Here is a 119,172-nt window from a genome sequence, read left to right as displayed (position 1 = left end):
TCTCTGTATACAGTGAGCTCCCCCTAGTGGTGGCTGCAGACAGGATCTTATCATGTATCTCTGTATACAGGGAGCTCCCCCTAGTGGTGGCTGCAGACAGGATCTTATCATGTATCTCTGTATACAGGGAGCTCCCCCTAGTGGTAGCTGCAGACAGAATCTTATCATGTATCTCTGTATACAGTGAGCTCCCCCTAGTGGTGGCTGCAGACAGGATCTTATCATGTATCTCTGTATACAGGGAGCTCCCCCTAGTGGTGGCTGCAGACAGGATCTTATCATGTATCTCTGTATACAGGGAGCTCCCCCTAGTGGTGGCCGCAGACAGGATCTTGTGTATCTCTGTATACAGGGAGCTCCCCCTAGTGGTGGCTGCAGACAGAATCTTATCATGTTTCTCTGTATACAGGGAGCTCCCCCTAGTGGTGGCCGCAGACAGGATCTTATCATGTATCTCTGTATACAGGGAGCTCCCCCTAGTGGTGGCTGCAGACAGGATCTTATCACGCATCTCTGCATACAGGGAGCTCCACCTAGTGGTGGTTACAGACAGGATCTTATCATGTATCTCTGTATACAGGGAGCTCCCCCTAGTGGTGGTTACAGACAGGATCTTATCATGTATCTCTGTATACAGGGAGCTCCCCCTAGTGGTGGCCGCAGACAGGATCTTATCATGTATCTCTGTATACAGGGAGCTCCCCATAGTGGTGACTGTAGACAGGATCTTATCATGTATCTCTGTATACAGGGAGCTCCCCCTAGTGGTGGCTGCAGACAGAACCTTATCATGTATCTCTGTATACAGGGAGCTCCCACTAGTGGTGACTGCAGACAGGATCTTATCATGTATCTCTGTATACAGGGAGCTCCCCCTAGTGGTGACTGCAGACAGGATCTTATCATGTATCTCTGTATACAGGGAGCTCCCCCTAGTGGTGGCTGCAGACAGGATGTTATCATGTATCTCTGTATACAGGGAGCTCCCCCTAGTGGTGGCTGCAGACAGGATGTTATCATGTATCTCTGTATACAGGGAGCTCCCCCTAGTGGTGGCTGCAGACAGGATCTTATCATGTATCTCTGTATACAGGGAGCTCCCCCTAATGGTGGCTACAGAACCTTATCATGTATCTCTGTATACAGGGAGCTCCCACTAGTGGTGGCTGCAGACAGGATGTTATCATGTATCTCTGTATACAGGGAGCTCCCCCTAGTGGTGGCTACAGACAGAACCTTATCATGTATCTCTGTATACAGGGAGCTCCCTCTAGTGATGGCTGCAGACAGAATCTTATCATGTATCTCTGTATACAGGGAGCTCCCCCTAGTGGTGGCTGCAGACAGGATCTTATCATGTATCTCTGTATACAGGGAGCTCCCTCTAGTGATGGCTGCAGACAGAATCTTATCATGTATCTCTGTATACAGGGAGCTCCCCCTAGTGGTGGCTGCAGACAGGATCTTATCATGTATCTCTGTATACAGGGAGCTCCCCCTAGTGGTAGCTGCAGACAGAATCTTATCATGTATCTCTGTATACAGGGAGCTCCCCCTAGTGGTGACTGCAGACAGGATCTTATCATGTATCTCTGTATACAGGGAGCTCCCACTAGTGGTGGCTGCAGACAGGATCTTATCATGTATCTCTGTATACAGGGAGCTCCCACTAGTGGTGGCTGCAGACAGGATGTTATCATGTATCTCTGTATACAGGGAGCTCCCCCTAGTGGTGGCTACAGACAGAACCTTATCATGTATCTCTGTATACAGGGAGCTCCCTCTAGTGATGGCTGCAGACAGAATCTTATCATGTATCTCTGTATACAGGGAGCTCCCCCTAGTGGTGGCTGCAGACAGGATCTTATCATGTATCTCTGTATACAGGGAGCTCCCCCTAGTGGTGGCTGCAGACAGAATTTTATGTTTGATGTGGTGCCATTTCAGTATGGCTAGAGCTCATATTTTAAAAGAATCACATTTGCCTTTCAATGATATTCACAGCTCTCCACAGTGGCTATATGATCTGCTGGGTTATACCATGGGAGGGTGCAGCTGAACTAAGGAAGAAGGCTGGGGACTATGATGAACAATTGGTCTAGGATGTTATTTTAGGATACAGATTGCAGAGTAGCAGCGACAGCCCGTGGCAGCTTTCCAGACTCTCTGGCACACAAGCCAAGATCTAGGGCAACAAGATGTGAGTGTTTTGCTCTGTCAAGTCTCCAAAATAATAAAATCTCCATATTTGTCCATCTTCAGGGAACAAGACGTGTCCAATAACAAACACCTTGAGACAGAACTAGTGAGATCTATGCATCGGATTTTATGGTTTAACATAACTGAATGTTCAATCTTTCATAATGCCTTCTTGTCTGTTGCCCCCACTAGAGGTAGCTCATAGGATTACTGCATAATTTAATTTCATTACTTATTTCACTGCAAGTACAACATCCAAGGAGCTCCCCCTAGTGGCTGCAGTAGACAGAATCTTATGTATGTCTGTTTACAGGGATCTCCCACTAGTGGTGGCTGCAGACTGGATGTTATCATGTATCTCTGTATACAGGGAGCTCCCCCTAGTGGTGGCTGCAGACTGGATGTTATCATGTATCTCTGTATACAGGGAGCTCCCCCTAGTGGTGGCTGCAGACTGGATGTTATCATGTATCTCTGTATACAGGGAGCTCCCCCTAGTGGTGGCTGCAGACTGGATGTTATCATGTATCTCTGTATACAGGGAGCTCCCCCTAGTGGTGACTGCAGACAGGATATTATCATGTATCTCTGTATACAGGGAGCTCCTCCTAGTGGTGGCTGCAGACAGGATCTTATCATGTATCTCTGTATACAGGGAGCTCCCCCTAGTGGTGGCTGCAGACAGGATGTTATCATGTATCTCTGTATACAGGGAGCTCCCCCTAGTGGTGGCTGCAGACATGATCTTATCATGTATCTCTGTATACAGGGAGCTCCCCCTAGTGGTGGCTGCAGACAGGATGTTATCATGTATCTCTGTATATAGGGAGCTCCCCCTAGTGGTGGCTGCAGACAGGATCTTATCATGTATCTCTGTATACAGGGAGCTCCCCCTAGTGGTGGCTGCAGACAGGATGTTATCATGTATCTCTGTATATAGGGAGCTCCCCCTAGTGGTGGCTGCAGATAGGATCTTATCATGTATCTCTGTATACAGGGAGCTCCCCCTAGTGGTGGCTGCAGACAGGATGTTATCATGTGACCTCCAGTCACTTGAAATGTAATATTGTCCCTAAAAAATGGTTTTGTAAATTTTGTTTAAAAAAAAAAAAAAAAAAAAGAGAAATCACTGGTCAACTTTTAGGCCATGTTCACACCATCCTTTTTTTTATGCGGAATCGCCGCGATTGTCCCGCTGCGGGTCTGCAGCTGTTTTCCATGCAGGGTACATTGCAATGTACCCTATGGAAAACAGGAACTGCTGTGCCCACATTGCGGAAAAAGCCGCGCTGAATAGCCACGGTAAAAAAGAAGTACCATGTCACTTTTTGCGGAACTGCAGCGGTTCTGCACCCATTGACCTCCATTGTGAGGTTTTACTGCGGTTTGTGGTGCAGAACCGCTGCAGTGTAGCTGCCCCCCATGCTCCGATGCCACCCCTCGTGCTCCGACGCCCCTCCCGTGCCCTCATCTCCCCCCCTTATACTTACCCGGCCTCCCGGTGTCCGTCCGGCCGTCTTCTCCCTGGGCGCCGCCATCTTGCAAAATGGCGGGAGCATGCACAGTGCGCCGGCCGGCAGATTCGTTCCAAAGTGCATTTTGATCACTGAGATATGTTATATCTCAGTGATCAAAATAAAAAAAATAGTAAATGACCCCCCCCCCCCTCCCCTTTGTCACCCCCATAGGTAGGGACAATAAAAAAATTAAGAATTTTTTTTTTCCACTAAGGTTAGAATAGGGTTAGGGGTAGGGTATTTTCAGCCATTTTAACCCTAAAAAACTTGCTAGAAAACACACAGACTCTGCATAGAAAACTGCATCAAAAAACGCACCAAAAAAAGGACCTGCGTTTTCTGCCAAGAGCTGCGGTTTTTAGTCCTGAAAAAAAAGGAGGGAAATCAGGAACGTGTGAACATAGCCTTAACTCTTCTAACTTCCTAACAAAAAAAAGTTTAAAAAAAAAGGATGCAAATGTTAAGACATGTGGGAAATGTTATGTATTAACTATTTTGTGTGACATAACTATGGTTAAAGGGTTTAAGAATTAAAAATGTGAAAATTACGTTTTCAAAATTGTTGCCAAATTTCCGATCTTATCACAAATATAAGCTCAAGCCATATCCAACAAGTTTTAGCACTATCGTGAAGTACAATATGTCACAAAAAAACAAATCTGAGGATCAGTGGGATACGTTAAAGCGTTCCAGAGTTATTAACTCAAAGTGACATTTGGTCTGGTGATGAAGGTGAAAACAGGATGTGGGGCTGAAGGGGTTAAGAAATCAGAGCAGAATGAGGACTCTGGACGGATAATTTATTATTTTAGAGGATGTCTGTTCTTATTAACCATTGCAAATTGAGATTTCTGCAACCGATTCGTCAGCTGTCGGACTGGAGTTCCCACTCACTGACAATAAGCGGAATTTTTGAAAACCGTGAATTTGAGTCCTCAGTGGTTGATACCTTTTAATGGCTAACTGAAAACATGGTCACAAATTGCAGCTTTCCAGACTACACAGGTCTCTTCATCAGACAGACTAAGAAAAAAATTTGAAGTCACATATTTATACACAACAGGACAAAGGAACAATGCTATAGATAAGTCTGAAGCAGAACTATAGATGTGGCCGTAAATATTGGAACAGTTGATAGATAAGGCGTGTGTAAGTTTTATTGTCCTGTGATTGAGGTCTGGTCCATGATTGTGACGCCCCCACAAGGTCTGAGGAGCACATTCATTAGTCGGTATAGAAAGACCTCAGTTGTGTAATGAATGTAGCTGGTTGTAGCCTTTACTAGGGGTTTAAGAATACCCTCTACCCATCCAGAAACATTCAGGACACAATTGACCTACAGCAATAGGTCCTCTACCAGAAGGAACCATCCAGGCCACCATGGATGTAGAATCTTTGTACTCGAATATGTCACACCAGGATGGATTAAATGCCTGCAAATTCTAAATGTAAAATTTAGGAAAGATACCGTATTTTTCGGACTATAAGACGCACCCCAAATTTGGGGTGAAAATTTTTTTTTTGATAAGATGGGGGTCCGTCTTATTGTCCGAATTTACAGTTTCCTAGCTGAGGGCTGGCGGTGGCAGAGCAGGGTCACAGGAGGCATGGTGTCGGCAGAGGTGGGGTGATGCGGTACGGCGTGCACCTGAGCAGGGTCCCTTCCTGCTGAGGTGGGCGACGCCACGGCCTGGTGTCCATGGGGGGGGGGTTTCAGCAGTGTGGCGACGGCAGAGGTGCAGGGATGATGAGCGGTATGGTGTGAGCAGGGTCCCTTCCACAGGTAAGGTGACGCAGTGGCCCGGTATCCAATGTGAGCAGCAAAGCCGGGTTAATCACCGGTTTCTCGGTGGCGGCGGCCATCTTCCTGAGGCCACCCATGCGCAGATGGAGTGCTCTGCTTCCCGAGGCTTAAGGAAAATGACCGCGGGATGCCGCACGTGCGCAGATGGAGATCGCGGCGGCCAATTTCCTGAAGCAGAGATCTAAATCTGCGAACTCAGCTTCCGGAAAATGGCCACCGCGATCTCCATCTGCGCACATGCGGCCATTTTTCTGAAGCCCCGGGAAGCAGAGCACTCCATCTGCGCACGCGCGGTCTCAGAAAGATGGCCGCCGCCACCGAGAAGCCGGTGATTAACCCAGCTCTGCTGCTCACATTGGATACCGGGCCGCTGCGTTACCTCACCTGTGGAATGGACACTGCTCACGCCATAACGCTCATCATCCCCGCACCTCTGCCGGTAAGCCTGCATTACGACTATAAGACGCACCCCCCTCTCTCTCACATTTTTTTGGGGGAAAATGTGCTTGTAAGGGTACGTGTCCACGTTCAGGTTTGACGGAGCGGCAAAGTCGCTCTGCCCCCTTCTGGGGACACGATGATGCCGGATGTGTTCATTGCACACATCCGGTATCCTCGCACCCCACAAATAGGGCCCTGTGTTATACCTTGCGGCGGCGCAGCGTCGCCACAAGGTAAACGGACATGGTGCGATCTAAAGACGCGCCGCATGTCTGGAATCGCAGGGCCGCCGATGCGTGTTACCACGCATAGTGGAGACGGGATTTCATGAAATACCCACCCCTATGCTGTAACATCTGGACGCTGCGGCTCTATGCAGCGTCAAACACGCAGCGTTTCCTGAACGTGGAAACATACCCTTATAGACCGAAAAATACGGTACTTATTCTATGGTGAAACTTACAAAATTCATCCTCACCCACAATTACCTTGAATTTGATAAGATATATGTATAGGAGACTGATACAGCGATGGGAAGTAAAAGGGCTCCACAGTACACAAATATGAGGCCTCTGGGCTATCGTCGTTACATTGACGATATTTTTATCATCTGGACAGAATTTGAGCAACAGCTAAAGCCGTTCCATGAACACTTTCAATTTCATCCTACTAACAACTTAACGACTATCGTACTGAAATTATCTAACAAGAACAATGAAATAAGAGACGACCCTGGACCAGAAGAATCTACTATGAAATCGCTATGAAAACAGTGAGGAATTGATAGACATGGTAGATTACAAAGTTGAAATTAGCATCATACAATTACTTGGGAGGATAACCCTTAGGAATATGTACAATATTTTTCATAGTTTTATTTGTACATTAAAAACAACAAAAATAATATATTACAACAAACGTCACGAGATTGAGCGAACTCCGCACAAAAAGCGGCTATAATTCTGACGGCACCTTCTGTAGATGATCTCACAGAATATTGCATCGTTATATTAAAATTATATATATATATATATAAAAGACCAAACCTACAGGAGTCAGTCATGGGATCTGCAATATAAGGCGCGTGCTACGTGAATTTTCCTCCTTTAGGGTATGTGCACACGTCAGGTTTTTTTCCTGACAAAATCCGGAGATTTCTGGCAGAAAATCGCGTTTTTTTCGCGGAATTTTTGCGTTTTTTTTTTTTTTTTTCTGAGTCATTTTGGCTTAGAAATCCGCAAAAAATCCGCAAAAAGAATGAGCATGTCCATTTTTTTTGCGGAATGCGTTTTTTTTGCGGTAAAAAACGCATCCATCTGAACAAAAAATCCGGAATGCATTCTAAATGATAAGATGCATATTTTTAGCGTTTTTGATGCGGAATTATAGCGTTTTTATAGCGAAAATCCGCAAAAAAAACGCTAAAAATCCGGACGTGTGCACATACCCTTACAGGGATTCTTACAATTCCTTTAAGTTAGTAAGGTGATCCAATAATAGAATGATCACTAGAATTTGGGCAAAATTATTTGCAGGACTCTGGCTCGGTGATGACGTTTCGCCAGGGTCTAACTAATCAGAAGGGGTGCCGACAAATAGGAAGAGGTCTGCAGGAACCTGGAAGCAAGTGCTAAATTTCCCAGCAGCACCCCCACAGGTGGAATTAAGCATTGCACTGTCGGGTCCTCCAGATCAAAAGACGCTCTTTGTCGCTGCTCACTACTCCGGATGAAACATGAACCACCTTCCCTAATAGATATGACTTTTTATTTTTTTAGACTGTGCAAGACTAAAAAAAAAATAAATAAATTGGTAACTAATGTATAAACTGAACGCTGGCTCTTTTGACCCCATCATAAAATATTTTATTTCTTCTTTTTGGTTTTTGATATAAGAGACGTCACTGGGAAACCCATCTCCTAATTAGACACAGAACCTCCTGAGATGGGGGACAACAACTTTTCATAATGGCCGATTTTCCGCACCACCGCTGTCGGTATGGAGCCAAGCCAGAGTCTGGTCCGACAGTCTGATTAGTAGGCATTCACATATCTGTGTTTTACGGTATGAGATGATTTGCTCACGAGATCCTGCGGCCGGCGGGTCCGTCCATGGATACGTGAATCCGGCACAACAACCAAGGGGGTTGTTCACTCCTAAAACATAGAACCATCTATGTAACGGGAGTAAATGGATGGAGGATGATGATGATGGTCTTCCATTCTCGAGCACTCTGCTCCAGTAGGGACATACAAGATAAAATATTGGACGCTCCTCATCTGTTCTGTGGACAGTTGGTCCTGTTGTGTCCGGGCTGGTGACATACACCACAACTCCGTGGTTTTTTCGCGGTCGGCTCTCGATCTGAAGAGTTGCGGTCAGAACGTTTGCTCTTGGTGCCAGAATTGCGTTGCGCTGAGAAGCTTCCTCCAAATGCACTGGGATAGTCGCCGGAGCCTCCTGGAAGGGATCAAGGAGAGATACAAGGGGTTAAATAAAAGTCTTAGAGTGCAGATAGTCACTTGGGACCCTAGGACCACCCCAACCCCTTACCTGGTGGCACATTTTCGTCCGCCCACTGGAAGAACCCGCATTGCTGGTCTCTGGGTTTGGAGCACGTGTGGAATTGTCGCCCCTTGTTGGCGCCGTCTTTCTGCACCGTACGAGTGACCGCGGGCTGATTGCAATTACAAGAAGCCTGACCGTCGGATGCAAAGTCCCCACTTCCACCTCCAGGCTCCCGTGGACTAGTGAATGAATTTGAGGGACGTCCTCCAGATATCTGCAGGGGCGGCGCACTTCTGCCAGCACCGACCTCCTGATCTGCCCACAAAAAGAAGTTGCAGTTTCCGCCGTTGCATTTGTAAAATGGGCGTCCTTGATTGGGCCCCTCCTTGCGAACAGTCAGCTGCACAGCGCTAACCCCACAATTGCAGACCACCTCGTTCTGATCAGTGCCGGCCGCTACGGACGTCCGGACGGCGGGGGTCACAAGTTTTGGATTCCTCTCCTTCTTGGCGGGCGGCTGGCGACTTGGCCTTTCTCTGGAATCACCCACTTGGTTCCTCTCCCTCGGGCCGGACTGAGGGGCCGCTCTGTTGTTACCTCCCTGCAGGTACTTGAGATCTAGGACTTCTCGCAGAGTTTCGTCACAACCGCCGATGCACCCAACAAACTCAAGAGGCATCAGCGGGGGGATGCTGCCGCGCTTAAATTTAAACTTCAGCCTAGAGGGGGAGAAGGAAGAGGGGAAGGGTTTTTGTACAAGAGGGAACATCCAAAAAATAAGACGCTGGCTAGGATCGCCTTCACTGATACAATGTAACACACTGAAGCTGTGATAGATCAGAACGTTTCCATTCAATGACAGCAACAAAGTTCTTAGAATCGGCTCGGACCTATACAGATATAAAGTGTCAGCTTACTTGTGCACCGGGTGGGGTCCGCACACGTCACACACGCTCTCGTCTCGTGACACCTCCAAGACGGAGCTGGGGAGCCAGACGGATGTTTTACAACTCGGGTATCCCAGGCACGAAATGTAGAACCTAAACACAGGACAGTTACAGGTGGAGATTTACCAGTTGTCACCCTATGGGGTCCATCCTGAGGTTTGGGGTCTTTATCCTTTTCATACTGCATATTCTCTCTCTAGTATCTGAGTGGGCGGGCTCGCCCTGGTGTGATGCGTCACACTCAACCAATCAAATGCCTCCAAACTCAACCCCTCCCATCAGACACAGTGAAGCTGCAGCTCCATCCCCCTCCTTACTTTATACATTTTACTTTCCTCCACTTTATGGTTTTGGGATAATTCAGAAACTTTAAGAACTTTTGTGGGAAGTACGGTGTAACTCTGGGAACCTCATAAAAGGGTTGAGCACCGGCATAAACCCTATTATCGTCCTACCCGCCATCTCTCTTAGTTTTCAGAACCATATCCCGGTTGCACTGAGGACATTTTCGTACAGGAAGAGGAGTCTCTGCGTAAATCTCCTGCTGTTCCACGGGTTGCGCTGCCTGTCCAAAATACTGAGACAAAGCCTCGTCCAACCTGTAGAGAGGGACAGATCCAGAATAAATGACCTAGGAACTCTGCTGTGAATATGATGACAATCCGAGGACTACTCACTTGGTGGCTTTGGCCACAGCTTCGATGAAGACCTGCTTGTATTTCTCAACCTGCTGTCTCAAGACAGTGAACTTGTCCTTCTTGCCTTCACAGACCAGCTTGAGGTCGGCCTCCAATTCAGCGCGCAGGTTCGGCTTGGACATTTCGAAGCCCATGGAATCGTATCCTGTGGAAATGATCAATGTAAAGCAATGGGGGGGGATGAAGATCATGTAGGAGGTTTATAACGGTCTCAGGGTGGAGGGGGTTCATTACAAAACAGAGGTAATAAAACCACGGGAGGCGGCCCCAGGAGCCATGGAGGGCACAGGAGGTGGTCCACGGAGGCAGGGAAGTCAGCCAAGGAAAGGGAGGCAGCCAGAGGGGGCAGGAACGGCACGGAAGGCGGCCCGAGGGGGCAGGAACGGCACGGAAGGCGGCCAGAGGGGGCAGGAACGGCACGGAAGGCGGCCCGAGGGGGCAGGAAAGGCACGGCAGGCGGCCCGAGGGGGCAGGAACGGCACGGAAGGCGGCCCGAGGGGGCAGGAACGGCACGGAAGGCGGCCCGAGGGGGCAGGAACGGCACGGAAGGCGGCCCGAGGGGGCAGGAACGGCACGGAAGGCGGCCCGAGGGGGCAGGAACGGCACGGAAGGCGGCCCGAGGGGGCAGGAACGGCACGGAAGGCGGCCTGAGGGGGCAGGAACGGCACGGAAGGCGGCCCGAGGGGGCAGGAACGGCACGGAAGGCGGCCCGAGGGGGCAGGAACGGCACAGAAGGCGGCCCGAGGGGGCAGGAACGGCACGGAAGGCGACCCCCGAGGGTGCAGGAACGGCACGGAAGGCGGCCCGAAGCGGCAGGAAAGGCACAGGAGGCGGCCCGAGGGGGCAGGAAAGGCACGGGAGGCGGCCCGAGGGGGCAGGAAAGGCACGGGAGGCGGCCCGAGGGGGCAGGAAAGGCACGGGAGGCGGCCCGAGGGGGCAGGAAAGGCACGGGAGGCGGCCCGAGGGGGCAGGAAAGGCACGGGAGGCGGCCCGAGGGGGCAGGAAAGGCACGGGAGGCGGCCCGAGGGGGCAGGGAAGGCACGGGAGGCGGCCCGAGGGGGCAGGGAAGGCACAGGAGGCGGCCCGAGGGGGCAGGGAAGGCACGGGAGGCGGCCCGAGGGGGCAGGGAAGGCACGAGAGGCGGCCCGAGGAGCCAGGGAAGGCAGGAGAGGTGGCCCGAGGAGGCAGGAAAGACAGCCCAAGGAGGCAGGCAGGGCACAGGAGGCAGGGAGGGCACTGGAGGCAACCAGAGGAGGCAGGGAGGGCACAGGAGGTGGCCGAAGAAGCCATGGAGAGCACGTGATACAGTGAAGGTGACTAAATTACCTAGTAGGGCATAGGAAACGACCCATAGAGCTGGGCACAGGAAGGGTGGCCGATGCAGAAGCAAGTAAAATACAAGAACAGGATAAGGAACAGGACTTGGCATGAGGAGCCTGCGCAAGATGCCATGGAAAGGATGGAAGACTTTGCAAGAAAGACGAGAAGTGGATCTGAGGGAAGGCGACGCAAAGAGCCAGGCAGGGGACGGGATGCGGCATGGTAAGGTGATAGGAAGCTGGGGAGGAGACAAAAGGTGGTGCAAAGAGTCTGGGGAGAGGGGAAAAAAGGTTGTGAGAGGAGCAGTGGAGGGGATGAGAGGCGACATGAGAAGCCACGGGAAGGGAAAAATCCAGGAGATGACACAGAGGCGCGGGGCTGCCTTGTAGGTGACTGGAGGCACATGGCGTCTGTGACCACCTCCCCATTTACAGACGCTGCGACACTGCGGGCTACGTACATGTCTCAGAGATGACCCCGTATCAGACATATATGGCGAATCCATAGCAGTGAAAAATCTGCATCTTACTAATTTCATCACCGCTGATTCCTTGATAGATCAGTGATCTATCCACCCCGGATCCTCACCTTCCACCAACCCCATCCCCAGCTCTCCTGGGAGGAACCTCTGCTCCGGTGTGAGACCCACATACATACGGGACTTGATGGTCTCGATGTGCTCAGCGTGGGTGGCGTCGGTCCCTGGAGGAGACAATGAGGACACCGGCAGGTTAGAGGTTTTGTGCTGCTGATTGTTCCTGGTGGGTGCAGAGTTTCTGTTCTTCTACAGCCACGTACCTATGCCATGTTTTTCCATCAAGGAGATGAGATCTGCTTCTGTGAGAAGCTGCGGAGGGCTGGTCTCTCCATCCACCATCTCCACCGTGGTGGGCTGAAACCTAGACCCCATCTCATACACCGGGATTATCTAACAGAACAGCAAAACTACAGTTACCAAGATAGGAAAAGAAACATCCCAGCAGGGGGCGCTGCTCGATTATTGTGCTTAAAAGTATAATATAATGCTCCAATCCCTACCTTGGTGTTCCACTTATCATAGGGGTAAACGTCCAGATAATTCCTGGCAATGATCATCAGTCCGTGAGCAAAAAACCTCTCAGCGGCAATGTCAATCTCAACTGTGGTCTCCTGGCCCTGAGCATCCTGAGAGCAGCAGGCCAAGAAGTGACGCACAATGAACTCGTAGAGGCGCTGCTCATTACCCTGCATGTAACAGCAAGAAACAAGTCAAAGTGGTATAGCAGTTATATTCTAGTACATAGGGGGCAGTATTATAGCAGTTATATTCTAGTACATAGGGGGCAGTATTATAGCAGTTATATTCTAGTACATAGGGGGCAGTATTATAGCAGTTATATTCTAGTACATAGGGGGCAGTATTATAGCAGTTATATTCTAGTACATAGGGGGCAGTATTATAGCAGTTATATTCTAGTACATAGGGGGCAGTATTATAGCAGTTATATTCTAGTACATAGGGGGCAGTATTATAGCAGTTATATTCTTGTACATAGGGGCAGTATTACAGTAGTTATATTCTTGTACATAGGAGCAGTATTATAGTAGTTATATTCTTGTACATAGGGGCAGTATTATAGTAGTTATATTCTTGTACATAGGGGCAGTATTATAGTAGTTATATTCTTGTACATAGGGGGCAGTATTATAGTAGTTATATTCTTGTACATTGGAGCAGTATTATAGTAGTTATATTCTTGTACATAGGGGCAGTATTATAGTAGTTATAGTCTTGTACATAGGGGCAGTATTATAATAGTTATATTCTTGTACATAGGGGCAGTATTATAGTAGTTATATTCTTGTACATAGGGGCAGTATTATAGTAGTTATAGTCTTGTACATAGGGGCAGTATTATAGTAGTTATATTCTTGTACATAGGAGCAGTATTATAGTAGTTATATTCTTGTACATAGGGGCAGTATTATAGTAGTTATAGTCTTGTACATAGGGGCAGTATTATAATAGTTATATTCTTGTACATAGGGGCAGTATTATAGTAGTTATATTCTTGTACATAGGGGCAGCATTATAGTAGTTATATTCTTGTACATAGGGGCAGTATTATAGTAGTTATATTCTTGTATATAGGGAGCAGTATTATAGTAGTTATATTCTTGTACATAGGGGCAGTATTATAGTAGTTATAGTCTTGTACATAGGGGCAGTATTATAATAGTTATATTCTTGTACATAGGGGGCAGTATTATAGTAGTTATATTCTTGTACATAGGGGCAGCATTATAGTAGTTATATTCTTGTACATAGGGGGCAGTATTATAGTAGTTATATTCTTGTACATAGGAGCAGTATTATAGTAGTTATATTCTTGTACATAGGGGCAGTATTATAGTAGTTATATTCTTGTACATAGGGGGCAGTATTATGTTATTTGGTAAGGGTCTGCTGTTACACCTCACCTGCAGACTGTTGGTATACTTTGTGGGGTGGATGGGCGGATGGGCTTGATCTGTCTTATTCCCATTTCTTGGCGTTGGCCCGCCCCTTTCCAGAATACGTTGTGCAAAACCTCCCCACTGGGGATCCTGCGTCTGCTGCTCGACCAGCGTTGTGAGGTTTAGATCTTTAGGAAAGATATTGGTCTCTGTGCGGGGATAGCTGATATAACTGCAAGAAAAAAAAAAAAGGACACTGATGAGCAAAATAAAATGAAAGGTTTTGTCTGTTGCGGTCGGTCCCGCTCTCGATGGCTGCCCTTACCCTTGCGTGTAGAGTTTCTCTGCAATCTTCATGGTTTCTTTCGCTCCGATTTTCAATTTGCGAGAAACCAATTTTTCCATTTCCTGCACAGAAGAAGTGAACACGATGAGGAGACAGTCAGTGACTTATTACAGTGAGTGCGGCACAATTCATTGTTAAGGAATGGCGCTTTCTATGGCGGAGCGGTGTCCGGAGCCATCATTACTAGTGTGGTGGTTTCCAATCTGTGGCTCTCCAGCTGTTGCAAAACTACTACTCTCAGCATGCTCTGATAGCCAATTGCCCGAGCATGTTGGGAGTTGTAGCTTTACAACAGCTGGAGAACCACAGATTGGACACCAATGCTCAGGTGTAAAAACCAGTATTCGTATCCGTCCACGTACCACAGTGTCCAGCGCCACCGGCCTCCATTTACTTTTTGGTTTACTCCCGACCTGAACAACAGTTGCTGTGGGATCCTAAAAAAACAAAGCAACAAACAACGTTTCATTATTTAAATCAAATTTTTGCTACATTTTTTTTCTATCGGTAACATGATCCGTATTAGAATTAAAAATGAGAAATCTTGCAATTTTCACACTTACTATTAAACATTGCACACGTACATTAGCAGCAATGAACTTCGCTTATATCAAAGCAACTAATGAGCGTGTGCAGAATTCATTGTGAAGGGAGGACTCGGTTCTGATTGGTGGATTCTGTGTTATCAGCTGTGTATAGAGGTGTTATTATTCATTGCAATCTTACCTCTGATAAGGAGCCTGCTGAAAAATATATACTGCTGAAAAAATATATTGGCTCAGCGCTGGTAAAATAACCAATTATTTTGGCCCTGAGGCCTATAAATTTATAGAAAGTAGATTGCAAGGCCATTAAAGTGTTAATTACCGTCTTGATAGATGAATATTGTTGGATAGATCTTGTAAATATGAACAATTTTGCAGTTTACTGCGTGATAAAGTTGTCAGCCGTTCTTGTGATATTAACACTTTTCTTTTCTTTACAGCTCATTGCCTTGGAGACCGACCACCGATTCTAGAATATGCGTCATGACTACAGGCTCTTTCCTACGGAGCTTATAAACACTGTTTTGAGTCACTGGAGTGCGTTGTCTCCTCCTAATCCCGAAGAGCCTAAGCGCAATGCTTACAAGCTAAGAAGGCAGCGGTGGTCGGTCTCCGAGGTAACAAGTTGTAAACAAAACAAAAGTTTTAATATCTCTAGAACGGCTGCAAAATTTCAACAAGCAAAAATTTGCAAAAGTGCTTGTATTTACATTTACTATCCTGACTATCCATCTGTAAAAATGAGAATAACCCCTTAAAGAGACAGAAGCATACCTCCATACAGATCTGATAGAGAACCAGGCAGGCCGTATGATTGAAGAGACGATTTCTTTTCCAGTTAAACTCCACCATTCCGTCTTCATGATCATGAGTCACTGAACCCAAAGAAGATGATATAATTAACAGAGGCACAAAAAGCAACAGATTTTAACAGTTTTAAGGGGGTTGTCAAAGATAAGAAAAAAATGTCTGATATCTCCCAAAAACAGTGCCACACCTGTGCAATACCAGACACAATAACATGATACCTGGCCTCTATATCCTGCGTTTACTAGAAAGAAGCAGCGGAGAAAACACTATAAAGCAGTACTGACCAATGTAGCCCTGAATCCAGCACTGATGTGAGATAAAACATTTACTAGAAAAAAGTAGGAACATTTTTTTTTTACAGCAGCACTGAACAGTGTAGCTGTGAATCCAGCACAGAAGTGAGATAAAACACTTACTACAAAGTACCATATAAGACATTAAAGAGCAGTACTGAGCAGTGTAGCTATGAGTCCAGCATTGAAGTGAGAAAAAATATTTACTAAGAAAAAATATCAGGGGAAAAAGTCATGCCCAAGGATTGTGAGACCGTGGTTAGGTCGGCAACCGACTGAGATAAGGAGGGGAGGGTAGGGTAGGAGGGGGGGACGCTATCCTCATGGGTAGTAGGGGGCTCCTGTGGGGCCTGCATTGTGGGGGGAGAGGAGGAGACGAAAATGCACGCCTGAAGCTGGAATAGCGAGAAAAGCTACGCCGTAGATAGGCTGATGGAAGTGGGCCAGGGAGGAAGAGCGGGAGAAAAGCTTGCAAGAACTATATTGGGTGGTGGCAAGAGTGACCAAATCAGAAGTAGGCCTCGATGAAGCCGTGGACTAAATTTTGACAGTGATCCACTGGAGGGGCCTGGGAAAGCAGCCTGAAAAAAAAAAAAAAAGCTGTCCTGTGAAAACCTGCCGGAGTCTGAACGCAGACCCATGTCTGCCTCCTTTGGACACTAAGCAAAAACTGACTAGCTTGGTTCCAGTTGGTGGGTGGTTTTAACATTTTTCCTGCCTAGTGTCAGCAGCATGTTTTCATGTGTCCCTCAAAGAAGCGATAGAGGACAAACACTTAGTAGAAAGAAGTGTCATGGAAGTCATAGCAGAGCAGTACTGAGCAGTGTAGCTATGAATACAGAACATAGGTGAGATAAAACACTTATTAGAAAGAAGTGAGGAGCTTTGAGGCCAATATACAGTAGTACTGAGCAGTGTAGCTGTGAATTCCGATATAAAACATCCACTCTTAAGCTGCTATTCAAGCTGTCTGCCTGAGTTTCTTATTGTATTCCTGACCTCCTTATAGACTTTAAAAGGCAGCTGTAATCTGATCCCTCAGTGAGCTGGCAATTCATCTTGTATTACCAAAGACACATTTTAGCAATTTTTGCAGAGTAAATGCAGAGTTCTAAAGGCCGGAGTGGAGGGTTATTGGCAGATGGAAAATAAAAAAGGCTCATAAGTGGAGAAAGAGCCTTGTATGATGTAGCATGCAGACAGGTTCCCTGTAAGAAAAGAGCCCAGATAAAGAAGAAAGCTTCGCGTTCACGTTCTCGTCACTTACCCTTGATTTTATAAAAGGCTTCTGGAATAAAAGCCTGAATGGCCTTAAATCTCTCGACTACAAACCCCAATGTGGGGAACTGACAACTCCCATAACTGATGAGCTGGCTGGATAACACGGACGGAAAGATCTTCTGGAGGCGCAGAGTCTGGAAGCGGGTGAAGGCAGCGCCTGGAAATAACAAAAAAAAAGATGTCTATGGGGTACCAGGACAGGGAGTAACGCTGACCCCCTACTATTGCCTGCTGCCCACCTATTCGAAGGTCCAGCTCCATCCGTACATCCACAGCGTCGCTGACGTTCTGGTCGGGTGGGGTGAGGTTCTCGCAGGCGGCTCGGATGGATCGCGGGGTGATCTCCGAGAAGCGCGCTCTGAATACCTGCAGATTGGGTTTCACTATAAGAAAAAGTAATGAAGGGGTTAATGTTTGGAGCCGCCGATAAGGCCGGTCAGCATGGAGGGTGAGGCCGTACCCGCTTTGCAAACGTGGATAATTTCAAAGCCGATGTTCTCCCCTTCTCGGTCACAATCCGTCCATATAACGAGAGCCTGGCACTGCCGCACCTCCCGCTCCAGGGTTTTCTACAAGCACATACACAACAGTACAGGTTTCAGGCACCAAAAATCGCAGCGCTTCCTCTGGGGACAAAAGTGGCGTCAAAGTTGCAAAAACATTGTCAGAAGTTGTCTGTGACTCATCCCCATGCGTGGAAACAGTGAAGCTGGAGGAACACTTATCGGTGTCGGACCACCACACATCCGATAATGATGACCCCCTCCTAAAGACGGGTCCATCAATATATCAGTAGTAAGTAATAACCATACCAAATATGTTGTCATCTGGCATCTCTGTCTAACAGGTGCGGGTGCAGCTGAGATCTGATCGCTGCTGTTAACCATTTAGATGCTGCTGTCAATCTGATAGCAGCATTTACATGAAACAGGTCGTCCATAAGGGATTGAATGTATGCAATATTATAACTGAAGAAATCTGGAACTTTTCAATGGATAAATAAAAGGTATATTTTACTCTACCATTGGACTGATCGCTGGAGAAACAAGAAGTTTTTTCTATATATATTTTTTTCCTTTCTTTTTTTAGATTGTCCGATCACGAAGGGTTTAAACATGATGGAAAACTTACCTTAATGTTCAGGAAATCGTTTGGGCAAAATTTCTCCACTTCTGCATCAAATAATGAAACTGGGTTGCAGCTGCGCCTGCAAAGTGAGACAGTGAGTCATTACCTGAAGTGGTGCAATTAGTGGAGGGCTCAAGACGCGGACCCCCACAGAGCAACAGTGCTGAAAAGCATCAGACATATAGCAGCAGAAGTTAGAGAAATACGTAGTGCCAAATTTCTACATTCTAAACTGGTACAAAATTGGAGCGCTTCCTTAAAAAAGGCTGCCCACTACCTGAATAACTCCATCATAAATGTGATTGTACCCTATAAAAGTAGTTTGCAATCACGTGGCTAACCGACCCAGTTCCAGCAATGTCTGCCAGCACTCGAGTGACATTATCATGCGGCTCTCACACTTCAATCCACAGTCTTGAGTTTCTATTTGATGGGGCAGGTAGCGGATAATCTCTTTAAAAAGGTTATTCCATTCTTCAGAAATCGATATTTTCAGATAGAGCTTTTCCAATTTACTGCTTGTTAAAATTTGCAGTCATTCTTGAGATAGTTTCTTGAAATGTTTTATTTAAAGGGGTTATTCTTTTTTTTCATAGTTAGCCTTGTCGGACAGAGCTCATAAATACAAGCAATTTTCCAATTTACTGCTTGTTAAAATTTGCAGCCTTTCTGGAGATATTAACACTTTTCTTTTGTTTACAGCCGGTTGCCTAGGAGACCGACGAGCTGTAAACAAAAGAAAACTGTTAATATCTCAAGAACGGTTGCAAATTTTAACAAGCAGTAAATTGCAAAATTACTTGTATTTACGAGCTCTGTCCGACAATCCTAACTATGAAAAAAAAGAATAACCCCATTAACCCCTTTCTGACATCGGACGTACTATCCCGTCCATGTGGGGTGGGCCCCTATGACCATGGACGGGATAGTAGGTCCAGCACGATCGGCGGCGCTCACGGGGGGAGCGCCGCCGATCGCGGCCGGGTGTCAGCTGCCTATCGCAGCTGACATCCGACACTATGTGCCAGGAGCGGTCACGGACCGCCCCCGGCACATTAACCCCTGGCACACCGCGATCAAAGATGATCGCGATGTGCCGGCGGTGCAGGGAAGCACCGCGCAGGGAGGGGGCTCCCTGCGGGCTTCCCTGAGCCCCCCGCAGCAACGCGATGTGATCGCGTTGCTGCGAGGGTCTTACCTCCCTCCCTCCCTGCTCGAGCCCCGGATCCAAGATGGCCGCGGATCCGGGTCCTGCAGGGAGGGAGGTGGCTTCACAGAGCCTGCTTAGAGCAGGCACTGTGAAGGCTGCAGCGCTGCATGTCAGATCAGTGATCTGACAGAGTGCTATGCACACTGTCAGATCACCGATCTGTATTGTCCCCCCCTGGGACAAAGTAAAAAAGTAAAAAAAAATTTTTTCAAATGTGTAAAAACAAAAAAAAAAAAAATATATATATTATTCCCATAAATACATTTCTTTATCTAAATAAAAAAAACAAAAAAACAATAAAAGTACACATATTTAGTATCGCCGCGTCCGTAACGACCCGACCTATAAAACTGGCCCACTAGTTAACCCCTTCAGTAAACACCGTAAGGAAAAAAAAAAAAAAAAAACGAGGCAAAAAACAACGCTTTATTATCATACCGCCGAACAAAAAGTGGAATAACACGCGATCAAAAAGACAGATATAAATAACCATGGTACCGCTGAAAGCGTCATCTTGTCCCGCAAAAAACGAGCCGCCATACAGCATCATCAGCAAAAAAATAAAAAGTTATAGTCCTGAGAATAAAGCGATGCAAAAATAATTATTTTTTCTATAAAATAGTTTTTATCGTATAAAAGCGCCAAAACATAAAAAAATGATATAAATGAGGTGTCGCTGTAATCGTACTGACCCAAAGAATAAAACTGCTTTATCAATTTTACCAAACGCGGAACGGTATAAACGCCTCCCCCAAAAGAAATTCACGAATAGCTGGTTTTTGGTCATTCTGCCTCACAAAAATCGGAATAAAAAGCGATCAAAAAATGTCACGTGCCCGAAAATGTTACCAATAAAAACGTCAACTTGTCCCGCAAAAAACAAGATCTCACATGACTCTGTGGACCAAAATATAGAAAAATTATAGCTCTCAAAATGTGGTAAAGCAAAAAATATTTTTTGCAATAAAAAGCGTCTTTCAGTGTGTGACGGCTGCCAATCATAAAACTCCGCTAAAAAACCCGCTATAAAAGTAAATCAAACCCCCCTTCATCACCCCCTTAGTTAGGGAAAAATTAAAGGGTTAGGGCTAGGGTTAGGGTTAGGGTTAGGGTTGGGGCTACAGTTAGGGTTGGGGCTAAAGTTACAGTTAGGGTTTAGATTACATTTACGGTTGGGAATAGGGTTGGGATTAGGGTTAGGGGTGTGTCTGGGTTAGGGGTGCGGTTAGGGTTACTGTTGGGATTAGGGTTAGGGGTGTGTTTGGATTAGGGTTTCAGTTATAATTGGGGGGTTTCCACTGTTTCGGCACATCAGGGGCTCTCCAAACGCGACATGGCGTCCGATCTCAATTCCAGCCAATTCTGCGTTGAAAAAGTAAAACAGTGCTTCTTCCCTTCCGAGCTCTCCCGTGTGTCCAAACAGGGGTTTACCCCAACATATGGGGTATCAGCGTACTCAGGACAAATAGGACAACAACTTTTGTGGTCCAATTTCTCCTGTTACCCTTGGGAAAATACAAAACTCGGGGCTAAAACATATTTTTTGTGGGAAAAAAAAAGATTTTTTATTTTCACGGCTCTGCGTTATAAACTGTAGTGAAACACTTGGGGGTTCAAAGTTCTCACAACACATCTAGATTAGTTCCCTGGGGGGTCTAGTTTCCAATATGGGGTCACTTGTGGGGGGTTTCTACTGTTTAGGTACATTAGGGGTTCTGCAAACGCAATGTGACGTCTGCAGACCATTCCATCTAAGTCTGCATTCCAAATGGCGCTCCTTCCCTTCCGAGCTCTGCCATGCGCTCAAACGGTGGTTTCCCCCAACATACGGGGTATCAGCGTACTCAGGACAAATTGGACAACAACTTTTGGGGTCGAATTTCTCCTCTTACCCTCGGGAAAATACAAAACTGGGGGCTAAAAATAATTTTGGGGGGAAAGATTTTTTTTTTAAATTTTCACGGCTCTGCGTTACAAACTGTAGTGAAACACTTGGGGGTTCAAAGCTATCACAACACATCTAGATGAGTTCCTTAGGGGGTCTAGTTTCCAAAATGATGTCACTTGTGGGAGGTTTCTACTGTTTAGGTACATTAGGGGCTCTGCAAATGCAATGTGACACCTGCAGACCAATCCATCTAAGTCCTCATTCCAAATGGAGCTCCTTCCCTTCTGAGCCCTCCCATGTGCCCAAACAGTGGTTTCCCCCACATATGGTGTATCATCGCACTCAGGACAAATTGGGCAACAAATTTTGGGGTCCAATTTCTCCTGTTACCCTCAGGAAAATACAAAACTGGGGGCTAAAAAAATAATTTTTGTGGGAAAACAATTTTGTTTTATTTTTACGGCTCTGCATTATAAACTTCTGTGAAGCACTTGGTGGGTCAAAGTGCTCACCACACCTCTAGATAAGTTCCTTAGGGGGTCTACTTTCCAAAATTGTGTCACTTGTGGGGGGTTTCAATGTTTAGCCACATCAGGGGCTCTGCAAACGAAACATGGCGTCCCATCTCAATTCCAGTCAATTTTGCATTGAAAAGTCAAATGGCACTCCTTCGCTTCCGAGCTCTGCCATGCGCCCAAACAGTGGTTTAACCCCACATGTGGGGTATTAGCATACTCAGGACAAATTGTACAACAATGTTTGGGGTCCATTTTCTCCTGTTACCCTTGGTAAAATAAAACAAATTGGAGCTGAATTAAATTTTTTGTGAAAAAAAGTTAAATGTTCATTTTTATTTAAACATTCAAAAAATTCCTGTGAAGCACCAGAAGGGTTAATAAACTTCTTGAATATGGTTTTGAGCACCTTGAGGGGTGTAGTTTTTAGAATGGTGTCACACTTGGGTATTTTCTATCATATAGACCCCTCAAAATGACTTCAAATGAGATGTGGTCCCTAAAATAAAATGGTGTTGTAGAAATGAGAAATTGCTGGTCAACTTTTAACCCTTATAACTCCCTAACAAAAAAAAATTTTGGTTCCAAAATTGTGCTGATGTAAAGTAGACATGTGGGAAATGTTACTTATTAAGTATTTTGTGTGACATATCTCTGTGATTTAATTGCATAAAAATTCAAAGTTGGAAAATTGCGAAATTTTCATAATTTTCGCCAAATTTCCGTTTTTTTCACAAATAAACGCAGGTACTATCAAAGAATTTTTACCATTGTCATGAAGTACAATATGTCACGAGAAAACAATGTCAGAATCACCAGGATCCATTGAAGCGTTCCAGAGTTATAACCTCATAAAGAGACAGTGGTCAGAATTGTAAAAATTGGCCTGGTCATTAACGTGCAAACCACCCTTGGGGGTAAAGGGGTTAAATAAAACATTTTTATTTCTTTAGTTTCATTAGAATTATCTGATATCTCTGATAAGCTGCACTGACACCGACAACATTGCAGATCTCTGTCCATCAGTTCTAAAGATTTTCAAAGAAGAAACCAACCAGGACTTCAGGTGACTCTGAAATTCCAGCGCCAGCAAATGTCCGGACACAGAAGTCATAATGACGGAGACGTCCTGCGGAGAAATGATAAAATATATGATAATAGAATAATATGAGAATACAAAAGATATATAAACACCCAAACCAAGGACATACAAGGCCAAATAGTTGGCGAGTGTCTGTAAAATAGCGCAAATCACCAAGCACATTGTAAATCGAAATCTCTGCCTGCAGTCAGTGAATAGAAACAGCTTCTGGCAGCAAACAATGAACTATTGTGGTATACATATATTCTTCCCTCTCTCATTTTTATCACTTACCCTTCCAAAAAGGTGATATTCGTACTCATAGATCTTGTTAAACTTTGAAAACCCTTCTCGCTGTAAATATATATGTATAAAAAAAAATGGATGACTGTTGGGTTCTCATTGGCTGTAAGCCATAATCATCGACATTAATAGAAAAACACGTGAAATCGATCACTCTGTTTGTAATGACTCTATATATGAGATTCACTTTTTGTATTGAAGATCTGAAATAAATTAACTTTTTGATGATATTCTAATTTTGTGAGTAGCATCTGTATATCGTATGCATGCAAATATGAAATGGAAAATTTGCGAATTCTTCTTGCATGTGGGAAGATGAGTCCCCAATGAATGACATCAGGGTTGATGCGAAAACAGATGTCCCGCAAACCAGTGACTGGTCGCGAGCCATAGATTTCTGCCATGGATCTTGTAGGAAGGTGTGTGTGATATTTGCATATGTGACCGTGCCCATTACGGTCCCCTTTTTAATAAAGAAATTGCCTTCAGTGACCTCACCCTCCTCATCCTCCCGTTGGACATAAGATCGGCGATCCCCTTGGCGGCATCATTCTTCTCAGCCACACACAGGACCTTCTGAACAGGGATTCTTAGAGACATGTCGATGGAGTTTACAGAACAGGAGCGAATGCCGAAACGTGTCAGTTGTCTGCTAAAAACTAAAATACTTCTCTGGAGGATCATTACGCGAGGTGACAGCGGTGTTCATGTCTGAGCGCTACAGAAAACCGATGAGGTCAACGCCTCCCTGTAAAAGAAGTAATACTAATCAAACCATGCCTTAGTCACAGAGTCACGGAGACCTCACAGGAATGCACGGCCCTGGCTCCCTCTCCTCCCCATCCTTTACAGCCGGACGATTTTCCATTTCTGCGCTTTTGTTTGTTTTTTTCTCCCTCCCTTTGCTTTTCTTCAAGTTAACGCAATTACAGCTATGCCAAACTTATATATATATAAATATATTTATTTTATTGGTTACAAAAATATCTGAAATTTGTAGAAAAAACATAAATAAATAATTGTGTCATATTCTAGGATCCATAACTTTTATTTTTCCGTTGATGGAGTCTTGTTATTTTCCACCTCGAGCGGTAGTTTTACAGGTACCATTTTGGAGTACATTCAACAATTTAATCGCCTTTAATTCAATTTTTCGGAGATGACCCCCCCCCTCCCCCCCAAAAAAACAAAAAACAGCTTTGATTATTTTTTTTTATTTTACAGCTAATTTATTCATAGATTTTTACAGATCAAGATATATATATATATATATATATATATATATATATATATATATATATATATATATATATATATATTTTTTTTTATTTATTTTTTTTTTCTTCTTTATTTTTTTTTTTATTGTGTTCACTTTTTTTTTCTCCTTTTACAGGATTTGAGCCTGTGATTGCCTGTAATATATACTATGGTATATAGTAAAAAAAATTGCAATAAAAATGGCGTGGACGGGGGCTTTCAGCAAGGCGCCAGCTGCCGTGGTAACCTGTCGGCACTCCACTCTCAAGTGAACTGATTAAAGGCCGCCCGAGGAAAGACATTGGCATCTAAATAGTTAAACCGCGGTGATCGGAGTCGGCTCTGATCACCGCTGGCGACTGTGTCACCGGCCCCGTACGTCCCACACCGGGAAGGGGTTAATAGGCTGTCAGATCGCATCCCATAGCACTGAATACCTCGATTCCCCACACCCCAGGCCTTGCGGACCCATTCCTCACCACTCTCCTCACCTCTGCTTGCTGGCAGTGAATGGGAACACTCTCAGTTACACGACTTTCTTCTTCTCCCCGGTATCACACAGGGGAATCCATATCAGAGACCCCCGCTGACACATTGCAACGAACGCTCAGCTGTTGTGAGTAGCAGGAGGCAAATATCTATTCTTCTCTCATAAAGAACTACGTACTAATAAGGAGTTGTGAATACTTACACTCCACGTCGCTTCCCGCGCAGGCATTCGCTTTGCTGCTGCAGAATGACCCTCTTCGCTCAACGTAGCGGCGCTGATAGACATCACGTGATCAATGTGACCTGCAAGTCCCGGCATGCCTTACGAGCTCCGTGCCGGCACTGACGTCACGATTTAGTCATGTGATCGGCATTCAAAACTACAACTCCCGTCATGCATTAGTGTTATTTTTTTACTTACTTTTTTTTTCTCAATGTTCATGTTATCTTCAGGGTTACCAATGAATAATACTTCTTAATATGTATAATATATTCTAATTTGATGTAAACAAGCAGTCTCCTGCCAGAGTGACGCCAGGAAGTAGTCACGTGACCTTTATCTGAACTACAATTCCCGACATGCATTTCTGGTAATTTTTCTTATTTCTTTTTAAGTTTTTTTTTTTATTTTGTTACGTTTTTCGGAGTAAGTGAAGAAGACCTAAACTTATTGTGGACACAACAGCCTAGTTTGAGAGAATTCGTTCTGACGCGTTCAGGAGTGACGTCACTGGTTGATCACGTGACCTACTTCTGACCCTTTCCGGACCCCGTAGTAGTCATGTGATCGTGTCAGAACTACAATTCCCGGCATTCGTGTCTCTCCGGTGATGCGGAAGGAAGGACGGTATCTCCCTGGCTGCCGGGTTTCTCTCTCATATGCTCCGGACTTGTGCTACTTTAGCGGGAATCCGTGACGTCACTGGGATGTCATGTGGTTCGCAATTCAAGATGGCGCCCTCCCTGTGAGGTGTTTGTGACAAGATGATCGGCTCTCCGGATGTGGTGGCGTTTACCCGAGACGAGGAGTATGACTCCCCCCTGCAGGGCTCCCCGGGGCTTCCAGAGGAGTACTCGGTGCCGCTGTTTCCAGAGAGCAGCCCCTGGTCCCGGCTTTCGGGGGCCAAATTCATCAGGGACTTCATCCTGATCTCGGAGTTCTCGGAGCAGGTGGGGCCGCAGCCTCTTCTCACCGTCCCCGACGACCCCCGCGTCCGCGGCGCCTTCGACCTCAACTACTTCTCCCTGCGCATCATGTCGGTGGACTACCAGGCCTCGTTCGTGGGTCACCCCCCGGGGTCTTCCTACCCCAAGCTGAACTTTGTGGAGGACTCCAAGGTGGTCCTGGGCGACTCCAAGGAAGGGGCGTTCGCCTACGTGCACCACCTGACGCTGTACGACCTGGAAGCGCGAGGCTTCGTGCGCCCCTTCTGCATGGCCTACATCTCCACCGACGAGGACAAGATCATGGATCAGTTCCTGCAGCTCTCGGGCGACTTCTCCAAGGCGTCCGAATGTCTCAAGACCGGAAACCGCAAAGCGTTCGCCAACGAGCTGGAGAAGAAGCTGAAGGACCTGGACTACACCCGGAGCGTCCTCCTGGACGAGATGGATGAGCAGGAGAAGACGGACCACCAGGGTTTTTACACCACTCAGGCCATCGAGAAGGCCAACGAGCTGGCCAATGTGGAGAAGTCCATGATCGAGCACCAGGACCTTCTGAGACAGATCCAGTCCTACCCATACCGACACCTAAAGGGGGAGGACTACCAGCCGTACGTGCCGGACCCGGTCACCACCTCCGACCATGAAGGTGACGACGATGACCCTGAGGTCTACACCCCTCGCTCCTCCTACACCCCCAAATTCATCAAAGCCAAGTCTTCCAAATGTTTCGATAAGAAGCTGAAGACCTTGGAGGAGCTGGTGGACGTTTACTTCTTCACCCAAACAATGGACCTCTTAACAGCCATCGAGAAGCGCTATCGGGGCGACGTCAGCTACTTAATCATGAGCCACCTGGACAGGACCCTCCTGGGCCAGCAAGCCATTACAAACTTTCTCTTTGAGGACGTCTCCACCTTGGATCCTAAACCCATCGCCAGGCAATATTCAAACCAGCCGAGCGCTGCTAAAGTGGAGGAAGACATGAAGCCGTCAGTCAGTGTGGAGTCCTATAAGTCCAGCGTGGAGTCTGTGCGGATTAAAATTGAGCAGGAGGCGTTTGACGATGACCAGGATGAGGCGACCAGCAACACAGAGGGTCTCGAGGCGGAGACCAAAGGGAGTGTGAGCAGTGGAGAGAGCATCGAGGTTTTACAGACGGAGAAGTCTACGCTCCTCGTCCATTCAGAGAGTCAACCGTGCCTGACGCTTCATCCGAGCCCGCAGTCCAGGCGGAAATCCGGCAGCCGGAGGACCATCAGCGAGGACAGTATTGAAGTCCTTAGTACTTGTACATCCGAAACTGTGATCCCCGAAGATTTCCGAGCCTCTTACCAAATAGCCATTAACGAAGAGGAGACCTCTGCCGAGGGCGAGGACTGTGCCATTTTCGAGGACAACGATAAAGCCAACGAGGTCGATCTGACGGTGGACCCGGCTTGTTGTATACGGACTGAGAGTCCCATCCTTGACGAGTTAGCCGGAGATCTTGTGCCAAGCGATGGCGTCGTAGTCAGCGTGCCACCTCAGCCCGGCAGGCACATCAGCCATACGTTCGGTCCGGTGAAATTCTGCGTGGAGCAAGTGGACGACCCATCCGGGGAAAGCTTCTCTGCTCCAGAGTCCAACTACCTATTGAGCAGCAGGGACGGTGGGAAAATGACTCTGGACGAGGACTCCACCAGCTACAGGAGCGGCGCCTCCACCTGCTCCGATAGGACCCCTTCCCCTCCCCCTGTCGCCACCATCACCGAGCGCCAAAAAAGGAAAGCTGGCCAAAACGCTCTGATGTTCATCAGGCAGTACCCCTTCTCTCACCCCGCCATTTACTCTCTGCTTAGCGGGAGGACCCTCGTCGTGTTGGGTGAAGACGAAGCCTTTGTGAAAAAACTTGTGACGGCGCTGTCCGTGTTTGTCCCCAATAATGGACACGTAGCCAAACCCATCAAGATGTGGGAGACCTCCCCCCTGCACGTCATGGACTTCCAGAAGTGGAAACTGATTGGACTTCAGAGGTAAAGACCCTGAGAAACGTCCCCATACTTGTGCCAAAAATCTGGCTCTAAACGCGCAGTGCCAGCGGAGTACTGGCTGTGGGGACGAAATCTCATCCTCCGGGCGGTAATTGACCTGCACTCAGAATCTCTGGAGCAAATTTTCACTGTGGATTTCATCTCTTTCTATATAGAGGAGAAATGTGCAGTGAATTCATCTCCTGTTCTATGTGCGGATCTTCATCCCTTGTTACGTTATCCTTAAAGGTATTTTCCAATTACGGGAACAATATCTCCTTTTAAATGCCTGTACTTGGGACTAAATATAATTTTTGCAATTGGCTTTTTTTAAATACCTTTTGCTTTCATTTTCCTGTACATTTATATTTCCTGTGCTGCAAGAACATAAATCAGCCTAGAGGAGCTCAGAAAATAGAGCTGAAAACTCTTATCAGCATGTGCTCACTGACAGATTCTCAGTTAACTCATTCATAGTCAGCAAAATACAGAGGCTCTAGAAATTTTAAATACAATCCAATTGCAAAAGTAATTTTTAGCTCAAAATTCATGCATTTAAGTAAAAAAAAAAAAGATTTTTCTCCAGAGGTGGGCTCCCTACTTTATCCTCCGGGTCCGACAGTTATAAATCAAGTCCTCTCTCTATTTGATTATTTCTGCATTTTCTGTGTCCAGATGGCGGTAATGGAAGCCATTACACAACTTAATACTCCGTGTCCTCGACCTCCTGTTCCGTTTCTTCCCCCTTTTTGCAGGGAGTCGCTTTTTCTATATCACTGACATAATGTAAGAATGGTCCTCGCCGTTTTCTGATCCTCTGAAGTCGCCTTTCCACGTAATGGATTAATCTGAGCGAGCAGAGCTGCAGTGTAAAGTATAGGAGGCCATACAGAGGGCGTATCATTCTACTTTCTCGACGTACTCTAGGGGTGTGTCTGTGTTAATACCTGCGGGGGTGCAGTATGAGGAGGTAATGGTAAAAGAGGATGTCGATGGTCAGTATGTGGTGGTGAAATGTGAAATGAATGGAGTATTGATGTGTATAGTGGCCATGTATATTCCGCCCCCATACTCAAGCAAGAAGATAAGAGAGGTGCTGGAGAGGGTAGAGCGCTGGGGACCGTTACCATTACTAATTATCGGCGACCTTAATAATATATGTGATGACTTTTGGGATAAGAACAAAACCCCCCAGAATAGGACGGCGGGACATACCACTACGTTTGGGACTTATGTTGGGGAAGTGGGCATGGTTGATTTATGGAGAGTTAGGCATATCGGGGAAAGGGCGTATTCATGCTACTCACCAGCTCATGGTACGCTGTCTAGGATTGATCTGGCACTGGGTAACCGATTACTAGATACGATGGTAAGGGACGTGAGATATTTACCTAGGGCTCTCTCAGACCATAGTCCAGTTGAGGTGGAATTTCGATCAGTGGGGACACGGAACGGGAGCAGAAGGGAGTGGAAAATTCACCCTAATTGGCTACACAGTATAGACTTGGAGAAGATTAAGAAGGAATTGGTGGAATTTTTTGAGATAAATGAGGGTAGCGTAGATGTGCTTACTGTGTGGGAAGCCATGAAAGCGTACTTGAGAGGGCTGTTGTTTAGGGATATTAGCAGGTGTAAGCGGAAATCGAGAGAGGCAGAGAGGTTGGCGATAGATGGGCTGAGGGTGGCTGAAGATGAGATGGTAATAATGAGTACTTTGGAGGCTGGGAGGAGGTTAAAGGCAGCTCAAAGCCAGCTAGAGGCGGTCTTGCTGAGTAAAGCTGAAAGGAAGAGGGAATTCATGAATTTGGCCTATTACCAGGAGGGTGAATCAGTGGGTCATTTGCTGTCGCTGGTGGCATCTGCCCAGAGAAATACTTCCTTTGTTCACTCTTTGGTGACTGGGAGTGGTGTTGCTGTTTCTGAGACTTCAGAGATTTTGGAGACTTTTGCAGATTTTTACGCAGACTTATACTCCTCTCGGGTAGATGGGTCAATGGAGGACACGGTGGCGTTCCTTGAGGAGTTGGAGCTCCCGAGGCTGAGTGACACAGCTAGGGAGGATTTGGAGGCTCCCATTACGGAGGAGGAACTGGGACGGGCATTGCAGTCGATGGCTAATGGGAAGGCGCCTGGCGTAGATGGATTTCCTGCCGAAATTTATAAAAGCTTGGGGGAAGTGTTGATCCCTAAATTGAAGGCGGTCTTGGAAGAGGCTACGAATGGTGGAAGGCTACCGGCATCTATGCGGGAGGCCACAATAGTGGTGATTCCAAAGGAGGGGAAAGACCCGACACAGCCGGATTCATATCGGCCAATTTCTTTGCTTACTATCGACGTTAAACTCCTGGCTAAGGTGTTGGCGATGAGGTTGACAAGTGTTATTTCTGGCCTGATACACTCAGACCAGTCTGGCTTTATGCCTGATAGGTCAACTGCGATTAATCTACGAAGGCTGTATATGAACTTGCAACTCAAAGCCGATAACTGTGGCCAGAGAGTTATTGCATCTTTAGACGCTCACAAGGCGTTCGATAGTATGGAGTGGGGGTATCTCTGGCAGGTGTTGCGAAGAATGGGGTTTGGACCGCAGTTCATATCATGGATTCAATTAATGTACTCGATGCCGATGGCCAGGGTTAGGGTAAACGGGGAGTTGTCACGGACCATACAATTGGCTAGAGGGACGAGACAGGGGTGTCCGCTTTCCCCCCTTTTGTTTGCTCTGGCGGTGGAACCACTGGCCGCTACGCTTCGACAGTCTGATGAGATGACGGGGTTTAAATATGGGGTGATTGAAGAAAGGGTGGCGTTGTATGCGGATGACATTCTGCTATTTCTGGCTGACCCGGTTGCATCCTTGGAGGGAGCCATTGGGATTATTGAACGATTCGGATCAGTGTCGGGGCTTAGGATAAATTGGAGTAAGTCTACAGGTCCTTCTCAAAAAATTAGCATATAGTGTTAAATTTCATTATTTACCATAATGTAATGATTACAATTAAACTTTCATATATTATAGATTCATTATCCACCAACTGAAATTTGTCAGGTCTTTTATTGTTTTAATACTGATGATTTTGGCATACAACTCCTGATAACCCAAAAAACCTGTCTCAATAAATTAGCATATTTCACCCATCCAATCAAATAAAAGTGTTTTTTAATAACAAACAAAAAAACCATCAAATAATAATGTTCAGTTATGCACTCAATACTTGGTCGGGAATCCTTTGGCAGAAATGACTGCTTCAATGCGGCGTGGCATGGAGGCAATCAGCCTGTGACACTGCTGAGATGTTATGGAGGCCCAGGATGCTTCAATAGCGGCCTTAAGCTCATCCAGAGTGTTGGGTCTTGCGTCTCTCAACTTTCTCTTCACAATATCCCACAGATTCTCTATGGGGTTCAGGTCAGGAGAGTTGGCAGGCCAATTGAGCACAGTAATACCATGGTCAGTAAACCATTTACCAGTGGTTTTGGCACTGTGAGCAGGTGCCAGGTCGTGCTGAAAAATGAAATCTTCATCTCCATAAAGCATTTCAGCCGATGGAAGCATGAAGTGCTCCAAAATCTCCTGATAGCTAGCTGCATTGACCCTGCCCTTGATGAAACACAGTGGACCAACACCAGCAGCTGACATGGCACCCCACACCATCACTGACTGTGGGTACTTGACACTGGACTTCAGGCATTTTGGCATTTCCTTCTCCCCAGTCTTCCTCCAGACTCTGGCACCTTGATTTCCGAATGACATGCAAAATTTGCTTTCATCAGAAAAAAGTACTTGGGACCACTTAGCAACAGTCCAGTGCTGCTTCTCTGTAGCCCAGGTCAGGCGCCTCTGCCGCTGTTTATGGTTCAAAAGTGGCTTTACCTGGGGAATGCGGCACCTGTAGCCCATTTCCTGCACACGCCTGTGCACGGTGGCTCTGGATGTTTCCACACCAGACTCAGTCCACTGCTTCCTCAGGTTCCCCAAGGTCTGGAATCGGTCCTTCTCCACAATCTTCCTCAGGGTCCGGTCTCCTCTTCTCGTTGTACAGCGTTTTCTGCCACATTGTTTCCTTCCAACAGACTTACCATTGAGGTGCCTTGATACAGCACTCTGGGAACAGCCTATTTGTTGAGAAATTTCTTTCTGGGTCTTAGGCCATGTTCACACAGTGCGTTTTTTACCGCGGAACCACGGCGGTTTTGCCGCTGCGGTTCCGCAGCTGTTTTCCATGCAGGGTACAGTACACTGTACCCTATGGAAAACAGGACACACTGTGCACATGGTCCGGAAATTGTAAAAAAAAAACCGCGCTGAATAGCTCCCGGAAAAAAGAAGGAGCATGTCAATTCTTCTTCCTGAACCGCAGCGGTTCTGCACCCATAGACCTCCATTGTGAGGTCAAAATCGCAGTAAAACCCGCAGATCAAAAATATATCTGCGGGTTTTACTGCGATTTGATGTGCAGAACCGCTGCAGCAGGAAGTGCGGGGGAGCGGGCGGAAGTGCGTGGGCGGAGTGTGGCTGCCCCCCCGTGCTCCGATCCCGCCCCCCCGTGCTCCGATGCCCCCCCCCGTGCTCCGATGCCCCCCCCCAGTGCTCCGATGCCCCCCCCGTGCCCTAATCTCCCCCCCTTATACTTACCCGGCGTCCCGGTGTCCGTCCGGCCGTCTTCTCCCTGGGCGCCGCCATCTTGCAAAATGGCGGGCGCATGCGCAGTGCGCCCGCCGAATCTGCCGGCCGGCAGATTCGCTCCAAAGTGCATTTTGATCACTGAGATATAACCTATCTCAGTGATCAAAATAAAAAAATAGTAAATGACACCCCCCCCACTTTGTCACCCCCATTGGTAGGGACAATAAAAAAATTAAGAATTTTTTTTTTTTTTTTTTTTCACTAAGGTTAGAATAGGGTTAGGGGTAGGGGTAGGGTTAGGGATAGGGTTAGGGGTAGGGGTAGGGTTAGGGTATTTTCAGCCATTTTAGCCCTAAAAAGCTTCCTAGGAAACACACAGTAAAAAAAGGATAAAAAAACGCATCAAAAAACGCATCAAAAACGCATCAAAAAAGGACAAAAAAAGGACCTGCGTTTTCTGCCAAGAGCTGCAGTTTTTTAAAAAAACTGTCCTGAAAAAAAAAGGATGGAAATCCTGAACGTGTGAACATACCCTTACCCTCTTGCTTGATGGTGTCAATGATGGCCTTCTTGACATCTGTCAGGTCGCTAGTCTTACCCATGATGGGGGTTTTGAGTAATGAACCAGGCAGGGAGTTTATAAAAGCCTCAGGTATCTTTTGCATGTGTTTAGAGTTAATTAGTTGATTCAGAAGATTAGGGTAATAGGTCGTTTAGAGAACCTTTTCTTGATATGCTAATTTATTGAGACAGGTTTTTTGGGTTATCAGGAGTTGTATGCCAAAATCATCAGTATTAAAACAATAAAAGACCTGACAAATTTCAGTTGGTGGATAATGAATCTATAATATATGAAAGTTTAATTGTAATCATTACATTATGGTAAATAATGAAATTTAACACTATATGCTAATTTTTTGAGAAGGACCTGTATCTTGTTTAAGGTGGACGATGTGGATGGGGAAGCATTGGAGGACGGGCGACTGGAGGTGACGAGTAAATTTAAGTACCTGGGAATATGGGTATCTATGCCGGTCACTGACTATATACATGAGAATCTGACTCCAATCTTGGGTGCCCTCAAGGCAAAAGCGGATGCATGGCTCAAGCTACATTTGTCTGTGGTAGGCAGGGTGAATCTTATCAAAATGATTCTGATGCCGAAAATACTGTATATTCTTCACAATGCGCCGGTTTGGATACCACGTGGGAAATTTAGACAGATCAACTCTCTGTTTAGGAACTTGATTTGGGGGAGGCAACATCCGCGTATCAAACTGGAGACACTTCAGCGACCCAAGGATGATGGGGGTCTGGCATTGCCTAACCCTGAGTTGTACTTTCTTGCAGCCCAGAGTCAGCATTTAAGGGGCTGGGCGCATGAGGGGTCATCTGGAGCGGTACAGCGGTTGATGGAGGTGGTGACAAAAAGAAGGCCAGTGGTGCAATGTTTGGAGGATGGATCCTTGGAGAGTTTGGGGAAGCTATACCCGACTTTGCTGTTGATACGCAAGCTGTGGAGTAGATTGAGGCACATACGTGGGATCACGGACTTGACTAGATACTCGCCGCTATGGCATAATAACAATCTGAAAGAATTTGAGGCATTAGGGGTATTGATAGAATGGTTGGGCAAAGGGATTCAGTATGTGTATCAAATAATTGAACAAGGTGAACTGAAATCATTTTCCCAATTGCAGGCGGAATTTGGTCTTGGGTCTGCAGGGGAGTATCAATATTTGCGGATGAGGCACGCCTTTGGAGCTCAGAGTAGGAACGGAGGTATTAGGATTCAAAGGGATATAGTACTGGAGTATGTGTGTAATGACGGGACGACTGGAGGAGTCATATCCACTCTGTACAGGGATCTGTTGCACACTTTCCTATTGGGGTTTCCAATAATGGCAAGAGCTAAATGGGAAAGGGATTTGGGCCCAATAGATAACGAGACTTGGGAGTCGGTGTTGGAATGGATCCCAAGACTGTCGCTGAGTGAACCGTATAGACTGTCACCGCTCTATGTGATCCACAGAGTTTATAGGTCTCCGATGGTGCTATATAAGGCAGGATTGGGTAATGACTCTGAATGTCCGAGGTGTAAGCCTACGGATGCAGACATTTTCCATATGATGTGGACATGTCCGAGGTTGGCTGCCTTCTGGGTGGTAGTTTTGAGTCGTATGGAAGGTGCGTATGGATGCACGGTGCCAAGGGATCCAGTTGTCTGTTTGTTGGGATGCGTGGATGAGATTGGGGTGGATAAACATCTAAAGATAGCTATAGCCAGATTGTTGTACATGGCTAGGAAGGTGATAGCTAGAAACTGGATTAGGGAAGAGCCGCCGTCAAGAGGAGAGTTCCTCCAGTATGTGAAGCAGGGCCTGACACTGGAAAAGGGGATTTATAAGAAGAAAGGGAAAACTGAAACGTTCAATAAAATGTGGTCTCCATGGATTGCTATGGGATAGTAATGTGAAGTGTGGCTTATACGAGTGGTTGAGGGATTAGATACTCTATTGTTTTAAAGGGACTCTGTCACCTGAATTTGGCGGGACTGGTTTTGGGTCATATGGGCGGAGTTTTGGGGTGTTTGATTCACCCTTTCCTTACCCGCTGGCTGCATGCTGGCTGCAATATTGGATTGAAGTTCATTCTTTGTCCTCCATAGTACACGCCTGCGCAAGGTAATCTTGCCTTGTGCAGGCATGTACTACAGAGGACAGAGAATGAACTTCAATCCAATATTGCAGCCAGCATGCAGCCAGCGGGTAAGGAAAGGGTGAATCAAACACCCGAAAACTCCGCCCATATGACCCAAAACCAGTCCCGCCAAATTCAGGTGACAGGTTCCCTTTAATGATGGTAGTAATTAACAAGATGAGCTGCTTTGTTGGGTGGGGGGCTTTGGGATCGAAGGGGGCTGTTTGAAGGGGGAGGGGAGGGGGGGGGGAAATACTCTATATTGAAAATGTAAATGTAACATGTTAATTGCCTTGTTATTCTTAATAAAAATTTATTTGAAATAAAAAAAAGTATAGGAGGCCAGAGTGGAACCCTGACGTAGGAGCTAGATTACACTCCCAACAGACATCATGGCCTGGGTGGAGCAAAACCGAAAAAAAAAACATTTTCTTTGGGCAGAAATGGGGTTATGATGACTATTTCTGCTAGCTGTCAGTGAATGCAAACATTTTCCTGGTCATGTCCATCATGAATCATTGTCTATAAAAGCGAGTTTATATTCACAGACAGCAAGCAGAACTCTTAATGGTGACATGTAGTTAAAAAGTTGCAGAACTTTATTACATTTTAATAACTTTGTTACTTTTTAATAACTTTAATAACTTTTTTTTTTCCCCTCATCTCGTAGGGGGGTCTCTCCTTCCGGATCCAACACCCTGCACACCCTGAGCCGATACAGCCGCTACGCCAGCATATTGGATGCAGACAACAAGACGCTGCGGTGCCCGGTGTACAGGGGGACGCTCCTCCAGAGGGTGGCAGACCACCGCACACAGATCAGGAAGGGCAGCACTTACTACATGCACGTGCAGAGCATGCTGACCCAGCTCAGCGCCAAGGCCTTCCTCTTCACCTTCTGCCACCACGTCCACCTGCCCATCCGGGAGAAGGAGAGCGAGGAGTCGATAACGCAGCGCCGCGCCGCCTTCCTGCAGCAGCTCCTCGGCCTCTCCCACGAGGACAGCAAGATCGTAGAATACCTCTCGGAACTGCTCAAAACGCATTATCTGCGGGAATCGGGGACGCAGCTGCTTCATGTGCTCAGATTTGACTACATCCCCAGCATTTTATACAAGATTTGACCCATCGGTCGCCCCCTGTAGACACGTGTGGATGTATAAGACTGCGCATTATGGTGGGCTCCTCGGACAAGAGAAGAATCTTTATTTACCTTTTAGCCTTTTGTTTTTTGTCACATTGTCTCCGCCAGTTTTTACTACTGATGACCTAGGTCTGTAGTTTTCAACCTGTGGCTGTCCTGGCATTGGAAAACTACAACTCCCAGCATGCCCTGGGAGCCAGTTGTCAAATCTGGTGCCAGGAGCTCTCGAGGCATGCTGGGAGTTGTAGTTTCGCAACAACAGTCACAGTTTGATTATTATAGGGAAAAAAAAGGAGCCGGTGACCAGTCGTGTCAGATCTGCTATTAAAGGGACACTGACCCTAAAGTCTAGCATCTATTAGTGCTGGTGAGTGCAATCTACTGTTCCCTGTTATCAGCCACTTCTGTCCACTCAGAAATCCTCTCCCCCCACCATAATCACTAATTTGTCACATATCTTCCTCCATGTATGGGTTTACAGGGGCATTTTTTTTTTCCGTTTTGGTGCATAAAGTTTTAGAAAAATCATGTCAAAAACCCCTCCAGTACAGGTGCCTTTGTAAATGTATTCTTAGGCTGTGTTCACACTCTGTAGTTTTCCAGGGAAATGTATTGTGTGATTACTGCAGAGATTTTGCACTGATATTTACAGTAGCAGCAAAAGTTTTCACCCCGGTATCTGAGCACAAAAAACTTCACATTTTAGCAATTTCCTAGATTTTATTTTTAGCAAGATCCGTCCTATAGGGGGCAGCGTTACAGCAGTTATTCCAATGATGGAAACCATTTTTTGTAAATTTCACCTCCGGAATGTCTTTTTGGATTGAATAATCTATTGTTCCCTGTTATCAGCCGTTTCTTTACTGAGGAGTGCAGGAACCTCTCCTTCTTATCACGTATCTCCGGAGCACATTTTTTTTTTTTCCCCTTTTACATCATACCTGACTGATATCCGTTGTTATAACGCTCCAGCACTATAAGAGCTAAACTTTAGCGTTAGCGGCCCCCCGCACTCGCCGTCCGCCCGCTCAGTGTTATATCTGTTTGCGTCTTATTTATTATTTTCTTAGCCTCCCGTCCATGCGGTTTCTTATGTCATTACTTGCACTAATGGATCATGTGTGACCGACCGTCGGGCGCTGTGAGGAGCGCAGCTCTGGTGCCAAATGTCGCCCGCTGTCAGGATCACATGCAGCCGATCAGTCGCACCAGATGTTCTATTGTAGTGAATGAGAACGGGCTCTTGCTATATGTAGTAATTAATGTCCAGTCTTGGTGAAATCAGAGCATTGGAGTTTTGTGAATGTTTTTACTTGGCTTTGGTAAGCAGAGGTTTACTAAGTCAGATTTGCATCAGCACCATCTGATTTTCTCGGTCTAGATCCACCTCTGCCTGCCAGCAGTGAGTGGAAATGATCAGTGAGGAACTGAAAAAAAAACAAATGGGTGAATCGTTTCACTCACTGACAGCAAGCAGAGCGTTTACCAAGAAGACAGGCTCCCGAGGCGGCTGATAAGGCATGATTAGGTAAAAGCACTGCTTGCCATCAGGGAGAAGAAGCATTCATAGATCTCTGAATGGAGTGATGCTGCCAGCTCTTACAATCTCTTCCTATTGAGCTTGTAAGCGCTGCTGCGATCTCTGGAGCGCGCAGTTACCTGCTAATCCTGGCCAAGCTGTGGTGGTCGGTCTCCTAGGACTCAATAGTGGCTGTAAATTGCAAAACTGCTTTCTGTGGAAAACCCCTTTTAAGTACAGAATTACACAACCTCTGTAGTGTTTTATTTATGGCTGTCAGCATGGGGGGGGGAGAATTATAGTTCCAACACAGCTGGAGACTGACTGACTGTTACCCTAGACCAGGGGTGTCAAACTGCATTCCTCGAGGGCTGCAAACAGGTCATGTTTTCAGGATTTCCTTGTACTGCACAGGTGATAATTTAATCACCAACTCATTATTTGTGTAGGTGATTAAATTATCACCTGTGCAGTACAAGGACATCCTGAAAACATGACCTGTTTGCAGCCCTCGAGGAATGCAGTTTGATACCCCTGCCCTAGACTGAAGGATTGTCGCCCTCTTTATAGGTCTAGTGGGAGGGGCAGAGTCTGGAGGGCGGAGCATGACACCAGGAGCAAGCTCCGCCTCAGAACCGTGAACGGAGCCGTCACCGGTGAAAGGGCGATGTCAGTCTGTCTGGGGGGCTCAGTCGATTACAGTGGGAGCTCAGACTTGGGTCCTAACTATTAAGAACAGTTCTCCTTTAAGAGGCTGCATAGTCTTTAGGTGTCTTGGCTGCTGTGGAACTAAAAGTCTCAGCATGCGCTGCAGGAAGCATGTAGGAAGAAGCGCCCCGAACAGCAACTGCAGTGCACCCTCTAGTGGAAACGTATATAATCCTCGCAGCTGGTGGCATTAGTGGACTTTCCACGGCACTGACTTCGCACTGCTGCTGTTTTGGTTCAGTCTCATCTGTAAATGAGCTCAATGTGAAATGTATTTCTTTATAAAGCTGTGAACGCTCTGGGTATTTAACCCCGTACGTAGATGTGATTGCCCCCTTTATTTTTTTTTCCTGTTTGTCCTTTGGCCACGGCTCGCTGGAGGTGCAGGGGCCTCACGGTAACCCCACTGCTCTGGTGCCACCATAACACTCAGGGTTCACACCACCACTGCGGGTTCAGCAATATAAACCTTCCGCTTCCTGCAGCTTTGTTACACCAGAGGATGATGGGAGTTGTAGTTGGAGATCAGCTGGTGTACCAAAGATATATCTCCGTTATATTGGTGCATGCAAGGACCCATCCGTGCTCACAAAAACCCGCTGCATGACCCCAAAACTGTGTAGTCTGTTGCCAAATCCACCTGAATAAATGACGGATTTATCTCTGGGCTCATGGATACGGCTGATTATTGCATCCAGCGCTGCGAAAGATGGATGAGGGCCGGCGTGGCTACCACAATCATCTGACAACCTGCTGCGTGGGGGCATGTGTCGGTAGCAATACTGGTTGCCTCATCTTTACCAGAAAATTGTTGTTTTCTTTTTATTAGAATTTTGCTTAAGATTAGGGGGTCAGGGGTGTAAGATATCCCCCCTCAATTACGTAGGAGTGCAGGGGAAGGGAAACAGGTTAGACCTCTCCTAATTATAAAGTGGTGCCATATGTTATCACTTTTTAATGTGGGAATTAAAAAAAACCAAAACACTTTTTTAAAGGGAGACATTTATTCCAGCAGGATTGGCGGCGGCACAATGTGAACAGCACCTAACACCCCCACAAGTCACGCTGCCAGGATAATGGCTGCAGAATTGAAGACCACGTGGCCACAATCATGAGGGATTTCCGATCCTCGCGGAGGACGTGTGACTACGGCCCCAGGATTGAAGGAAATCACTTTTCCTAATTATAGCCGTGTTTCCTCAGCAGCTGATATTTGATATCTGGCTCTTGTACGACGGGACGTCCTCCGTTATATCCCCACACATCACTCACAAGTCAGGCAGGCCGGGGATAGGAAAAGAGCTGGAGAACTGCTCCACCTCCTCCTTCAGGGACGAGACCTTCTCTCGGTGTTTGCCGTCAGACGCCAACTTGTCCTTAAACTCCTTCAGGGTCGCCTTGGGGTTCATGTCGTTCTGAATCTCTAGAGTGAGTAAAATACCTGAAAGGGAAAAAAAATAAATTTAAAAATCATCTTCCAGAAAACAGCACCACCCCTGACTACAGGTCATCTCTAGTAATGCAGCTCCATTCTGTTCAAGTGAATTAGGCAGAGCTGCAATTCATCACCTGTGCGATACTAAGGAAATCCTAAAAACATGATCTTTTTTGGGGGCCGTGAGGACTGGAGATTGGGAAACCCTGGTCTACAACGACCACCACCCACCTTGGTGAATGAAGTGCGCAACTTTTTTAAAGTCTTCTTCTTTAAACCCTCGAGAAGTCAGGGCAGGGGATCCAAGTCGAAGGCCGCTGGGACGGAGGGCACTCTTGTCACCTGCCGGGGGGGTGCAGATAATGGATTAAGTCACTTACTTGTCAATATTGGAAACAGGAACACATGGGCTACTTGCACAGTGAACAAGTCTGTATGATCATGTTCACACACCACCAAGAAACCTGAAGACACAAAAGAGAATGGTAAAACCAAAAACACTCAAGTTTGAAAAAATGTTTGCAGTAATCCGCAAGTGCTAGTAAAAGATGTAAATAACAGGGTATTTGGTTGATACGTTTTTTGCAAAAAATGTATACTAAGCTGCTCTACCAATCTTCACGGTATACCCTTATCAGAGCAGTCCTAACTAATGTATGCAATCCCTATCTGATGTATTTAAAAAGCTGTTCTGCCCTGTATGCACACATGGATTTTTCCTCTCTGAACCCTGTTCACACAGGTAATATACAGATGATCAGGTTTTTAAATACATCAGATAGGGATTGCATACATTAGTTAGGACTGCTCTGATATGGGTATACCGTGAAGATTGGTAGAGCAGCTTAGTATACATTTTTTGCAAAAAACGTATCAACCAAATACCCTGTTATTTACATCTTTTACTAGCACTTGCGGATTACTGCAAACATTTTTTCAAACTGAGTGTGTTTGGTTTTACCATTCTCTTTTGTGTCTTACTTGTCAATATGTAGCATTCAGAGACGGTAGAATGGATTTTACAGCTGCGCCGCCCGACTGATGTCAATGACTAATGCTGCGCGGTTCCTCGAGAGTCTGTAGGTTGCAGATTTTTTTGCCTTCAGGTCTATAATAAGACTTGCACTCACCTGGGCAGGTGTTCTTGTTGCAGGCGATGGCGCAGGCTTCAAGGACCTTCTCGGCTCGTCCTCCGTCAGTCTTCTTGTCCTTCAGGTTGACCAGAATGAGATGATTATCGGAGCCGCCTGTAAATTGACGGAGAAAAAAAAAAAAAAGTTTCCAGAGATGCCAACTTTCCTTTATATATAATGGGTTCAGTAACAAGTCCACTTTAGAAAGTAAATAACTTACTAATCATTGGGGGGGATCCCAGAAAAGGTCTCGAATGAAGATCTCCGTTATATCAATTGTCTATGGGACTGTGCGCGACTCTTACCGTATTCCCATAGACAATTATTAGAGCGGTGGTCTGCATCCATGGCCACTGCGGCTTTTAAGAGTCCTGTTGAAGACCTGCGAGGGTCCGACTGATGCGGTTAGGTGATACCCTTCAATTTTGGAAATGGCTGAAGTATTTGGTTTATGTATTTTTAGAAAAACCCCACACGATGACCCCTGGGATCAGAAGAACCACTGATTTTGGCCATTTATCCCTTTAATTATTCAAGCCAAGAAAGACTTTAGTAATCAATGGATTCATCCATTTAATCAGGTCACCAAGTTTTCTAGAGACAGGGTTGGGGACCCCTGTGGAGTAAGCCCCTAGCCTCATGGCTGTGTTCACTAAGCCAGTGGCTTATGTCCAGGAGTACGACGCGATCGGCAGTCTGACATCGGACATGTCCATTCGACATCTCCCATGTCTATCAGTCGGTCGGCGACCCCATGCATATTAGATCAGTCGTTATCGGTGCTACACAGTGGGTCAAGTTCCTTTCCCCATCACAGAGGACCCTTTCCCAGAACGTCAGCTTCTTACATCACCATGACCGGAACGTCGGCTTTGTAAATCATTCGAGGCTTTCTTACCGGTGACGATGTGATAGCCCAGTTCTTCCAGTGCACTTGCCAACGCCCGGCAATTAGAGACCACCTGTGTCTGGTACAACCTGAACTCTGGGCTCATGGTTTGTTTCAGGGTCACAGCAATGCCTGTAATAAATCAGGATGAAACTGTAAAAGCTCGGTGGTGGGTGATCCATGATCCTGTCATACAGGTAACAAGGGTGGGTCGTACCTGCAATAGCGTGATTATGGGGTCCACCTTGTAGGCCGGGAAACACCGCTTGATTAATTGGACTCTCATAATTGTACAGGATTTCCTTACCCATCTTCGGATCCACGCTTCGGACTCCTGACGGAGAAAAAAAAAAACAAGTCAATGCCGCAGTTGTAAGTCCATTTTTCTCCTCCCCCGGTGAGGACTACTCACCCTTCCGGTAAAAGATCATGCCAGCACGGCATCCGCGCAGGGTCTTGTGCGTCGTGGTGGTGACGATGTCACAATGCTCAAAGGGAGACGGTACCACGCCGGCTGCCACCAAGCCACTAATGTGCGCCATGTCGGCCATGAGGACTGCATTGTTTTCATCGGCGATCGTCCTCATTCGGCCATAATCAAGATTCCGGGAGTAGCAGCTGACACCTTAGACATAAAATGAATGAATGTATTTTTTATTTTTACCTTTTTTTTTTAATTTTAAAATTTTGCAAAAATGCCAGTCAGTTATTTGGAAGGAATGTGACTTGATGGTGGTTGTAGTACTCACCGGCGATGATAAGTTTGGGATGAAACAAGCGGGCATTTTCCTCCAGTCTGTCGTAGTCTATATAACCAGTGTCCGGATTCACCTGCGATCAAGGTGAAGATAAACCAACATGTGAAGCTGAAATACTCTGTGCAGCTGGAGAGGGATGGGGGGGGGGGGAAGGGGATGATCCTTCCATTTTCTTAAAAGGCATTACCTTCCTCTAACATTTTATCCCTGCCCATGTAGCTCTGGCCTCACTAACATCAGGTCACTTTCCTCCCACAAGGTCAGTGCACTATTCCTCTGCTGTTATAGTCATTCCCATGATCTGAGTGTCCGCAGACAGAGCGCACAAATCACTGGATGTCATGGTTCGTACACGCAGCGATGTGACGACTGCTCACCTTGTACGGCATGGATTCAAAGAAGATGGATGTGGCGGAGATTTTCTTCTTGTCGGTCATGAAGCCGTGGGTGAGGTGCCCCCCGTCAGGCAGGTCCAGCCCCATGATCCTCCCATGAGGCTCCACCAAGGCAGTGTAAACAGCAAAATTTGCAGGGGATCCTGGAATCGAAAATAACATTCATTTTTTTTTTTTTGCAACGTATGGAGCAAAATCTGCAGCAAAATTCACAAATCAGAAATGGAGATTTGCTGCAAAATCTGGAGGAAAAACAGATGCAACATGCAGGAAACATCGGCATAATCATCTCTCACCTGAATACGGCTGCACGTTCACGCCCCATTTTCGGGGGTCCAGACTGTACGCCTCCAGTGCCCTCTTCTGACACAGCCGCTCCAGCTCATCCACGTGCTCCGTGCCGCCGTAGTACCTGTGGGGCGACAACATTAAAATCCAATCTGGTCTCTACAGTACGCAGGTCGTCTAGGGTCAGATTGACCTGTCTCAAAAATATGGCTTCTTCCAAAAACAGCGCCACACGGGTGCACAGGATGGGTCTGGAGTTACAGTTCGGGTCTATCAGACTGAATGGGACTGGGGGCTATAGCACACACAACCTGGGGATAGAGGTGCTGCTGCGTTTTTTGTTTTTTTTTTAACAAAGCCGTCATGTTTTTCTAATCCTGGAAAACCCCTTTAAAATGTCCTGAGTAAGTCGCGGCAACAGATCGCCCCAATCCCATGCGACATGACATGCACATATGCTCTGGTGAAGAGCACCGGCGTCGCCCCTCACCTCTGTCCAGGGTAGCCCTCCGAATATTTATTATTCAGGCACGAGCCCAGAGCCTGCAAAACCGCGCAGCTGGCAAAGTTCTCGGAGGCGATGAGCTCCAGCCCGTAGCGCTGCCGATGCTTCTCCTTCCGGATGATCTCGTACACCTACAAATATAAGCATTAAACATAACCTGGGACTTCCGTAATGCAGTAGACGTCCTGTAGTCCGGCATCTGATGGTCCAGAAATCCTGAGAATCCAGTACGCCCACCAAGTGAATGGGAAAGCTACGAGTGTGCCGCCACCTCTGCATCCCCACCATAAGTCTCCCCCGATTTCTTACCTCCGGATCATTAGTTTCAAGAGGCTCCAGCACCATCCGGTTATGAGATGCCCACAGGTCGGCGTGCCCACCGTTCATCACCGGGGAGTCCGCCATTGGCCGGCCTCAGATACGTCACTTCTGAAACAATAACCATTTAAAGGGGAAGTTCGGACTTTGGTCAAAAGTCTGCAGTCACTTTATGTGACCGTTTAATCACGGCAGCGTAATGTGAAGATGCAAAAACTGTCCAGCGGTAATACCGGGAACAGATCCACGTACAGCGACTGCAGATCCCTTTAAGGCCTCTGCTTGCTGTCAATGAACAGTAACTTTATTGTTTACAGCCGAATCCGACATGGATACATTAAATGGAAACTTATCGGTGACGGAAGGCTCGCCCGCCACAGCTCACCCGCATGGGCGAGGGAAGGCTCGCCCGCCACAGCTCACCCGCATGGGCGAGGGAAGGCTCGCCCGCCACAGCTCACCCGCATGGGCGAGGGAAGGCTCGCCCGCCACAGCTCACCCACATCGGCGACGGAGGCTCGCCCGCCACAGCTCACCCGCATCGGCGACAGAAGGCTCGCCCGCAACAGCTCACCCACATCGGCGACGGAGGCTCGCCCGCCACAGCTCACCCGCATTGGTGACGGAGGCTCGCCCACCGCTGACTCCAGCTGACGGCGGGTGAAAACAAAAACTTACATATTAACTTTCCAAGGGCAGTAGAAAGTTGGGAGTGAAATTGCCTCAGTCTCATCCAAGGATCAAAGGTCTTTGGTGGAGACACAACAACCACCACACGGAGGGTTAACACTATACGTGCCAGAAAGTCTCCTGACAACCAGTGTCCCGGGACAGAGGTGGAGCGGTGGGGGTGGGTCTCCTGACAACCAGAGTCCGGGACAGAGGTGGAGCGGTGGGGGAGGGTCTCCTGACAACCAGTGTCCCGGGACAGAGGTGGAGCGGTGGGGGAGGGTCTCCTGACAACCAGTGTCCCGGGACAGAGGTGGAGCGGTGGGGGACGGTCTCCTGACAACCAGAGTCCGGGACAGAGGTGGAGCGGTGGGGGACGGTCTCCTGACAACCAGAGTCCGGGACAGAGGTGGAGCGGTGGGGGAGGGTCTCCTGACAATCAGAGTCCCGGGACAGAGGTGGAGCAGTGGGGGAGGGTCTCCTGACAACCAGAGTCCGGGACAGAGGTGGAGCGGTGGGGGGGGGGGAGGGTCTCCTCTCCTGACAACCAAAGTCCGGGACAGAGGTGGAGCAGTGGGGGAGGGTCTCCTGACAACCAGAGTCCGGGACAGAGGTGGAGCGGTGGGGGGGGATAGGGTCTCCTGACAACCAGAGTCCCGGGACAGAGGTGGAGAAGTGGGGGAGGGTCTCCTGACAATCAGAGTCCCGGGACAGAGGTGGAGCGGTGGGGGAGGGTCTCCTGACAACCAGAGTCCGGGACAGAGGTGGAGCGGTGGGGGGGGGAGAGGGTCTCCTGACAACCAGAGTCCGGGACAGAGGTGGAGAAGTGGGGGAGGGTCTCCTGACAATCAGAGTCCCGGGACAGAGGTGGAGCGGTGGGGGGGGGGTCTCCTGACAATCAGAGTCCCGGGACAGAGGTGGAGCGGTGGGGGAGGGTCTCCTGACAATCAGAGTCCCGGGACAGAGGTGGAGCGGTGGGGGAGGGTCTCCTGACAATCAGAGTCCCGGGACAGAGGTGGAGCAGTGGGGGAGGGTCTCCTGACAACCAGAGTCCGGGACAGAGGTGGAGCGGTGGGGGGGGGGGGGTCTCCTGACAACCAGAGTCCGGGACAGAGGTGGGGCGGTTGGGGGGGGGAGGGTCTCCTGACAACCAGAGTCCGGGACAGAGGTGGAGCGGTGGGGGACGGTCTCCTGACAACCAGAGTCCCGGGACAGAGGTGGAGCGGTGGGGGAGGGTCTCCTGACAATCAGAGTCCCGGGACAGAGGTGGAGCGGTGGGGGGGGGTCTCCTGACAACCAGAGTCCCGGGACAGAGGTGGAGCGGTGGGGGGGTCTCCTGACAACCAGAGTCCGGGACAGAGGTGGAGCGGTGGGGGGGGGGAGGGTCTCCTCTCCTGACAACCAAAGTCCGGGACAGAGGTGGAGCAGTGGGGGAGGGTCTCCTGACAACCAGAGTCCGGGACAGAGGTGGAGCGGTGGGGGGGGATAGGGTCTCCTGACAACCAGAGTCCCGGGACAGAGGTGGAGAAGTGGGGGAGGGTCTCCTGACAATCAGAGTCCCGGGACAGAGGTGGAGCGGTGGGGGAGGGTCTCCTGACAACCAGAGTCCGGGACAGAGGTGGAGCGGTGGGGGGGGGGAGAGGGTCTCCTGACAACCAGAGTCCGGGACAGAGGTGGAGAAGTGGGGGAGGGTCTCCTGACAATCAGAGTCCCGGGACAGAGGTGGAGCGGTGTGGGAGGGTCTCCTGACAATCAGAGTCCCGGGACAGAGGTGGAGCGGTGGGGGAGGGTCTCCTGACAATCAGAGTCCCGGGACAGAGGTGGAGCAGTGGGGGAGGGTCTCCTGACAACCAGAGTCCGGGACAGAGGTGGAGCGGTGGGGGGGGGGGGGGGGGGTCTCCTGACAACCAGAGTCCGGGACAGAGGTGGGGCGGTTGGGGGGGGGAGGGTCTCCTGACAACCAGAGTCCGGGACAGAGGTGGAGCGGTGGGGGACGGTCTCCTGACAACCAGAGTCCCGGGACAGAGGTGGAGCGGTGGGGGAGGGTCTCCTGACAATCAGAGTCCCGGGACAGAGGTGGAGCGGTGGGGGGGGGTCTCCTGACAACCAGAGTCCCGGGACAGAGGTGGAGCGGTGGGGGGGTCTCCTGACAACCAGAGTCCGGGACAGAGGTGGAGCGGTGGGGGACGGTCTCCTGACAACCAGAGTCCCGGGACAGAGGTGGAGCGGTGGGGGAGGGTCTCCTGACAATCAGAGTCCCGGGACAGAGGTGGAGCGGTGGGGGAGGGTCTCCTGACAACCAGAGTCCCGGGACAGAGGTGGAGCAGTGGGGGAGAGTCTCCTGACAATCAGAGTCCCGGGACAGAGGTGGAGCGGTGGGGGGGGGGGGTCTCCTGACAATCAGAGTCCCGGGACAGAGGTGGAGCAGTGGGGGAGGGTCTCCTGACAACCAGAGTCCGGGACAGAGGTGGAGCGGTGGGGGGGGTCTCCTGACAACCAGAGTCCCGGGACAGAGGTGGAGAAGTGGGGGAGGGTCTCCTGACAATCAGAGTCCCGGGACAGAGGTGGAGCGGTGGGGGAGGGTCTCCTGACAATCAGAGTCCCGGGACAGAGGTGGAGCGGTGGGGGAGGGTCTCCTGACAATCAGAGTCCCGGGACAGAGGTGGAGCAGTGGGGGAGGGTCTCCTGACAACCAGAGTCCGGGACAGAGGTGGAGCGGTGGGGAGGGTCTCCTGACAACCAGAGTCCCGGGACAGAGGTGGAGAAGTGGGGGAGGGTCTCCTGACAATCAGAGTCCCGGGACAGAGGTGGAGCAGTGGGGGAGGGTCTCCTGACAATCAGAGTCCCGGGACAGAGGTGGAAAAGTGGGGGAGGGTCTCCTGACAACCAGAGTCCGGGACAGAGGTGGAGCGGTGGGGGGGGGGGGGGGGGTCTCCTGACAACCAGAGTCCGGGACAGAGGTGGGGCGGTTGGGGGGGGGAGGGTCTCCTGACAACCAGAGTCCGGGACAGAGGTGGAGCGGTGGGGGACGGTCTCCTGACAACCAGAGTCCCGGGACAGAGGTGGAGCGGTGGGGGAGGGTCTCCTGACAATCAGAGTCCCGGGACAGAGGTGGAGCGGTGGGGGGGGGGGGTCTCCTGACAACCAGAGTCCCGGGACAGAGGTGGAGCGGTGGGGGGGTCTCCTGACAACCAGAGTCCGGGACAGAGGTGGAGCGGTGGGGGACGGTCTCCTGACAACCAGAGTCCCGGGACAGAGGTGGAGCGGTGGGGGAGGGTCTCCTGACAATCAGAGTCCCGGGACAGAGGTGGAGCGGTGGGGGAGGGTCTCCTGACAACCAGAGTCCCGGGACAGAGGTGGAGCAGTGGGGGAGAGTCTCCTGACAATCAGAGTCCCGGGACAGAGGTGGAGCGGTGGGGGGGGGGGTCTCCTGACAATCAGAGTCCCGGGACAGAGGTGGAGCGGTGGGGGAGGGTCTCCTGACAATCAGAGTCCCGGGACAGAGGTGGAGCGGTGGGGGAGGGTCTCCTGACAACCAGAGTCCCGGGACAGAGGTGGAGCGGTGGGGGGTCTCCTGACAATCAGAGTCCCGGGACAGAGGTGGAGCAGTGGGGGGGGGGGGGGGGGGGGGGGGAGTCTCCTGACAACCAGAGTCCCGGGACAGAGGTGGAGCGGTGGGGGAGGGTCTCCTGACAACCAGAGTCCCGGGACAGAGGTGGAGCGGTGGGGGGTCTCCTGACAATCAGAGTCCCGGGACAGAGGTGGAGCAGTGGGGGGGGGGGGGGGGGGTCTCCTGACAACCAGAGTCCCGGGACAGAGGTGGAGCGGTGGGGGAGGGTCTCCTGACAACCAGAGTCCCGGGACAGAGGTGGAGCAGTGGGGGAGGGTCTCTTGACAATCAGAGTCCCGGGACAGAGGTGGAGCGGTGGGGGAGGGTCTCCTGACAACCAGAGTCCGGGACAGAGGTGGAGCGGTGGGGGAGGGTCTCCTGACAACCAGAGTCCGGGACAGAGGTGGAGCGGTGGGGGAGGGTCTCCTGACAATCAGAGTCCCGGGACAGAGGTGGAGCGGTGGGGGAGGGTCTCCTGACAATCAGAGTCCCGGGACAGAGGTGGAGCGGTGGGGGAGGGTCTCCTGACAATCAGAGTCCCGGGACAGAGGTGGTGGGGGGGGGGTCTCCTGACAATCAGAGTCCCGGGACAGAGGTGGGGGGGGGGTCTCCTGACAACCAGAGTCCCGGGACAGAGGTGGAGCGGTGGGGGGTCTCCTGACAATCAGAGTCCCGGGACAGAGGTGGAGCAGTGGGGGGGGGGGGGGGGGGGGGAGTCTCCTGACAACCAGAGTCCCGGGACAGAGGTGGAGCGGTGGGGGAGGGTCTCCTGACAACCAGAGTCCCGGGACAGAGGTGGAGCGGTGGGGGGTCTCCTGACAATCAGAGTCCCGGGACAGAGGTGGAGCAGTGGGGGGGGGGGGGGGGTCTCCTGACAACCAGAGTCCCGGGACAGAGGTGGAGCGGTGGGGGAGGGTCTCCTGACAACCAGAGTCCCGGGACAGAGGTGGAGCAGTGGGGGAGGGTCTCTTGACAATCAGAGTCCCGGGACAGAGGTGGAGCGGTGGGGGAGGGTCTCCTGACAACCAGAGTCCGGGACAGAGGTGGAGCGGTGGGGGAGGGTCTCCTGACAACCAGAGTCCGGGACAGAGGTGGAGCGGTGGGGGAGGGTCTCCTGACAATCAGAGTCCCGGGACAGAGGTGGAGCGGTGGGGGAGGGTCTCCTGACAATCAGAGTCCCGGGACAGAGGTGGAGCGGTGGGGGAGGGTCTCCTGACAATCAGAGTCCCGGGACAGAGGTGGTGGGGGGGGGGTCTCCTGACAATCAGAGTCCCGGGACAGAGGTGGAGCGGTGGGGGAGGGTCTCCTGACAATCAGAGTCCCGGGACAGAGGTGGAGCGGTGGGGGAGGGTCTCCTGACAATCAGAGTCCCGGGACAGAGGTGGAGCGGTGGGGGAGGGTCTCCTGACAATCAGAGTCCCGGGACAGAGGTGGAGCGGTGGGGGAGGGTCTCCTGACAATCAGAGTCCCGGGACAGAGGTGGTGGGGGGGGGGTCTCCTGACAATCAGAGTCCCGGGACAGAGGTGGGGGGGGGGGTCTCCTGACAACCAGAGTCCCGGGACAGAGGTGGAGCGGTGGGGGGTCTCCTGACAATCAGAGTCCCGGGACAGAGGTGGAGCAGTGGGGGGGGGGGGGGGGGGGGGGAAGTCTCCTGACAACCAGAGTCCCGGGACAGAGGTGGAGCGGTGGGGGAGGGTCTCCTGACAACCAGAGTCCCGGGACAGAGGTGGAGCGGTGGGGGGTCTCCTGACAATCAGAGTCCCGGGACAGAGGTGGAGCAGTGGGGGGGGGGGGGGGGTCTCCTGACAACCAGAGTCCCGGGACAGAGGTGGAGCGGTGGGGGAGGGTCTCCTGACAACCAGAGTCCCGGGACAGAGGTGGAGCAGTGGGGGAGGGTCTCTTGACAATCAGAGTCCCGGGACAGAGGTGGAGCGGTGGGGGAGGGTCTCCTGACAACCAGAGTCCGGGACAGAGGTGGAGCGGTGGGGGAGGGTCTCCTGACAACCAGAGTCCGGGACAGAGGTGGAGCGGTGGGGGAGGGTCTCCTGACAATCAGAGTCCCGGGACAGAGGTGGAGCGGTGGGGGAGGGTCTCCTGACAATCAGAGTCCCGGGACAGAGGTGGAGCGGTGGGGGAGGGTCTCCTGACAATCAGAGTCCCGGGACAGAGGTGGTGGGGGGGGGGTCTCCTGACAATCAGAGTCCCGGGACAGAGGTGGGGGGGGGGTCTCCTGACAACCAGAGTCCCGGGACAGAGGTGGAGCGGTGGGGGGTCTCCTGACAATCAGAGTCCCGGGACAGAGGTGGAGCAGTGGGGGGGGGGGGGAGTCTCCTGACAACCAGAGTCCCGGGACAGAGGTGGAGCGGTGGGGGAGGGTCTCCTGACAACCAGAGTCCCGGGACAGAGGTGGAGCGGTGGGGGGTCTCCTGACAACCAGAGTCCCGGGACAGAGGTGGAGCGGTGGGGGAGGGTCTCCTGACAACCAGAGTCCCGGGACAGAGGTGGAGCAGTGGGGGGGGGGGTCTCTTGACAATCAGAGTCCCGGGACAGAGGTGGAGCGGTGGGGGAGGGTCTCCTGACAACCAGAGTCCGGGACAGAGGTGGAGCGGTGGGGGAGGGTCTCCTGACAATCAGAGTCCCGGGACAGAGGTGGAGCGGTGGGGGAGGGTCTCCTGACAACCAGAGTCCGGGACAGAGGTGGAGCGGTGGGGGAGGGTCTCCTGACAACCAGAGTCCGGGACAGAGGTGGAGCGGTGGGGGAGGGTCTCCTGACAATCAGAGTCCCGGGACAGAGGTGGAGCGGTGGGGGAGGGTCTCCTGACAATCAGAGTCCCGGGACAGAGGTGGTGGGGGGGGGTCTCCTGACAATCAGAGTCCCGGGACAGAGGTGGGGGGGGGGTCTCCTGACAACCAGAGTCCCGGGACAGAGGTTGTTTTATCTGACAACCATTGCTCCAGGTCAGGCGGCATTTCTGAGCACCTTTGTGCCTGCACTCCCGTCTTACACGCTCCTGACCTTGTCTCTGGCCGCCCGCTCTCCGCCCCGTATCTCCCTTTCTCCACTGGTGTCCGCTCCGCTCCCGACCACGCCACGTTCTCTCCCACACGTGTAGCTAGAAGCTGGCACATAGCCTAACCAATCACAGGCAGCCACTGTTTTAGCCAGTCCAATCATCAAGGGGCACACAAAACCAATGACCAATCACTGACAAGTACTCTATCAAGCCTGCCAATCAAAGAACGGCAGATTTTCCGCGGGAGGATGCACTTTGTGTAAACTCTGAGTGATGTGACAGGAAGGAGAATGTGAGACCCTGGGGCGGACGGACCCCCAGCGGCCACAGGTAAGGGCGGAGGACCCCCGGGGGCCACAGGTAAGGGCGGAGGACCCCGGGGGCCACAGGTAAGGGGCGGAGGACCCCCAGTGGCCACAGGTAAGGGCGGAGGACCCCCAGTGGCCACAGGTAAGGGGCGGAGGACCCCCGGGGGCCACACGTAAGGGCGGAGGACCCCCGGGGGCCACAGGTAAGGGCGGAGGACCCCGGGGGCCACAGGTAAGGGCGGAGGACCCCCAGTGGCCACAGGTAAGGGGCGGAGGACCCCCAGTGGCCACAGGTAAGGGGCGGAGGACCCCCAGTGGCCACAGGTAAGGGGCGGAGGACCCCCAGTGGCCACAGGTAAGGGGCGGAGGACCCCCAGTGGCCACAGGTAAGGGGCGGAGGACCCCCGGGGGCCACAGGTAAGGGCGGAGGACCCCCGGGGGCCACAGGTAAGGGGCGGAGGACCCCCGGGGGCCACAGGTAAGGGGCGGAGGACCCCCGGGGGCCACAGGTAAGGGGCGGAGGACCCCCAGTGGCCACAGGTAAGGGGCGGAGGACCCCCGGGGGCCACAGGTAAGGGGCGGAGGACCCCCGGGGGCCACAGGTAAGGGGCGGAGGACCCCCGGGGGCCACAGGTAAGGGGCGGAGGACCCCCGGGGGCCACAGGTAAGGGGCGGAGGACCCCCGGGGGCCACAGGTAAGGGGCGGAGGACCCCCGGGGGCCACAGGTAAGGGGCGGAGGACCCCCGGGGGCCACAGGTAAGGGGCGGAGGACCCCCAGTGGCCACAGGTAAGGGGCGGAGGACCCCCGGGGGCCACAGGTAAGGGGCGGAGGACCCGAGGGGCCACAGAGCAGCGGCGGTGACACACAGCTGCGGGAGGAGCCTCACCTTATGTGTCCATCCCCTCGCTTGTATGAGGCCTGTATTTTTGGAGATAAATTATATTACTAATTTATAATATATTAATACTGAGCTATAATTTATTATTATTATTATTATTATTATTATAATATGCCACCAGTATAATATACTGAAAAGCGGGAAAAAACTCCCAGTGCAGTGAATGGTGAACTTCAGGCCGCCCCACACAGTCTGTGAGTTTCCGCCGTTTCCTGTGCGGTAATAATGGTCCAGTGATCGGACGGCGGCACCAGGCGGGACAAGGTGCATACACTGTGCAAAAAAATAATGGGAACACTCAAAGAACAGAATATAACTCCAAGTAAATCAAATTTCTGTGAAATCAAACTGTCCACTTAGGAACAACACTGACTGACAATCAATTTCACATGCTGTTGTGCAAATGGAATAAACAACAGGTGGAAATTATTGGCAATTATCAAGACCCCCTCAATAATGGAGTGGTTCTGCAGGTGGGGACCACAGACCACATCTCGTACCAATGCTTTCTGGCTGATGTTTTGGTCACTTTTGAATGTTGGTTGTGCTTTCACACTCCTGGTAACATGAGATGGACTCTACAACCCACACAAGTGGCTCAGGTAGTGCAGCTCATCCAGGATGGCACATCAATGCGAGCTGTGGCAAGAAGGTTTGCGGTGTCTGTCAGTGTAGTGTCCAGAGGCTGGAGGCGCTACCAGGAGACAGGCCAGTACACCAGGAGACATGGAGGGGGCCGTAGGAGGGCAACAACCCAGCAGCAGGACCGCTACCTCAGCCTTTGTGCAAGTAGGAACAGGAGGAGCACCGCCAGAGCCCTGCAAAATGACCTCCAGCAGGCCACAAATGTGCATGTGTCTGCACAAACTGTTAGAAACCGACTCCATGAGGATGGTCTGAGTGCCCGACGTCCACAGATGGGGGTTGTGCTCACAGCCCAACACCGTGCAGGACACTTGGCATTTGTCACAGAACACCAGGATTGGCAAATTCACCACTGGCGCTCTGCTCTTCACAGATGAAAGCGGGTTCACACTGAGCACATGTGACAGAGTCTGGAGACGCCGTGGAGAGCGATCTGCTGCCTGCAACATCCTTCAGCATGACCGGTTTGGCAGTGGGTCAGTAATGGTGTGGGGTGGCATTTCTTTGGAGGGCCGCACAGCCCCCCATGTGCTCGCCAGAAGTAGCCTGACTGCCATTAGGTACCGAGATGAGATCCTCAGACCCCTTGTGAGACCATATGCTGGTGCAGTTGGCCCTGGGTTCCCCCTAATGCAGGACAATGCCAGACCTCATGTGGCTGGAGTGTGTCAGCAGTTCCTGCAAGATGAAGGCATTGAAGCTATGGACTGGCCCGCCCGTTCCCCAGACCTGAATCCGATTGAGCACATCTGGGACCATCATGTCTCGCACCATCCACCAATGTCACATTGCTCCACAGACTGTCCAGGAGTTGGCGGAGGCTTTAGTCCAGGTCTGGGAGGAGATCCCACAGGAGACCATCCACTGCCTCATCAGGAGCATGCCCAGGCGTTGTAGGGAGGTCATACAGGCACGTGGAGGCCACACACACTACTGAGCATCATTTCCTTGTCTTGAGGCTTTTCAACTGAAGTTGGATCAGCCTGTAATTTGATTTTCCACTTTGATTTTGAGCATCATTCCAACTCCAGACCTCCATGAGATTTTAGTTGTGATTTACATTGATAATTTTTATTTTTTATTCTCAACGCATTCCACTATGTAATGAATAAATATTTGCAACTGGAATAATTAAAAAGCGTATATTTTCTGAGCTCTGAGTTTTGTGTAGAGCCGATGGTTTCACCATCTCCGATAACATTTCACACAGAGCACAGAGTGATCTATTTCACATCTTTATTTCTGTTAATGTTGATGATTATAGCTTACAGCCAATGAAAAACCCAAAAGTCATTATCTCAGTAAATTAGAATACTTTATAACCCCAGCTTGAAAAATGATTTTAAAATCCGAAATGTTGTCCTTTTGAAATGTATGTTCAGTAAATGCACTCAATACTTGGTCGGGGCTTGTTTTGCATCAATTACTGCATCAATGAGGCGTGGCATGGAGGTGATCAGCCTGTGGCACTGCTGAGGAGTTATGGAAGCCCAGGTTGCTTTGATAGCAGCCTTCAGCTCGTCTGCATTGTTGGGTCTGGTGTCTCTCATCTTCCTCTTGACAATACTCCATAGATTCTTTATGGGGTTAAGGTCAGGTGAGTTTGCTGCCAATCAAGCCCAGTGATACTGTTGTTTGTACACCAGATATTGGTACTTTTGGCAGTGTGGACAGGGGCCAAGTCCTGCTGGAGAATGACCTTTCCATCTCCAAAAAGATTGTTGGCAGAGGGAAGCATGAAGTGCTCTAAAATCTCATGGTGGACGGTTGCGCTGACCTTGGTCTTTATAAAACACAGTGGACCTACACCAGCAGATGACATGGCTCCCCAAACCATCACTGATTGTGGAAACTTAAACAGCCGCATATACAGTAGGATGGACCCACATATAATGCCCCATATACAGTAGGATGGACCCACATATAATGCCCCATATACAGTAGGATGGACCCACATATAATGCCCCATATACAGTACGATGGACCCACATATAATGCCCCATATACAGTAGGATGGACCCACATATAATGCCCCATATACAGTAGGATGGACCCACATATAATGCCCCATATACAGTACGATGGACCCACATATAATGCCCCATATACAGTACGATGGACCCACATATAATGCCCCATATACAGTAGGATGGACCCACATATAATGCCCCATATACAGTAGGATGGACCCACATATAATGCCCCATATACAGTAGGATTGACCCACATATAATGCCCCATATACAGTAGGATGGACCCACATATAATGCCCCATATACAGTAGGATGGACCCACATATAATGCCCCATATACAGTACGATGGACCCACATGTAATGCCCCATATACAGTAGGATTGACCCACATATAATGCCCCATATACAGTAGGATGGACCCACATATAATGCCCCATATACAGTAGGATGGACCCACATGTAATGCCCCATATACAGTAGGATGGACCCACATATACCACCACCCCCTCCATATAGTATGATGGCTCCACAAAGTGCTGATTGATTAAAAATAAATAAATAAAAATACCTCTTTCTTCATTCCCCGCCGGGTTGCGACTGCAGCAGCAACGTTACTAGGGCAGGAGAGCAGAACGCAGACTCTCTACCCACCAGACGCACTGACATGTGCAAGTGTCAGCGCGTCCCTGGCTCCAGCCACATGTGCGTCGCAACGTTCAGTGTGTGCGTGCACCCCGTGCCTGGGTTCCTGAACCCCAGCAGGGGCCCAGAAAATTAAAGGGGCCAACAGCCGTAGAAACGGTCTGGCGGCCCCCCAAACAGCGTCACACCGCGGCCCACCGGTGAAGTGCCCGGACCGGCAGATTAACAATCCGGGCCTACGGTAGGCACCCTTATTCTGGTGGTAACCCTGACAATTTATAGCCCAGGACTGGGGCGGTAACCCTTGTGGAGACACAGCATTGTATCTTAATTAACCAGATGACTATTTTTTTAGCAAACTAAGAAGAATAGACTGTTATCTGTATGTTGACTTTTGATTTCATGTGTTTCTTTCTGGCTGTTCAAGAAAATAGACTTTTGTTTGTGGAAGCCTGGAATATTGACTTGTAAGCTGATATGCGATATGACCTAGTGTGCTCTTATCCTTGATGACTACTGATATGCTAATTATGCATTGGGCAGCCCAGATAGTTTGTTGATTTTTAAAAATGAGGAGGAAAATCTCTGCAAATAGATTATATAGTGAAACAAGGTGACATGGTTGTCCCCATTCTTCTCCTTATCTCTGATGCTGGACTGAAGGACACTTGTTTAAACATAAAAAGAGGTAATGTGCCTCTGAGACAGAGAGTGAGAGGCAGCCAAAACATCCAGGGGACTCTGCAGGACTGCTGCCAATATATCATGGCCCCATCACGAGGGACACAGATCTACCATTCTACAGGAAACAACCTAGGGGACCTCAGTCCTGGTTGGAAGGATGCAGATCTGCTCCATTGACCATCTCTAAACCATGGATACGTTTAGAGAAAGCCAGGATTGGGACCCGACGGTCACCTGGCTCCGTGAAGATGTTTGGAGAAGCCAGGTTGTGACCATCAGGACAACTGGCCTTGTACCTGAATGGACTGTCATCTTCCTAAGCTTGTTACCTCCTCTCTGTGTGCGGGCCACAGGTGGGGTAGTCGACCCTGGAAGCTCTGAAGTCACAGCTGCTCTTATCCCGGCGAGTCAGCGGAAGGGTGAGACTCTGTAATGTGCACCATCTTTGGGTACTGTGCTGCGACTGCTCTACGTGTTGTCTATTTTGTGGTTCAATAAAGCATTGACACATCGTTCTACCCTCACCTTGTGTTGTCTGAGTAGTAGTAGAGTGGCTTTGATAAAGATCACTCCGATCGAAACGCGTAGCCGTTTATCTCTGTCATCCCAGGCACTTACCGGTGGGAGGTTGCACACCATGGACATTTGGATTTTTTATTTGGATACAATAAACGTCATGTTTTAAGGAGCTGGAACTCAACTTTTTTTTTCTTTTCTCTGATGATTGGATCGTCTTCCTGCAGCGGAGTTCCGTGCACCTGCGGTGATTTACCGGTGAGCTGGCTACAAACTCTTTTTCTCTTTGAGTAGCGTTATGCCCACTTTAAACGGAGAGCAGGCGTTTGGCGGGACGATCCCTGGTCCATGCCTGCCGACACCCCCGGTGTTTCCACAACCCTGACAACCTGTATCCCAGAATAAGGGATATAACCATGACAACCTTTGTCCAAGGATTGAGGCGGTAGCCCTGACAACCTGTTCCCAGGGCCAAGGCAGCTACCCTGACAACCTATGCCTCTTGACAGGCGCTAATGCTGACAACCTGTGTCTGAACCAAAGCCGTACCTCTGACAACCCATATCCCAGGAAATGTGGTTACCATGACAACTCAGGGCAAAGACAGTTCCCCTGACAACCAACAGTATCAGTCACATTATCAAAACTATTATAAGGAAAAGTGGATGAGTACCCCATAGCAACTAAATCAGCTCTTAGGGATGTTTCAATTAGTGCGATGCCAATCTGTGTGCTGCTATACTCGAATTCATCCAGCAGGGGGCAGTGCAGACTACAATATATTTTTACACTTTTTTTGTATACATTTCAGGATAACTAAACTTAAAAAAAAAAAAAATCTAAACTAACTTTAGAAAGTCTGTATGTCCGCGCATCGCTCTTCAAGGACAAGCTGTGGGCATTACACGCGGCTTCAGAACCCGACCATGCACAGATCAAAACTACCGATCCGTGGCTACAGCACATTTTTCCATGAGACATGCGAACAGCACTTACAAGCTCTTTCCTATTGAGCTTGTCAGCGCTATTTTAAACCTGATCAGGATCGCTGGAGAGCGCTGTTACCTGCCAATCCGGAACAGCTTCAGCTAGACCACAGCGGTGGTCGGTCTCCGAGGTAACAAGTTGGAAACAAAGGAAAAGTGTTAATATCTCAAGAACGACTGCAAAGTTTAAAAAAAAAAAAAAAAAAAACCCAGTGAATTCCAAAAGTGCTTGTTTTCACATGTATTATCCAACAACATCCATCTATGAAGATGGGAATAACCCCTTTTAAAATGCAGGTAAAATTCAATTAGTAGATGATAATTAGCTGTCAACAATCAACACTCACTCATACTGATGAGTAGCACTTCCATGCTATCTTGGATACATATAGGAAAACATTTGCCATAGAAACCAAAAATTAGCTGCGTAGGAGCAAAAAATTTAGAAGTGACGAATTTAAATTAAAATTAATATATTTTATTTATACATGAATTTAAAAAAATTATGACATATATTAAAAAATCAGGAATGGGTACAAGGGGGGGAAAAAGGGGAGGCTGGAATAACTCAATGCATATGATTAGCAGCGAGGTACAATGGGCGCTATTTATTTTGTTTTTTAGGTGAATATGCCTCATTTTAGCTGCCATCGGTGATAAGATATCTCTGATATTAAGTTTTAAAGAACTTTGATATTTTTCTATTTAAGCCCAAGCACTTTAAATTAATATCACCAAGTGTTATTTGATGGTTAGCTATTATTAATAGAATATAAACTGATATCCTCGCTGCTAATCATATATGCATTGAGTAATTCCAGACTCCCCTTTTTCCTAGCACTTTTTCCTGTTTTTTTTTTTTTTTTTTCGTCATTTTTTAATTCATGTATAAATAAAATATATTAATTTTAATTTAATTTCTCACTTCTAATTTTTTTGCACATATGCAGCTAATTTTTGGTTCCTATGGCAAATATTTTTCTATAGGTAAAATTCAATGTTGGCGGTGCTACATCAAGAAGATGGCGTGGTGATGATGTGCCACCTACAAAGTTCAGCGGTCAAAAGGCCAAAAGAAGCCAAAGCAGCAGCTGGAAAATGGCATGGGGTCCGACACCAGGAGTACTCTGAGAGAAGGGCCACACGGAAAAAATTAAAAATGTTGCAATTTTCACACTATTAACCCCTTTCTGACATCGGATGTACTATCCCGTCGAGGTGGGGTGGGCCCCTATGACCACGGACGGGATAGTACGTCCAGCGCGATCGGCGGCGCTCACGGAGGGAGCGCGGCCGGGTGTCAGCTGCCTGTCGCAGCTGACATCCGGCACTGTGCCAGGAGCGGTCACGGACCGCCCCCGGCACATTAACCCCTGGCACACCGCGATCAAAGATGATCGCGATGTGCCGGCGGTGCAGGGAAGCATCGCGCAGGGAGGGGGCTCCCTGTGGGCTTCCCTGAGCCCCCCGCAGCAACACTATGTGATCGCGTTGCTGCGAGGGTCTTACCTCCCTCCCTGCTTGCTCCAGGCCCGGATCCAAGATGGCCGCGGCATCCGGATCCTGCAGGGAGGGAGGTGGCTTCACAGAGCCTGCTCAGAGCAGGCACTGTGAAGGCTGCAGCGCTGCATGTCAGATCGGTGATCTGACAGAGTGCTGTGCAAACTGTCAGATCACTGATCTGTGATGTCCCCCCCCCCTGGGACAAAGTAAAAAAGTAAAAAAAAATTTTTCCAAATGTGTAAAAAAAAAAAAAAAAAAAAAAAAAAAAAAAAAAAAAATATTCCTAAATAATGAAAAAAAAAAATATATATATATTATTCCCATAAATACATTTCTTTATCTAAATAAATAAAAAACAATAAAAGTACACATATTTAGTATCGCCGCGTCTGTAACGACCCGAACTATAAAACTGGCCCACTAGTTAACCCCTTCAGTAAACACCGTAAGAAAAAGAGGCAAAAAAACAACGCTTTATTATCATACCGCCGAACAAAAAGTGGAATAACACGCGATCAAAAGGACAGAGATAAATAACCATGGTACCGCTGAAAGCGTCATCTTATCCCGCAAAAAAACGAGCCGCCATACAGCATCATCAGCAAAAAAATAAAAAGTTATAGTCCTGAGAATAAAGCGATGCAAAAATAATTATTTTTTCTATAAAATAGTTTTTATCGTATAAAAGCGCCAAAACATAAAAAAATGATATAAATGAGGTGTCGCTGTAATCGTACTGACCCGAAGAATAAAACTGATTTATCAATTTTACCAAATGCGGAACGATATAAACGCCTCCCCCAAAAGAAATTCATGAATAGCTGGTTTTTGGTCATTCTGCCTCCCAAAAATCGGAATAAAAAGCGATCAAAAAATGTCACGTGCCCGAAAATGTTACCAATAAAAACGTCAACTCGGCCCGCAAAAAACAAGACCTCACATGACTCTGTGGACCAAAATATGGAAAAATTATAGCTCTCAAAATGTGGTAACGCAAAAAATATTTTTTGCAATAAAAAGCGTCTTTCAGTGTGTGACGGCTGCCAATCATAAAACTCCGCTAAAAAACCCGCTATAAAAGTAAATCAAACCCCCCTTCATCACCCCCTTAGGGAAAAATTAAAAAAATGTATTTATTTCCATTTTCCCATTAGGGCTAGGGCTAGGGTTAGGGCTAGGGTTAGGGCTAGGGCTACAGTTTGGGTTGGGGCTAAAGTTACAGTTAGGGTTTAGATTACATTTACGGTTGGGAATAGGGTTGGGATTAGGGTTAGCGGTGTGTCTGGGTTAGAGGTGTGGTTAGGGTTACTGTTGGGATTAGGGTTAGGGGTGTGTTTGGATTAGGGTTTCAGTTATAATTGTGGGGTTTCCACTGTTTAGGCACATCAGGGGCTCTCCAAAAGCGACATGGCGTCCGATCTCAATTCCAGCCAATTCTGCGTTGAAAAAGTAGAACAGTGCTTCTTCCCTTCCGAGCTCTCCCGTGTGCCCAAACAGGGGTTTACCCCAACATATGGGGTATCAGCGTACTCAGGACAAATAGGAAAACAACTGTTGGGGTCCAAGTTCTCCTGTTACCCTTGGAAAAATACAAAACTGGGGGCTAAAAAATAATTTTTGTGGGGGAAAAAAAGATTTTTTATTTTTACGGCTCTGCGTTGTAAACTGTAGTGAAACACTTGGGGGTTCAAAGTTCTCACAACACATCTAGATAAGTTCCCTGGGGGGTCTAGTTTCCAATATGGGGTCACTTGTGGGGGGTTTCTACTGTTTAGGTACATTAGGGGTTCTGCAAACGCAATGTGACGCCTGCAGACCATTCCATCTAAGTCTGCATTCCAAATAGAGCTCCTTCCCTTCCGAGCCCTCCCATGCGCCCAAACAGTGGTTCCCCCCCACATATGGGGTATCATCGCACTCAGGACAAATTGGACAACAAATTTTGGGGTCCAATTTCTCCTTTTACCCTCGGGAAAATAAAAAACTGGGGGCTAAAAAATAATTTTTGTGGGAAAAAATTTTTGTTTTATTTTTACGGCTCTCCATTATAAACTTCTGTGAAGCCCTTGGTGGGTCAAAGCGCTCACCACACATCTAGATAAGTTCCTTAGGGGGTCTACTTTCCAAAATGGTGTCACTTGTGAGGGGTTTCTACTATTTAGGTACATTAGGGGCTCTGCAAACGCAACATGGCGTCTCATCTCAATTCCTGTTAATTTTGCATTGAAAAGTCAAACGGCGTTCCTTCCTTTCCGAGCTTTCCGAGCTCTCTCATGCGCCCAAACAGTGGTTTCCCCCCACATATGGGGTATCAGCGCACTCAGGACAAATTGGACAACAAATTTTGGGGTCCAATTTCTTCTTACCCTTGGAAAAATAAAAAATTGGGGGCGAAAAGATAATTTTTGTAAAAAAATATGATTTTTTATTTTTACGGTTCTACATTATAAACTTCTGTGAAGCACTTGGTGGGTCAAAGTGCTCACCACACCTCTAGATAAGTTCCTTAGGGGGTCTACTTTCCAAAATGGTGTCACTTGTGGGGGGTTTCAATGTTTAGGCACATCAGGGGCTCTCCAAACGAAACATGGCGTCCCATCTCAATTCCAGTCAATTTTGCATTGAAAAGTCAAATGGCACTCCTTCCCTTCCGAGCTCTGCCATGCGCCCAAACAGTGGTTTACCCCCACATGTGGGGTATTGGCGTACTCAGGACAAATTGTACAACAATGTTTGGGGTCCATTTTCTCCTGTTACCCTTGGTAAAATAAAACAAATTGGAGCTGAATTAAATTTTTTGTGAAAAAAAGTTAAATGTTCATTTTTATTTAAACATTCAATAAATTCCTGTGAAGCACCAGAAGGGTTAATAAACTTCTTGAATGTGGTTTTGAGCACCTTGAGGGGTGCAGTTTTTAGAATGGTGTCACACTTGGGTATTTTCTAGCATATAGACCCCTCAAAATGACTTCAAATGAGATGTGGTCCCTAAAAAAAAAAAAAAAAATGGTGTTGTAGAAATGAAAAATTGCTGGTCAACTTTTAACCCTTATAACTCCCTAACAAAAACAAATTTTGGTTCCAAAATTGTGCTGATGTAAAGTAGACATGTGGGGAAATGTTACTTATTAAGTATTTTGTGTGACCTATCTCTGTGATTTAATTGCATAAAAATTCAAAGTTGGAAAATTGCGAAATTTTCATAATTTTAGCCAAATTTCCGTTTTTTTCACAAATAAACCCAGGTACTATCAAAGAATTTTTACCATTGTCATGAAGTAGAATATGTCACGAGAAAACAATGTCAGAATCACTGGGATCCGTTGAAGCGTTCCAGAGTTACAACCTCATAAAGGGACAGTGGTCAGAATTGTAAAAATTGGCCCGGTCATTAACATGCAAACCACCCTTAGGGGTAAAGGGGTTAACAGTCTAATACTAGACTCATATACTGTAGTGAATGGTGGATCCTGTATTATCTACTGTATATAGAGGTGTCATCAGTCATTGTACAGGAGGAGGAGGTGAGCTGTGACATCACCTATTGTGAATGGGGGATCCTGTGTTATCTACTGTATATAGAGGTGTTATCAGCCATTGTACAGGAGGAGGAGGTGAGCTGTGACATCACCTATTGTGAATGGTGGATCCTGTATTATCTACTGTATATAGAGGTGTCATCAGTCATTGTACAGGAGGAGGAGGTGAGCTGTGATATCACCTATTGTGAATGGGGGATCCTGTGTTATCTACTGTATATAGAGGTGTCATCAGTCATTGTACAGGAGGAGGAGGTGAGCTGTGATATCACCTATTGTGAATGGGGGATCCTGTGTTATCCACTGTATATAGAGGTGTTATCAGTAATTGTACAGGAGGAGGAGGTGAGCTGTGACATCACCTATTGTGCATTGTCACTAGTCAACTACTCTTATTCTGTCATGAGAGCACATCTTAGAACTCTGACATCCACTGACTCTAACCCCTCTCTGACCTTAGACATACTATCCCATCGAGGTGACCTGGGCCTATCTGACCCTCGACGGGATATTACATCATATACTATCAGCCGCGCTCACGGGGGGAGCGCGGCCGATCGCCGCCGGGTGTCAGCTGATTATCACAGCTGACATCCGGCACTATGTGCCAGAAGCGGTCACAGACCGCTCCTGGCACATTAACCCCCGGAACACTGTGATCAAACATGATCGCAGCGTTCCAGCAGCATAGGGAAGCATCGCGCAGGGAGGGGGCTCCCTGCAGGGTTCCCTGAAACCCTCGGAGCAACCCGATGTGATCGCGTTGCTCCAAGGGTCTCCTACCTCCTCCTCCCGGGGCTTGCAGGGAGGTGGCTCTGAGCAGGCGCTGGTAAGCCTGCAGCCCTGCCTGTCAGATCGCTGATCTGACACCGTGCATTGCAAAGTGTCAGATCAGCGATCTGTCACTATAATGTGATGTCCCCCCTGGGGCAATGTAAAGAAGTAAAAAAAAAAATATATATATATATATATATATATATATATATATATATATATATATATCTCTATCCATGGTACCACTGAAAACGTCATCTTGTCCCGCAAAAATCGAGCCGCCATACAGCATGTTCATCGAAAAAATAAAAACGTTATAGTCCTCAGAATAAAGCGATGCAAAAATAATTATTTTTTATATAAAATCTATTTTATTGTATAAAAGCGCCAAAACCATAAAAGCATGATATAAATGAGGTGTCGCTGTAATCGTACTGACCCGAAGAATAAAACTGCTTTATCCATTTTATCAAATGCGGAACAGTATAAACACCTCCCCCCCCCCCCCCAAAAGAAATACATAAGTTGATGTTTTTTGGTCATTCTGCCTCACAAAAATCGGAATAAAAAGCGATCAAAAAATGTCACGTGCCTGAAAATGGTACCAATAAAAACGTCAACTCGTCCCGCAAAAAACAAGACCTCACATGACTCTGTGGACCAAAATATGGAAAAATTATAGCTCTCAAAATGTGGTAACGCAAAAAATATTTTTTTGCAATAAAAAGCGTCTTTCAGTGTGTGACGGCTGCCAATCATAAAAATCCGCTAAAAAACCCGCTATAAAAGTAAATCAAACCCCCCTTCATCACCCCCTTAGTTAGGGAAAAATAATAACATTTAAAAAATGTATTTATTTCCATTTTCCCGTTAGGGTTGGGGCTACAGGTAGGGTTTGGATTACATTTACGCTTGGGATTAGGGTTTGGTTTAGGGTTAGGGGTGTGTCTGGGTTAGAGGTGTGGTTAGGGTTACTGTTGGGATTAGGGTTAGGGGTGTGTTTGGATTAGCGTTTCAGTTATAATTGGGGGGTTTCCACTGTTTCGGCACATCAGGGTCTCTCCAAACACGACATGGCGTCCGATCTCAATTCCAGCCAATTCTGCGTTGAAAAAGTAAAACACTGCTCCTTCCCTCCGAGCTCTGCTGTGCGCCAAAACAGGGGTTTACCCCAACATATGGGGTATTTGTGTACTCAGGACAAATTGGACAACAACTTTTGGGGTACAATTTCTCCTGTTACCCTAGGGAAAATTCAAAACTGGGGGCTAAAAAATAATTTTTGTGGAAAAAATTTTTTTTTATTTTCGCGGCTCTGCGTTATAAACTATAGTGAAACAGTTGGGGGTTCAAAGTGCTCACCGCACATCTAGATAAGTTCCTTAGGGGGTCTACTTTCCAAAATGGTGTCACTTGTGGGGGGTTTGAATGTGTAGGGACATCAGGGGCTCTCCAAACGCAACATGGCGTCTCATCTCAATTACAGTCAATTTTGCATTGGAAAGTCAAACGGCGCTCCTTCCCTTCCGAGCTCTCCCGTGCGCCCAAACAGTGGTTTACCCCCACATATGGGGTATCAGCGTACTCAGGACAAATTGCACAACAACTTTTGGGGTCCAATTTCTCCTGTTACCCTTGGTAAAATAAAACAGATTGGAGCTAAGATAAATTTTTTGTGAAAAAAGTTAGATGTTCATTTTTTTTTTTTTCTTTAAACATTCGAAAAATTCTTGTGAAACACCTGAAGGGTTAATAAACTTCTTGAATGTGGTTATAAGCACCTTGAGGGGTACAGTTTTTAGAATGGTGTCACACTTGGGTATTTTCTATCATATAGACCCCTCAAAATGACTTCAAATGTGATGTGGTCCCTAAAAAAAAAAAATGGTGTTGTAAAAATGAGAAATTGCTGATCAACTTTTAGGGTATGTGCACACGATGCGGATTTTGCTGCGGATCCGCAGCGGTTTCCCATGAGTTTACAGTACCATGTTAACCTATGGGAAACGAAATCCGCAGTGCACATGCTGCGTAAAAAACCGCGCGGAGACGCAGCGGTTTACATTCTGCAGCATGTCAATTCTTTGTGCGGATTCCGCTGCGGTTTTACACCTGCTCCAATAGAAAACTGCAGATGTAAAGCCGCAGCGGAATCCGCAGTAGAAACCGCAAAAAATCCGCAGTCCTCCAGAAAACGTTTGCACATACCCTTAACCCATACACCTCCCTAACAAAAAAAAAAAAAATTTGGTTCTGAAATTATGCTGATGTAAAGTAGACATGTGGGAAATGTTACTTATTAAGTATTTTGTGTGACATATCTCTGTGATTTAAGGGCATAAAAATTCAAAGTTGGAAGATTTTGCAATTTTCGCCAAATTTCCGTTTTTTTTCACAAATAAACGCAGGTAATATCAAAAAAATTTTACCACTAAGATGAAGTACAATATGTCACGAGAAAACAATGTCAAAATATATGGGATCCATTGAAGCGTTCCAGGGTTATAACCTCCTAAAGGGACAGTGGTCAGAAATATAAAAATTGGCCCGGTCATTAATGTGCAAACCACTCTTGGGGGGTAAAGGGGTTAATAAATCATGCAAAATCCTAATAAAGTGTGTTTGTTGATATGTCATCATAATAATGACTCCACTAGTCAAAGACCAGATAACTCTAACCTGCACCCTGCGGGAACCACCACAGCTGTGTGTATACAGCAGCATCACCTTCATATGTGCTCCACAGCCACATACAGGTGTACCAACCGAGGCTGGACATGATTATAAAACCAAAGTTCAATAAATCCAGTATAATACTGCCCCTATGTACAAGAATATAACTACTATAATACTGCTCCTATGTACAAGAATATAACTACTATAATACTGCTCCTATTTACAAGAATATAACTACTATAATACTGCCCCCTATGTACAAGAATATAACTACTATAATACTGCCCCCTATGTACAAGAATAAAACTACTATAATACTGCTCCTATGTACAGGAATATAACTACTATAATACTGCTCCTATGTACAAGAATATAACTACTATAATACTGCTCCTATGTACAAGAATATAACTACTATAATACTGCCCCTATGTACAAGAATATAACTACTATAATACTGCTCTTATATTCTTGTACATAGGAGCAGTATTATAGTAGTTATATTCTTGTGCATAGGGGCGGTATTATAGTAGTTATATTCTTGTACATAGGGGCGGTATTATAGTAGTTATATTCTTGTACATAGGGGCGGTATTATAGTAGTTATATTCTTGTACATAGGAGCAGTATTATAGTAGTTATATTCTTGTACATAGGGGCAGTATTATAGTAGTTATATTCTTGTACATAGGAGGCAGTATTATAGTAGTTATATTCTTGTACATAGGGGCGGTATTATAGTAGTTATATTCCTGTACATAGGGGCAGTATTATAGTAGTTATATTCTTGTACATAGGGGCAGTATTATAGTAGTTATATTCTTGTACATAGGGGCAGTATTATAGTAGTTATATTCTTGTACATAGGGGCGGTATTATAGTAGTTATATTCTTGTACATAGGGGCAGTATTATAGTAGTTATATTCTTGTACATAGGGGCAGTATTATAGTAGTTATATTCTTGTACATAGGAGCAGTATTATAGTAGTTATATTCTTGTACATAGGGGCAGTATTATAGTAGTTATATTCTTGTACATAGGAGGCAGTATTATAGTAGTTATATTCTTGTACATAGGGGCGGTATTATAGTAGTTATATTCCTGTACATAGGGGCAGTATTATAGTAGTTATATTCTTGTACATAGGGGCAGTATTATAGTAGTTATATTCCTGTACATAGGGGCAGTATTATAGTAGTTATATTGTACATAGGAGCAGTATTATAGTAGTTATATTCTTGTACATAGGAGCAGTATTATAGTAGTTATATTCCTGTACATAGGAGGCAGTATTATAGTAGTTATATTCTTGTACATAGGGGCAGTATTATAGTAGTTATATTCCTGTACATAGGGGCAGTATTATAGTAGTTATATTCTTGTACATAGGGGCAGTATTATAGTAGTTATATTCTTGTACATAGGGGCAGTATTATAGTAGTTATATTCTTGTACATAGGGGCAGTATTATAGTAGTTATATTCTTGTACATAGGGGGCAGTATTATAGTAGTTATAGTCTTGTACATAGGGGCAGTATTATAGTAGCTATATTCTTGTACGTAGAGGGCAGTATTATAGTAGTTATATTCTTGTACATAGGGGCAGTATTATAGTAGTTATATTCTTGTACATAGGGGCAGTATTATAGTAGTTATATTCTTGTACATAGGGGCAGTATTATAGTAGTTATATTCTTGTACATAGGGGCAGTATTATAGTAGTTATATTCTTGTACGTAGAGGGCAGTATTATAGTAGTTATATTCTTGTACATAGGGGCAGTATTATAGTAGTTATATTCTTGTACATAGGGGCAGTATTATAGTAGTTATATTCTTGTACATAGGGGCAGTATTATAGTAGTTATATTCTTGTACATAGGGGCAGTATTATAGTAGTTATATTCTTGTACATAGGGGGCAGTATTATAGTAGTTATAGTCTTGTACATAGGGGCAGTATTATAGTAGCTATATTCTTATAGTAGTTATGTACAACACTTCTCCTATAACGTGTGTAGAGCAGCCGTTAGTGGCGGTTTTCCCGGTGACACAGGACAGGTGTATATACATATTACTCTGTAGTTATTTGCTGCCTGTGTTTTCCGCTCACACATCGATGCGCTCGGCGATCCCCATCACTTCGCCTCCCTGCCATTGACATCCTCTCGCCGTGACGTCACGCACATGGGCGGATGAGAGGGGGGGGCACGGGGTAAAGTCTGGGCTCGGGTTGATGCTTTCGGTGCTCGTCAGGCTCTCGCGGCGCCGCCATTTTCAGTGTCTGAAATCAAGTGAGAGGAGAGGAGGCAGAGACCGGGGACCGGGAGCGGCGGTGCTGAGGTCACTGGAGGGCCGGGTGACAGGTAACTGCTGGGCACACACGACCCCCTCATCTCTGTACGTCACGTCTGTCGGGGCCGCGGTGGCGGAGTGTGAGGTGCAGGATCCGTTATCCCTGTGTGTTATCAGCCTGACATCCCGGGTCACGTGTCCGGTGCTACCTGTTATCAGACGCGGTTCTGGCTCTAAATCCATCTGTGACCTCATTGTTTACATCATTGTACATATAACACATCACCTGTGTGTTCTTTATATATATATATCATATGCATGGTCGGGGTTTCCTAGCAACTGGGTTTGGCCCCTCGCTGTGCCTCCAAAGCGCCTCGGTTTGGCCCCTCGCTGTGCCTCCGGAGCGCCTCGGTTTGGCCCCTCGCTGTGCCTCCGGAGCGCCTCGGTTTAGCCCCTCGCTGTGCCTCCGGAGCGCCTCGGTTTGGCCCCTCGCTGTGCCTCCGGAGCGCCTCGGTTTGGCCCCTCGCTGTGCCTCCGGAGCGCCTCGGTTTGGCTGCGCGCTGTGCCTCCGGAGCGCCTCGGTTTGGCCCCTCGCTGTGCCTCCGGAGCGCCTCGGTTTGGCCCCTCGCTGTGCCTCCGGAGCGCCTCGGTTTGGCTGTGCCTCCGGAGCGCCTCGGTTTGGCTGCGCGCGGTGCCTCCGGAGCGCCTCGGTTTGGCTGTGCCTCCGGAGCGCCTCGGTTCGGCTGTGCGCTGTGCCTCCGGAGCGCCTCGGTTTGGCCCCTCGCTGTGCCTCCGGAGCGCCTCGGTTTGGCCGCGCGCTGTGCCTCTGGAGCGCCTCGGTTTGGCCCCTCGCTGTGCCTCCGGAGCGCCTCGGTTTGGCCGCGCGCTGTGCCTCTGGAGCGCCTCGGTTTGGCCCCTCGCTGTGCCTCCGGAGCGCCTCGGTTTGGCTGCGCGCTGTGCCTCCGGAGCGCCTCGGTTTGGCCCCTCGCTGTGCCTCCGGAGCGCCTCGGTTTGGCCCCTCGCTGTGCCTCCGGAGCGCCTCGGTTTGGCCCCTCGCTGTGCCTCCGGAGCGCCTCGGTTTGGCCCCTCGCTGTGCCTCCGGAGCGCCTCGGTTTGGCCCCTCGCTGTGCCTCCGGAGCGCCTCGGTTTGGCCGCGCGCTGTGCCTCCGGAGCGCCTCGGTTTGGCTGTGTTTCGGGGTACGTGTCACTTGCGTATGTTTAGTTGGGTGTGCAGTGTGTGTGCGTACCAGGAGTGAGCACTGATAAGCCAAGACCCCTGTGCAGTGCTTGTCTGGCCCAGGCTTTCGCCATGGTGTATTCGCTCTCACAATGCTCATGTATGTTCCCTTTCGACGTGGTGTATACGCTCTTGCAGTGCCCGTGTATGTTCCCTTTCGCCGTGGTATATATGCTCTCGCAGTGCTCGTGTATGTTCCCTTTCGCCCTGGTGTATATGCTCTCGCAGTGCCCGTGTATGTTTCCTTTCGCCGTGGTGTATATGCTCTCGCAGTGCTCGTGTGTGTTCCCTTTCGCCCTGGTGTATACGCTCTCGCAGTGCTCGTGTATGTTCCCTTTCGCCCTGGTGTATATGCTCTCGCAGTGCCCGTGTATGTTCCCTTTCGCCCTGGTGTATACTCTCTCGCAGTGCTCGTGTATGTTCCCTTTCGCCCTGGTGTATATGCTCTCGCAGTGCTCGTGTATGTTCCCTTTCGCCGTGGTATATATGCTCTCGCAGTGCTCGTGTATGTTCCCTTTCGCCGTGGTGTATATGCTCTCGCAGTGCTCGTGTATGTTCCCTTTCGCCGTGGTGTATATGCTCTCGCAGTGCTCGTGTGTGTTCCCTTTCGCCCTGGTGTATACGCTCTCGCAGTGCTCGTGTGTGTTCCCTTTCGCCCTGGTGTATATGCTCTCGCAGTGCCCGTGTATGTTCCCTTTCGCCCTGGTGTATATGCTCTCGCAGTGCTCGTGTATGTTCCCTTTCGCCGTGGTATATATGCTCTCGCAGTGCTCGTGTATGTTCCCTTTCGCCGTGGTATATATGCTCTCGCAGTGCTCGTGTATGTTCCCTTTCGCCGTGGTGTATATGCTCTCGCAGTGCTCGTGTATGTTCCCTTTCGCCCTGGTGTATATGCTCTCGCAGTGCCCGTGTATGTTTCCTTTCACCCTGGTGTATATGCTCTCGCAGTGCTCGTGTATGTTCCCTTTCGGCGCGCACATTGCACATGGCTCTGTGAGATGCTTGTACGTTACACACCGGCATAGCCTTGTGAGCGAGGCCGGAGTGATGTGATGCGCAACGTTTGTAATTTAAGCCTCGTGCTAAACTAGAGACGAAAAGAATTTACGTTTTTTTCATCTTTAATCTTTTATGCGCATGTTTTATTCTTTACTTTTAAGTAGCCATGATTTATTTGAGGTCTGTTTTTTATTTTTCGTGCCCACTTTATTTCCCAATTACCATAGGTCGGGCTCCCTGCATCGTGAGTGGGGTCCAGATTACGGGGACCCCGACTATTCCTGTATTGTTTACTGGTTTATGACTCAAATATAAAAAGTCTATAACAGAACAGTATCAGTATAATTATTTTTGCCCCTATTTTATTGTATGCGGAGGTTATCCAGCTTAAAATAAAAAGCAAACTCTGCATAGTCTGATCCTGCTGTCTGATACGTTTCCTTCACCCAGAATCATCAGTCGCTCAGTTTCCCTCCTTGCAGTGACAGGTCGGGTAATGAGGCGGATTTTCTTTGCATGTGTTTTGGGTCTGCTCGATTGGAGGAGCGTTGTGTTAAGGCTGTATGTAGTGTGTGTAAGGGGTTAAGTGATAGGAGGCGCTCAGGCTTTAATCTGCGCCACTTTCTGTGTGCTCCGCTTTCTGTAACCAAATTGTCGCACAGTTCCAGTCTGATGTACATTAGAAAGAAGTGGTTGTAATTCATGATCCCTCCACTCATAATCCTGTTCTGGCAGCGAAAAAAGATATCAATACATTTCTAGAATGTGCGGTATAGATCCAGAGTCCTACAGCGAGGAAGAGAATATAGAAACGGGTCAGCTGTGCACTCCAACTCAGTGTGTGTAAAACATATAACCTCACACAGCATGGAGTCACTGTGTACATACATTACATTACTGATTCTGAGTTACATCCTGTATTATACCCCAGAGCTGCGCTCACTATTCTGCTGGTGCAGTCACTGTGTACATACATTACATTACTGATCCTGAGTTACATCCTGTATTATACGCCAGAGCTGCACTCACTATTCTGCTGGTGCAGTCAATATGTACATACATTACATTACTGATCCTGAGTTACATCCTGTATTATACCCCAGAGCTGCACTCACTATTCTGCTGGTGCAGTCAGTGTACATACATTACTAATCCTGAGTTACATCCTGTATTATACCCCAGAGCTGCGCTCACTATTCTGCTGGTGCAGTCACTGTGACCGAACATTACTGATCCTGAGTTACATCCTGTATTATACTCCAGAGCTGCACTCACTATTCTGCTGGTGCAGTCACTGTGTACATACATTACATTACTGATCCTGAGTTACATCCTGTATTATACTCCAGAGCTGCACTCACTATTCTGCTGGTGTAGTCACTGTGTACATACATTACATTACTGATTCTGAGTTACATCCTGTATTATACTCCAGAGCTGCACTCACTATTCTGCTGGTGCAGTCACTGTGTACATACATTACATTACTGATCCTGAGTTACCTCCTGTATTATACTCCAGAGCTGCACTCACTATTCTGCTGGTGCAGTCAATATGTACATACATTACATTACTGATCCTGAGTTACATCCTGTATTATACCCCAGAGCTGCACTCACTATTCTGCTGGTGCAGTCACTGTGTACATACATTACATTACTGATCCTGAGATACATCCTGTATTATACCCCAGAGCTGCACTCACTATTCTGCTGGTGCAGTCACTGTGTACATACATTACATTACTGATCCAAGTTACATCCTGTATTATACCCCAGAGCTGCACTCACTATTCTGCTAGTGTCCATGTGACTTCTTGTACTGTAGCGCACACATCTCTTGCTCATCCTGTTCTCTCTATTTTGTATATTTTTTTTTTTTTTTGTCTGTGATTTCCCCCCCCCCCCCCTTACAGTGGACCTCGTGTTATTTTCTGTTTCTGTTTAGGACACACAAATTCCAAGTGAACGTAGGCTGCAAATATTGCAAAATAAACCATCTTCCTGCTCCGATTCCGGCTCCCCCTCTCCTCCTTCCCTGTTGGTGTACATGTCAGTACGCTCTGCAGTCCCGGTATTCTATTCATGGACCTGAAGGATCATTCCTGACACTTGTTCCTTAATTTAGTTATTTCCTTTGGAAATTTTTTTTTTCCATGGTGCGTAATGTACCACAGGAATTGCAGTGTGTCACATCGGATGCCGGGCGCTGCGGAGCCGCAGAGTGCTAGTGTGTGCTCCGCTGTCTAGCAGTCCAGACCGACTCCATGTAATGATCAGACCCGTAGCTGTGGCTGCAGCCCAGACCCGGCCTTTCCTGTACACAAAAAGCGCGGATGTAGAGATTTGTTTGTCTGACAGGTGATTTCAATGTTTTCCATATTTTCTTCGCAAAGTTTCTTTATATCTCACGTTTGACACAAGGATGATAGTCTGACATCAGGATACAAATGTATTATTCAGGGGATGTGTCTGATTTGCCGCACCTGCTCCCACCCTGAGACCCATCCTGAGATCAGGCTAAAAATAAGCCTGGTATGATCAGCCAGGACCAAGCAATATGGTAATGTATGTACACCACTGCACCAGCAGAATAGTGAGTGCAGCTCTGGGGTATAATACAGGATGTAACTCGGGATCAGTAATGTAATGTATGTACTCAGTGACTGCACCAGCAGAATAGTGAGTGCAGCTCTGGGATATAATACAGGATGTAACTCAGGATCAGTAATGTAATGTATGTACACAGTGACTGCACCAGCAGAATAGTGAGTGCAGCTCTGGAGTATAATACAGGATGTAACTCAGGATCAGTAATGTATGTACACAGTGACTGCACCAGCAGAATAGTGAGTGCAGCTCTGGAGTATAATACAGGATGTAACTCAGGATCAGTAATGTAATGTATGTACTCAGTGACTGCACCAGCAGAATAGTGAGTGCAGCTCTGGGATATAATACAGGATGTAACTCAGGATCAGTAATGTAATGTATGTACACAGTGACTGCACCAGCAGAATAGTGAGTGCAGCTCTGGGATATAATACAGGATGTAACTCAGGATCAGTAATGTAATGTATGTACACAGTGACTGCACCAGCAGAATAGTGAGTGCAGCTCTGGAGTATAATACAGGATGTAACTCAGGATCAGTAATGTATGTACACAGTGACTGCACCAGCAGAATAGTGAGTGCAGCTCTGGAGTATAATACAGGAGGTAACTCAGGATGAGTAATGTATGTACACAGTGACTGCACCAGCAGAATAGTGAGTGCAGCTCTGGGGTATAATACAGGATGTAACTCAGGATCAGTAATGTAATGTATGTACACAGTGACTGCACCAGCAGAATAGTGAGTGCAGCTCTGGGGTATAATACAGGATGTAACTCAGGATCAGTAATGTAATGTATGTACACAGTGACTGCACCAGCAGAATAGTGAGTGCAGCTCTGGGGTATAATACGGGATGTAACTCAGGATCAGTAATGTAATGTATGTACACAGTGACTGCACCAGCAGAATAGTGAGTGCAGCTCTGGAGTATAATACAGGATGTAACTCAGGATCAGTAATGTAATGTATGTACACAGTGACTGCACCAGCAGAATAGTGAGTGCAGCTCTGGAGTATAATACAGGATGTAACTCAGGATCAGTAATGTATGTACACAGTGACTGCACCAGCAGAATAGTGAGTGCAGCTCTGGAGTATAATACAGGATGTAACTCAGGATCAGTAATGTAATGTATGTACACAGTGACTGCACCAGCAGAATAGTGAGTGCAGCTCTGGGGTATAATACAGGATGTAACTCAGGATCAGTAATGTATGTACACAGTGACTGTACCAGCAGAATAGTGAGTGCAGCTCTGGAGTATAATACAGGATGTAACTCAGGATCAGTAATGTATGTACACAGTGACTGCACCAGCAGAATAGTGAGTGCAGCTCTGGAGTATAATACAGGATGTAACTCAGGATCAGTAATGTAATGTATGTACACAGTGACTGCACCAGCAGAATAGTGAGTGCAGCTCTGGGGTATAATACAGGATATAACTCAGGATCAGTAATGTAATATATGTACACAGTGATTGCACCAGCAGAATAGTGAGTGCAGCTCTGGGGTATAATACAGGATATAACTCAGGATCAGTAATGTAATATATGTACACAGTGATTGCACCAGCAGAATAGTGAGTGCAGCTCTGGAGTATAATACAGGATGTAACTCAGGATCAGTAATGTAATATATGTACACAGTGATTGCACCAGCAGAATAGTGAGTGCAGCTCTGGAGTATAAGGCTACTTTCACACTTGCGTTGTGTGACGTACGTCGCAATGCATAGTTTTGGAGAAAAACGCGTCCTGCAAATGTGCCCGCAGGATGCGTTTTTTCTTTATAGACTTGCATTAGCGACACATTGCGACATATGGCCACACGTCGCATCCGTCGTGCGACGGATGCGTCGTGTTTTGGCGGACCGTTGGCACAAAAAAAGTTACATGTAACGTTTTTTTTGTGCGTCGAGTCCGCCATTTTCTACCACGCGTGCGCGGCCGAAACTCCGCCCCCTCCTCCCCGGACATTACAATGGGGCAGCTGATGCGAACTGCATCTGCTGCCCCCGGTGTTTATTTCTTTCACAACGTGCGTCGGGCCGGCACATGGCGACGGTCCCGTACCGACGCTAGTGTGAAAGTAGCCTTACACAGGATGTAACTCCGGATCAGTAGAGGTCCATATAACAGATCTACAGTGACTCGTCTCTTTGTAGTTTTTTCTATGTAGGTGGGTATTAGGTGGGCAGCTTCCTCCTCTCCCAGTCTGCCATGTCTTGTCAGTCTGCTCTCAGTCTCTGGGGGCTGACGGCCATCTTCCCCTCTAAACTGTGCTGTTGTGAGACCCAGCTGTGTCACCGGCTCATTATGGTGTCTGTGTATAAGTTATGGCTACGGTATTTTGTCTGTTTTACAGATTTATTGCAAACTCGGAGTCAGATTTCTTCCGCCTGATTTCCGTCCCGTGTGTCCTCTCTCCGCTGATCCGTTCAGGAGCAGATGTAGTTTTTGGCTTTGGTGGAGATTTGCTGTGAATTGTCTCCTTCCTCTCATTGGTGGCAGAGGCCACAGTAATCCGTACGTTACTGCACAGACGACATTGGTTTTCTGTCTGTATTTGTCCTTTTCCATTAATATTCCACTTGGGTATATAGTGGAAATTTTCCCCTCCTCCTCGGTCTCCAGTTTGCTCAGTATTTCCCTTTGACCAAGGTGACCGATCATACATTAACCTGGTATTTCACTTATCAGTGTGAATCTATGTTCAGCCGGGGCCGGTTCTCTCCTGCTCTGATAATTCGCTTCCACACAGGGGGGTAACTTTTTTTAATAGTTCTAAGGATTCTGTTCTCAGAAAGCGTCTTCTTCGGTCCGGTCACAACGTTGCCTCTTCTTTCCACCTGCTGCCTTTCTGTAGCCGTCACTGTCAGGCGTACAATGGGGTTGTCCAGACCGGTTTACCTCTGGTCTCCGGCTGCCGACACTTTACATTCACATTAGTGTCGCTCGGTTGCTTTCACCACTTTCTGCTGAATGATTACTGTAAACTTTGCTGGAGGTAAAACTTTGAGGAAAAACGATCTGCAAGGAATGACGACGAATCTGGTGTCTTGTATGGTTAGCTTTGTAGCGTTTTTCTTTCCTACTTGTATCGGGGACATATGTTGTGGTCACATTGATTATTTGCAAATATTGCACTTAAGTTTTTCTTGTGCTGATGTTTAGATGCATCATATCTTTGGGACCCCCTCCAATCATGAGAACCGAGGTACAAAGACAGAGTAATGAGTGACCACTGCTCTACGGTCTCTAGCCGTGGGGGTCACACTTGCTCACTGCAACCAAATTTGTACCCCCAGTCTTGGAATCGGTGGTGGACTCGGCAGACGGACCCCCAACGATCAAACCTTTTTTATCTATACTATAGAAATGATACATGTTCTTTAAGATAACGACCAGTTTTCAGGGATTTGGTGCCTGACGACAACCCCTCCATAAAACACTCAATTGTTCTTTTTGGTATCCATGACTGCGAAGTTGTCAGACAGGATCCACTGGGTTGTCCACTGCGGGCGCACATGCTCACTATTCTCGTGTACCGTGGTGGTTGTAGTAATGGTCGTTACCCCCCCCCCCCCCCCCCCCCTTTAAGGTCTCCTGTGGCTCGGGTTCTTGTTTTCTGCTGCGGCCTATGAACCTTAATCTCCTGGAGTCGTAGACTGATTAGCATAGACGTTATGGATGTTTCAGACCTTTGCTCCCCTCTATAGAGGCAGCGGTCAGGACAGGAAAAGGCGCTGCTGCCGACTTCCTCTCTGTAGAAGATCGAGGCAGAAAAGTTCTATCGTGCAGGAGGATGTGACGGCGCAGAATCCACTTTGTTCCCTTGTATGAGTAGCAGGATGATTCCACTCATCAGTCACAGTGTCTGTGTAGTGTCAGTCCACGCCTGCAGAGTCACATAGTGGAGCGCTGCCATCCACCAGGATGCTCCACGTGTTCACACTTCACTTCTTGTGAAGAGCTGATGCCGGAAGGGAAGAGTTTGGTGGCCTCAGCGTCGTCCTCTACCTCCTGCTCTTTTTCTATAAGCCGCACATACATTCACACATTTGCTTTCTGCATTACGATCATGTCTGTGCACCTGATGGGAGGTTATAAGCAACATGATAATCTGCACCAATGTTACTGTATCACATGTACCACAATTTGTAAATAGATCTGCTGCGGTGTGTGGAGGTATGAGATGGATGACACCTGTCATAACGGCTGGAAGTAATCCCATCATTGTCTGACAGCGATCACTGCAGTAATGTCAAAAGGATTTTGGGTTACATCCTCCAGAGCTGCACTCACTATTCTGCTGGTGCAGTCACTGTGTACATACATTACTGATCCTGAGTTATATCCTGTATTATACCCCAGAGCTGCACTCACTATTCTGCTGGTGCAGTCACTGTGTACATGCATTACATTACTGATCCTGAGTTACATCCTGTATTATACTCCAGAGCTGCACTCACTATTCTGCTGGTGCAGTCACTGTGTACATACATTACTGATCCTGAGTTACCTCCTGTATTATACCCCAGAGCTGCACTCACTATTCTGCTGGTGCAGTCACTGTGTACATACATTACATTACTGATCCTGAGTTACCTCCTGTATTATACCCCAGAGCTGCACTCACTATTCTGCTGGTACAGTCACTGTGTACATACATTACATTACTGATCCTGAGTTACATCCTGTCTTATACTCCAGAGCTGCACTCGGGAAAAATCAAGAGTTGCAACAATAACCTAAACCTAATGATAGTAGATTCATACCCACCATTGGATCATTGTCTGATTCCCCCCACACTTTTTGTTCTAGTTTTTAAAAACCTTTGCACATACGTCATTTAACACTTACAGGTGTTGTAGGTGAAAGTAACCGCAACGTACACGTGGCAGAAACTTCATCACGTTGGTACCACGTGTAACCGCAGGATATTGTTTACAGATGCTGCGATCTGTTTGTTTTCCTTATGAGTATATGACTAACCCTTTACGTGACACACGGACTGCAGAGCGGTGTTCTGCAATATAGCATCACATCTTCTGATTTTCATCTTCGTTTCAGATTCCATTTAATTAGAAAGATGCTTTGTCTTCCTCTTATATAGGAAAAGATAACTACTATGATACTGCTCCTATGTACAAGAATATAACTACTATAATAGTGCTCCTATGTACAAGAATATAACTACTATAATACAGCCCCCTATGTACAAGAATATAACTACTATAATACTGCTCCTATGTACAAGAATATAACTACTATAATACTGCTCCTATGTACAAGAATATAACTACTATAATACTGCTCCTATGTACAAGAATATAACTACTATAATACTGCTCCTATGTACAAGAATATAACTACTATAATACAGCTCCTATGTACAAGAATATAACTACTATAATACAGCTCCTATGTACAAGAATATAACTACTATAATACTGCCCCTATGTACAAGAATATAACTACTATAATACTGCTCCTATGTACAAGAATATAACTACTATAATACTGCCCCCTATGTACAAGAATATAACTACTATAATACTGCTCCTATGTACAAGAATATAACTACTATAATACTGCTCCTATGTACAAGAATATAACTACTATAATACAGCTCCTATGTACAAGAATATAACTACTATAATACAGCTCCTATGTACAAGAATATAACTACTATAATACTGCTCCTATATACAAGAATATAACTACTATAATACTGCTCCTATGTACAAGAATATAACTACTATAATACTGCTCCTATGTACAAGAATATAACTACTATAATACTGCTCCTATGTACAAGAATATAACTACTATAATACTGCCCCTATGTACAAGAATATAACTACTATAATACTGCTCCTATGTACAAGAATATAACTACTATAATACTGCCCCTATGTACAAGAATATAACTACTATAATACTGCCCCTATGTACAAGAATATAACTACCGTATATAACTTCTGTATATTAGGTTGTGAGTTCCTCTTTCCTATAAGTCCGTCTTGTTCTCTCTTTCAGGAGGACATTCGGTCCTGCCATTTGCATGTGACAGCCGTCCTCTCCCAAGATGAACGTTACCAAGGGTGGCCTGGTGCTTTTTTCTGCCAATTCCAATGCGTCCTGCGTCGAGCTGGCCAAGAAGATTGGAGAGTACGTATGCTGCTGGTGGGACGTAACGTCCCGTCATTCTGTCTGACCTTCAGCTTGATTACATTTTCCTTCTGCTTTTGGCTGCATCTCCCTGTTCTCCCATACGTTGCCTCTTGTCATCAGGGATGAGTGTGTTTGGAAACATTTCATTATGGAGCTGGAAGTAATGTCTCCCCCTGACACATAAATACATCAGACGTCATCTCGTTTGCCTCCGATGGCTTCCAGAATATGCCGTCATACTGCAGGGAGCCGGGTCAGGAACTTCCTCCATACGAATTCCTCGCTTGTACACTCTGCAGACACTTGACGTATAATAAGGATGTGGCTGGAATAGAAGTGATTCCTCTTATAATACTGTATGGCATCAGATCGCTCTGGGTGACCTCTGGGCATGAATCTCTTACTTGGACTTTCTTTGCTTTACTTTTGCAGACGCCTAGGGATAGAGCTTGGCAAGGTCCAGGTGTACCAGGAACCAAACAGAGGTAAGGGTACAGTCAATGCCCATTTTCCTGTCTTCATGTCCTTGCTGAGCAATATGGACCCTATATAGCGGTTTTGACAGATTTGGCAGCTATTTCTGTAGGATGTTGTGTGAGATTCCTTAAATCCAGCATGTAATCCGTTAATTTGGCATTGCAATATGCCAGTGATACTGGAGAGATCACACAAATCCCAGCACTGCCACCTATTGTTAAAGATCACAGCCTGGGTGGGTCACGCTGAACCCACAACGCTGTTAGTTTTTTTTTTTTGTTTTTTTTTTTGTCAATAACAGCCCTCTGGTACGGTGACACACTCCAGAATCACCAGAGAACTACTCGCTGCCATCACCAATTGTTTTTTGCAGGCTGATCGGACTCCTGGTTGTGGTAGCATATGGCTTCAGGGGTGCGGTTTACAGAGCAAAAGGAACAAAACTATAACATTTTCTACTTAATCCAGAACTATGGGCAGTGTTTATAGAAAAAATATTTATTTATACCTTATATACTTGTATATAAGACGAGTTTTTCACCCCCCCTTTTTTTTTTGTGTGCTGAAAATGCCCCCCTCGGCTTATACACGAGTCATTGTCCCAGTTTACGGCGGGGGAGCAGCGGGTCACAGGAGGCAGGAGCCTACAGCTGCGGCTAAAGGCTGTGTCCACTTCTAAAGATAAATGAATATTCACTGCACTGGCAATAAATATTCATTTCTCTTACAGCGCGCACAGTTACATCCGCAGCTGCCGGTTTCCAGTATTAAAAAAAAAAAAAAAACTTTCCTACCTTCCTTGGGCGCCCCTCGCAGCATCTAGTTTCGGTGCCAGCAGCTCCTGCGTCTGGGCGATCATGTGTCTCCGCTCATTAAGATAATGAATATTCACCTCTCTCCACTACCATAGGCGTGGAGAGGTGAATATTCATTACCTTAATGAATGGGGACACTTTATCGCCCGGCCACAGGAGCTGTTGGCACCTGAACGAGATGCTGCGAGGGCGCGCAGGGAAGGGAAGTAGGATATTTGTGGGGGGTTTTTTTTATCATTTTTTTTTCATGGGGGGCCATGCAGACAAGGATGGGAATAGGGATTCATGCAGACAAGGATAGGGATGAGGAACCATGTATACCAGAATAGGGATTAAGGGACAATGCATACCCGGCTTATACTCGAGTCAATACGTTTTCCCAGTTTTTCATGGCTAAATTAGGTGCTTCCGCATATTCTCGGGTTGACTTATACACAGATATATGGTGCTAAAGATTTTACAAAGGGAACAAAACAATACAGCATATATAGTTAAAATTATATATATATATATATATATATATATATATATATATATATATATATATATATTAAAAGGAGAAGCATAATTACCTTACTACGCTGGCCACAGAGATGGTCGGCTAGCGAAGAAGAGCACTTCAATTGGAAACATCCAGTGAACTGGAATCATGCATACACTGATGTGTATCTCTCTGCATGGAACACAGATCGTAATTCACCTTGTCCTTTTATTAGCACTTACCCCAATATTCATAACTTTCCATCAGAGTCACAAAACCTTTGGGAGGTTCTTTCATTATAGCAGTGCATCCTGGAGCGGAGCCTAATGCTCTTTCCTCAATCAGACTCCGGTCTTTATAACCTGTCCACACCAGGAAGAGGGAAGAGGTTCAAAATGAGTTTTAATTGGTATTGTCACTTCTCGGCTATATGCAATGCCCTCTCTTCCATATACTGTGCAATTCTACTTCAGGGAGGTTTAGGCCATGTTCACACAGTGCGTTTTTTACTGCGGAACCGCAGCGATATTGCCGCTGCGGTTCCGCAGCAGTTTTCCATGCAGGGTACATAACAATGTAACCCTATGGAAAACAGTCACTGCTGTGCACATGGTCCGTAATTTCGTTTAAAAAGCCGCGCAGAATAGCTGCGGCAAAAAAGGAGCATGTCACTTCTTTTTCCTGAACCGCAGCGGTTCTGCACCCATAGACCTCCATTGTGAGGTCAAAATCGCAGTAAAACCCGCAGATCAAAAATATATCTGCGGGTTTTACTGCGATTTGATGTGCAGAACCGCTGCAGCAGGAAGTGCGGGGGAGCGGGCGGAAGTGCGTGGGCGGAGTGTGGCTGCCCCCCCGTGCTCCGATGCCCCCCCCCCCAGTGCTCCGATGCCCCCCCCCCCCCCCCCCCGTGCCCTAATCTCCCCCCCTTATACTTACCCGGCGTCCCGGTGTCCGTCCGGCCGTCTTCTCCCTGGGCGCCGCCATCTTGCAAAATGGCGGGCGCATGCGCAGTGCGCCCGCCGAATCTGCCGGCCGGCAGATTCGCTCCAAAGTGCATTTTGATCACTGAGATATAACCTATCTCAGTGATCAAAATAAAAAAATAGTAAATGACACCCCCCCCCCCCACTTTGTCACCCCCATTGGTAGGGACAATAAAAAAATTAAGAATTTTTTTTTTTTTTATTTCACTAAGGTTAGAATAGGGTTAGGGTTAGGGGTAGGGTTAGGGTATTTTCAGCCATTTTAGCCCTAAAAAGCTTCCTAGGAAACACAGTCTCTGCATAGAAAACTGCATAAAAAAAGGATAAAAAAACGCATCAAAAAAGGACAAAAAAAGGACCAAAAAAAGGACCTGCGTTTTCTGCCAAGAGCTGCAGTTTTTTAAAAAAACTGTCCTGAAAAAAAAAGGATGGAAATCCTGAACGTGTGAACATACCCTTAGAATGTTGGCTCTTTCTCCCTGGAAAATCTGTGTGAGAGGAGGGGAGTGAGTGCCCCCTCACTGGAGTTGTTAATGGATTTTAGTGTTTTCTATGACACAATATATTACGCAATTTCACAAGATCTTAAGAAATTACCCAGGATATAAAGTGCTGTGTAAAAAATAAATAAATAAAAAATAAATAAATAAAACTAAATTATTAATAATAATAATAATATACTGCGAAGTAAGAATACTTTAGAAAATAGATCTTTTTTTTTTTTATCAATTAAGAAAATGCAAGTCATTTACTGAAACAAAACAGCTGTGTAGGAGGCCCAATACAGGGCAAAGAACAGACGAACTCTACTACAAATGTGAGGTTGTGGAAGATAATTTCGTGTCACAGGTAGTGATACTGCATCAGCAAGTCGTCCCCCCAGGATAATATTTCACAGCACACTGGATTTTCAGGATGTGTTATTCAAGCTCTTTTGAAGAAGAAACAAGAAATGAGCAATGTTGAGAACCATAGACACAGGGAACTGCCAAATAAACTTAGTGCATGAGATGAGAGACATCATGTTGCTTCCGTTGAAATCGGAAAATGTCCAGCAGTGCCATCAGCTCAGAATTGGGAGAAACCAGTGGGACCTCGATGCTCCATCTACTTTTTCAGAGAAGTCTGACCAGAAATCGTCTTCATGGAAGAAATGTGGCCAAAGATCTTACCTTCTCCATACAAGGACAAGCAACTTAACTACGCTCGAATACATAGGAGCTAATAATGGAGGTGACGGGGGGGGTCCCCGGATACTGATGATGGAGGCGACAGGCGGTCCCCGGATACTGATGATGGAGGCGACAGGCGGTCCCCGGATACTGATGATGGAGGCAACGGGCAGTCCCTGGATACTGATGATGGAGAAATTTATAACTTAATTAATATCCAGAACATTCACTACTATTCAGTAATCCTGAGAATCTGATGAATCTGATTTTTCTCTAGTAACCCCCCACGACAGCACACCTGGAGGATGTTACCCCTTTCCTAATAGGGACAGGAAATGACAAGAGGTTAAATAACCCCTCCCTCCTCCTCCCCTCAGTGTTCTTTCTTGTCCCTACTAGGGATGAAGAGGTCATCCCAGGTGCACTGTGCCGGCAGCGGTCACCGGGGGGAATAGTTAACTAGCCGGGCAGCGGGGATCAGACTTGCGTCCATTCCCTGTCGCTGCTCCCGTCTCCTCCGACTCGGGACTCTTCACCGCCGCCATTCCGCGCCTGCGGGCAAGGTCTGGGGCGTTCTTCGGCTGGAGGCCTCTCGGAGCTCTCCAGCCCTTCTCCTCCTCCGCGCGCGCGTGTGTGGGTACTTCCGGTCTGAAGCCGGCGGCCGGATATGACGTCAGACGCCGGCCGGCTTCTCTGAATCAGGAAGTTCCTCGTGCGTTCCAGCCAGGAACACTAGGCAGATAGCATGGAAGACGTCGGCGTTCTCCCCCCACGTACTTCCGGACACCGGAGGAGGAGGTCCTCAGCCAGGAGGACAGGTGCTGCGTCCGGTCGCCTATATATTCAGGCCCTGGACAGGAAGACATCGCAGGTAGGACCACTGTGTGGTGAAGACTATGGAGATGTCTGCTTCCTCGCGCTCTGCACCTGCAGAACACAGCACCATCCCGGCCCCAGTGAGTAGTCTGGCCCCGGGTGTCCATTCCCTGATGTGGGTTGTAGTCTTATAATTCCTTCTCCCCTTCCTTTTTAGGGGGACAAGGAACCCACATCAGGAAGCAAAACAAAAACGACCCGCAAATGCGCAGTTTGTATGAAGAAACTGTCCTCTTCATACAAGAAATCTTTGTGCAAAGAATGCACAGACAAAATTATCAGCGAGGAACAGCCATCCCTGATAGAGGAGATTAAAACCTTAATCCAGCAGGAGATTAAAACATCTCTGGCCACTCTTTCCCAGCCTACACCATCTCCTAGTGCCCCTCCTGAGGCTAAGAAAAGGAAACTTAATCCACAGGAGGAAGAGCAGGAGGACTCTCAGGGAGAGACGTCGGACGAACCCCCAGAGGTGGGTGAATTATCCCTGGACTCTGAGACTGTCCAGCAAGAGAGATACTACTTTTCTTCATCTGATATTGAAGAACTCCTTACGGCTGTAAGGAAAACTATGGAGGTTGAGGAAGAGAAGACGGCCCAGACAGTGCAAGAAGAGATGTTTGGAGGTCTTCGTTCTAGGAAGCGTCAGGTGTTTCCTATTCACCAAAACATCCGAGATTTAGTTCTGGACGAGTGGGAATCCCCAGAAAAGAAGCTGACTACTCCAGCGGAAATTAAAGACAGATTTCCTGTGGATGCCGAGACAGCGTCATGCTGGTCAGAAGTCCCAAAAGTGGACGTCCAGATTGCCAGAGTAGCCAAAAAGACCACGCTACCATTCGAGGATGCCTCCCAACTGAGAGACCCTCTAGAACGTAAGATGGACGGACTACTAAGGAAGTCGTGGGAAACGTCAGCGTCTTTACTGAACATCAATTCAGTATCCACTTGCGTGGCTAGATCGATGCATCGCTGGCTGGGGCAGCTAGAGGAGCACTTGTCCTCAGGTACTCCGAGAGAAGATATTCTGGCCTCCTTGCCTATCTTCCAGAAAGCAACAGGCTTTTTAGCAGATGCTTCCGCAGAATCCGTGGGAGTGACGGCGAGATCATCCGCACTGTCAAACTCGGTAAGGCGTGCACTCTGGCTAAGATCCTGGTCTGGGGATATGACTTCCAAGATGAGGCTGTGTTCTATTCCTTTTAAAGGAAAGTATATGTTTGGACCAGCCTTGGATGATCTTTTGGAGAAGGCTTCAGACAAGAAAAAGACCTTACCAGAACCTAGAAACCCTAGGAAAAGACCCTTCCGCGCACAGCAGGAACATACTCCTCAATACAGAGGAAAGGGTAAGACAGGTCGCTGGAGCTATCCGAAAGGAGGGAAAGACAGGAATCTTTTTCTTTCACAACCCCAAAACCAGAGAAAGCAATGACGCCGTCATAGTGGGGGGTCGGATTTCGAACTTCCTCCCAGTCTGGCAAGAGATCGGGGTGGATCAGTTGACCTTAAGATTGGTCAAAGAGGGGATGAAAATAGAGTTTACATCATACCCCCAAAAAAGAATGAAAACTACAACGTTATCAACACCGAAGCTACAGTCCACCCTGATAACTGGGATAGAAGATCTCTTAATCAACAATGTGATCTCCACAGTCCCAAAAGACGAAAGAAACAAGGGCCATTATTCCAGCCTATTTCTGATAAGGAAACCAAACGGAACCCATCGGATGATAATCAATCTGAAACCGCTGAATCAATATGTAACCTACAGAAGATTCAGAATGGAGTCCGTCAGATTGACAGTACCCTTAATAGGGCAAGACTTTGTCATGGCAACCATCGACTTACAGGACGCATATTATCACGTCCCAGTCCATCCAACCTATCGGAAATTTCTAAGGTTTGCAGTCACCAGAGGAGAAGTTATAGACCACTTCCAGTTCAATGTCCTCCCATTCGGACTATCATCAGCTCCAAGGATCTTTACAAAGGTCATGTCCGAGGTGATGGCGTACATCAGAAGTCGGCGGATATGCATAATCCCATACCTCGACGACCTCTTGGTAGTGGCTCCCACGGTTCCAATTCTACAGGAACATCTTCAAACAACAGTCCAGATCCTGTCATCCCTGGGTTGGGTGATAAACCCCAAAAATCGGATATGGTTCCGTCCACAACGAAGATCTTTTTAGGGGTCTTATTAGACTCCCACAGACAAACATCTTTCTTGCCCGAACAAAAACGGTCCCTGCTTACATCAAGGATAAGAACATTGCGGGACAAGAAGAGAGTATCTCTACGATGGGCCATGTCGGTTCTAGGTACCATGACATCTTGCATCCAGATGGTGGCATGGGCTCAAGCCCACACCAGGATACTTCAGACACATATTCTGTCAAGCTGGGACGGATCCCCAGGTTCTCTAGACAAAAAGATCCGGATACCACCGCATGTAAAGTCCTCATTAACATGGTGGCTACAAAAAGAGAACTTAATGAGAGGAGTTCCCTGGTTGCAGGTCCCAGCAGTGACCATAACAGTAGATGCCAGTGGAAAAGGTTGGGGAGCTACGGTAGACCAGCACATATTCCAGGGATTCTGGTCAGCCGAAATAGCACAACAATCCTCGAATTTCAAAGAGCTAAAAGCAGTAGAAGAAGTTCTCAAAGCGGCAGTAACTCTTGTACAAAATTCCCACTTAAAAATATACTCAGACAACATGACAACAGTTGCCCACCTTCGCCACCAGGGAAGTACAAGACACGAAGATCTAAAAAGAATATCAAGAATATTTTCATGGGCCGAAGAACATGTTCTCTCCATATCCGCCCTACACATAAAAGGGGAGATAAACGTACAAGCCGACTTCCTGAACAGAACAGAGGTCCATCCAGGAGAATGGAGCCTAAACCCAGAAGTCTTTCAGATACTAGTCAAAAGATGGGGACAGCCAGAAGTGGACTTGTTCGCGAACAGTCAGAACGCAAAGGTAGACCAGTTCTTCTCGCTAGATCCGATGAATCCGGGGTTAGCTGTGGACGCATTGGTCCAGCCATGGACATTCTCGCTAGCATACGCTTTCCCGCCATTGCCGGTCCTACCAAAAGTCCTGCAGAAAATAAGGACAGAAAAACTCAAGGTGATCCTAGTGGCTCCTCTTTGGCCCAAAAGAGGTTGGTTTGGGGCCCTCATCAGTCTAAAGAAAGATGGGCCAATAGCACTTCCACCGGTCAAAGACCTTCTCTACCAGGGGCCAATACAGCATCCAGATCCCGAGAGGCTACACCGAAATGCCTGGCTTCTGAATTCTCAATTCTGAGAACTAGAGGACTATCAAAGAGGGTAATTGAAACATTACAAAAAAGTCGCAAAACGGTTACTAATTCTATTTACCAAAAGATCTGGAAGACGTTCATCACATGGTGTGCTCCTGAGCAACCTAACCCAGATAAACCAAACCTAGCCAAGATCCTGGATTTTCTACAAGATGGGCTGGAGAAGGATCTCAGACCCAGCACCCTCAAGGTACAAGTGGCAGCCTTGAGCTCTTATTTTGACCAGTCTTTAGCCAACCATAGATGGGTAAGAAGATTCATGACGGCGGCATCCCGCATATCTCCAAGACCCATAAATATAGTTCCATCCTGGGACCTGAATATAGTCCTGAAAGGACTTACACTGCCACCATTTGAACCCTTATCTTCCATAACCATGGATAAACTCGCTTGGAAAACCACCTTCCTGGTAGCTATAACAGCCAGAAGAGTGGGTGAACTACAAGCCCTGTCAATCAATGAGCCCTACATGAAGATTCTTCAGGACAGGCTTATCCTACGATTAGACCCATCCTTTCTCCCAAAGGTCGTCTCCGATTTCCACAAATTGCAGGAGATAATTCTTCCGTCGTTCTATCAAGAACCAAAGAATGAGGAAGAGGAACATTTCCATACTTTGGATGTTCGAAGAATGGTACTCTATTATCTTCATGCATCAGAAAAGATTAGAAAAGATCAAAATCTGTTTATTCATCTTCTCGGCCAGAATAAGGGGAAGAAGACTTCCAGATCCACAATTGCAAATTGGATCAAAAGAGCAATCCTGGAGCCTTATCAAATTCAAGGCCTCCCACCACCAGGAAAGCTAACAGCCCATTCTACTAGAGCAACAGCTGTCTCCTAGGCCGAGAAAGCCAGTGCTTCCATCAAGCAAATATGCAGAGCGGCTACATGGTCCTCGGTCCATACGTTCTCCAAACATTACAGGCTTGACCAGATGTCAAAAGAAGACTTAGCCTTCGGAGAAAAAGTCCTTAGTGCTGTAGTCCCTCCCTAAAAATTACTCTTGGGTACTGCTCCAGGTGTGCTGTCGTGGGGGGTTACTAGAGAAAATAGAATTATTCTTACCGTTAATTCGGTTTCTAGTAACCCACCACGACAGCAGGAGTAATCCCTCCCTTTGCTTAATATACGTTCTGAAAAGAATAAATATAATTTGAAGCATTCATTCTCCTGTAGTCCTTTATAATAACACTGAGGGGAGGAGGAGGAGGGAGGGGTTATTTAACCTCTTGTCATTTCCTGTCCCTATTAGGAAAGGGGTAACATCCTCCAGGTGTGCTGTCGTGGTGGGTTACTAGAAACCGAATTAACGGTAAGAATAATTCTATTTTTTTGGTGCCAGATTTAGAAAAAAAAGCAGATATATTTCTATATTTGGTCACTACATTGAAGCAGCCTCAGCACTTTATTTTGGTTTTTAGGCGGCCGTTAGCTGGGGACAGTGAGCTGGTAAATTGCCTAAAGGGCAGTTCCCCGATATATGGAGTATGGGTGTCAAAAATATGGGACACATCTGATAGAAAATTATAATGTAGTGTCAGATAATATCTGTGGTACTCCTGCTGTTTTGAAACTACAACTCTCATTATGCCGGCTGATTGCCCGAGAATATTGCCCCCTTGGAGTATGTGTTATGAATGTTTGATCATTGCTCCAATGTAGAATAACAAAACTTTGCAATAATGTTAATTTTTTTTTTTCGTGTATACAGCTCCAATGTAAATTTTCACCAGAATCTCATGTCAATAGCATCTTTAGAAACGGATTTACTTAGAAACTTGACATGTTCAATCACTCAGGATGAGACTAAATATAATATAATGTCTAATCGTGTGCTCCTGTCTTCAAATTTTCCTCCTCTTCTCCTGTCTGTTGATTGTCCATCATGGCAACACAGGGCACATACAGGGTGGCATTTGACAGAGCACATAGCCCTGCATAGGAGCTGTGTACACATAACGGTAGAGCAGTCAGGCTTCATCCAGAGGTGTGAATGGAAGGTTATATGACATATGAGACCGTCCTGCGGAGAGTAATCGATATGTGACGTCGCTGAGCTCCCCGTGTCCTGCCGTCACCTAATGAGCAGCTGTCTGCTGGTTATTTATAATTTCTATAATGAGGCTGATGGCCGGCCTCATTAGTTAATGAACATTAATCCGCGCTTCTCCTCCGGCCCGTCGCTCTTCATTTCTCCTGCAGGACGCGCCCGCGTCGTGTGATATGTATTCGGATAGTCGTGCCTCGGGTCCTGTGACCTTGGTGATAGCGTGGCCTCCGGCGCTCGGGAATGTTGTGGCTGTGTGGCCTCAACATCTGCCGTAATCTCTCCGGATCCCATCAAACGCTGCTCTCCTCCCAGGAGGGATTTTTTTTTTGTATCGCTTTTTAACAAAAAGGAGACTGCAGCAAATGAAATAAATACCTCCCTTCTCCCTCTTTTGATTCTGCTTTGATGGTGCTTTTCTCCAGAGAGTATGTGCCCCTTCCACATCCCTAATGCAGGGGTTTTTCTGACCACCAATTCTATCCCTCCTCCGCCACGCTGTACATCATATTATACACCAGGGGGCTGTTGGCCGGAGGTTATACAGTGGGGGAGGGTGCGGGGGGACAGAGGTTATATTGCGGGGGAGAGTGCAGGGGACCTGAGGTTATACAGCGGGTGAGGGTGCAGGGGGACGGAGGTTATATTGCGGGGGAGAGTGCAGGGGACCTGAGGTTATACAGCGAGTGAGGGTGTGAGGGGCCTGAGGTTATACGACAGGGGAGGGTGCGGGGGGGCCGGAGGTTATACAGCGGGGGAGGATGTGAGGGGCTGGAGGTTATACGACAGGGGAGGGTGCGGGAGGTTGGAGGTTATACAGCGGGGGAGGGTGTGAGGGGCCAGAAGTTATAAAATGGGGGAGGGTGCGAGGGGCCAGAGGTTATACATACGTACATATATTTACTTGCATGTTTACTTTCTGTCTCGTACAGATTCATAACTAATCTGTATTATTTTCTTTCTTTGCACAGAAACCCGGGTTCAGATTCAAGAGTCGGTACGAGGAAAAGACGTTTTTATCATACAGACAGTTTCCAAGTAAGTGATAGCTGACAGTGTTTACCCCATTTTCATCTGGAGCACTAGGAGTTAATATTTTCACAAGAAACTTGGCCGAGAGGATTGCGGAGAATATCAGAAATGAGCTCACCCCATAAAGACGTTGTGTAATAATCCATCTTTACCACACAGATACAGCCTTATATAGGAATGTGCCCGCGCCAATCTAACAGCGGGCAAAGCAGATGGCATTGTGTGATCGGGGAGGGGGCCGGGGTACATCCCGAGCAAGAAAAGACTGTATAGTGCATCCAGAAAGGCCCGGAATAAAGCTTCCCCTGTGCTCCATTTCTTTAGCAGAACAAGTCTTCTAATTACATAGGAAAAAATCTGGCGCAACCTGGATGCAAGCTTGGATGAATCCGTACAGACACGTCCTAATGGTCCCTGTACACAAGTCCGCTCTGGATTTTGTGTCATTATCGCTATGATTTTAGTCCTGACGTCACCCGACGTATTATATGCTGTATTAATTGTGCGACCCCTTTCGTCTACAGGGATGTGAACACGACAATCATGGAGCTTTTAATCATGGTGTACGCCTGCCGGACCTCGTGCGCTAAGACCATCAGCGGCGTCATCCCCTACTTCCCGTACAGCAAGCAGTGCAAGATGAGGAAGAGAGGATCCATCGTCTCCAAGCTCCTGGCCTCCATGATGTGCAAAGCCGGTAAGTGGGGGAATAGAAAAGGAAGCAGGACCGTGCAGCGTCAGTCACTCCATGTCACAGGAGCTAAAACAGTGCGAGGACCCCGGCATACAGCTCCTAAAGGGAAGCACAATATTTGGGTTCATTGCAGTTAATCCTGGAGTTCGGGCGAATTTAAGCTTTACTTTCGGAGACGTCCAAGCAGCACCCCACACGTAGACCCGTGGGAATCGTCCCATCATCCTCCACAGAGAAATCCATTAGCGTCTTGTTTATTTGTTCACTTTATCCCCTGTATAAACTTGGCTCCTCGTCTTTATGTAACTTAAGATCTGGTTTAATCAGTTGTCGGGTGGAAATCAAATCTCAGCTGCCGGCTGATGACTGGGGAGGGATTTTGTCTGATCTCCAGGCGTTGGCTGTTGTCACCATTGCTCTATTCTCCTTCTCCCATGAAGGGTTAACTCACTTCATCACCATGGACCTGCATCAGAAGGAAATTCAGGGCTTTTTCAATATTCCCGTGGACAATCTTCGAGCTTCTCCGTTCCTCCTGCAGTACATCCAAGAAGAGGTGAGCAAGCGGCAGACGTGAAGTCGCTGCCCTGGCGCTAAAATAATATGTAGTGAAATGCCATGTTTACTGATGTGAACTTGTCAGATGACACCAGATAATGGTTACCCCTTCCTGCTGGACTCCGAGGAAGGGGTCAGGAAGGTACCGAAAGCCGATCCCTGTCGTAATAATACATCACAGTAATAGTCTATAATTTGCTCATCGAGGCCGTGGGTTCGCCGGCTCGCCTCCCGGGGGCCGTGGGTTCGCCGGCTCGCCTCCCGGGGGCCGTGGGTTCGCCGACTCGCCTCCCGGGGGCCGTGGGTTCGCTACATGGTGCATTTTACCAAATTTGTAAGTTACTTCTCATCGATTGGATAAGTGATAACTCCGTAATTGCTGGGGTCTCACCACTGGGACCCCACTGATCCTTAGAATGGGTTGTGTGACGTCCTGTCTGAATGCAGCGGAGAATAAGGAGCCATTGCTTGGTCCACATTGCCCCGCAGTATTGCAGCCTCTCTATACACCTGCCTGCACGCTGATGGCGGCCATGTATCTGGCTCTGCATACACATTATACAGTTTACTGATCATGATAAGGGGCCTCCGTCCCGGAGATGACAGAAGATCTCTGCTGCGTAATTACAGCACAGACATAGGATGCCGTGCATTTTAAATGTCATGGCTGGCACGCCGGGGGCCGATCACATTTCTGGCTGAACAATGAGCGAGCATCTCATTTACTGCAAGGCAGAGATCCGGCCGGAGGTGAAGAGTAAGAGTCCGTCGTGGATGCCCCCCACCTCAGCGGGGCAGAGACCATCCTGGTCACCGCTAAACATTACATTGAGCTCATTTTGTTGTAATGAATGCATAAATCTAAATGGCTGCCTGGCCCAGAAACATTGTCATTCTTTCCATAATTAAGTGGCCGAGACAATGAAAATTATACAGACATAAGCATTTACGGAGCAATATGTGGTCGTCAAAACTGCCGGAAACGCTGAAATATTTTATTCATAGAGTTGTATAAATGTTTGTTTTATTTTTCACTAAATGATCACTTTGGGTCCGATGAGAGAGGTGCACAGGTCACTTACATTACCTGGGAAAAGCTCGAGCCTCCTGCTTAACATACAGTACGCGACCTGCAAAAGAGGGAAAAAGAAAAGTGACAGCCATTTTGAGCACATATTTAGTTCTTTGAAAGGAAGTTTACGCTCTCTGACTACTTCATGATTGCTTCATCTCAGCCAGAATATTAGTAATGTACTACTGCTTCCATATACAGGAATATAACTACTATAATACTGCCCCTATATACAGGAATATCACTACTATAATACTGCTCCCTATGTACAAGAATATAACTACTATAATACTGCTCCTATGTACAAGAATATAACTACTATAATACTGCCCCTATGTACAAGAATATAACTACTATAATACTGCTCCTATGTACAAGAATATAACTACTATAATACTGCTCCTATGTACAATAATATAACTACTATAATACTGCTCCTATGTACAAGAATATAACTACTATAATACTGCTCCTATGTACAATAATATAACTACTATAATACTGCTCCTATGTACAAGAATATAACTACTATAATACTGCTCCTATGTACAAGAATATAACTACTATAATACTGCTCCTATGTACAAGAATATAACTACTATAATACTGCCCCTATATACAGGAATATCACTACTATAATACTGCTCCCTATGTACAAGAATATAACTACTATAATACTGCTCCTATGTACAAGAATATAACTACTATAATACCGCTCCTATGTACAAGAATATAACTACTATAATACTGCCCCTATGTACAAGAATATAACTACTATAATACTGCCCCTATGTACAAGAATATAACTACTATAATACTGCTCCTATGTACAAGAATATAACTACTATAATACTGCTCCTATGTACAAGAATATAACTACTATAATACTGCCCCTATATACAGGAATATCACTACTATAATACTGCTCCCTATGTACAAGAATATAACTACTATAATACTGCCCCTATGTACAAGAATATAACTACTATAATACTGCTCCTATGTACAAGAATATAACTACTATAATACTGCCCCTATGTACAAGAATATAACTACTATAATACTGCTCCTATGTACAAGAATATAACTACTATAATACTGCTCCTATGTACAAGAATATAACTACTATAATACTGCCCCTATATACAGGAATATCACTACTATAATACTGCTCCCTATGTACAAGAATATAACTACTATAATACTGCTCCTATGTACAAGAATATAACTACTATAATACTGCTCCTATGTACAAGAATATAACTAATATAATACTGCCCTTATATACAAGAATGTAACTGCTATAATACTGCCCCTATGTACAAGAATATAACTACTATAATACTGCCCCTATGTACAAGAATATAACTACTATAATACTGCCCCTATGTACAAGAATATAACTACTATAATACTGCTCCTATGTACAAGAATATAACTACTATAATACTGCTCCTATGTACAAGAATATAACTACTATAATACTGCCCCTATGTACAAGAATATAACTACTATAATACTGCCCCATGTACAAGAATATAACTACTATAATACTGCTCCTATGTACAAGAATATAACTACTATAATACTGCTCCTATGTACAAGAATATAACTAATATAATACTGCTCCTATGTACAAGAATATAACTACTATAATACTGCCCTTATATACAAGAATGTAACTGCTATGATGACGGATGTCACTATTATAACCGTAACATACAGTTTTCGGTGTATACGGGAGCCGCTCAGTCGTCCTGTGGCTCGGCCTGTGCCCCCTATAGACAGACTACATATAGTGTTGCTGCCGGACCTCCAGGCTATACATGTATATATGTAGATTTGTTTTTCCTTCTGTTTTATCTATGCAGATTCCTGACTACAGAAATGCAGTTATTGTAGCCAAATCGCCGTCATCTGCAAAAAGGTGAGAACACCACCCTCCTCCCCTGACGTTTCGCCACTATACTAAGGCAGAAGAACGGCGTCGCGCTCATCTTGTAGTACCATTTCATCCCACTATGTGGCGTCGCAGCAGAGCAGACAGTGGAATCCTATTAGGAGCGTTAGGCGCGTCGTCCTCCGCTGCACGGAGGATTGAATATTGTTGTGTTTCAGCAGCCGACTGCACTCCGCTGCTTGTTTGTAGCCAATGTCTGTGTCAGTTTATAATCTTAGTTCCGTCCTGAGGAGCACCTTTTATCAGCCATATGTAATCATTTGTGTGTTTGCACTCCCCCGCAGGGCCCAATCCTTTGCTGAACGGTTGCGGCTAGGAATCGCTGTCATCCATGGAGAAGCTCAGGACGCAGAATCAGACATGGTAGACGGAAGACATTCACCACCAGTTGTCAAGAATATCTCCGCCATTCACCCGTCATTGGAGATACCCTGTAAGTAGAGCTTCTTTTGATATCACAGGATTATCAGATGATGATTAACCCCTTCAAGACCTTGCTTTTTTGCGTTCTCGTTTTTCGCTCCCCTCCTTCCCAGAGCCATAACTTTTTTTTCCATTAATATTGCCATATAAGGGCTTATTTTCTGCGGGCCAAGTTCTACTTTTGAACGACATCATTGGTTTTACCACGTCGTGTACTAGAAGACTGGAAAAAAAATTCAAAATGCGGTGAAATTGCAAAAAAAAAGTGCAATCCTACATTTATTTTTTTATTTGGCTTTTTTTTGCTAAATTCACTAAATGCTAAAACTGAGCTGCCATTATGACTCCCCAGGTCATTACGAGTTCACAGACACCAAACATGTCTAGGTTACGGTTTATCTAAGTGGTAACAAAAAATTCCAAACTGTGCTTAAAAAAAAAAAAAAAATTGCGCCTTTATTCCAATACCCGTAGCGTCTCCATTATACGTTATCAGGGGTTGGGTTTGGGCTTATTTTTTGCATCCCTCTGACGTTTTTAATGATACCACTTTTGTGCAGATATGTTCTTTTGATTGCCCGTTATTGCATTTTAATGCAATGTCGCAGTGACCAAAAAAATTCTGGCGCTTTGAATTTTTTTTTCTCGCTACGCTGTTTAGCGATCAGGTTAATCTTTTTTTTTTTTTTTTTATTGATCGTGCGATTCTGAACGTGGCGATACCAAATGTGTAGGGTAGATTTTTTTTTTTTTTTTTTATTATTATTATTATTTTGATCGGGGCGAAAGGGGGGTTATTTACTTTTTATATATTTTTATTTTTTTTATAATTTTTAAACACATTTTATTTTTCCATAGTAGGCTAGAAGCATGCACAACGCGATCGCCTCTGCTACATAGAGTTGAAGCACAGATCACCTCTATGTAGCAGAAATGCAGCATTGCTTAGAGCGCCGACCACAGGGTGGCGTTCAAAGCAATCGGCCATAAACAACCATAGAGGTCTCAAGGAGACCTCAGGTTGTTATGGCAGTGCACCGCTGACCCCCGATCATGTGACGGGGGTCAGCGGAGCGAGCGTTTGTTAAATGCCGCTGTCAAAGTCTAACTAGTTAATGGGCGGATCGCGATTCCAATTGCGCGCACATGTCAGCTGTTTTCGACATGTCGCGGCTTTGAGGTGGGCTCACCGCCGGAGCCCACCTCAAAGCGGGGGAGTCTGCCAGCTGACATACTATCCCGTCAGCTGACAGAAAGGGGTTAACAGAAATAAACACGTTAAATGGATCACTCTGTAATGACTCTATATAATATGAGATTCACTTTCTCTATTGAATAACTGAAACTCACTTTCTGATGATATTCTAATTTAGTGAGAAGCCCCTGTAGCTGCGTGCAAGTGGCGGTTTTAACCTCAGCGCTAATTGGTTAATGACTAACGATGTGGCTTCCCAGACGTCACTCTAATGTATAGGGACCCATGTCTGACTCCGCCACTTCGCTCTCCGCCGTTTAGTGATTTTTCCAGCCTGGTATAATGCAGTATTGTCCGCCACACGGGTTTATTCATGAGGGCTGACCTACATAAGTCAGTGGCAGAAAATCGCCAGAAGTCTTGAAAACCTTTAAGAAGTCCGACAGATTTATTTCAATCCTTATATTTAATTCTCGGCCCATGTCTTTGTGAGGTGCCATCCCGTGCCGTTCCCTCAGGATAGTAAACACCATCTGCTGGCATCGCTGTGAACCTCCAGAGTCGCTACGAAGCAACCATCTTTGATTATCCTTAGTTCCCTTCCCTCTTCATAAAGTGATAGGCGAGCTGAAGGTTCATTTTAACTAGGCAATAATGGGTGACAACTGCCTAACACTTGTTTTTCGTGTATGCTTGATTTAACTGGTCACTGTCATGCTCACAAATTTTGCATACAAGCAAATAAGACGTTTTGTAATATATCTTAATTAGAATCCATAGTGCTATATAAATTAATAATAATAAAAAATAATAATCATCCCAGAGCTGGATTCACAGCCTCACTGGTCAGTACTTCTTTATAATGCCCTACATGCTGCTGCTTTAATGGGATTGTTTTGCAGGATTAGTCACTTTTAAATTTGGGACTCTCTCTTGTTGCTGTAAAACCAGAAATGTAATGTTCTGTCATCAGATCTTTGCTACCTAATAAGGGGGTCCCGATGAGGACCATCCCATAATATCCAAATGCAGTAATAGGGCCCCAGTTGCAGCACAGTCAGATGTATGGACTGCTATGTAATTCCTGGTGCGGCAGAGTAGGAGCTGCTCTTTGTAATCTCTACAGAGTAGGAACACAAAGAGCTGATAATAAAGGAACGAGACGCTGCGTTCCCGGCCTCCTCAGGAGAAATGAGCGATAAAACATTAATGCAGCGACCAGCCAGCGGTTAGTACAAGCAATATGAATCTTTCATGCAGCAAGCGCCGCTGCGTCCAGGCCATGTAAGGTCTAATATATATTTTAATACCACCAAAAAACCGCCTTCACACAAGGTCAGTAAAACTGAAGTAACTTTATTAACCAATCAAAAGAATAAAAAATACGGGTGTTGGTGGGTCCCCCAGGAGTGCCCCATTTGGTAACTATATATCATTACTTTTGTTATATATTCATGTGTTACAGCTATTACCTTATCATTTGTCTGCATATTTTGTACATGGTCACTTGCACATTTATTTACTTCTTCTTTGCGTCAAAATATGATTGGGTTGATGTTTATATGATGTTACTACTGCATGGGGCTCATATCTGGGTTGCCCACCTATTCCTGTGCTTTGGTGTATTCCCACTGTATTTTATATGTATATTTTTTTATTCTTTTGATTGGTTAATAAAGTTACTTCAGTTTTACTGACCTTGTGTGAAGGCGGTTTTTTGGTGGTATAATTATATTCCTTCATGGTCTTTCTTTGGTGGATATATTTTTGGTGTTTTGGTCTAATATATATTTTAAGCCAAGCAGCACAGGCTGCAATGAACTTGGTGACTACCGAGACTGCCCCTGTAAATGGAAACATAGGCGGAAGGTTTTGTCAAGAAGGTGGCACTGATGACATCCTGACGACCGATGACACGTGCGTGGTTGGCACACGTACATTTGACCTGGCAGGCATTTGTGAACAGCATTATGTCTGCACCTGTCGCTGCCAAATGTGAGAATGAGTGGTTCTGGAGATGCCCTTTAAAACTTGCAGGGTTTCTCTCACCAAATTGTATATTTACATTCTGTGAACCAATGATTGATTGCTCTCCTGTGTTTGTGACACATGTTCATAAGTAGCAGCAGCAAGGAGGACATTATACAGCACTACTGAGCAATGTAGCTGTGAATCCAGCTCCAACTTGACAGGGGGCACTTTTTTCCTTTCTCCTCTCTGTAGACTTTAATAGGCAGGTCTACTGTTAATGACTGCACCAAATATTATAGCTATAAAGTCTTTTTGATCCAGTGATTCCTACTCTCCTGTGTCTATGTGGCACATGTTCAGAAACAGCAGCAAGGAGGACAGTATACAGAGGTACTGAGCAGTGTAAATGTGCGTCCAGCTTTCTGCGCATCTCCTCGCTATATACTTCAATCGGCAGCTGTAATCTGTTTTCTCAGTCCATCTTGGTATGACCAGAGCGAATGACAAGTCTAGGAGGCAAAAGGACAAGTGGAGAAAGAAGCAAAATGGCTTGGATAAGATAAATTGGGAAATGTTGTGCTGTTAATTTGTGCAATGCTGGTTGAAACGACTGAGACCATTTAATGTATGCATATTAAGGGCATGCACAATATTCCGAGAGCACAAACGGGAGCGGCCATCAGCATCGCGCCCCACACCACGCAGTGTGATAGATGATCCAGGTATCGGCACCCAGTCTCCATACGGCCTGAATTAGGCAGCAGCATTTATCATAAGAAAACCTCTTGTTCTCCCCTCTGGAAGCTGAGGGATTAGACTGTAATCCTGATCACAGATTGGAAAGATTTGGTTCCAGATAAGGATTAATGTCTGCGCAGTTTGGCTTTCCCTTCATTTCTGCCTGTACGAAACATTGAGACATGAGTTTTGGGGGAAGTCGATCTCGTCGATCTGGATTACTGCCTCTGACATTTCTGCTTTATTCACAGTGATGTTTCCCAAAGAAAAGCCGCCTATTACTGTCGTGGGTGATGTCGGTGGAAGGATAGCCATTATCGTAGTAAGTGCAAACCTGTATTGTTATGGTCCAAATGGGGGACCCTCTACTGTTAGTAATGTCCTCTCATTATGGGGACAGGTTTCAAGTGGATCTAGCACTTCTGAGAAAAACAATCAGAAGACTTTTTTTCTCAAATATTTATCATTAGCAAATCAGATGGTTTCCCTCTGTATTACAGAAATGCAGGTTTTTCGGGCTATATCATTTTAGACTGACGTTCCTTTTTGTCGTTCCTGAGAAATGCCACCTGCAAAGATGTCTGCCAGCGGCTCTCGTGGGTAACACATGAACGCTCAGCAGAAAGCCATGTAATAAGATGTTCCTGTGTGTTTTGAAACCCAGATGAAAGAAGAATGCAGCTTTTTTTTCCATACAGCTAATCTACAGGAAGAGGACATAGCTGCTTCTAAACTGTTATTAGAGGACATAGATGCTTGTAAAGGGTAACCTACTATGGAGAAACATAGCTACGTCAAAAGGGATAATATGAGTCTCTTAAGGTACCTTCACACTAAACGACGCTGCAGCGATCCAGACAACGATCCGGATCGCTGCAGCGTCGCTGTTTGGTCGCTGGAGAGCTGTCACACAGACCGCTCTCCAGCGACCAACGATGCCGGTAACCAGGGTAAACATCGGGTTACTAAGCGCAGGGCCGCGCTTAGTAACCCGATGTTTACCCTGGTTACCATCCTAAAAGTAAAAAAAAAAAAACGCTTCATACTTACCTTCGGCTGTCTGTCCCCGGCGCTCTGCTTCTCTGTACTGGCTGTGAGCACAGCGGCCGGAAAGCAGAGCGGCGACGTCACCGCTCTGCTTTCCGGCAGCTGTGCTCACAGTGAGTGCAAGAAAGCAGAGCGCAGAGGACAGACAGCGGAAGGCAAGTATGAAGCGTTTGTTTTTTTTACTTTTAGGATGGTAACCTGGGTAAACATCGGGTTACTAAGCGCGGCTCTGCGCTTAGTAACCCGATGTTTACCCTGGTTACTAGCGAAGACATCGCTGAATCGGTGTCACACACGCCGATTCAGCGATGTCAGCGGGAGATCCAGCGACCAAATAAAGTTCTGGCCTTCTAGCCCCGACCAACGACATCACAGCAGGATCCTGATCGCTGCTGCGTGTCAAACTGAACGATATCGCTATCCAGGACGCTGCAACGTCACGGATTGCTAGCGATATCGTTTAGTGTGAAGGTACCTTTACACAGAGCCACAGCGGCCCAGAGTAGAAGCTTAGACAGGTTTTACCTACAGGTCCTTCTCAAAAAATTAGCATATAGTGTTAAATTTCATTATTTACCACAATGTAATGATTACAATTAAACTTTCATATATTATAGATTCATTATCCACCAACTGAAATTTGTCAGGTCTTTTATTGTTTTAATACTGATGATTTTGGCATACAACTCCTGATAACCCAAAAAACCTGTCTCAATAAATTAGCATATTTCACCCATCCAATCAAATAAAAGTGTTTTTTAATAACAAACAAAAAAACCAACAAATAATAATGTTCAGTTATGCACTCAATACTTGGTCGGGAATCCTTTGGCAGAAATGACTGCTTCAATGCGGCGTGGCATGGAGGCAATCAGCCTGTGACACTGCTGAGATGTTATGGAGGCCCAGGATGCTTCAATAGCGGCCTTAAGCTCATCCAGAGTGTTGGGTCTTGCGTCTCTCAACTTTCTCTTCACAATATCCCACAGATTCTCTATGGGGTTCAGGTCAGGAGAGTTGGCAGGCCAATTGAGCACAGTAATACCATGGTCAGTAAACCATTTACCAGTGGTTTTGGCACTGTGAGCAGGTGCCAGGTCGTGCTGAAAAATGAAATCTTCATCTCCATAAAGCATTTCAGCCGATGGAAGCATGAAGTGCTCCAAAATCTCCTGATAGCTAGCTGCATTGACCCTGCCCTTGATGAAACACAGTGGACCAACACCAGCAGCTGACATGGCACCCCACACCATCACTGACTGTGGGTACTTGACACTGGACTTCAGGCATTTTGGCATTTCCTTCTCCCCAGTCTTCCTCCAGACTCTGGCACCTTGATTTCCGAATAACATGCAAAATTTGCTTTCATCAGAAAAAAGTACTTGGGACCACTTAGCAACAGTCCAGTGCTGCTTCTCTGTAGCCCAGGTCAGGCGCCTCTGCCGCTGTTTATGGTTCAAAAGTGGCTTTACCTGGGGAATGCGGCACCTGTAGCCCATTTCCTGCACACGCCTGTGCACGGTGGCTCTGGATGTTTCCACACCAGACTCAGTCCACTGCTTCCTCAGGTTCCCCAAGGTCTGGAATCGGTCCTTCTCCACAATCTTCCTCAGGGTCCGGTCTCCTCTTCTCGTTGTACAGCGTTTTCTGCCACATTGTTTCCTTCCAACAGACTTACCATTGAGGTGCCTTGATACAGCACTCTGGGAACAGCCTATTTGTTGAGAAATTTCTTTCTGGGTCTTACCCTCTTGCTTGAGGGTGTCAATGATGGCCTTCTTGACATCTGTCAGGTCGCTAGTCTTACCCATGATGGGGGTTTTGAGTAATGAACCAGGCAGGGAGTTTATAAAAGCCTCAGGTATCTTTTGCATGTGTTTAGAGTTAATTAGTTGATTCAGAAGATTAGGGTAATAGGTCGTTTAGAGAACCTTTTCTTGATATGCTAATTTATTGAGACAGGTTTTTTGGGTTATCAGGAGTTGTATGCCAAAATCATCAGTATTAAAACAATAAGACCTGACAAATTTCAGTTGGTGAATAATGAATCTATAATATATGAAAGTTTAATTGTAATCATTACATTATGGTAAATAATGAAATTTAACACTATATGCTAATTTTTTGAGAAGGACCTGTATGTAGTTGTTTCTTCCATTGTTCACTACCTCCTGCTGCTCCATAATACACAGGAATCCACTGCAGCACAGCTCTTCTCTGTGTTTACACGCTGCACACGGTCATCCATTTGTCCACTCCCACAGGGGTATTTTCCCAGCTCAATGACAGGAAGTCTCACACAGGTGTCCACATAGCGAGACAATGGATGGCCCAACTTCAACCTCCTTCTCATAAAAAATCACAGCTTTTATTAGTAAATTACAAAGGAATTTTATGTTTCTGAATTATATATTTGAGAAAGAGAATACAGTCATGGTTGAAAGTGTTGGCACCCTTGAAATTGTTCCAGAAAATGTACTTCTCCAAGAAAATTATTGCAATTACATGTTCTGTTATACACGTTTGTTTATTTTGTGTCTGTTGGAACAACACACAAAAAAGGGGGGGAAATAAAAGGCAAATTGAACATAATTTCACAAAAGTGGGCCAGACAAAATTGTTGGCACCCTCAACCACATTTTTAATTTTTTTTTCAAACTCCTCCAGGTCTCTCATATGTGAAGACTCCTAATCCCAACAGCAATTTTAAGATCTCTCCACAGGTGATCAATGGGATTTAGATCTGGACTCATTGCTGCCACTTCAGAACTCTCCAGAGCTTTATTTCTATCCTTTTCTGGGGCTTCTAGATGTATGTTTGGGTTCATTGTCCTGCTGGAAGCCATGATCTAGGACGCAAACCCTGGTTTCTAACACTGGGCACTACATTGCGACCCAAAATTCAGATTTCATGATGCCTTGCATACAGTCAAGTGACCAAGTGCCAGAGGCTGCAGAACAACCCCAAAACATCTTTTATCCTCCACCATATTTGACTGTAGGTACTGTGTTCTCTTCTTTGTAGGCCTCATTCGGCTTTCAGTAAACAGTAGAATGATGTGCTTTACCAAAAACCTCTATCTTTGTCTTCTCTGTCCATTAGACTTTTACCCCAGAGGGATTTTGCCTTCCACTCATACATTTAGGCAAACTGCAGTCTAGCTGTGTAAGCCTCTGTGTCAGCAGTGGGGTCCAACAGGGTCTCCTTCCATAGCGTTTTATTTCTTTCACATGTCAATGGATAGTGCGCGCTGACAATAACATAGTAACATAGTTAGTAAGGCCGAAAAAAGACATTTGTCCATCCAGTTCAGCCTATATTCCATCATAATAAATACCCAGATCTACGTCCTTCTACAGAACCTAATAATTGTATGATACAATATTGTTCTGCTCCAGGAAGACATCCAGGCCTCTCTTGAACCCCTCGACTGAGTTCGCCATCACCACCTCCTCAGGCAAGCAATTCCAGATTCTCACTGCCCTAACAGTAAAGAATCCTCTTCTATGTTGGTGGAAAAACCTTCTCTCCTCCAGACGCAAAGAATGCCCCCTTGTGCCCGTCACCTTCCTTGGTATAAACAGATCCTCAGCGAGATATTTGTATTTATATATTTGTATATGCACCCTGAGCCTGCAGGACATTTTGAGTTTCTTTGGACATTGATTGAAGCTGCTTGTCCACCATTCTGACTAACCTGCGTTGCAACCTTTTCATCAGGTTTTTCTCTGCCGTCCAGTTAGAGCTACAGGGCCATGGGTTGTAAACGTCTCACTTATGTTGCGCCCCGTGGACACAAGAACTTCGCAATCTCTGTTGATGGACTTTTAACCTTGAGATTGTTGATATTTTTTAACCATTTTGGTTCAGGTCTTCAAACAGTTCTTTCTGTTCTCCATACATAGTGTGACACACACACACGGCAAAGATTGAGTAAACGTAACCCCTTTTTATCTGGTTATAGGTGTGATTTTCATATTGCCCACACCTGTTACTTGCCACAGGTGAGTTTGAACCCTCATCACATGCTTGAAGCAAAGTTGTTAACTCAAAATTTTGGAAAGATTGCAACAATTTTTTCCTGCCTATTTTTGGTGTTGTGTGAAATTATGTCCAAATTGCCTTTTTTATTCAGTTTTTTTGTGTTCCAATACGCACAAAGGAAATTAACATGTATGTAACAAAATGTGCAATTGTAGTAATTCTCTGGGAGAAATGCTTCATTTTCGGGCAATATTTCAATGGTCTCAACACTTTCGACCATGACTGTGTATGTATGTATGTATGTGTATATATATATATATATATATATATATATATATATATATATATATATATATATATATATATATATATATATATATATATATATATATATATATATATATATGCATATGCATGTCCACGTAGTATATTGCCCAGTGACGTAGTATACAGCACAGAGCCATGTAGTATATTGCACAGCGAAGTAGTATACAGCACAGAACCACGTAGTATATTGGCCAACTACGTAGTATATTGCCCAGCCAGGTTTGTCACAGGTGAAAAAATAAACATATACTCACCTTTCCGAGGGAGCCCTTGTAGTCCACGGCAGGTTCCAGTCCCAGGGTTGGTATTAGCGCAAGACCTGTGAGGACATCGCGGTCACATAACCGTGACGTCATGGCAGATCCTTCTGTCACCGGAACCTGCAATGGAAGATGGCGGCCGGCGCGAGCTGCAACGGAGGGTGAGTATAGCAGGATTGTTTTTTATTATTATTTTAAACATTACCTTTTTTACTATTGATGCCGCATAGGCAGCATCAATAGTAAATAGTTGGGGACACACAGGGTTAATAGCAGCGGTAACGGAGTGCGTTACACCGCGGGCCATTACCGCTGCCATTAACCCTGTGTGAGCGGTGACTGGAGGGGATTATGGAGCGGGCGCCGGGCAGTGAGTGTAGGGGAGGGACTAATCGGACTGTGCCCGTCGCTGATTGGTCGCGGCAGCCATGACAGGCAGCTGCCGAGACCAGTCAGCGACGCGGGATTTCCGTTACGGAAGTTGAGGACAGACAGACGGAAGTACCCCTTAGACAATTATATATATAGATAGATAGATATATTTTCTAATTTTGGTTATAGACATTACCACAGTGGATTTTAAACAAAACAATTCAGATGCAGTTGAAGTTCAGATTTTCAGCTTTCATTTGAGGGTATCCACATTAAAATTGGATGAAGGGTTTAGGAGTTTCAGCTCCTTAACATGTGCCACCCTGTTTTTAAAGGACCAAAAGTAATTGGACAATTGACTCCCAGGCTATTTCATGGACAGGTGTGGAATCCCTTCGTTATGTCATTGTCAATTAAGCAGATAAAAGGCCTGGAGTTGATTTGAGGTGTGGTGTTTGCATACGGAACGTTTTGCTGTGAAGTAAACATGCGGTCAAAGGAGCTCTCATCAATGCAAGACAACGGAAGACAACAGTGGTGGATGATCACAGAATAATCTCCATGGTGAAGAGAAACCCCTTCACAACAGCCGACCAAGTGACCAACACTCTCCAGGAGGTCGGCGTATCAATATCCAAATCTACCATAAAGAGAAGACTGCATGAAAGTAAATACAGAGGGTTCACTGCACGGTGCAGCCACTCATAAGAATCAAGAAGAAAAAGGCTAAAAAACATCTAAAAAAGCCGCACAGTTCTGGAAGAACATTCTATGGACAGATGAAAGACAAGATTGCCTTGTGCAGGCATGTACTACGGAGGACAGAGAATGAACTTCAATCCAATATTGCAGCCAGCATGCAGCCAGCGGGTAAGGAAAGGGTGAATCAAACACCCAAAAGCCCCGCCTCCATGGCTGAAGATTGTTCCCTCCAAATTCAGGTGACAGAGTCCCTTTAAAGCAAAGTGGAATATTCTTCAATGGCCAAGTCCAGTCCCCTGATCTCAACCCACTGAGCAGCATTTCACTTGTTAAAGATTAAACTTCAGACAGAAAGGCCCCAAACAAACAGCAACTGAAAACCCCCGCAGTGAAGGCCGAGCATCAAAAAGGACGAAACACAGCGTCTAGTGATGTCCATGACTTCAAGACTTCAGGCAGTCATTGCCAACAAAAGGTTTTCAACCAAGTACTAAAAATGAACATTTTATTACAAATCATTTAATCTGTCCAATTACTTTTGGTCCCTTTTTAAAAACAAGGTGGCACATGTTAAGGAGCTGAAACTCCTAAACCCTTCATCCAATTTTAATGTGGACACCCTCAAATGAAAGCTGAAAGTCTGAACTTCAACTGCATCTGAATTGTTTTGTTTAAAATTCATTGTGGTAATGTCTATAACCAAAATTAGAAAAATGTTGTCTGTCCAAATATATATTAAGTTAACTGTATGTGTGTGTGTGTATATGTATGTATGTGTGTGTGTATGTATATTATATATAATTTTCTATTGTGTATGTGTAATTTTTCTAATTTCGGTTATTATTCTCAGCCGTATTGCCATCGATCAGCGGAGTATTATAGCCATGTGGCTTCCATCTTTCTGCAGCCTCCATGTTAGAACGACTATTGTTTGACACCACTTTCTTATGCTTTCCACAGGACGACATCATCGACGACGTAGACAGTTTTGTAGCCGCAGCCGAAACGTTAAAAGAACGAGGAGCCTACAAAATTTTTATTATGGCCACTCATGGACTCCTGTCCTCAGACGCTCCCAGGTTAATAGAGGAGTCGGCCATTGACGAGGTAAGGGGACATCACTGTAGAGCCAAGCTCCGAATCCTCCACTAATAAAAAGAAAGCAACTTTCAAAATAGTCTTCATTAAAAAAAAATATCCCATTGTTTGGTACATTGAGCTAATATACAGACTCATGCGATTCTTGTCGACCAGATCGGACTATGTGCAGTCCTATATTACAGCTCTGCAGACCCCTGCCCGCCATCAGAAGTCCGTATAATGGGCATGTGGGCACCAGACCTGGACCACCGAGCCATGGAAGAAGACTCCATCATTGGTTTTTTTCCATTACGTGGACGGTCGCTCTTCCTAACCACTTCCTCACGTTCTCTTCTCCATTTCAGGTAGTTGTCACAAACACGATCCCCCACGAAATCCAAAAGCTGCAGTGCCCCAAAATCAAGACGGTGGACATCAGCATGATCCTGTCGGAAGCCATCCGCCGGATCCACAACGGAGAGTCCATGTCTTACCTCTTCAGGAATATAGGAATGGATGATTGACCCTTTTTTATTTGCCGTCTTTTTTTTTTTTTTTTTTTTTGTCTATATAAATATATATATATTTTTTAGGAATCATACCAAGGGCCAAAACTGGAATTGTACAGTGTCTCTGTGCCGTATAAGCGATAACCTTAAGATTTCCACACAAGCCATTTGTTTTTTTCTTTCGTCTACCTGTAGGTTCGCCAATCAGTGACGTCTTTAGAGGGTTTTGTTTTGCGAAAAAAAAAATTTAGCAAACAAAATTCTCACGAGCAAAATGAAATAAACGAATCTGCCTTTATGTGCACTAGGGGACGGTCTCTTAAAGCAGCAATACTAGAGACTATCTGCACTTAAAGGGGTGGGCCTGACCTTGGATATTGGTGAGCTACTCAGAGCTGAGGTGTTGGACCTTCACCGATCTAATATTAATGATCTATGGTATCTAAGTTCTGGACCACCCCTTTAACCTAAAAAGCAAAACTTTAATTAAGTCAGTCGTTTCCCATTTACCTCCCCCTGCCATTATAGCCCACCCAGCTTTCCATGGAACCTGAATGGCAAGATCACCTAGTTTTAAATGGATGGGTAATCTAGGGCTATATCTCTGATTTGGTCAGGTGTGTTGGCAGCCATGTTGCTCGGCACCCAAGTCTTCAAATGTTTAGCAACTTGATGGGGTTTTTTTATGTACTTTTTTTTGCGGGAGGGTTACTTCGTTTTTGCTTTTTTTATTTTAGGGGTAGATGCCTTTTATATTTGTCTATTTTAACCCAACGAATAGGTAGCTGGGGATCGAAGCCACTGTTGACCGGGGCTCATGTATGAAATTGCAATGGCGCCGAGACGTCGGAAATGATGGAGGTCCAAAATGTGTAATTTAATAAATGCCGAGCACCTTTACCAACCCCTTTCAATGCTGGCGGTTTCCATTCCTAAGTCTTTTCAGTCAATCATACCACCGTCAATGCATTTTATTCTACACCTTTATTCTTAATGGGGTGGGCGGACGGTTTGGGATGTCTGGAGCCTCGTGTGTCTGGTAATGGCGGCCTCCGCTGTGCAGAGCGATAGTATGAAGCGCCAGGAGTACAGACACTGCCGCCATGAGCTTATCGCTTGGGTTTTGCGTACCTAGTACTGCTGCTTTTGACCTTCTTATGTTCTGCTGCAGGCAGTGAGGGGCGAGGAATAGGCCGCCGTAGGCGAGGGCCTGTAAAGCATTGCTGAGCAATGTACTATGTGTGGATCAATGTACTGCAGGCCCCTTGAGCAGCACAAGGGCGTGAAGCAAGAGTTACGTGTTTGTTTGTTTTTTTTTCCTTTCCCGTCCCAAATTTGACTTCATCCCCCCTCCCCCTGCGCAGATCAGTAGAGCTGCTGCAATGTGTTAGTGGGGTGGGGGAGGTGGGATGGGGTTCTTCGTAGTGATGCTTTTTTTTGTTTTTGTTTTTTTTATTTTTTCAAGTGGTGCTTGAAAGTTTGTGAATTCTTCAGAATTTTCCATATTTCTGCATAATTAATTTAAAGACCAAATGAAACTTCAAACCAACGCAAACAAATGGTCCAAAAATATAATTTTTTTTTTTCTGCTTCTGTGGGGGGTGTCTGAGCTGTATGAGCACTGTGAGGCTCCTGGGTCCCTCGCTCCCCCCCCCCGTCTGACGAAGTGGTCGCCACACAGTGACATGCCTGGCAGGTTAGGGACCCACTGAGCGCTTCGCCATGACATGGCAGTGGGATTACACATTCTGATTAGGTTTTTTTTTTTTTGCTTTATCTGTAGTAGATTAAAAAGTGGCGTGAGTGTGCGATCCATGTCGTCTTCTAACGTCCTGTCTTATGATCCAATATCAAACGTCTGTGAGTGGCAAAAGTATGTGAACCCCTTAGGATTAGCAGATAAACTTTCAAGCACCACTGTAAGTAAAACATACAGAAAATGTGCACTTGTATTTATTTTCTGCAAAAGATGAGGGAACATGTAATAAAATTTGTGAATCGTGGTATTTTTTATTTTTTTTTTCTCCTTATTTTCTGTCCTGCAAAGGTTGATGATAAAAATCCAACTCCCTGCAGCCAGGAAGGGGCCGGCCGGCCTCCCTATGGGGACTATCCCCTTGGGGCCACGGCTGGGAAGGGGGGGTGGGGTCTCCCTGCATACTGTGTTGATTTCTCTATCGCCTCTCATTGGGGGACGCAGGAACCATGGGGTGTATGCTGCCGCCACTAGGAGGCTGACGCTATGCACAAAAAAAGTTAGCTCTTCCTCTGCAGTGTACACCCCACCAACTGGCATTAGGAACCTCAGTTTAGCTTAGTGTCAGTAGGAGGTGGACACGGGTCTTTCATTAGACCCTTATCTACCTCAATGTGCGTCGTTTTCTTACAGGTTTTTCGGAGGGATACAGGGTGAGCAGTCACACCTGTAATCCCACAATGCGGACTGTGTACGGCGTGTACTGCCACCCCGTATCCTCATAGATCCCTCGGCAGGACCAAGATCCTAGCACACAAGCGTGCTCAGAAGTCCGGTCCTGCATCCGTCCCCCACCCACTTGCCCACCAGAGCCTGTCTGTTGCGGAGACGAGGACGTCCATCAGCTCCCTGGACGTGTCATTCCTCTTCAGGTTCGTAACGGCGTGGGATGTTTAAGGTGAGTATTTTCCCCATTCCATCCCATACCAGATCTTCAAAGGGGGGGTGCTTTATTGAGGGGATCCCACTGGTCGTCGCCCGTTGCAAGCGGGCAGCTGCACGCAGATGCAGGGGTTTTTTTCAGCACGCAGCGGCCGCGCTTCTTTCAGTCTGCCGCGCCGCTTCCGTACCTGCGGCCGTTCTGCCTCCTGTTCCAGCACGGCGGCCTTTACAGGCTACCGCGCCACTTCTTGCCCCTGCGACCGCGCAGTTCCGGCCGCCTTTAGCAGCTGCCCTGCCATCTGTGCCAGCACGGCAGTCTTAGCAGGCCGTGCTGCTCTGGCCGCTCTCTGCGGCTGCGATGCCTTTGTCCCAGGCTTTTGCCTTTGTCTTGCACTGGCGGTCGCCGGCCTCTAATTTAGGCCCCGGCTTCACCCGGGGCCTACTTCCGGCCGCGACTCCGCCCATCGGGCGGGCTTTTCTCCCACCAGACTGGTTCAAGTCAGCGAGCTCCGCCCATCAGCACCATCTTGGCGCTACTCTTGGAGGTTAGCCTAGCCCACTTTCTCCTGCGCCCCTGAAGTTGTTTTCGGTGCCAGGAACGCCTTGCTCCGGCTCCTCCAAAGCGCGTAGCCTGGCGTCCTCATTCCTTGCGGCTCAGCGTTGCAGCCGGTCCCGGACAGAAGTGTCCCAAAGGTCTGCTCTGTCTGCCTGCACCCCTGCGTTAAGGATCATCGCCATCTGAGGTGCAGCTTTCCATCCATCACCTGTCGTGAGTAGCTCTGCTCTGCAGACTGACACTCTGCTTTCCTGTCCCCTAACCTTCTGGCATTCCTCACTGGTTCATTCGCCATGTCTAATCTTAAGGGAAGTTGCTCTCGCCCTCCTACTTCTGCCTCTACCTCTTCTGCCTTAGTCAAACACTTTGCGTGTTCGTCTTGTAACTGCAACCTTCCCTCAGGTCTGTCCTCTCCCCTCTGTCAGACCTGCAGCAACCCCATTATGCCCGCCGCCCAGGACCCTCCTGCTTTTCCGCCACAGAGCGAAGCCTCCACTACAGCCTGGGCGTCCTCTCTGTCTCAATCCGTAGCGGATCTAACACGGGTGTCTCAAACCCTTGTCTGTGCTTGATAGGTTGCCCCTGCAGACCCCCACAGTAGCCAGCGGGTCACAGGAGCCTCCGTTATAGGCCGCAAAAGGTCCAGATAGGAACGCCGGTCTGAGTCCTCTTCTCGTTCCATCTCGCCACACGGTCCTTCTCTGCGGTCGGCCTCTTCCCGGTCCTCCTCCCCTGAGTCAGGCGAGGCGTTCTCTGATGCGCTTTCGGAGGACATTTCGGAGCTGGATTCTAACCAAATCGCTAGCATGAGGGATATGGTTCAGAACCTCATTGGAGCGGTAAATCAGACCTGTGGCATAAAAGATACCTCTACGGAACCTGCAGATCAGGTGGTTTCGTTTAGACGGTCTAAACCACCTTCCAAGTTTTTCGCTCCTCACCCTGAATTCGAGATCATGACCAGAGAAAGAGAATCTGACCAGACTTTTCAGAGGGGAAAGCTCCTTCGCGGTTTATATCCCTTTTCTCCAGAACTTACCGCCAATTGGACTGTTTCTCCCTCGGTGGATCCTACAGCTTTCCAGGCTGTCCACCAACACGGTCCTTCCACTGTCTGGCAAAGCATCTCAAAAGGATTCTAACGATAGTCATAGAATCCTTTGCGAAGTCAACCTTTGAAGCGGCTGCAGCTACTCTATGCCCGGCCTTTGCTTCCACTTGGGTTTCTAAATCCATATCTAAATGGGCCAAACCACTCCATCGGGGCATCCTGGACGGAGCTCCACCCGGACAGCTGGCGGAGTTTGCCAATCAGATTTCTCATGCGGGCGAATACCTGGTCTCCGCCTCACTGGACGCCGCGTCTTGTGCGGCTCAGGCGTCAAGCAATGCTGTTGCCATCCGCCGGACCGTTTGGCTCAAGACCTGGCAGGCGGATTTGTCTTCTAAAAAGTCCCTTACCAGCCTGCCTTTTCAATGTTCACGTCTCTTTGGTTCTAAGCTGGACCAAATCATTAAGGATGCCACCGGGGGCACAAGTTCTCTTCTTCCCCAGTCTAAACCTCGCCGGCCTCCTCCTAGGGGACAATTTCGGCCCTTGCGACCTTTTCGTCGCTTTGCGGCGTCAAACTCCTTTTCCCATCAGCGGCAGCAGAGGCCACAGGCACGTCGAGAAGAAGGCGGTATCCTTTAGTTCCACTCCTTCCTGGTGTCCCCGCTACTCCCAAGGTAGATCTTCCAGGTCTAGGACTGGAAGATCCACCTCAGCATGACTCACGGCAAGACCCCAGCGCACCTCACAAGCTGGGCGGACATCTTCTCTTTTTCAGAAACGTCTGGATCTCCTCAGTGGAGGATGCATGGTTCAGGGAAGTGGTATCCTCAGGATACAAAATAGAGTTAATGTCACGGCCCCAGGATTGTTTCTTCGAATCCCGCCCTCCAAGAGACCCCGCTCTAGTTCTGGGTTTTTTTGCAGCCATCGCTTCCCTCCTCGAATCCGGGAGAATCGTTCCTGTTCCAAAAAAGAACGGTTCACAGGGTTCTTTTCGAATCTTTTTGTGGTACCGAAAAAGACGGCAAGGTTCGCCCCATTCTGGATCTCAAATTGCTTAACAGGAGGGTTCGTCTGAGACCCTTCAGAATGGAATCCCTTCGTTCAGTAATTGCTTCCATGGAGGCTCAGGAATTCCTGTGCTCCATAGACATCCAGGACGCCTACCTCCATGTCCCGATCTTCCCGAGACATCACAGATTCCTGCGTTTTGCAGTACATCAGGAGCATTTTCAGTTTGTCGCCCTGCCGTTCGGTCTCGCAACCGCTCCCAGGGTGTTCACGAAGATCATTGTAGCGCTCATAGCCATCTTGAGGGTCAGGGGACTGGTATTTTTTCTGTACCTCGACGACATCCTCATCAAGGCTCCGTCCTTTTCGTCCTCGACACTCTAGCCCGTTTCGGGTGGCTTGTCAACAGGAAGAAATCCTGTCTTGTTCCTTCCCAGCGCCTCGTCTTTCTGGGCATGCTCTTCGACACGCGTCAGACCAAACTCTTCCGTCCCGAAGACAAGAGATCCATCCTTCGTCGGGACATACGCTTGCTCCAGGGTCCTCGGCCTCCCTCCTTCCAATCGGCCATGAAGGTTCTGGGGAGGATGGTAGCAACATTGGAAGCGATTCCCTTCACCCAATTCCACTCACGACCTCTTCGGTAGGCCTGTCTTCTCCCTGGATCGTCCGATCCTACTCTCTCCCCGGGTCAAACGTTCACTCAACTGGTGGCTGACGTCACCTCTCATCTCCCAGGGCAGGTCCTTCCTTCCAGTTCACTGGCAGGTAGTGACGACAGATGCCAGCCTACTAAGTGTTTCGTCACCTGACTGTTCAGGGTCGTTTGTCGGCGCAGGAGTCCTCTCTGCCGATCAACGTCCTCGAGATTCGGGCCATCTTTCTCTTCGTCACTGGGAAAGGATTCTCAGGGGTCTACCTATCAGAATCCAGACGGACAATGCCACGGCGGTGGTATATGTCAACCATCAGGGGGGAACTCTGAGCTCCTTGGCCCTGGCTGAGGTATCAAAGATCCTCCTCTGGGCAGAGGCAATGGTTCCGGTGATATCCGTTGAGCATATTCCTGGCGTGGACAATTGGACCGCCGACTTCCTCAGCTGCGAGGGTCTCACGGCAGGGGAATGGTCCTTGCATCAGGAGGTCTTCCATCAGATTTGTCTTCGATGGGGGACTCCGGATGTGGACCTCACGGCGTCCTTGGTTCGTCTCCAGGTCTCGCGACCCTCTCGCAGTGGGCGTCGACGTTCTGGCCATTCCTTGGTCGCAATTCGTGCTCCCCTAGCTGTTTCCACCCCTGCCCTTGCTTCCCAAGCTGTTGAAAAAAATCAAGACAGAAGGGGTGCCGGCCATTCTGATCGTCCCGGATTGGCCAAGGAGATCTTGGTTTGCAGAGATTGTCAATCTTCTCGCGGACGCCCCCTGGCGCCATCCAGACAGACCCGATCTGCTGTCCCAGGGTCCGATCTGCCACCCAAATTCTCGTTCGCTCAGCTTGACGGCGTGGCTGTTGAGACCACAGTTCTAAGAGCGTCCAGCCTTTCCGATCGGGTCATTCATACTATGATCCAGGCTAGGAAGCCTTCATCCTCCAGGATCTACTATCGTACCTGGAAGGCTTACTTCCGTTGGTGCGAGTCCAACCGCGTTTCACTTATGTCCTTTTCCCTGTCTTCCATTTTGGCCTTCCTTCAGGCAGGGCTGGATTCGGGCCTAGCTCTAAGTTCCCTGAAGGGGCAGGTTTCTGCGCTCTCCATCCTTTCAGAAGACGTCTTCTCGGCCACAGGTTAAGACCTTCCTTCAAGGAGTAGCCCACGCTGTTCCCTCCGTACAGGGCCCCTGTGGATTCGTGGGATTTAAATCTTGTGCTGGACGTTCTGAGAGGTTCCCTCTCAGGTTCTATCTTGGAAGGTGGCTTTTCTTGTGGCCATTACTTCGATCCGCCGCGTTTCCGAGTTGGCGGCCCTTTCTTGCCGACCTCCGTTCTTGGTTATCCACCAGGACAACGTGGTCCTCAGACGTCCGCCTTCCTTTCTCCCCAAGGTGGTTTCCACCTTCCACCTCAAGGACATTGTTCTACCTTCCTTTTGTCCAGCTCCAACTCGTCCTCTGGAGCAATCGCTGAACAAGCTGGACCTCGTCAGGGCAGTGAGGATCTACCTGGCTAGAATGGCCGTTTTCCAGAAGACAGATTCTTTTTTTCGCCATTCCTGATGGCACGCGTAGAGGCCTGCCGGCTTCCAAAGCGACTATTGGTTGCTGGATCAGAATGGCAATTTTTGAGGTTTTCCGGGTCAAGAACAGAGTGCCCCCTCCTGGGATAAAGGCTCACTCTACCAGTGCAGTTGGTGCCTCCTGGGCGGTACACCACAGGGCTTCCGCCCTACAGCTTTGCAAAGCGGCAACCTGATCTTCCATCCACACGTTCGCCAAATTTTACAAGATCTATACCTACGCTTCGGCGGACGCCAGCTTAGGCAGAAGGATCTTGCAGGCCGCATTGGTGAATCCTCTGACCTGATGGAAGTCTGTTTTTCCCACCCCAGGGACTGCTTTGGGACGTCCCATGGTTTCTGTGTCCCCAATGAGAGGCGATAGAGAAAACAGGATTTTTGGTTCCTTATCGTAAAATCTGTTTCTCGGAGCCTTCATTGGGGGACACCGCTCCCTCCCATGTTATTCAGTTCCGGTTGTTCTGTTCTATGACTGTTTCTCATGTTTACAGTTCTCATGTTTGTGGTTATGTTTCAACCTTATTGTTTTGTCTCCTGCTTTCTCACTAACTGAGGTTCATAATGCCAGTCGATGGGCAAGAGGAGCTAACTTTTTGTGCATAGTGTCAGCCTCCTCGTGGCAGCAGCATACACCCATGGTTCCTGTGTCCCCCAATGGAGGCTCCGAGAAACAGATTTTACGGTAAGCAACCAAACATCTGTTTTATGAGTTCAATGTATTGACGGCATGAGTTGCGTTCCCCCTAGTGGAGGCTGCTGGGAGCCAGATTTTCACGATTTCATTTTTGCATCTATATGCAGGAGGTTTGGAGCTTTGTTTTACAGAAATACTAACCGCTATAAAGATATATTAGGAAATTGATCATGGCAAAATTTTGGACCTGGTCAGAAATGAATGGTGATCAGGGGCAGAGGAAGCAATCGCCTTTCTTTTTGACCGTCATCTGTAACATGCCCAACCTATATTGAGGAGACACAACTCTTAATAAATTTCATACATATTTTTTAACGTGGTAGAAATAATAAACAGCGACCTAAAATCTCGCAACAGAAAGTAAATGCGGAGAGTGGGAAGGAATTACAGATGTGCGTATAATGCATGATTTCATTCACAGCCAGCAGAATAAAACATTGCACAGAAGGAAATTAATGCACAATCCATACTGTGGTAAGTATGGATAAATAACAGAATAACCAGTAATAAACAGTACCTCATAAGATATTATCAAATGTACATATAAATCCTCATTGGATATAAGTGCCGGGATGAACGAGCCCAGTGTCCTCTGTGACATGGGACTTCTGGTCCTGACGGCTCTATACCCAGGTCTGCCCGATGAGCGGAGCTCGGCCTGGTTTTTTTTTTTGCTGATAAGGCGTCAGCTGGCTGATGGCCGGGGGCACAGATGTCCTCTCCATTGTGTTTTCCTGACCTCTGCTCCATTAGACCAATTTGTAGCATTCGCTGGTTGCATGTTTCCTGGTCCTTAATTTTACTGCGCTCCATTAGAAGCGAGTCGCAACGTCCACAACATAAGACGCTCTCTTATCTCTGCTGTGTTTGTGGAGCCGTCAGCAGATTCTGCCGTTCCCTCCAAGACATCCCACACAGATATGTACTGGCCGGCATCCAACATGGAGTGTACAGCAACATGGTCTCAATACCAAGTTATCAGCGCAGCGCTTATAGGATGAGGGGAGTAGTTGTCCCGTAAGATTATAGCATCATCCACACTATTACATGCTGGTAAACCTCTTGGAGATGATCAGACGTGACCCAAAATTGTACTGAAAAATGGACTTCGGTTAGGGCGGTCCGACCATAGATGGGTGGGCTTCTTATAAAACGTGTTGCATTTTAATAAACCAGTGGGAAATTGCACACGTATTTACAATGTTACTTGTGATGTAAATTCTATTACTTAACCCTTTTCTGTTCCTAGGTTACATCCTGTATTATACCCCAGAGCTGCACTCACTATTCTGCTGGTACAGTCACTGTGTACATACACTACATTACTGATCCTGAGTTACATCCTGTATTATACTCCAGAGCTGCACTCACTATTCTGCTGGTGCAGTCACTGTGTACATACATTACTAATCCTGAGTTACATCCTGTATTATACTCCAGAGCTAAACTCACTATTCTGCTGGTGCAGTCACTGTGTACATACATTACATTACTGATCCTGAGTTACATCCTGTATTATACCCCAGAGCTGCACTCACTATTCTGCTGGTGCAGTCACTGTGTACATACATTACATTACTAATCCTGAGTTACATCCTGTATTATACTCCAGAGCTGCACTCACTATTCTGCTGGTGCAGTCACTGTGTACATACATTACATTACTGATCCTGAGTTACATCCTGTATTATACTCCAGAGCTGCACTCACTATTCTGCTGGTGCAGTCACTGTGTACATACATTACATTACTGATCCTGAGTTATATCCTGTATTATACTCCAGAGCTGCACTCACTATTCTGCTGGTGCAGTCACTGTGTACATACATTACATTACTGATCCTGAGTCACATCCTGTATTATACTCCAGAGCTGCACTCACTATTCTGCTGGTGCAGTCACTGTGTACATACATTACATTACTGATCCCGAGTTACATCCTGCATTATACTCCAGAGCTGCACTCACTATTCTGCTGGTGCAGTCACTGTGTACATACATTATATTCCCTCCAATACCCTTCAGGAAAACCTGAAATAAATGTGACTGGTATAAACACTTCTCTTCTGATGTCCCCTTTTGTAGAGCGGAGCACTGACCTGTTGTTGCTCTCTACCTCCTGCTCTGGTGTCTGGTTATTATCACCTTGGTCTCGCACATTCCTACAGTCATATCCATGTTCTAGAAATGGGGTTTTGCCAAATCTGGAGAGCTGAAGTATACTCCCCTCGTGTGAAGGAGAACCCGTCCATGGCGTATCCTGTATAATAGGAAATTACTCGGTCATTATAATGGTCTCTGATAGGTGAATTATCCTTTTCACAAGAGCAGTTGGGTTTTATTCTGTTTTCATACTAGAAGCTGTAAAATCCCTTTCCCCAATGATTGTCATTTAAAATCCCTTCTAAGTGTCGGCCACTAGGGGTCTCCCTTCTATGTAAGTTGCTGCCTGTTGTAAAGAATAATCCATCACAAGCAGCAGAGAC

At 47.0% G+C, this 119,172-nt stretch overlaps 4 protein-coding genes across 12 annotated transcripts; 2 read left to right on the top strand and 2 right to left on the bottom strand.

The window, feature by feature from the left end:
- Positions 1-7,175: 7,175 nt before the first annotated feature.
- Positions 7,176-25,333, bottom strand: TOP3A (DNA topoisomerase III alpha). Of its 2 annotated transcripts, none has more exons than XM_069734671.1 (20): positions 25,219-25,333; positions 23,769-24,018; positions 23,262-23,321; positions 22,942-23,015; positions 18,277-18,352; positions 17,606-17,714; positions 17,385-17,528; positions 17,132-17,302; positions 15,536-15,636; positions 14,579-14,653; positions 14,196-14,278; positions 13,895-14,102; positions 12,473-12,658; positions 12,233-12,362; positions 12,023-12,136; positions 10,094-10,259; positions 9,872-10,015; positions 9,387-9,509; positions 8,515-9,188; positions 7,176-8,421 (listed from the first exon to the last, which is right to left on the bottom strand). In XM_069734671.1, the coding sequence occupies exons 2-20, from the start codon at positions 23,952-23,954 to the stop codon at positions 8,237-8,239; spliced, it is 3,009 nt and encodes a 1,002-aa protein (XP_069590772.1). In that variant the 5' UTR covers positions 23,955-24,018; positions 25,219-25,333; the 3' UTR covers positions 7,176-8,236. The 2 variants fall into 2 exon arrangements, with proteins under 2 accessions (XP_069590772.1, XP_069590773.1); XM_069734672.1 differs by lacking the exon at positions 25,219-25,333 and adding an exon at positions 25,019-25,148 and having other exon boundaries at positions 7,810-8,421.
- A 499-nt stretch (positions 25,334-25,832) lies between these two features.
- On the top strand, positions 25,833-39,558 carry SMCR8 (SMCR8-C9orf72 complex subunit). The gene is made up of 2 exons (XM_069734659.1): positions 25,833-28,195; positions 36,190-39,558. Exons 1-2 carry the CDS (start codon positions 26,001-26,003, stop codon positions 36,641-36,643), a joined length of 2,649 nt encoding a protein of 882 aa, XP_069590760.1. The 5' UTR covers positions 25,833-26,000; the 3' UTR covers positions 36,644-39,558.
- Positions 39,559-39,881: 323 nt separating this feature from the next.
- On the bottom strand, positions 39,882-52,016 carry SHMT1 (serine hydroxymethyltransferase 1). 7 transcript variants are annotated; one of them, XM_069734663.1, is made up of 12 exons: positions 51,908-52,016; positions 44,603-44,722; positions 44,279-44,424; positions 43,797-43,912; positions 43,483-43,643; positions 43,097-43,178; positions 42,760-42,972; positions 42,565-42,681; positions 42,357-42,479; positions 41,456-41,572; positions 40,557-40,667; positions 39,882-40,331 (listed from the first exon to the last, which is right to left on the bottom strand). In XM_069734663.1, the coding sequence occupies exons 2-12, from the start codon at positions 44,696-44,698 to the stop codon at positions 40,159-40,161; spliced, it is 1,455 nt and encodes a 484-aa protein (XP_069590764.1). In that variant the 5' UTR covers positions 44,699-44,722; positions 51,908-52,016; the 3' UTR covers positions 39,882-40,158. The 7 variants fall into 7 exon arrangements, with proteins under 7 accessions (XP_069590764.1, XP_069590768.1, XP_069590762.1 ...); XM_069734667.1 differs by lacking the exon at positions 51,908-52,016 and adding an exon at positions 45,290-45,685; XM_069734661.1 differs by lacking the exon at positions 51,908-52,016 and adding an exon at positions 45,148-45,283.
- Positions 52,017-52,145: 129 nt separating this feature from the next.
- On the top strand, positions 52,146-110,502 carry PRPSAP2 (phosphoribosyl pyrophosphate synthetase associated protein 2). 2 transcript variants are annotated; one of them, XM_069734669.1, is made up of 11 exons: positions 52,146-52,235; positions 80,245-80,376; positions 80,812-80,864; positions 91,546-91,612; positions 92,131-92,303; positions 92,741-92,856; positions 95,802-95,857; positions 96,175-96,323; positions 100,469-100,539; positions 107,871-108,017; positions 108,356-110,502. In XM_069734669.1, exons 2-11 carry the CDS (start codon positions 80,294-80,296, stop codon positions 108,512-108,514), a joined length of 1,074 nt encoding a protein of 357 aa, XP_069590770.1. In that variant the 5' UTR covers positions 52,146-52,235; positions 80,245-80,293; the 3' UTR covers positions 108,515-110,502. The 2 variants fall into 2 exon arrangements, with proteins under 2 accessions (XP_069590770.1, XP_069590769.1); XM_069734668.1 differs by lacking the exon at positions 52,146-52,235 and adding an exon at positions 69,289-69,419.
- The last annotated feature ends 8,670 nt before the right edge of the window (positions 110,503-119,172 follow it).

This window comes from Ranitomeya imitator, chromosome 7 (assembly GCF_032444005.1).
Source record: "Ranitomeya imitator isolate aRanImi1 chromosome 7, aRanImi1.pri, whole genome shotgun sequence".
Classification (NCBI taxonomy): Eukaryota; Metazoa; Chordata; class Amphibia; order Anura; family Dendrobatidae; genus Ranitomeya; species Ranitomeya imitator.
The sequence above is the reverse complement of the archived record's forward strand: the minus strand, read 5'-3'. Positions and strand labels throughout refer to the sequence as shown.

Excerpts from the sequence above, each read along its gene's own strand:
- SHMT1 (XM_069734663.1), bottom strand. The coding sequence starts at position 44,698 with ATGGCGGACTCCCCGGTGATGAACGGTGGGCACGCCGACCTGTGGGCA. Across the intron at positions 43,644-43,796 it reads GAACGTGCAGCCGTATTCAG|GATCCCCTGCAAATTTTGCT; the intron begins GTGAGAGATGAT and ends TTTCGATTCCAG. Across the intron at positions 42,480-42,564 it reads CCATAATCACGCTATTGCAG|GCATTGCTGTGACCCTGAAA; the intron begins GTACGACCCACC and ends GATTTATTACAG.
- SMCR8 (XM_069734659.1), top strand. The coding sequence starts at position 26,001 with ATGATCGGCTCTCCGGATGTGGTGGCGTTTACCCGAGACGAGGAGTAT. Across the intron at positions 28,196-36,189 it reads AAACTGATTGGACTTCAGAG|GGGGGTCTCTCCTTCCGGAT; the intron begins GTAAAGACCCTG and ends CTCATCTCGTAG.
- TOP3A (XM_069734671.1), bottom strand. The coding sequence starts at position 23,954 with ATGATCCTCCAGAGAAGTATTTTAGTTTTTAGCAGACAACTGACACGT. Across the intron at positions 15,637-17,131 it reads AGCCTTTTATAAAATCAAGG|TGACTCATGATCATGAAGAC; the intron begins GTAAGTGACGAG and ends CTTTGGGTTCAG. Across the intron at positions 10,016-10,093 it reads GCTGTGGCCAAAGCCACCAA|GTTGGACGAGGCTTTGTCTC; the intron begins GTGAGTAGTCCT and ends CCCTCTCTACAG.
- PRPSAP2 (XM_069734669.1), top strand. The coding sequence starts at position 80,294 with ATGAACGTTACCAAGGGTGGCCTGGTGCTTTTTTCTGCCAATTCCAAT. Across the intron at positions 80,865-91,545 it reads GTACCAGGAACCAAACAGAG|AAACCCGGGTTCAGATTCAA; the intron begins GTAAGGGTACAG and ends TTCTTTGCACAG. Across the intron at positions 91,613-92,130 it reads ATCATACAGACAGTTTCCAA|GGATGTGAACACGACAATCA; the intron begins GTAAGTGATAGC and ends TTTCGTCTACAG.